The following is a 144,179-nucleotide window of genomic DNA, read 5'->3' as shown; positions in this document are numbered from 1 at the left end:
GAAACACAGTAGAAAACAAGACAACTGGTGGACAGTTTTTAAGGTTTGTTGCTAAAAATACATCTTTAGTTTGTTGCTAAAGATACAGTACATCTACGCCAACCAATCTCCCAACCCCCACCCCATATTATTACAAATATCTGAGATATTTCTGGTGGTGGCCCGATATCTCCAGATAGTAAGAGACTGGTGCCAGGGGTATAATGTATCATAAATAATTAAAAATAGTAAAAATAATGAACGTAAAACCCTTCGAAGCACTAATGGGGAAATGTTATTATAGTCGGTAACGAAAAACTATTTGCACTGAGAAAATGTGTGCCTTTGTGTGAACAGATTTTCCTTTGCACAAATTTTATATAGCTTTATAACCTGGAAACTTCCGATAGTAGAAGAAAGATTTAGAATGTTATAGTTTGCACCAGTGCACAGTGTCTTTAATAAAACTTCCTTCAAGCACTTCTTAAAAGTGTGCAATATGCAATTACAACTTGCAATACAATAACAATCTAATGAAGACTATCACATTGCCTTTTATTCTTATTCGTGCAAATTGTTTTTTCTCTTTGCTACTTTTATATTACATTTCCCCCTAAGAGTCATCACCAGACCCTGCAGAATGTGCTATTGTGTATTGTATTGCAATAATTACAGTTCCAAATATATAAAGTGACAATTGCTACTATAAATAAGTACTTGGTAAAGTATTTGATGAAATGCAAGACTCAATTAATAATGACTATTAAAACGAGTAAAAGTAATTCGATTAAATCTGAAATTAATTTGTATAATTGATCATAGTGCGATAAAATCAATTATGACTGACAAATATTTAATCACCATGAATTTTATGACCGAGATAAATTGAATATTGTGGAGAAAATAGAAAAATTGTAAAGAAGGTGGAGACTCCCATAGTACCAAAGTAAATATCCTTAACTAATGCCTTTGGGGTATCCACTAGGGAACTGGGGAATTGGCTGAACTTATTTTTTGTTCCCTATAGTGTTTGCTGGGCATAGAATTTAGAAAACTGGTTGAAAACTGTAGGAGTTCTTACCTTAGTGCGCTGATGTGCAAATAACGATTCCTGGGTTTGACACAAATGTTGCCTCTGACCTCATCACGCTTGGTACGATATTCAAATATTTTAAGGGGCTGCGGCCAATAAATCACTATCCAACGGAGGTCTATTTAAAATAGTTCCTGGGTGCGATTCTAAGTGTGTTTAACCTGTTCTTGACCTTGCCTGTCTCTGACCTTGACTCGTTTGCTGACTGTTCTGACTATTGCTTGTTTTTTACTACTTTGGAACTGCTTTCAGATAGGCTGTTGTTTCACCTACTGAATGTAACTGAAGGTGTTGCTGCTTGGGTTAACTGGACTTGGATTTTTACTATTAAATGCTGTAAATCTGCCACTGGGTAGAACACTGGAGAATTTTTAGCAATGTTGGTGTCAGGAATCTGTTATCTGGTTACCTATCCCATTGTTCTGCTGATGGGCTGCTTGGGGGAAGGTAGTGGGCGATCTCACTCCAACTTGCAATGCAGAAGTATGATGCTGTATAGGATTACCTAATCTAGTGTGTTTGATATGGGCATCTAAATTACTTGTGCAGGGTCTAACATCACACAACAGAAGAATACTTTAAGATCTCACATTAATATCATGCATAAGAAAACACAATCCATAATAGGTAGGATCCTACCCCTTCAATGCAACAAGGGGACACAATATTATCGTTTTACCATTGCCATTTACCCTTTTTCCGCTTATAAAGGTTACAGCTAGTAACAACAATAACTAGGCATTCTTCCTGTTTTGCTGAACAACGGTGATAATGTAGCACCAGATTATTTTCCTTATTTAAATTAGAATCCGCAACTCTAAATTCATATCCATAAATTTCAGAACGGAAGCAATAATAAATTATTTTTACTCTAGGGACAGATAACCAACAAGTAATTTACAGTGAGGCTGTTCTATTCAAGAAAATCATAAACAATAGCATAAGATGTGATAAGACTGCATTATAATATTCTGCAAAATATACAAAAATGCAACACCGGATGTATTACCTACATAAGCAACAAACATTAATTTTTCATTTACCAGTGCTATGAATAATATGGCACTCTTTGCCTTCATGTATTATAGAAAAGTTCTATTTATTAATTACAGTACAAAAGAGAAGAATGCCAGGAGGGAAAACAGAAACCAAATTAGTATACTTGCACTGGGAAATAAGTGTCCATTAATTACTTGTTTGCCTTTGAACCAAAAGTGGAAATATGCTTTAAGTTTATACTGTATATTTAATAAACAGAATTTTTTAAATACAAAAATTAACCACATTAAACTAATGGCAACACCTGGATTGCTGACATAAAAAAAACACATAAATTGTGTAGATAGCTTCGTTTTACATCTGGTTAAGTAGATTAAAGAGCGGAACTTCTGGTATAGATCACAGATTTTGTGTTTCCCCTTTGGATCACTACATAGTAGAAAGCACACTCTACATGGAAAAGGGTAAGAATTATTTAAAAAAATCTAACTGCCCAACCTAGCGTTAAATTATGTACCATACAAAAGTGAATTCTGCCATTAGTTTTGCTTTAATAAAACTTTTAAATACAGAATATACTGTAACTTTTCTATAGAGTAGGTGACAGAGACTTTAAGAAGACATTTAGAGGCACATTTACTTAAGGTCGAATATCGAAGGTTAATTAACCCTCGATATTCAACTGATCGAATGATCGAAGGAACAATCGTTTGATCGAACGCTTAAATCCTTCAAATCGATTCGAAGGATTTTAATCTATCGATCAAACAATTTTCCTTCGACCAAACATTTGTTAGAAAGCCTATGGGGACCTTCGAAGTTTTTTTTATTCTATTCCTTCACTAGAACTAAGTAAATGTGCCCCTTTGTGTGAAAAACAAGAATATACCAGTGTATTATACTCTATTAAATATAGAAGGATTGTGCTTAAAGGAATTGTTCAGTGTAAAAATAAAAACTGGGTAAATAGATAGGCTGTGCAAAATAAAAAATGTTTCTAATATAGTTAGTTAGCCAAAAATGTAATGTATAAAGGCTGGAGTGATTTGATGTATAACTTGTCAGTCAGATCACTACTTCCTGCTTTTCAGCTCTCTTGGTTTACACTGACTGGTTACCCTGGTTACCAGGCAGTAACCAATCAGAGACTTGAGGGGAGGCCACATGGGTCATTTCTGTTGCTTTTGAATCTGAGCTGAATGCTGAGGATAAATTACAAACTCACTGAACAGAAATGTACCATGTGGCCCCCCTTCAAGTCGCTGACTAACTCAGAGTTATAGAGCTGAAAAGCAGGAAGTTGGATTCTGGCTGTTTTATTAGACATCCAGTCACTCCAGCCTTTATACATTACATTTTTGGCTAACTAACTATATTAGAAACATTTTTTATTTTGCACAGCCTATCTATTTACCCAGTTTTTATTTTCACACTGAACTATTCCTTTAAAAAAGTAGTGTTTCAGGCTGATTCATTGAAAACCCTACTAATCCCACCCATCTCTTTCAATTCCTGCTGCTTTGTTTGCCAGGCTGTGCAGGGCAGCCGGCAGCACTCAGCATACTGCACTGTAAGTAGGGATGTCGCGGACTGTTCTGCGGCGAACTTGTTCGCGCGAACATCGGCTGTTCGCATCCGCCGCAAGTTCGCGAACGTCGCGCGACGTTCGCGTCAAAATCGTTCGACCATTCGACCATTCGGTCGCTAAAATCGAACGATTTTCGTTCGATTCGAACGAAAATCGTTCGATCGAACGATTAAAATCCTTCGATCGTTCGAATCGAACGATTTTCGGATGTTCGAAGTTCGCGAACTGTTCGCGAACTGTTCGCATTTTTTGCCGGTGTTCGCGAACGGCGTTCGCGAACACATTATCGGCGGTTCGCTACATCCCTAACTGTAAGATAGGAACCAATCAGCAGCTAGGCTGACCTGATAGGGAACTAAAGCCTTGCTTGCATGAATACAGACAGGAGACTGTTACAGTTCTTTAGCGAGCTCCATTAAAGGGGACATTTTTGAAGATATTAATTTTTAGCCCCAAGTAAAACCAGCACTATTTTTTATTCATTATTGCCTACAAAAACATATGGAAATTCTCTATTTCCTACCAACATAGGAACATTACTACTTGATTTTGGCTTGGCAATATAGCACTTAGCACTTTCCACAAAAATATCAGATATGTAGTACTGATCACATGAACAAGGAAGTATTTATCTGATTTGAGCACTGTAGGAGCCTCTTGTAGAATATTGGATGCTCGCTATGCATAGTTGGGGAATAGGTTCTGTCACATGATCCCCATTTCCCGCTGATGAATTTGAGTAATGAGAAAGTCTTGGCAAAGCACAACTGAAAGTGATTGGCCACACAACTTGAGAAAAATACTGGATTCTTAAATTAGTTTTATTGCCTAGCAGTTGAATATAAAGTAAATCCTAAAGAACCAAAGCCATCAAAACAACTTCAGGTTGGTGCTTCTAGTGTCTTGCAATCTTGCTGTGTGTTGCACTGTTCAGATACAGTGTCACTGAGCAGCCTAAAATAGACGTTCTGCTCAGTAGAGTAGCTGAAACTGTGTTAATCCTCCTCTTTTGTACAGATGACTTTATGTCTCGCCCACATATACTAATACTTTCGGAACAGATAAAAATAAGCAGTCTTCTCAGGAAAAAAGTATGTATTAATAAGTCTAATATGCTCATTTGCCCTTGTGTCATCTATAATAAGAAAGCTTTCACAGGTTAGCTCCCATGCATTTTGCTTCAGATGTTTTTATATTCATGAATTATATATAAAATATGCTGTAACATTTGCAGTGATGTATTCTGTGCAAGACTTAGCTTGTTAACATATGCTTGGACTGTAGAACAGCAACATCGGGTTTTTTGTTCTTAAAGCAATATCATTTCATAAAACTTTACCCCACCTCTCCAGGGCCAGTAGAGAACCTTCCAATGAGAAGACCAGTTGACCTGGGAAAACCTGGCTGATTATCCCTGAAAGCATTAAACAAACAAGTATCTAGCACAGAACAATTAAATAGCAGAGACACCAGCTATTGAAAACCCTCCCTCAATGTCTTCAGAACTAACTCAAAGACTACCTCTGGGTGTACCTGGATAACACTCAAACAGGGAACTGCCACTTATATGGCAATGTCACCCTCTGTAACCTATAGGACTTAATATCCCTCTGATCTGTGTTAGTACGTTACACTCCCATTTAGACTGTAAGCTCTACAGGCCAGGGACTGCCATCATTTTGTCTCCTTGACAAAAAGCACTTAATAATATGTATTGTAACTATGTTTTATATTTATGGGTATTATATTTTTGTACTTATTTGTACTTAGTATTGCAATGACCCAACAATAATTTATTGTTCTGATATACAGAGCTTTGCCCTCAAAGAGCACAGCATATGCAAAACCCCAGTACACAAGCTAGTTACTATGCTTGTGAATCCATGAGCCCTTATTCAGTCACCTCACATGCAAACCATTTGTGCATCAGCTCCCATATATGCAGACAACTGGCACACAAGCCAATCACAAGACCTATAAACACTGGTGAAAAAGGCTAGTACACATGCCAACACTGGTGCACAAACCAGCTGCTGCACATGCTAAAGCCTGGTGTGCACAATAACATGAGCACTAAAGCCAGCTGACACACAAAAAGCTAACTATTTCATCAAATAGCAAGAGCCATATGGTGTCAATGCCAGCCAGCAGGTCACTGTTATAACACAGTGAATGATTGCCACATCCCAAAAGAAACAAAGGTAAAAACAAGTGCCCTAATGACATCACAAAACAACCTTATGGGCTCATACCTTAGATCACAAGTAGCTATCACATGTTGTTTAAAAGGAAGCCTAAACATCTGGGAATGAACACTTGAGAAAACAAACAGCTATAACTAAATGAAAATATATACCTTATAGAATTCACATCGGAAAACAAAAACAATATAGCTGCTTTTCTAGTGTATATGAAAAATCCTTAGCAAGTCCTGGATGTACATGCTGTGATTGAAAGAACCCCTACTGGGTCAGCAAGGAAACAATAACAAAATAACCTCATATATTGTACAAAGATCTAAAACTGTAGCAAAGTAGAGCATGTGCACCTTACTAGGGGTCAAAGTCCTGTTAGATGTCTGCAGAGGCACATAATTACCAATGCATGGATTTTAAATATTCTTGATCACATTCTTGGGCATATTGTATGCATTGGCTTCCTAAGAGATGATCTGTAATTGTTCTATATGTGCAATGATAAAAAAACATCATTTTACATGACATTTTTTCATAATATAATTGTTCATTACATAATAAATGATATAGTTGTATGATTTAGCAATCCTGTTTTATAAATGAAACAGGGATACACACCAAAGTAATAAAAGTGAAAACTATACAGGTTAAAAAAATCATCAAATTAATTAGAATGGGGAATTGTCTCATATTGTCTTTAGCTGAAATAAATCTTCAGTAAAATGAAATAGCCAGGCTGGCAAAGTGTCATGTTTTGTTATAGAAAATTATATCATGTCACAGAGATGTAGCACACTGAACTTGTTGTATTGATCAGCTATACCAGCCTCATTTGAGAGTGTCACAATGTTGTAGTGAAGGGAAGCAAAGAGAATGTGAGTCTAGAAAAGAAAAAATGTTTTTAGGATATATCAGGTTATATATAAGTATATATATAAGGTATATATATATATATATATATATATATATATATATATATATATATATATATATATATATATATATATATATATATATATATTGCCTGCATCTGTTTAGCACAAAGTAGGCACATTTTAATAGACAATGTACTTCTAATCATATGTCAATATATTAGTGTCCACAACAGTGAAATTAAGACATGGTGCTTGGGTAAACTTGGGTAAGATTTATATTCAATTAACACCTAAGGGGAAAAAACTTGAAGTTTTAAGAAAACAACCTTGAATTTTTGTCTAACAATATGAATCCAAAAATACTTTGGCTAAAACCTGTTGGAATCATGTAAAAGTCAATGGCAGATGGTTCTTTCTTCCTTCCTTTTACCTTTGGAATATGTTTTATGCTTTCATGGTTCTAGAACGTTTCAGCTGTTGGCGCTGGTTTTTGTTCAATAATCTGAATTATTTGAGTTTTTCAAGCAAAAATAAGCATAAACAGCCTGAAACTTTCAAGAACCATAAAGGAATAAAACATGTTCCAAAGGTAAAAGGAATGTCCAAAAGGAAAAACCACCAGCACACCCTGGCCTCTCAAAGGATATTGGTATCGGTAAAAAAGGATCGGCACCCTCAAATAGACTTGGATAAGGAAGAAATTTACCTGGCCGCTTGCATCCTGAGTGCCGGTAATTTTTATCCTTATCCAAAGGTAAAAGGAACCATCTTCCATTGACTTTTACATGCTTTTGACAGGTTTACTCCATTTGTTCAAGAAAAATTACTGATAAATAAAGGGGATTTTGAGTTGGGATTTTTTTTTTAATAAAGTGAGAAAAAGTCACATTTTAGTAAATAACCCCCCTAGATCTACAGAATTATCATATGTCATTATTGAAAAAGGGCCTCTCCTTCTCTCCAGTTGCACGTCTTACTACATTTAGACTAACAAAAGACCTGCATTTGTTTGCACAATGGTTAATCTTTAAAAAGTTTTATGCAAAGAAGGAAAGGGAGTAAAGTAAAGATCAACTGACCAAGTAGCATTAGATCATTTACAATCCCTTGAATTTGGAAGGTATAATAAGTATAGAAACATAATCAGCTGTGTCAAGTTCGAGTTGTAGATATAAATCCATTGGATGATTTGTGTTGGTGGTACAGGCATTTGTTTTGCAGTTGAAAAAGAAATAGTAAAGTTACTTGTTATGCATTTTATAAATGACAATTTAACCCAGATAAGGAGGAACAGTTTAAGGGTACAGGTATGGGATCCATTACCCGGAAACCTGTTATCCAGAAAGCTCCAAATTATGGGAAGGCCATCTCCCATAGACTCCATTATTATCCAATAATCCAAATTTTTTAAAATGATTTCCTTTTTGTCAGTAATAATAAAACAGTACCTTGTACTTGATCCAAGCTAAGATATAATTACTCCTTATTGAAAGCAGAACCAGCCTATTGGGTTTATTTAATGCTTACTCAATTTTCTAGCAGACTTAAGGTATGAAGATCCAAAATACAGAAAGATCCATTATCCGGAAAACCCCAGGTCCCGAGCATTGTAGATAACAGGTCCTATACCTGTATTAACTTTGCAGAAAGATTTTGGCCATTAAAACTTCCAATAAAGTAGAAATGAGGGGGTATTTGAAATGCGAGCCATGCATTGACACGTGTATAATTGAAATACATTATTAGCAGAGAAATGGTTAGGTATATTAATAATTATCCCAATCCAACAGATAGCGAAAAATAGAAGTGATACATATATTTATAGTCATTGCGTTTAACCTAATAAGAATGAAACTTGGCTGAATTAAATCAGCAAAACAATTGGTAAGAGTCATCCGTACTGGGACAAATAGAAAAAAAATATTAAAGAGGTGGTTCAGCTTTAAGTTAACGTTAATGATATAGAATGGCCAATTCTAAGTAACTTTTGATATAGTCTTCATTGTTTATAGTTTTTGAATAATTTGCCTTCTGAGTCTTTCCAGCTGTCAAATGGGGTTCACTAACCCCTTCTAAAAACAAATGCGCTGTAAGGCTACACTTCTATTGTTATTGCTAATTCTTACTGCTTATCTTTCTAGTCAAGCTCTTTCTTTTTTTAAAAAAAATTCGGGTCGTTTATTTAGTAAATAAAAGTCAGCAAATTACAGAGGATAATCAAAAAAAAATTAAAACAAAGGATCACGTTAAACATTAAGTTACAATATAAGAGACAATAATAAGCATTGCATGTACAATCATTCAGTCATAAATACAAGATTTATTTTAGATTTGTGGAGTATACTCCTTTCCCCTTTTCTGTACCCACTTGACTTAAACTGCTATAGGTTGCCTCGGGTGTGGGTGACCTCAAATTTTATGGAATTTGGTGGGGACGCCTGTTTTTAAGTGCATTAAATGCTCTGTATTGCAGGCAACCTGCATTATCAATGTCCAGGTAGAGAAGTTAGGAGGAGTCACTGTTCTCCAGTTCTGAGTGATTAATCTCTTAGCTAGTAATAACGCCTTAAGGAGAAAAAGTGACTGGTATTGATTTAACTTAAGGTCTTGTATTATGGCCAACACACATGTTTTAGGTGTTCTGGGGATTGCCACCTGTAGCACCCCCTCTAAAGTATCTAGTATTGCCCTCCGATATGGAGTGAGTTTAGTGCAGCTCCATGTGTATCAAGGTTCCTGTCCAAAGCACACCTAGAGCAGACATCAGGGGTGTTGGCATTAATGTAGTGAAGTCTACCGGGGTAAAGTAAGCCCTGTGGAGAATATATAGTTGAATTAGACATAGCCTGTGCTTAGGGGATACTAACTGAGAAGATTCCTGCACTTCTTGCCACTCCTCATCTAGGATTGTGCCCACGCCCACCTGCCATTTATTTTGTGGCCCTTCTAGGTTATCTCCGTGCACTTCTTGTAGTAACTTGGCATATAACATTGTGACCAGACCTTTTGTGTGTCCCTTCTTAATATATACCAAGAGAGGGTGAGTGGACACTGATATATCATGGTGCTTGTGTGTGGTCCTGAGAACAGGGCTGAATTTGTGAAGGGTCAGCCATTGATTATGCGGAATCTGGAATTGGTCCTTCATTTGTGCAAAGGAAATTAGTTTACCATCTTGCCACACATCGCCTAGAGTATTTTTTACCAATAAGGGATAGTCATGTCTGTTCCATACTGGTGTAAGTGGGTCCGTGGCAGGGGATTTAATACGTTTATTTGCCATTTTCCACACCTTACTAGTCAAGCCCTTTACTATTCATATTCCAGTCACTTATTCAAATCAACCCATGGTTACTTGGATAAATTAACCCTAGCAACCAAATTGCACAAATTACAATATTGAGGGCTTCTGAACAAAAAGCTAAATAACTCAAAAGCCACAAATTATACAAAATGAAAACCAATTGCAAATTGTCACTACATCATACTAAAAGTTAACTCAAAGGTGAACAACCCCTTTAAGTTAGCTGGCCCTTATGTATGATAACATATCTCTCAGTGCATGTTGTGTACTAGTTTGATCTATTGGCTACATATGGTGACCACTAGTAAGCACTTAGCATATGCAGTTCAAGTTTTTCCTTATATTGAGGATGTACTTTGTACAACTGGACTGTGCTTAATGGATATCAAATCCCTGAAACATGATTAAAGGAGACATAGGATAAATGAAAAACCCCTAATTTTGTAGGCAGTTATAAGTAATATATCGTATAGCCCCTTTATTGGATAGATGTTCTCTGGTCCCTGTCTGTGTTTCCTAACGGTCTCTGCAAAGAAGCACAGTAGGAGGGGGACATCCAATCACAGCCCTACAGTCACACAAGTACAGACAGGCTTCAGGTCCTGCTAGCTGCTGATTGGTTCCTGTGCTACAGTGCAGTGAGCTGAGAGCCGTGTGTTCCCCTACGCAGCCTGGGAATTCAGGGAGCAGGAAGTGGAAGAGAAGGGAGGGATTATTAGGGTTTTTGCAGAAACATTAAATTAATCAGCCTGAAACCCTACTTTTTTGAGCACAATTCTTCTATATCTAAATGGGTATAATGCACTGGTACATTCTCATTTTTTACACAAAATTTCTCATTTAAAGGAGGGTAAATTGCTTAGAAATTGAAAATGTCTGCTATTCCCTGTTTGTTTGTAAGCTTTCCAAGAGGTGTTTGGGTGCCAAAAATCTCACAATTTAGTTGTTTAATTTAGCAGCAAACTATCTGGACTTCAATCAATAGTACCATAGAAACCAAGAGCCTAGAGTGTAAAAAGCGGTATATGTTTCTTGCGCAAAGTTTCTATGCAAGTTTTTATAGTTATGCCACTTTCTTTACTTTCACCTACACCATGGCTGAAAATCATTACAAGCTTTATAACTAATTGCATTTCAGCAGTGTGAATTGTGGTTTAAATAGCAGCAATGTCAATTTTAATTCTGGGTCGCTTTTTTTTTAGATTTTATAAAAGGTTCCAAAGCAAAAAAAAAGTTTTTTAAAATAAAAGTTACCTGCGCATGTTTATTACCTTTATTTGATGGCCGCACCTTGATAAGTCACTAATAACCTATTAATAACCTATTAACCTCTGCACTGAAATAACATGTTTTGCTATGAGGGGGGTAGGCAGTGAACTGTTTACGAAGCAGTAGCTTTAATAATCACTACTCAGCAAAATATAATCATTATGCATTAAGTGTATTTCTCTGCTCATAATACTGAAAACATTAAATATTCATTCTGAATAAAAATAATTGGATTTTGGCTAATGTTGCATCACTAGGGCACATTTTATTGTCATTTTAAAACTGCACATGACCTGGATTACCTGTACAGGTATAGGATCCCTTATCCGGAAACCCGATATCCAGAATGCTCCGAATTACGGAATGGCTGTCTCCCATAGACTCTATTTTATCCAAATAATCCAAATTTTTAAAAATGATTTCCTTTTTCTGTGTAATAATAAAACAGTAGCTTGTACTTGATGCCAACTAAGATATAATTAATCCTTATTGGAAGCAAAACCAGCCTATTGGGTTTATTTAAGGTTTAAATTAATTTCTAGTAGACTTAAAGGGGTAGTTCACCTTTGAGTTAACTCTAGTATGATATATAGTGAATAAAGTACCCCCTTTTGTAAAATATAAGGATATTATAAGTTACCGAGGAGTTTCATGACCATATAAAAACACGAGGCCGAAGGCCGAGTGTTTTTATACAGGTCAGGAAACTCCGAGGTAACTTCTAATATCCTCATATTTTGCAACTGGGGGTACTTTATTTATTATAATACACAAGTTTCGGTGAGTCATGTGACAGAAATGACATCAGAACTCACCGTTTATAACTGATGACATCAGAACTCACCGTTTATAAGGATATAATTTACAGGATATTCATGGCTTTTGTGTATTATAAGGAGTTAAAGTCTGAGATAATTTGCAATTTGGTTTTCATTTTTTATTATTTGTGTTTTTTGAGTTATTTAGCTTTTTATTCAGCAGCTCTCCAGTTTGCAGTGTCAGCAATCTGGTTGCTAGGGTCCAAATTACCCTAGAAACCATGCATTGATTTGAACGAGAATATGGACTATTAATAGGGGAGGGTCGGAACAGAAAGATGAGTAATAAAAAGTAGCAATAACAATAAATGTGTAGCTTTAGAGATGATTTGTTTTTAGAGGGGGTCAGTGACCCCCTTTTGAAAATTAGAAAGAGTCAGGAGAAGAAGGCAAATAATTAATAAACTATAAAACATGAATAATGAAGACCAATGGAAAAGTTGCTTAGAATTGTCCATTCTATAACATACTAAAAATTAACCTGAAGGTGAACCACCCCTTTAAGGCATGAAGACCCAAATTACAGAAAGATCCATATCCGGAAAAGTCCCGAGCATTCTGGATAAGATACCTGTAAATATATATTCCAACTGTATTTGTGAATTGTATATTGAGAGTCCTAGTTTATGCCCTCAGATAAAATGTGTGAATGGTTTTTAATGAAGACGTTACTTTCCTTTGCTTTTTTTTTCAGGGGGCGTAAAGGCTTAAATATTTAACCAGTATGTAATGTCTCAGCCTTTTAAAAGTAATAAGGGATTATTAGACTATTTATATTTGGAAGAAAGGCAGAAAGGACATTTTGTTCAAAGCAATATCAGCAGCCAACAATCTTTTTTTATTATTTTACCTCATTTTTATACTTTAAAAAGAAAAAATACATGCACATGTAACTGTGGGCCATTTGATATGTTTGCACATTTCCATTTTAAACTGTAGGCATAGCATCCATTATCCAGAGTGCTGGGGGGGTGAAGGTTTCCCCAGAAAACAGTTATATCTATAATTTACAAACACTATAAATACCAAATATATATCTATCTATCTATCTATATATATATATATATATATATATATATATATATATATTTTTTTTTTTTTTTTTTTTTTTTGAAACATTTGAAATGGCTTATTAAATAGATACGTATGTTGCGAAACAGATAATGGGTTCCTATAAAATGGAAACATATGTGGCAAGCAGTAAGTGGATAAATTGTTGTAAGATAGTATTTTGTTATGTTTTTATTTCATAGGATGAAACATGCACCGCTTTTAAGATTTTTTATTGAGCAGATTGGGACACCTACTGATAACACGGTATATTGCACATATTTAAGTCAATTTTAAAGAATTTTTACTGCAATTTTTAACACATGCACTAATTGATTGTATGTAAATTAGATGGAACACTATTGGTTACAAATTGTTAAATCCTATGAGGTCCTTTTGGCGCCATTTTGTATTGTGATCACTATATAAAGTTTTATTGCACATTGTATACTATCCTTGAGAAAGGTCCCAAGAGGGGCCTAAACGTTGGAGCACTGTGATGTGTGTGAAATAAAAAAACACTTGTTTTACTAAGGGAAGTGCTGGCCCAGGAATGCTTTATTCCAAATTTTGATTATATGATTGAGAATTGGCCGTTCACCCCTGAGATTGCTTGATTGGAGTGCGGATACTGAAGATATATATATATATATATATATATATATATATATATATATATATATATATATATATATATATATATATATATATATATATATATATATATATATATATATATATACATTCCCCTGAAGAAGCTGCACTCACAGGTCTTACGCACGTTCAAAATTGTTAATTGTAGAAACACACTAATGTTTCGGCTGTTCTTCAGCCTTTCTCAAAGTTACAAAACAGAATAATATCCACCCTTACTTACAAAATAATTGGGACAAAATCTCAATGAGCAATGAGAGAGAGAACATGGCCCATAGGAACACCGGCAACGCAGATCCACCTCAAGTTCCTGCTGGAAGCGCCGCTGCACTACAGAAAGCACAGAATGTGGCAGCTGAAGGATCCAGCAGCAGAGAGCCAGGGAGGAGAAATCAAGCACCGCTCAATGGATGGTCACCCTTTCGCCGTTTCTGTAGAAGACAGGAAGCAGAGTTTCTGTAGGTTATTTCTTAATAAAGAATTTGCTTTTTTAAAGTATAATTTGTGTATGTGTTTTTTTTTCGTTGTGTACTAACGAATTTTTAAAAAAATTTTTTTGATGTTACTGGTCCTTTAAATTTCGTGCACACAAAAAAAAATCAAACAGCTACCCAGGTGCTCAGGTCTCTTATACTGCAGCAAATTCCCATTTTGCATGTCGTGCAGAAATCAGCAGTAGGAGATTGCACATAGCTGTAGGATATCAAAGTAGTGAATCTCTAAATGCAGCCTGCAGGTGCTTATGTCAGGATACCTGCTATTGTATCTCCCCTTACCTCCCTTATGTCATACTGCTCAGTATGACCCGTCAGTTCATTCCTACATGTGGACAACTCTAGTGCTGATCATCATGGTAACCACCTATCAGACCTTAGACATCCTCCATGGTGTGCTAGTGCAAGACATACCTCTTCACCCTCAGCTCATTGGTTACGTCAGAAATGACCTACAAGCCACTGGGCACATAGTGGGGAAATACGCACTTTACTAACGAATCTTCATGTCCATTTAAGCAGAGCATTGCATAGCAGCCACACAGCACTGAGTTAATGCCACAATTCAGGAACCTTTGCAGAAATGTGTGAACCATACTGCCTGAACCTACTGAGCCATCAGACTTGTATTGGCGAATTGGGAATCTGAGCAACTGGTGGCTAAATACTGTATATAAAATGCTTCATTTAGTGGATTGACAGGTGCTACTTCAGCAGATGTTACTTTCTATTCTTTTCACAGAGGAGGCAGGGCTATGATTATGATGATACTTTGGAGCCATTTTTAAACATTTCTGTTGTGCATTCAGATATATATATACAGTATATGTATATATACAAAAATTGAATAAAAAATATTCTCTACTGCATGGAAATTTAGGTTCAAAAGGCTTTCAGAATGTTTACATGTATTGCCCTGAATTTCAGCCTAAAAGAGATTTACAGAATTGAGGTCCTGGCTGCATGCTGACCGCTCTAATGTCCCGCAAGTTATTTTCTACAGAGATACAGTAGGTGAAGGACTTGTTTGGATGAAGATAGGAAAATGATTGTAAAGATTGCAAGATTGCTGTGCAGAAATAATGAGAAACCATTCACTGAAAGACCAGTTGGAACCAGATGTATTACAAAAATATTTTGGTCAACTGCCTTTGAAATGTTTTAGAAAAAATCATTATTACATACAAATGACAATTTTAGGGGCTTTGACATTAGATATTTGTCTGAATCTCTCACAGACACAAAATCACAATATGATGAAATTTCCATGATGGTGCTATTATCTGGAGGCCAACAGTGAAACCACATAATGCACAATGATATAGTTTGATATGCCATACTTTTTTATTTTGAAATGCTTTTACCTGATTGTCTTGTCAGGAAAGATAAGCTAACAGCTTGTAGCTTGGTTGGCCGTGATTAGAAAAATGCTACTATCACTGAAATTTCTGCAGAGCTCCTGTAAATAACTAGAAGCCTCAAAACTATATTAGCTTTCCAATTCCTGCAGAACTAGGATTGCTTGAAACTAGAAACTCAGTTTTAAGTGATCACCCAAAATCAGCCATCGAAACTATTTTATAGTACATACCTATCTAATGATTGAATTAGATACAGTAGGTATCCTAACAAGAGCACAGCAGTAACATCTTCCAAAGCCTTTGTTTCTCTCTATCTCCATTATCCAATATTGCCCAAGCAGCCCTTCTCATTGTCAATTACTGTACTAACATTAAGGGGCAGATTTATCAAGAGTCGAAGTGAATTAGAGGGAATTTTCAAAGTAAAAAAATTCGAAATTCGAAGTAATTTTTTGGATACTTCGACCATCGAATAGGACTTCGAATTTATTTCGACTTCGATTTGAAGTAAAAATTGTTCGAATATTCGACCATTCGATAATCGAAGTACTGTCTCTTTAAAAAAACTTTGACTTCAATACTTCGCCAAATTAAACCTGCCGAAGTGCTATGTTAGCCTATGGGGACCTTCGAATTTAAAAAGACCAACCGAAATTAATTTGAAATTAAGTCAAAGTTTTTATTTGTAGAATATGTCCATTTTTGATCGAATAGGTCCGTATTCAGCCAAATTCAAATCGTTTGAATCAAAGGAATAGCACATTCGATCGAATTCGATTCAAAGTTTTTCCCTAAAAAAACTTTGATTTTTCAAAGTCCCCCAATTGACTCCAAATGGGTCTAGGAGGTCCCCCATAGGCTAAAACAGCAATTCGGCTGGTTTTAGATGGCGAATGGTCGAAGTCGAATTTTTAAAGAGACAGTACACGATTAATTTCAATATTCGAATTTAATGTTGAAAGGGCAATTCCCGCTTATTAAATCCATTTGAACCTCTGATTAATATTTGACTACTTACCTTAAAAAGCTAAAGGAAACAGTGGCAGAGTTTAATAAAGCAGTTACATCCCCTTTAACCTTATCTTATTTGTGGATAAAAGGACTGATTTTTAGCAATTCAAATCATGTAGCAGTTGTGGGTCAGTGAGCAGAGGGGCAAATTTTAAAACCGCTTCTTTATTTCACCAACGCCTAGAGGGGAACCAGTGGCCAATGGGACTTGATCACTCTATGGGGTCCTGACAACAGCAGACATGTACAAATCAAAGTAAACATGATCTAATCAAGTTAAATGGTATTTGGAACACATGGAAGGGGCCTCCTTTGTATGTAAAGAGTTCCCATGTAACATATACTCTATCCTAGCTGTTAGCTGTTCCAATAAGATTTTGGGGTATGTCAGTTATAACATTACACAAACAAGGTTTGTTCTTTTTTCTGGGTTTGGTATGTGAATGCTTGTTTTAAATGCAACATTTATTGTATGTACCTATTGGCTCCTTACTGTTGGCAAAATTTCTTAGAATCAAATTTCCATTTACTCTGCAGAAATAATTTTTGGATAGAGTTCCCCTTTAAAGGAGAACTAAATCCTTAAAAATGTATATGGCTAGAAATGCCATATTTTATATATTGCACTTATTGAACCAGCCAAAAGGTTCAGCATCTCTATAGTAGGCTTTCACCCTTCAAAGTTGTCGCAAGAGTTTCCCTTCTCGGATTTTTTTAGGAGTGTCAGCGACACGCGCATGCTCACTGTGCTTTGAGTGGCTATTGATAAACTAATCTTAGGGGTTATCCCAAATTATCAAACAGGTTTCTCATATTAGATGATGCTACAGGTTTGATTATTAAATTCTGATGATAATTATGCTGGTTTCTGAACTGCCATGTACCAATAATCTGAATTTATTTACTAATCAGATTTATATTCTGACATATATTGGAACCTGTTATCCAGAATGCTCGGGACCTGCGGTTTTCTGGATAACGGATCTTTCCGTAATTTGGATCTTCATACCTTAAGTCTACTAGAAAATCATGTAAACATTAAATAAACCCAAAAATCTAGGGGGGGGGGGCGGTGGAAGCACTCTTAAGGCCAATTTAAATATAATGGAAGTGCCACTTATTAAATAAACCCAATAGGGTTCTGCTTCCAATAAGGATTAATTATATCTTAGTTTGGATCAAGTACAAGCGACTGTTTTATTATTACAGAAAAAAAGGGAATCATTTTTAAGAATTTGGATTATTTGATTATAATGCAGTCTATGGGAGATGTTCATTCCGTAATTCGGAACCTTCTGGATAACAGGTTTTCATAACATTTCTGTCCTATTTTTTTAGTTAAGCTTTATTATATTTTTTTTCTTTAAAACCGTAAAATTCAACTTTAGAAGTAAATAACTTCTCTTTATATATGTAACTGTCCCTTTATAAAATATGTTAAATAGACTTTGATTTGTTCCTCTGTTTAAATCCTTTAAATGTAGAATTGTGTATTTTTTAGACTGCAGCTAATTTGCAGTATTCCATGTAAAAATATTAGTAGGAAGATCAGTTTTCAATTGATTCTAATTTATTTTCTTAATAGTATCTATAGCAAACTCAAATTATATTACAAAGAATATCAAATTGAAGTTTCTAATTTAAGTATCCATTTATTCCTTTACACACAATCGCTAAAATGTGCTCTATAAATTGTCATGAGATACTGCATGCATTTTGAGTAATCATTTCTTTTAAGCACCTGGTAATGAGTTATCACCCGATGTTAACACTCACTAATGGGGTTTTTCTCATAGTAAATCCCATTTAGGAGCTTATGTCAGAGCATAATGTGTAATTTGATTTGCAAGCATCATTCAGGAACCACATTAAGTCTGCAGACTATTTCTGGTTCTGTTTAATGGGGCATAAACCTTCCATCTCAACGTACCCCTACCTCTTGTAAGAAAACATTCCAAATTTAATTATAGGTAGTCAAATTAAAAGAAATCTCCATTGAGAACATTACCAGTTATTATCAGTGCTATGCCAGGCATCTTGTTGTTATGCAATGTAGTGAGATGTTAAGGTGCTGTTTTTTCTTGTCTATATGTAATTGTAAACTATCGTAGGGCACACGGGATTCTTTATAGAAGTTTTAACTTTAAAGTGCCTACAATGATTTATGCATAAATAGACAACAACAGAGCACAGGTAAGTCCCACTAGAGGATCCTCTGGATATTATTAAAAAAAAGTTTATCAAGCTTCTCCACATTTAAAGAGGAAAACCTTCCTTAAAGAAGAAGGAAAGTCTTTGTGCACTTGGGGAGCCAAATGTTAGGCACCGCAAGTAATTGTATTGACTTACCTGAAACCCCGGGCCAGTGCCCCTATCAGCAGAAAACTGCACCGGTCTGGGGTTATACCAGTGAGCACCACAGAGCGATCTTCTTCTATCTTCCTTTTTCTTCGCGCGGCTGTGTCTGCACAGTGGAATGAAAAGCCAAACTTTAACAAAAAAGTCGACTATTTCGTTCATGTGCGCATGCGTCTTTGAAAAAAGAAGAAGCCAGAAGAGAATCTTTCCATGGTGCTTGCCGGAAGAACTCCGGGCCGGTGCAGTCTTCTGCTGCTAGGTAGTGATGGGCGAATTTATTCGCCAGGCGCGAATTCGCGGCGAATTTGCGCGTTTCGCCGCCAGCGAATAAATTCGCGAATCGCCCGCGAAAATTTGCGTCAAAAAATTCGCCGGCGTCAAAATTTTTTTTTCGAAAAATGGACGCCGGCGCCAAAAACGGGCGCCGGCATCGGAAAAACGGGCGCCGGCGTCAAAAACGGGCGCCGGCGTCAAAAACGAGACGCCGGCGCCGTTTCGCTAATTTTTCGCCGTTTCGCGAATTTCGCGCGAAATTCGCGAATTTTTCGGCGAAGCGAAACGGCGCAAATTCGCCCATCACTACTGCTAGGAGCACTGTCCCAGGTAAGTAAATACAATCATTTGGGGGTGCCTAACATTTGGCACCCCCAAGTGCACAAAGACTGCCCTTCTCCTTTAAAATGACTTTTTTTTTTAAGGTGGTTTCTCCAAGCTCAGCAATTTTAGCACTACATATATTAACCTGCTGTAGATTACCATTCAGGTTTTACAAGGGCTTTCAGTGACAATGGTATGTCAGCAAGAACAAAAAGTCCAATGAAAACAGGGCAGATTAAAGGAGCAGTAACATAAATTGTTTTTTTTCTAAATTTGTTAGTATACAACGAAAAAAAAAAGAGTTTTGGTGAGTTATTTCTTAATAAAGACTTAGTGATTTTAAAGTTTAACTTGTCTTTGTGTTTTTTTTGTTGTATACTAAAAAAACAAAATTTGATGTTACTCGTCCTTTAATCATTGGAGGATCCTCTTGTAGTAACTAGGCTGCTAATTTTGGAGAGCTGGGGAGAAGAAGATGACAAAGGTACTTATAAAATATATCCCTGTTCTTACTGGTATAGTTACCAGTGTAAAACCTTGATAGTAAGTGATGTCACCAAGTACAGATTACTGTAGGTGCAAACTTCCGGGTGTAGCTGGTGGCGGCTTGTTTTGCCTAAATCATTTGGCAAAAAGGGACAGATTCTGGATTATGCTATACAAAAAGTATAAATATACAGAGATTAAAACAAATGAACATTCTTAAGAACCACAAAAATCACCAGGAAAAAACTCGGCTAGTTATGGCTGGCAAGGCTCAATAGAAGTCAATAGGAATTGTCTCGAAAAACTTTATTTGATTTATTTTCCTATTATATTTTTAGTCTTATTGAAAATTAATGGAACGATGTGAAACTTTTTTTCTGCCAAAATGTGATCAGAAATATTCTATCACATTTTTCTCTTAAATAAGCTAAAGTTTGAGGAAAAAAGTAGTGCAAATTTTGCCTATTTTTGCATGCACAACTTTTTTTTCTCAATCTCGAAAATGAGTAAATAGGCCTCAAAGTGCAATATGGTAAGAGACTCACTGGTCCATAGTGCTTACACTTTAAGTGGAATACAGTACATTAATTATTTGGCATCAGACAAAATAGAAAATAATAATTTGAAATTAAATCGTATATATACAATAAAAAAGTACAGTATTATGTACAGCATTTTTCCCCTTTAGAATGTTTTTTTATTTTGACTGTGGCAAAGCACAGGAAAATTATATAAACTGCTGTAGCTGTTCACAAAGCAAAAATAAACTGAAAGATTTTTTCACCTGCTCTTCTGAAGCCTTTAATGGTTACCACGTTGCACTGCTGCTTGTACAGTTAGTGAAATATATTTAAATGCTGAACAGAATGAAAGGGGATGGAGAAAAAAAGGGCACCTTTTCCTTACAAGTCAGTGAGTCTGCAAGTAATTGAAGAGCACAAGTTATTTGCTTTCATGCTTCCGCTATAGATAAGCACACTGCTTTGTTTTCTCAAAATATTTGCTTTGGATTGGAAAAATAACCACTAGCCCTGATATGTTGCTTGGGAAGCATTTGCAACACATATGAACTTGCCATTTAACTGGGCAGGTAGTGTTACGCTCTGGTTCCTACATCTAGGGGCAGATTTACTAAGCTCGAGTGAATAATTAGAATGAAAAAATATTCAAATTTGGAAGTAATTTTTTGGGTACTTCGACCATAAAATTGGTCAAATTCGATCGAATCAAATGATTCAAACGTTTAAAGTTAAAATTGCTCGACCATTCGATAATCGAAGTACTGTCTCTTTAAAAAAGACTTCGACTTCATACTTCGCCAAATTAAACCTACCGAAGTCCAATGTTGGCCTATGGGGACCTTCCCCAGCACTTTTCTAATTTTTTTTGGTTGAATAAAAATCCTTCGATCAATCGCTTAAAATCACTCGATCGATCGTTTGATCGTTTGATCGAATGATTTTTATTTGGTTGAAAATCCAAGGACCCTGTCACGGCTTACACTTCTGCCTATAGCAGCCGCCTTTGGCTTCGGGTGGAGCCCTCCGCTACTCAGATGCTGCCAGGACTTAATGTGAGAGGACCAAGGACAGAGTTCTGAACAGGCTAGGGAACCAAACGTATGCGGAAGGACCGGGGAGCAATCAACGAGATGTAAAACAGGTAGGGTCAATACGAGACAGGAAACGCAGTAGCAAATCATAAGACAGAGAGTAGAAGAGGTCACAGGCCAAGGTCAAACCAAACTGCAGCGTGGTACAAAATCTGGATCCAATGATAGTCAAATACAGGCAGAAGTCAGAATGGATACAGGCGGCAGAATGGCAAGGTCAGGAACAAACAAGGGTCAGGAACACGAATAGACAAGAAGAGAGGACCCAGGAACTATAGGAATAGACCTTTACGTTGGGCAACTGGAATAGGACATTTGCACCTTTAAGTATTTGAAATTTGCTCCAACCTCAATTACATCATGAAGAAAGTCAAAATTAGCCACCCTACTAGAATACCAGGTACTCTCACAATTACATTCCTCCATGTGTTCATATTTAAAGCATTGTTGTTTCAGAATGTTAGGGAAAAAAATGAAAACACATACTGTAAATATTGAGCCAATAACTATTGATTGTGTGCTTTGCTATGGAAGCGTTACAGAATAATTGTCACACATAATAGCAAACAACCTGCAAGATAACCACAAAATAATGCTATAGTATTGACAACGATAAGAGAGAAATGAGAAATTTAAACAGTGAAATTAAAAAAGATGGTCCAATCAATACAGAAATATTGTTCTACAAAAAATCAGTTTAATGTTAGAAGCCTCTTTTAATGCACCATGGCCTTTCATGTAAACAACAATTGATCTCAATGCCCCGACACAAAAGCAATACAGACATACGAACACCATGTTCAGGTGAGTATTCTCTAAAATGAATAAGTACAAATAAACATACATTTCATGCTCTAATATTTACAATTTGCAATACAAAAAAAAAAAATGTTCTCTTTTTTTTAAAAATAATAAAGCTTACATTACTTAAGTAGTATAATAAATTAGTGATAGGATTTACCTGTTTTTAGTATTCTATGTTGGATAAAAGCAAGATGGCTGGCATTTTGCTAATAAGGATTATTCTCACCGGAGCTAAAGTGGGACATTTGTATGAAAGCTTTATATAATATTTAAAAACATTTATTTGTCTTTTCAGAATAACATAAAACTAAATGATAGCTTTTCTTTAAAGGAAAAGAAAAGGCTTGCAGCACTTGGGGGTGCCAAATGTTAGGCACCCCAAAGTGATTGTATTGACTTACCTGAAACCCCAGGCCGGTGCTCCTATCAGCTGAAAACTGCACCGGCCCGGGGTTATACCAGTGAGCACCACAGAGCTATTTTCTTCCGTCTTCTTTCTTGTTCGAGCGGCTGCACATGCGCAGTTGTAGCAAAAGCCGAAATTCAACTAAAAAGTTTCATTCAACTGCGCATGCGTTTGCCCCGGGGAATTTGAAGAAAGAAGAAGACAGAAGTGGATCGCTCCGTGGTGCTCACTGGTATAACTGGTATCATTTTATTTTAAAATTGGCACTAAATCAACTAGACAAGGAACCATTGATTGATGTGTTTCATGGCTATCCAGACACTTCCTCAAAAGCACCATTATCGATTGACTCCAATAGAGATTTTATGGGATATACTGAGAGATTTTTCACAGAAGTTTTTCACACGCTGTCTGGGAAAATCTGGAATTAAATAATTCGACTACAGACTCAATTATAGTTACATGGATCTGAATATTAGCAGGCTCAGTTACATTCTAAGAAGACCAATTCCTTAAATATGCACAGTTCAATGATCTGATATGGAACCTTTAATCATTAGACCAATATAGTACTAATAGTTTATAAGAAAATGGCTTTCCATTAAAGATTAAATTCAGCCAAAAGTTTGGGTATTTCTGAGCTCTCTAACTACTTTCCTTATAGCTGAAAATTGTTTGGGGTCCAATATCTAAATAAGAAGAAGAGCCATTGGTTTAACAAGGATATAATGTGGCACTTAGGGATTATTTACTAAACTCTGACTTTTTTATGGTCAGAGTTTTAAAGGGGAAAACAGCATTGTCATTAAAAAAAAACTTAAATTTTTCCTGATTTATTAAACCCAGATACTGTTAAAAATCGAAATAAAAAAAGTACTCCATCTCAAACCTGCCGAGGTCACATAGAAGTCAATATCAGATGTTCTATGTACAATTGGAAGATATCATGATCTGCTCTCGGTTTCATACAATAATCGGAATAATTGTTGGCGATCATCAGAAAAATTTGAGTTTTCATATGTCAAATCTGAAAAATTGATTTTTTTCATGATTTTATCGAGTCTTTTCCCACTCAAGATTTTAATTCATTAATAAATACAGTAAAAATGTGCATGGGAGTCAAAGAGGTTTTATGAAAATAGTGAGAAGTTTTCAGATTTTACTGATAACCCCCTTAGTCTTGAGGAAAATAAAAAAATAAAAGATCAGACCTGTTTTGTATGACTAAGTCAGGTAAACTCAGAAATGTCCACTTGATGAGGAAAATATTTCAACTGAAAATCACCAACTTTTGTTATTTATTTATCTCTAGTTTTCAATTAAGAGCCCTTGGTTTGATTAAAACAAACAAAAACAAGTTTATTGTTGTCCTTGTTATGCTGAAGGGAAAATGGCAAGACATTGATTTTTTGCTTGGGTTTCTTTTGGGTAGACAACTGACTGAACCTTTTTCTGCAGATATTTTTTTGTATTATGAAGCATTTTAATTAATCCTTATTTTGGTTAATGTTAACTTATACCCACTGCAGACAGAAAAATCAAATCAAAATGGGATAGCAGGAGACAGTTGTGTACTACATGTGTAGTAAAAGGGTTTATAATAAGTCTTAAAGTAAGGGGTTTCCTTGAATTACTGTTCTTCACTGAAAGAAGACTGATCACCTGGGACTTTGCAGGTTGTGCATGCCTGTAATTCCTATTCTATCCTTTTCTTAGTCATACATTTATTTAAGTGCTTACTGGCTTAAGAGTGCTATAACAGGTACAAAATGTAAGAACTCCTTAATAAATTATTTACTTTATTGAACAGTAATAAATTAAGTGACCTAACTCACTATAAGATTTCACTCAGCAGTCTTCACTCTTTCCAGAAAAGACTAACTAACTGCCAGCTTTGGTTAAAATGTTTTGTTTTTTTATTGCACTAGTGTCAAGAAACATGTACATTTTTGTCATGGTCTGGCACAGTAGTTGTGTCCTGCCATTCCTCTATACTTGACTGGCTCTCAGGTGTTTTGTTTGTTTATTGAGTTGTGTATCTCCTATAACTTGAAACTTTCTGACAGTAATTTGACCATCATTCCATGCTTTTGGATTCCACTTTACAGCTACCCTGTGCTTTGGATCCAGCATGTCTCAGCATGCTGCCATTTTTTTCCATATTCAGTTCTGCTTAGCCAAACTTTGGGTGGCTAGCCCAAGAAGCATTTGCACAATAGGCGATACTACTTAACCAAGCACTACTACTCACACCATCTTCCCCCCTCCACCCCATCTGCTGCTGTCACTCTCACACAAGTCCTGCACTCTATTGCAACTACAACTATTTGCTTACTCACAACTGCCCCCTCCCCTCTTGCACCCTCAGCAGCTGCCTGTGCTGCTACCCCTGGTTCAGGTCCTGCTGCTCTGCATATGCTGGTGCTTACCATTCTTTTCTGTTTTATGTGAATATCATTTTTGGGGCACCCACTGTATATAGATATGCAAATTATCTATAATAGGCAAGCACCATAGCAATTCAGTTTGTTTGTCACAATAGAGGGCAGAATTAGAAGAAACTACCACATGTGAAATGTGAAAGCTTCAGAGGAGGTTAACTTGCAAGATCAATCAGAAAAAGATTTCAGTGACATGGACTGTTCAAATTCAGACATTACTTGAAAGGTAAACCTTCTCCCAATAGACCAGCCCCTTAGTATCCAGTTGCCAATTCCTGGTACCTTCTTTTTATAACTGGATTGCCAGACCAATCCTGGTAAATGGGCTTGATATACTTAATATACTGTAGTATTTACTTTTTTCTGTAATCTAAACAGTGCCCCTTCTGATTTATAGTGTTCACTTTTCCCACTCACTTTAGGTTAATGAATCAGGTACAAATTGTTTTATTTTTTTTCTACCCTAGCAAATTACAAATGGATAATCTCTGTATTTACATAATTTTTCTTTGTTGACTCAAGATAGTTGTGAGCGAGTAAACATGCCAGCTCATGATTTCCCTTGTTTTTACTCCAGTCGCGGGTGAGTTTATTATGACATTGTCACTAAGTAACTGGCATTTTTTTTTAACAATGGTAGTTTTGTTTGGGCACTGCAAACAGTACATTCATTGCTGGCAAAATACATTATCAATACAATTTTAGGGGGACCAGTGGTTTTTCAAATAACCTGCAAATTTAGAATAGATTGACTTATAACCGGCTTCTAATCAGGCTGACAGATGCAAATGATCCATTTTAAATGTGCAGTTTAAGTGGTTCTGTAACATTTAGCTTTTTGGTAAAAAATGCACAATCTCTCTCTTTGCTAATTGTTCTCAAAGAATGAAAGGCAAAGTAGAATTGATTTAAACATTATTTCAGTGCCTGGAGAAGATGAAATAGTCAGATGCTATCAAAGTCATGTAAAAATGCATAGAATTTTGATTCTGTTAATATTATTCCTGTGTCTGAAATCTAATTGATGTTGACATTTAACTGTTTCTAGTGACATGCTGTGGGTTTTCATGGAGATTACTAAGAATTCTGATTGTTCTAAAGCAGAAAACTTACCTAATTCCTCAGTCCGATTACCAATTTTTAGCTAAGCAATCTAGAAATACAATCGTAATTGAATAAATATTGCATATCTATTCTTATTTCAAGAAGTTATTAAAGGGAAAATAGTTTCCTATACCTATATCTAAAAGACCTCTACAATATCAATTATGTGTCATGTTCTAAATGAAGAGAAATAGCATGTCCCAGACTAAATCAAGTGAGGCAACTTTACCTGGGGATCATATATTGTCACATAGTGATCTCATTAATTGGCTCCAAGTCCCAATGGAAATATATCTGAAATGTATGCATTCACATGCTCTCAACAACAGTCCCACACATATATATACAGATTTCTAAAGTGTAGTCTTTTAGCCTTTGGCTCACAGAGAATTTGTCAATATGACCTATGACTTAATGTATAATATGAGTACTTTTGGGGAATGAGAAATAAGTTCTGTATAAATGCTCTGACCACTTGATATGTGGACCTTTGAAATAATTTCTCTTGTTATTGCATGAACAAAGTACTGGAATCTCAGTGTAAATAGTGGAAGCAGAATTTCCATAGTTTCCGTAATTTTGTTGAAGTTGTATATGCCCAATTGCATTTGGATGGAGCAACACTATTATGAAAGGTTTATGGCGCCCTTTTCTAAAAAGAAATAAATTAATTTGGTGACTAGAGGCACTAACTTTGTGCCTCAATGTTTAATTTAAATATTGTTGTTGATTGTCATGAGGTTTAGGTGTTTACGAAGTTGAGGCTTCCCCAAGTTTTGACAATCCAAGACAAAACATGTTATTTATATTCAGTAGATCTATCTGACCCAATAACCTTTCTTCTGCTGTTAAACTACCATTAAACTAACAACCACCTGACAGAATTTATGTGCTGGTTGGGTAACAGTGTGGAAACAATACTGCATATCTGCAATTCTGCATACGTTACTATACCTAAAATTGGCTATTCACCATATCAACCACCAACTGCTCTGTTAGACCACACACATTTGCTTCTGCTTGTACCTCGTAAAGAGAGTTCCCTATAAAAGTTGTTATAAAAAAGTACTGCCAAAGAAGAAACTTATCTATTGACTATTAGATGTAATTCTATAAAACAATTATTACAGCGCTGCTCAGCCTACAAAGAAGCCAATAAACAACACATACAAACTATAGACCTGTAATAAAGTCTGCTTTTTCAACTTTTTGTTTGTTTTAGACTTTATAGAATAAGTTCTAGTTCTTTGAAATAGGGTTACAGTTTTACAACCAACACTACAGGTCCGGTTTTTACAACTCAATAAAGCGACAAGCAAAATGTAAACTAATATCCATCTAAACATTCCACCTTCACATCAACTTACAGTAAATCAATATTTTAAGGGGCAGACTTATCAAGGGTCGAAGTGAATTCGAGGGAATTTTCGAAATAAAAAAATTCGAAATTCAAGTAATTTTTTTGGATACTTCGACCATCGAATAGGATACTACGACTTCGAATTAACTTCGACTTTGATTCGAAGTAAAAATCGTTCTAATATTTGACCATTCGATAATCGAAGTACTGTCTCTTTAAAAAAACTTTGACTTCAATACTTCGCCAACTTAAACTTAAACCAAAGTGCTATGTTAGCCTATGGGGACCTGCCAGAGCATATTTCCAGAGTAAAGTTTTTGGGTTTCGAAGGAAAATCGTACGATCTTACGATAAAATCGTTCGAATCATACGATTCGAAGTGCGATTGGAGTACGGTCGGAATACGATCGTACGATGAATAAAATCCTCTAATTTCGAATGTTGGAGGATTCTATTGGCTGGTCTAATTTCAAAGTATTTTCCACTTCGAAATTCGACCCTTGATAAATCTGCCCATTGGTGTAACAAAAATTTTAATGCAAAAGGTAAATATGCTTTTAGCTTAACTGTGTACACATGCCAAAACCAACTCCTTTAAGCTGTCAGTGCAGATGGTTTCTATATGGATTGGAGGTAAACAAATCTATTTCGTTTATACCTTTTGCTAAAGCAGCATAGCTAGACTACTGTACAGATGTGTTCATCTCTTTTTGACCCTTAAAATATGTTTTATTTGCAGTTAATACTTAATTTCAGTTGAGCTTTACTTATTAACAATAGGATCTCGTGTTTCTGCAGCTTCCTTGAAAGCTGTGAATGAAACACAGAAGGGTCAATTTTGGATCAGGATGCCAAAATTGTCATTCTTTATGAGGCTACGGCATCCGTGACAGATGCTGTGATGCATTTAAGAGAGTTAATAGATGATTAAATACAGAGCCATCGCTATGCACTTCTGTAGAGGGTTGCCAAATAATGTAGTTTGCTGTGAGATTACAGAGCATAATCCCTCCCACCTCTCTTTTCTGCCTGCGTGAGTCACTCTATATTCAGAGCAATGCTTGCATGCCTCTCTAAGAGAAGGAAGGAGCTACGTTGTATGGTAGCAGTACACTAGTTCTGGGTAAAATGACAAGAGCTTGGATTTGATATTCTTGGAAGAGGAAAAGGAATGGAAAGTCGAGGAGCCTGGATCATTCCAAGTACCAGCTGAAGCCACAGCTTTCATTCACTCTTTGGTTCTCAGGTGAGCACTTCTCTTAACAAACCTTTTTGTGTTTACTTACAACATCACTGGTGACTCTGCCAGTTACGATGGCTCACAATCATACAGGAAATGTAAGTTTTTTAATTTCATTAAATATTGATGGTTCCATGTTGATATAATGAAAAATAGTGGATGATCTATTGAATTGCAAATTCTATAAAACAGTACCAAAAAAGAGACATATATAAATGTAAAATAAATAATACATACTATTTACCCCCCCCCCCTTTTGTGTCTACACATTTATGCCTTTGGGCGTGAATTGTCTCTACCTAAGTACATTTTTACCGTAGTGAAAAGCAGACCATCAAGTGTCATTTCCTTAAAGTTTGACACTTATATATTTCTCAAAACCATAAACAAACCTGTTTTTTTTTTTTATAATATCTCTGCTGCTATGATCATGTTTAATATGCAGCCATTAAATTCTAGTATCAAACCTAGTATCAAAGGGTTTATACTGTGAGTGCTTACAACAAAGTGATCAAATTTTGTTTGTATCTAAATGAAATGTATACAGAATAGGCTGACAAAACTCATTAGTAGTGATGGGCAAATTTATCCGGCAGGTGCGAATTCGCTGCGAATTTGCGCAATTTGCCGCCGGCGAACAAATTCGCGAAACAGCTGCGAAAATTCTTCGGCGTCAAAAAAATGGATGCGGCATCCGTTTTTTTTGGCCAAAATGCGCAGCATCTAAAAAAAATGGACGCCGGCGTCCATTTTTTGCTGGCGCCGTTTCGCAAATTTTTCGTCATTTCGTGCAAATTTTTCAGCGAACTGAAACGGCGCAAATTCACCCATCACTACTCATTAGTAACATTGTTTACAGACAGATATGGTTACTTTTTAAAATCCTGTGCAAACTAATTTTCTATCTCGTAATAATAATAAAAATTATGTAGCCCCTTTCCTAAAATGTGCAAAAAATATCAATTATGATCTTTAAGTCACAAATGAAGTTTGCATAAATATTATGGTTAGACGACTTCCAGGTTTGAATGTTGTATTAAAGTGTGATGCTGTTAGTTTTACTCTTTTGCTAGCCAAACACCAGCCTTAAATTCTCAGATTCAACACACAGCCAATCTATTTCATTCCATTAAACACAAACATAGATGTGAGTATGGTATTTGTTCAATAGAGTTTAATGGATTGTGACATTAACAACAACTTAGCAGAGCAAACAAAGCTTAATCATTATGGTACCGTGATGTTGTAAGGTGTCTAAAAATCACACCAGTACAGTATAAACAATTCATTTTTACAACAGTTTATATTTGAAGAATTTGAATATCTACACATTTGTTTCCTCGTCTTTGTTTTTGTGATGTATATATCTGCTGCAGTAAGTTCTGAAGTTGTATTAGTGGGTGTCATTGGCTTTCAATGTTCTACATAATGAGAGTGCAGGAGAAGTAGAGAGTTACCTCTTTATAAGTATACCGGATAAGAATGTAAATCAAAATCAGTATAATTTCTTACTTTTATTTTTGAAGCTAATGGAACTCCAATTTGGTATTTTTCCTCAGGGATTCTACATGATTTAAAAAGGGGGGGATTTCAGCCTAACTGGATCGTGCGTGTTTATCCAAACATTGGTCATGTATAAAATATGATTATGAATTTATATGTGTAAAGGTTGAGTAGCAAGATCATTTCTTCTTCAATTCTAGCAGTCAAAGGCATTCATTTTCTTACTAGCTGTGATATACATTTAAGCTAATAATACATTTAGGCAATACAATGACTAAATTAGTTTAGAAGATATTGCAAGCATTCAGAAATTTGAGGCCTTTTTTTAAGCTTGGCTAGACATGTACTGTATAAAGTTCATCTTCAAACATGGTTACTCATCCTGAAGAAAACGATGCAAAAATTCTGCAACATTGCAAAATGTTCAGGTCAAATTAGCTATTGAAGCCATTAGTGCAAGTTACAAGTTACTGTATATAAGAATAATGGCAGGGGTGCTTCGCCAATGAGGCGAGTTGAGGCTGTCGCCTCAGGTGGCGACACCCCACTAGGTACCAGGGGCAGCAAAAATGCTGCTCCTGGTACTTTAAGAGCAAATTTCCGGGGGAAGGGGGGGCAGCAGCAACTGCTGCTGCCTCAGGCAGCGGAGGGGCCAGGATCGCCTCTGAATTAGTGATGGGCGAATTTGTCCCATTTCGCTTCACCACGAATTGTGGAAAAGCTGGTGAAAAACTAGCGAAATGGCAATTCTGATGCAGACGTCAATTCACCGGTGTCAAAATGGGCGCCAGCGGCACAGTTGACGCCAGCGCCCATTAAAATCAATGGGTGTCCGTTTATTGTCGCTGGTGTCTAAATTGGCGCCAGCATCGAAACCACCGGCGGCTTCCAAATTTTTTCAACGCCGGTGAATTTCCCCTTCAAATTCGCAAATTTATTTGCCCACGCCGAAAACGGGCAAATTCTCAGTGAATTTGCGCCTGCCAAATAAAATTGCCCATCATTAGATGTAGTAACTAACATTCCTAAACTTCTTTTAAAGTTTGGCATAACAATGTTTGACTACATATGATGTATATTAGCATTTTCAAAATCGTTTGATGGGATTTGTATTACAATTCTTCTGGCGGATAAATTACTTAATGCTAATGGGGGAATGTAACATGTTTCATTAGCGCAGAAAACGTTCGCAAACACTTTTACGAATGTTAGTGACCATGTTTGTGCCATTTTTGACTTCCTCGCAAAGTTTGGGACCAAATTGCTTTTACGAACATTTGCAGTACAGGTATTGGACCTATTATCCGGAATCATCGGGACCTGGGGCTTTCCGGATAATGGGTCTTTCCGTAATTTGGATCTTCATACCTTAAGTCTACTAGAAAATAATGTAAACATTAAATAAACCCAATAGGCTGGTTTTACTTCCAATAAGGATTAATTATATCGTAGTTGGGATCAACAACAAGCAACTGTTTTCTTACTACAGAGAAAAAGGAAATCATTTTAAAAATTTTGGATTATTTGATTATAATGGAGTCTATGAGAGAAGGCCTTTCCGTAATTCGGAACTTTCTGGATAACGGGTTTCCGGATAACGGATCCTATACCTGTATATGCTATATAATTTCACAATTGCAAACCATGTTTTTTGCAACAAAATATTTAGTGAAACTCCAGAGCAGGTGTTAAAGGTTTGCAACGCTCAATTAATCTTTGCAATGCAATAAAAGCCTAACAAAGAATATTACATTGCGATAGACACATTTTTATTTGCAAAGTTTTGCTCTTTTCAAATTTAATTACATTTCGCCTAACCCCCATATGTAATAAAATGCACTAAATTTGCTCAGGGGCAGTAATAATAGCAACTAATAAAATGTTAGCTTTTAAACAGGTATCCAGTAAATACTTCCTGCTTATTGGTTGCTATGGGTTAAAGCTCTTGGACAAACTTAGTATCTTTTATTAAATATCCCCCTAAGTGCCTTAGTCCAGTCTTGGGTTTTTTGGCAAAATAAATTAATACATTCAGAATGTCTTATTAGTTATCATAAAGTCTAACTAATAACCATAAATAAAGGATTTCCTGTTGTAAAACATAGGATTTGATCATAATCTTTGAGGATTAAAGTGTGCATCATCGGTTCACTTGGGAACTTTTCTAATGTAAACTACTACCAGTCACTGTATTTTTCGAAGAAACATCCATTTTTCATATTCATGCCAGCCTTCAAACTTTTCCCTTGCATAACGTATGTGATCTGGTTCCCACAGCTGTTTAGCAATACCAAGGTTAGATCTCACCTAGGGTTAATAAATTATACAGTAACAATTAATATTTATCTTTCTTTATATCCAAGATCATATTGAGCTGACCTATGCAACTTCAGACACACGTTGAGCACTCGGTATGTTGAAGAGCAAAGCTGCCAATCACTTACAGACTTCTCTAGTGGGTGCACCCATGTAGCACATTGAAGACACAGAAGAGCAACCAGCATTAAATCACACACATACATGAAGAGGTACATAGTTACATAGTTAGATCGGATTGAAAAAAGACCAAAGTCCATCAGGTTCAACGCCTCTAAATGAAACCCAGGATCCATACACATGCTCCCACTGAGGCCTCCATACACTCACATAAACTATACATACTTATACACTAAATATAGATTTTAGTATCACAATAGCCTTGGATATTATGTCTGTCCAAAAAATCATCCAAGCCATTCTTAAAGGCATTAACTGAATCAGCCATCACAACATCGCCCGGCAGTGCATTCCACAACCTCACTGTCCTGACTGTGAAGAACCCCCTATGTTGCTTCAAATGAAAGTTCTATTATTATAGTCTGAAGGGGGGGCCTCTGGTACGGTGATCCTCTTTATGGGTAAAAAGGCCCCCTGATATTTGTCTAGAATGTCCTCTAATGAACTGTGAAGTGTAATCATGTCCCCTCTCAAGCGTCTTTTTTTCCAGAGAAAACAACCCCAACCTTCACAGTCTGCCCTCATAATTAAAGCTTTCCATCCCTCTAACCAGTTTAGTTTCACTTAGTCTCTGCACTCTCTCCAGCTCATTTATGTCCCTCTTAAGGACTGGAGTCCAAAACTGCACTGCATACTCCAGATGAGGCCTTACCAGGGACCTATAAAGAGTCATAATTATGTTTTCATCCCTTGAGTTAATGTCCTTTTTTATGCAAGACAGAACTTTATTTGCTTTAGTAGCCACAGAATGACTCTGCCCAGAATTAGACAACTTGTTATCTACAAAACCCCCTAGATCCTTCTCATTTAAGAAAACTCCCAACACATTGCCATTTAGTGTATAACTTGCATTTATATTATTTTTACCAAAGTGCATAACCTGTATTTATCAACATTGAACCTCATTTTCCAGTTTGCTGCCCAGTTTTCCAATTTAGACAAATCACTCTGCAAAGTGGCAGCATCCTGCATGGAACCTATAGTTCTGAACAATTTAGTATCATCTGCAAAAATAGAAACTGTACTTTCAATGCCCACCTCCAGGTCATTAATAAACAAGTTGAAAAGCAAAGGATCAAGTAGAGAGCCCTGCGGTACTCCACTAACAACACTGGTCCAATTACCACCACCCTTTACAATCTATCTTTTAGCATCAAATAAGTACATTCAAAAAGTGTGAATATCAAGTTTTTAACTGAAGTATCTAAAAAGTGTAACTACTGTATAAAATAAAAACAACTTAAAAAAGACCAGTGAACACAGACAAGACACATATAACATCTGAGCCAAAAAAAAACAATCAGAAATAGAGATACAGCAAATGGTTACATCAAGGTGTACTGGTTTGAATCACTGTCTATTCACTGATAGCTGGCTGGTATTGTAGAGAAGATTCACTTGCTGGTATTTTAGAGAAGATTCACTGGCTGGTATTGCAGGGAAAATTTACAGCCAGATTTCCATATTTCTATTAAAGATAAGCTGAGAATAGGAGACAGAAGTGTAAAATACACGTTATGTGGAGCCTAGGTAGAAAACAAGTTACAGGGTTTGGCTATGACCTGGACAGGGGAAGTCCATCAACAAAACCTGGAAGGAGGGAGCTTGTAAACATCAAAATGACATAACTATTCCAATTAACCAATATTTATGGTAGAATCATTGAAAATGAGAAAACAGTACAATATAATAATGGATCAAGGACAGACATCAAGTTATATCATAACCCAGACGTTCCAGAAAGTACAACTCAGGACCTGGGGCTTTCCAGATAATGGATCTTTCCATTATTTGTATCTTCATACCTTAAATCTACTGGAACATCATATCAATATAGATAAACCCAAAGGGATGGTTTTGCTTCCAATTAGGATTATTTATATCTTAGTTTGGATCAAGTACAAAATACTGTTTTATTACAGAGAAAAAAAGAAATCATTTTGAAAAACCGGGATTATTTGGATAAAATAGAGTCTATCGGAGACAGACTTTCTGTAATTCAGAGGTTTCTGGATAACAGGTTTGGGCATACATCACTACCAGTTACCATGCTGGCAAGATGTGCAATTTAAACCTGCTCCACACCTGTAATGAACAAAGAGGCAAATGCAAAAAATAGTTATAGATACTGATGGGCAAATTCCCGCGATTCGTCGCGGGCGAATAAATTCGTAAAAACCGTAGTGAAAATTCGCCGGTGTAAAAAAATGGATGCCGGCGCAATTTAGTGAAAAACGCAAAATTTTTCGCTGTTTCGCAAATTTTGCACGAAATTCGCCCATCACTAATTATAGATCTTAAAAACAACACTGCAGTTGTATAAATCAGTTTTACATACAGCTAACTCATATGCTCATAGAATTATATATCCATAGAAACTGTTGCAACACAAGGATAGATTCTAGGGTGCACTAGATATGACTAGAATTTGGTGGGCACATTTCAAAGCATTTGCAGGGCTATCAACTCTCTCAAATAACTGGAGACATCCTTGGCCATGTATATTTCAGGATACCGATACATGGCGTGAATGGAGTAATGGGTAAAAGTATAGAAGGAACAGATGTTGTACAGCACAGGGGGGCAAATTTACTAAAGGGCGAAGTGGCTAACGCTAGTGAAAATTCACCGCGTGACGTCATTTGACGTAAATTGCCACTTTATCAATTTACTAACGGGTCCTGGCTTAATTCGCTTCCGTAGTAAACCTACTCTAGCACTACTTCGCATCCTTACGCCAGGCGAAGTTGCGCTATGGAAGTTGTGATATGGAAGTTGCTCTACGCTAATTCACTGACATGCAGATTTTACTGAACGTTACCTCTTGTGCCAGACTTGCCTTCGCCACCTCAGACCAGGCGAAGTGCAATAGAGTAGATAGGACTTGCTTCAAAAAAAGTTGAAATTTTTTCTAAGTCCCAAAAAACGATGGCATCTTTTACTTTTTTAAGGGTGATGGGCTGAAAAAGACTGTAATTTTTTTGGGGGGTACCCTCCTTCCCCCCTACATTTCCCAACATATGGCACATAAACTATACAGTGGGTACATGTATAGGGCAAAATAACATCTCTATTTTATCTTATGAACCTTTCCCAGGCTTGTGTAGTGTAATGTATTTGCTGCTACATATACGTCCATTGTACTTTAACTTGGCGCCGTATGCAAATGAAACATTGCTAGCGTAACTTCACTTTGCTTGATGAATTAACGCTAGTGCAACTTCATTACCTTTCGCCTCCCTGGGCGCAACTTCGGATTTTAGTGAATTTTAGCAGCCCTTGAGAAACTACACCTGTCAAAGTGCGGCAAAGTGTGGTGAAGTGCGGCAAAGTGCAGCGAAGCCGTCGCTAGTGCATTTTCAGCGCTTAGTGAATTTGCCCCATGGGCTGGGAAGTTACGTAGTTACATAGTTAGTTACATAGTAAAGTGAAATGTGGCAGTTTCCCTCATCATTAAGCATGGGGCTACTATTCTGATATACTGGTCAATGACTCAGAATCTACTGATAAGCACATACCAATACTATTGTCAGAAACAAAGTTGCTACAATTATTTGTACATGTAAGGTGGCTCGCCAATCCCAAACACTATCTATGTACCTTGTTTTATGGATATTGGTGTGTTTGGGAATCTGACAGGTTTGAAAATCTGTGATGCAACTCCTCTTTACTCCTTTCTATAATGATCATTCCTGTTCTTTGCATGAATGATTGGAACAATAGAAAGATGGCTACATGTGGCTTAGGATATGCTCTCTTTCAGTTCTGCCCATGGGTCAGAGACTGCACTGATTTGCCCATTTATGGCCTCCTGTACATGATGACACTGTTTGTGGCTGAAAACATTGTACATGGTTTAGTAACAATGGAAAAGTTGGGCCCTTTTTTTTAATATGGACCTATATCATTATTTTTACTAAATATTGCTGGGTTAATTTATGATGAGCAAGTGAATAAATTCTGGAGTGCTAAGGGGCGCAAATGTGCCTCTGGAGTGCTAAGGGTCACAAACTTGTGCCTCTGCTCATTCTTCATGCATGCTGTGCTGAGGGTACAGAGCACATTTTGCTGGGTGTACGGTATGGTGCTCAATTTCTCCTAGTATCCTCTAGCATTTCTGCCCAGTATGTCTTGAATAAAGTACCACGTACAGGGCATGACAGGGGCTCAAACATACAACCCACCTCTCAACCAGACACTAGAATTTTTTTAGCAATATTTGGTTGTTTGGAAGTATGCCGAGTGCAAAAACTCAATGCAAAATGCGAGTGGTGGACCCATGCTGTATCTAATTCTTGCTGAACAGTCACAGCAAAATAAATAAACTAGCTTTCATGGCCAATAAAACCTATAAAATAAATGCTACCTTTATTATGGTTTGAAAAGCAAAGGTCAACTGATTCTCAGCTGGTTTTATCAGCAGACAGTTGTTCAAAAATGTTGGCAGAGTAAATATACACAAACAGATCATGCAATTCATTATTGGTATCTGGATTGTCCATGCATACTTTGGCTAATGATATTCCATCATAAACTAGATTTACTGGTTTATGAACAGTTTAACAGTTGCTAAGTCGTAAACTTGGATGCAGAGTAATAGGCATAGGGCCACATTACTGATAGCAGGAGAATGTGTGTATATATAGTAGGAATAATGATACAACTGCTTGTCAAGATTTAACTGGCTGCAGAGTACCGGATGATTTCGCCTCACTTATTTTATAGAGATGAATTGCATTTATTTATTATGATAAAGATATTGTAAACACTTGTAACCAGTATTTTTTTTAAAACTTGTGTTTATTGCTTTCCAGCAGGGAGAGGAGGAAAGGGTTTGGGGATAAGAGGTGATAATACAAAAGGTATAAAAACACATAAAGTAAAGTTCTGGCTCTGCACCAGTCTGTTAACCGCTGCACCTCCTCTCTATATAGTGATTCGTCATTATTGCTGATGAGACCCACCACGGTCGTGTTATCAGCGAACTTTATGATGTGATTTGTGCGGTGCGTGGCTGCACAGTCATGCGTCAGCAGAGTGAACAGTAGAGGACTAAGCACACAGCCTTGAGGGGCGGTGCTCAGTGTGGTGGTTCTGGAGATGATGTTTCCAATCCTGACCGACTGAGGTCTGTTGGTTAGGAAGTCCAGAACCCAACTGCAGAGGGAGATGTTCAGTCCAAGCAGGCTCAGCTTTTCTATCGGATGCTAAGGAATGATAGTGTTGAATGCTGAACTGAAGTCTATAAAAAGCATTCAAACGTAGGTGTCTTTTTTGTCCAGATAATAGAGGACCAGAAGGAGGGTGGTGGCTATTGCATTGTCTGTTGAGTGATTTTGATGGTATGTTACATACTAGATAATTGGTGGAGATAGTCACACAGTGTGGGTCAATACAATACAAATTCACGGTTATTGTTCTGGGTGTAATTCCAACCAGGGGACCATACTTTCTCAAATTTGGTGGGGCATCCTTTACCTTCATATGTCAATTTTATATTTACCAAAGCCTTTTCTATCAATGACAATCACTGTTGCATAGTGGAGGGCTGGGGGCCATCCATTTCATGACCAGGGCTTTTTCAGCATAGAATAAAAGAGTTTTAATAAGAATTCTGGTCTTAAACAGGGGAAGAATGCCTTTTACTATTCCCAGCAAGCATATTTCTGTCATGCGGGCCCCAGGGAAAGACAGGTGTTCCTGTAGATAACTCACCACTTCTGTCCAGTACTGGGAAACAGGTGGGCATTCCCACACTATATGGTAAAATGTAGCTTCTGGGTGTTACCAGTATTTTTAGTCTAGATTAGCAAATGACATTACCCCAAAAATGCATACTTTGCTAAAAAAAAACATTATTACAGAATGGTCACTGAACCCAAGTGATTTTAATTCCAGATGGCCACCAATGATTTGCATTAAATTTGCCGTGACCTTGGGCAAGTTATTTGAAAGGGGTTCAAGCTTTTCTTAAGAGTTTTTACAGCCAGTAGTCCAGTTCATTCTGCCACTCGAGGAAACAAAACCTAACCCACAGATCAGCTTTAAAGTATAGGACATCTAAACAACAATTTAATTGACATTTTTTACAGGAACATTCTATGAACATACCTTACTAACTAAAATTTCAGATTTATTTCAAACACACACACACGCATATATTCATCTCGAACAATGTATTTTAACACTACACAACTTAAACTCAGGCTATTGCCCTGGACATAATTTTTTAGGCTTTGGCATTTGGATGTAGCTATCATGACATTTCTACCACTGTTGTCCACACTTGAGCTTGTTACAAATTATTTTTTTAATAAAGCCTTTACCCTATAATTTATATAATTGTATCTGTCACAATTGCATTGAGGGGTGTGTGTATGGCTGCTGGGTTTTCATTTGGAGGGGTTGAACTTGATTTAACTATTTAACTATCTGGATGGATGCAATGGCCGCCCAGAGGGTGGCAGGGAGGCACAGCGAAAGAGGGACACAACCAATTACTTGTGAACCTTTGAAAGGTGTTGTTAGGCGCAGTTAGGGGCTTGGGAAGTTTGGTGGTGGAATAAACTTCAGGATCTACTTTTTGGATGCCATTTACATAACACAGTAGCATTGAAGCCTCTATCCTCCCTCAATTGGAGGGAGTCAAAATTTGGCTTTGATGTCAGGAGTGGGCAGGGCAGTGTTTTTCACAGCTAAGAAAGTGGGTGGTGACTCATGAGAACAGCTGTGTATATTTGTGAGGTCCCCCAATGTTTTGGGAACTTAATTAGGTATTGGTGTCTGTCCTTGGGTGTTGGCTTAGGAAAGATTGTAAATGGTAGATGCCAATTTGGTGTGTTGGCAGCTGGCAAGTTACAAGTCTGGGCTGGTTTATGACAAAACAATGAAGATGACAAAACAATGAAGATGGGAAGATGAGAGTCAAATCAAATCTGGACAACATGACCCTTTCCCTAGATATTGCTAGAATAATTCAATCGCCAGTCAAAATGTAAATTAAGCATTTCTACACAGTCCATAGTTCTTGGGATGTAACTATAGAGGAAACAGCAGACCCTGTGGCTGCAGGGAGGGAGGGCGCAGGAGGTATAGGGGCCCCATGAGGCCCTAATTCATATACAATTTCAATAAATATTGGTAAAACAAGTCAACCTCTAAACATTTTGGGGACCTGAAAAATAATTTGCTGTGAGGCCCAGTTATATCTTGTTACGCCACTGCATAGTTCTGTATATCCTCTATGTGCACTACTTAAATATAGATATTAACTTCAAAGAGTAAGTCAAACTGATATAACACAGAACAATGAGGAAAAGTATACTTATTAAACTGATAATATAGCATTTTCATAAATGCCATATAGAGCATAAATAAAAAACAAAATAGGCCTTGATGGTATGTGGTTTAAAGTGCTGAAATGCTTGGTGACGTATGACATTCGTATATACCAGTGTTGAAGTGTACCTGCCATTGTGTAGGATTCAAAAAACAAAATAACAAACATGTGCAAAAGAACAAATGTTCCACTGTGCATTTTCCCTGCTGAATATTATAAAAATATTTGCAATATGCTGAATGCCAAAACTGCCTTTTCAATGCAAGAGTGGCTCGGCTTCAATTTTTATTTCTCTTCAGTTTGTAACTGTATGTGCTTTTGTCTGTGTTTGACCCCTGCGAAAGCTGCCAGTGGGACACAATAGATCTGATTCTGGCAATTATGAGTGGCATTTAATAATGAACCAGATTGAAACACCTAGTTAGATCTTAATTGACAATCAGTCTGCTCTCCTAGTGAAGTACTAGACACTTGACACAGGGCTTAAAAATCACTGTAATTCATGGTCAAAGCAGCGGCTGTGTTGCAAAGTAACCTTAGAGTGTAATAGTATACAAGATTATAAATCAGGATCATTTAGAGGTTTGCTCGTCAGCTACAGTTATAGACAGAAGGGTGAGCAAATGTTTTATCTTTCTTTACCATCTGAATAATATAAATGAATGACCATAATGAACCCAGTATTGTAAAATATAAGGAAATTAGAGGACACGCCGGTGTTCCATGACATTTGTACAGGTCATGGGACTGTGAGGTGACTTCTAATAACCTTATATTTTACACCAGGGGGCATCTGATGACATCACTAACTACCATTTATAAGGATATAAGTTACAGGGTTATCATGGCTCTTGTGTACTCTTCTGGCCTCTTTTAAAGTGATCCAGCCTATATACTTGGTACCTGTGCCTGCAAAGTATTCTTTGCATGTCTCTTATTATGCTAAACAGATGTTATTTGAATAGTTGCATATGTTTCGATGCTGGTTGAAATAGACATACCAACTTTCTTCATTTAAGTAGGTGCTGTATGTGTATGTGTGTATCGTTACATCCTCCGGTTGTGGTTCTTATTAACACAAAAAACTGGAGGTAAGGAAAAAATGTAGCATAATATAGTAACAAGTACAAGTTTTGTCCAGGTCTAGTCACCCAAAGCATCAGATATTTGTTTTTATACAGCCCACCAGTAATTGCTTGTTGCTCATACCTTCTTTTATATTAACCCCCATTCATGTCTACCCAGTTGGCAATATGTGAAGAAAAATACATTAAAATGATGGTTAGCATTACTCCTAAAAGCAATACAATAGATTGTAATGGTTTTAAACATTTTCCAAACACTAAAAGTAAAGCTTATCTATCCCCAAGCTAATATGTTCAGGCAGTAAAGCAGATTAAAGCAAACTAGTGTGATTGTGATTTAATTAACTCTCATAAAAGGAGAATTGAAAAGTATAGTAGATTAAAGGGTTTCCTACCAAATTAGTACTCTTAATTGTTCATAGGAATTTGCTAAGAACTCATTTTTACATTTGATATTGTTTTAAAGTGGGCCTGTCACCCAGACACCAAAAGCCATATAATAAAAGTACTTTTTAAAATTAAACATGAAATCCATTTTTTATTTTTTATGAAAGCATTTTTAAGGGGCAGATTTATCAAGGGTCGAATTTCGAAGTACAAAAAACTTCGAAATTCGACCATCGAATTAAAAAACTTTGAATTCTAAGTTTTTTCAGCAAATTTGTCAATCCTGTGGTCGAATAAAAATCGTTCGATCAAACGATTTTAGCGTACGATCGAACGATTTTTATTCGATGTGTAAAGATTTAGAAATATTTTGTAGAAGGTCCCCATAGGCTAACATAGCACTTCCGCAGGTTTAAGTTTGCAAAGTATTGAAGTCTAAGTTTTTTTAAAGAGAATCGAATCGAAGTCGAAGTAAATTCAAAGTCGTAGTATCCTATTCGATGGTCGAAGTATCCAAAAAATTACTTTGAATTTATTTACTTCGAAAATTCCATTGAATTCACTTCGACCCTTGATAAATCTGCCCCTAGTGTTGTAAACTCATTTAAAAATCTCAGCTGTCAATCAAATATTGCCTGCCCCTCCTGTATGCCTTAGGCATACAGGTGGGGCAGACAATTACTTTCACTTTCCATTCAGCACTTCCTAGATGTCACTGCTCTCCACATATTCCTCTTTCTCTTCACCATTTAATTGTGTAGCCAGTACATGGGGATGGACATCAGGTCCCCCATTCTGGTGAACAAACAAGATTTTGAGATGATACAAGGCTTGTCTTCATAACAGTGTCCACAAAATGGCTCCTGCCTGTTTGCTATAACTAGGACATACCAGACTGAAGGAAACAAGATTAAAATAATTTATATAGTGCAATTAAAGTTAATTAAGTTTGACTAATGTGATAAAATACGATTTTGAATATATTTTTTGGGTGACAGTTCCCCTTTAAGGGCTTTTGAGCATATGTAGGTACAGGTATGGGATCAGTTATCTGCAAACCCGTTATCCAGAAAGTTCCAAATTACAGAAAGCAGTCTCCCAAAGACTCAAATTTTTTTAAAAAAAATTCTATTTTTCTGTAATTATAAAACTTGATCCAAACTAATAAGGGCAAAACAATCATACTGGTTTAATTCACATTTAAATCATATTTTAGTAAATTTAAGGTATGAAGATCCAAATTATGGACCCCCTTCTCCGGAAAACACCGGGTCTCAAGCATTCTGGATAACAGGTCCCATACCTATATATGTAAATAATGTATCAACACAGGGATTCAGTTGCCAAAACGGTGAACATTTGCATCAGAGCAGTAAGCCTTCAGTAAATTTGTGTCATGGGTTACAGGCCAGGTGAACATATGACCAGGTTTGAATACTGAGCTTGATTGTATTAGATGCACATAATTGATTGCATTTATTTGAGGAAGGGGTGGTCACTGTTGGAGATGTCCAAGATGGATATTGGACAACAGGTATTTGCCTTGGTTCTGGACTGTCCGGACAGCAAAATTTGCGTGTGCGCACTAGCGGTGCGCCGCACGCATGTGCACTAGCTTTGCACCTCGCACTGACGCGCATGCACACATACAGGGGAACCGCAGCAGGGGCCATAGGGGGGCCAGGGCCAGTAGCCCCGGTTGGCCCCATGCCCCCCAGTCCGTTTTCATAGGTAAAATTAGGTACATCGGCTTATAATCAAGTATATACGAGTACTTCAATTAAAATATGAGTACTGTTTTTATAAGAAACCCAATTGTATACAGTGAAATTCCCCCTTCGTTTTACTTGTTCTGACTGCTGTAGATAGGAACTTCAGACTGTCCATAACTGCTCTGAAGGGAAACAATCATACTTTCAAATGGCAGGGGGGAGACCCCACCTTACTTCCCTGACCTCGAGCAGGTTTGTTTGTTTCCCTGTAAAGCAGCCAGGGACTTTGTAGAGATTTTTATCCACGGACCTAGTTCAGTCTGCATATTCTGATTATTAATCAGTCTTGTTGTATAGGCTTCTATGGCACAAATTATTTGACTTGTGCTGTTTTGATAAATCATGACGATCCCTAAATTTAACCTCCCAACTGAAGACCAGACCACACTGAGCATGTGCGTAGTCTTGGTCTTGCAAAGATGTTTAACAAAGTAACAAGATGACAGCCCCCTGCGGCCAACTTTGAAAGCATAAATAATTAATTTTATTAGGCTTCCGGGGCAGTACGTTCATGTTTATGTTTTGTATACAAAATACAGCATTTCTAGCATTCTTCTATTTTAGACTTTAGTTCCCCTATGTGCTTTGTTTCCCATGGGAACTTTCCCCTCCAGTGCTGACAACTGACAAAGCAGAAGAAGGTGTCTTTGCTTTTTGCCACATGTAGAGTGTTTGATATGTGGCTATTCTAATGGATCAGGGGGGAAGACATTGTCACCTGTGAGAAAGGACATTTCCCTCATGTGGCAAAACACCCTGCCTGTTTTTGCCCTGAAAAGGCAATTCTCACATGTCTTGTGAACTGAAATCAATTATATAATATACGGAGACAATTAAAATTCACTCTTTACTCTTATTCTTCTAATACTTATTTTGGGAATGGAGCAAATTCCCATTAAGTTCAGAGGGTCTTCTAAAAATGGTGTTTGCATTTGCATTTTAAGCTTTCTGTTAAAATATGATCTGATGTTGCCATAGTTACATTATACGTTATCTCAGAAAGCATGAATGTGAATACCATCTAAAACAAGAGGGTATGGCCCATATACAGCGTCTAGGAGTCCAATTTAGTTTAAAAAAAATCTAAAATTAAAAATTAGACTTGTGGTTCTTCTCTCATCTTCTGGTTTGTAAGGAAAGTGCTATTTGTATAGCATAAGACATACTTATGGGTTTATTTAATGTTTTCTTGATTTAAGTAGATATAAGTGACAATGCTCTAAAGTACGGAAACCCCCCTTAACTGGAAAACCCCCAGGTCAAGGCATTTCCGATAATAGATCCCTTACATGTACCTTCAGGTTTAAGAATTATTATACTATATACTGTAATACAGGTATGGGACATGTTATCCAGAAAGCCCAGAGCCTGCTTTCTGGATAAGGGGTCTTCCATAGTATGTATCTTTATATCTCAACGCTACTGAAAAAATAATTTAAACGTTAAGGATTGTTTTGCCTCCAATACAGATTAATTGTATCTTAGTTGAGTTAAGTACAAGGTACTGTTTTATTATTACAGGAAAAAATAATTAAAGAAGAATTATTTTATTAAATCGGAGAAGGAAAATTGGAGCTTTCTGGGTAACGGGTGCCCAGATAATGGATCCTTTATCTGTACCTGTTACCTTACTGACTTCATCTGCATAATAGGTTTAATGAATTTAAAAGTATAGCTGTATCCATTCTTAATTAGGTGTTTGAAGATGTATGCTTGCGAGATATAGGCTTTTATGTGTCTTTATCCATAATTCCTTATGTGAAGAATATTCTCCTTTTCTGCTAATTATTGAAACACCACGGCTGTTGCAGGAGGCAAATCAACACATTTTGTTTTAAGAAGGCATTTACAACAATTGTTGCTGGAATCTGCATGAAACTTTTACTAAAACACACAGAAATCAAATTCAGTTAAAAATACATTTATCTCGGACAAAGATTGATAAAAGCAATCATTGCACCCAGTTTTTTTTCTATTTATTTATTTTTTTTATTGGAAAAAATTGGTATGTAATGAAATTGTCCAGTTTTGTGTACAGATGATACAGCTTTGTGTACAGATGAATTGCTTTCAAGATTTCAGATAAATGCCGAAAACACTGTGTATCAGTAAAATGCAGTTTTACCCCTAATATCATTTTGTGGTTGTTGTTTTGGGAATGGAAGGCCACGAGACTAGCATAAAGTGTAGGAGGATCTAGTGCTATTCAGCAAGTTGTGATTATTACCCATGTTAGTATAGTAGTGTACTAGTGTTGGTACCTTAAATTGAGGCATTTTTCTTGACTATTATTCAGTTTCCCTATACAGTATATCGAAAAGTTAGATTCTCTTTAACACCTTATATTACAAGTCACAATGGTGTACTTTTATCTTTATTATCAGGTCTCAACCACAGGGCCGGGCCAAGGTACCCTAGGGCTTCAATCAGTGCCCTCCACCCGGTCCTGCATTACCATATCCCACCTTACCATTCATATTGCCCCCTGTGCCAGCAGACGTAGTGTTGCCTCATGTACTTGTGCCAACACCTATCATATTGCTCCCATTTGTACCTGTGCCAAAAGCAGTAAATCCCTCAGATTGCTCCCAAATCCCCAATCTGTGCCTGTACCAGCATAAGCCAAAACATCCATCATATTGTTACCCCCAATCTGTACCCTTGCCAGCAGCAACCAAAAAATCCATCATATTGCCCCTAATTTGTACCTGTGCCAGCAGGAGCCAAAAATCCATCATATTGCCCCAAACATCTCTGTACCTGTTCAGCAGCCACCATATTACTCCCATGTACCTGAGCCAGCAGCAGCCAATCCCTCATATTTCCCCCAATCTGTACCTGTACCAGCAGCAGCTAAACTATCAACAAAATTGCCCCCAAATATGTACAAGTGCCAGCAGGAGCCAAAAATCCATCATAATGGCCTCAAATATGTATCTGAGCCAGCAACAGCCAAAAATCCATCATATTGCCCCATATCATCTGTTTACCTGTGCAAGCAGCAGCCAAGATATTGGCCACAAATATGTACCTGTGCCAGCAGCTGCTAAGAGGAAGGTGGGAAGTGCTTCTGCCCGCAGTATGAATCACAGGCAAGAACAGGCAGTAAATTTGAAAAACTATTAAAGCACAAGGGCACCTACTCTGCCTACCCGTAGTTCCGGCCCTGCTCAACCTCATTTATTTGAAATATCATCAGTCATTCTGCAAACTTTACTGTTATAACTGGAGGGGTCGGGCGGGGTTCAGGGAGGTTTTCGGAGGAGTCGGCGTCCAATTTGGGTGCACCTGCGTCCAATTTGGGTGCACCTGCGTCCAATTTGGGTGCACCTGCGTCCAATTTGGGTGCACCTGCGTCCAATTTGGGTGCACCGGCGTCCAATTTGGGTGCACCTGCGTCCAATTTGGTGCGCCAGCATCCAATTTGGGTGCGGCGGCGTCAAATTCGGCTAACCGTGTTCATTGTTCAGTGGCCCAGTTCTGGACTGTCCACGCTGCAGTGGTTGGGGACCCCTGCTTTAATGCCCTAGACATGAACCACCTTTAAACAAATGTGGCATGCCCCTCAAATTAGTGAAAAAAATTGTTCACACATAAATCTTCAATAGTTCTTTCAAAGGCAACCCTGCTTTAAAAAATGAAAAGTCGCCAGCTTTTTTACAACTTTAATGCATTCGTGGCATACAGCATATGATGTCACTGACATAAGATTAATGTAGATGTAGTTTCATTTGTAGTTCGCCTGGTCTGAGGTGGCAAAGTAAACTCTGACGAAAGAGGTAACATCCAGTAAAATTCGCTGAGCAACTCCTTTTCCAATCAGCAAAGGTTTCCAAATTCCTCACAAGCTTAATACTGGGCCCTTACAGCCCTCACGGTGGTCCCAATGCACTCACTTATTTTGTCTTGCTAAATTGTGCATGTTTACTATAAATTTAGGGGAAGACTGTAAATGTTAATTTCTTTCTCGAGCAAAACTCAAACAGTTTTTTATATGATTACAGTGGAATTCAAAGAACCTGGGGTTTTCCAATAAGGAATCTTTCCATAATTGGGATATACATACTTTATGTCTACTACAGTAAATATCACTTAAACCTTAATTAAGTCCAAAAGGATTGTTTTGCCTCCAACAAGGATTAAAGTGATACCGACACGTTCCCATAAAAATTATAGGAACGTGTCAGTATCAAGTAGTTGCTGCATCCGGAGTAGTTCCCCTGAAAGCCGTCCCAGCACCGCAAACCTCCATTGACCCGACCCTCTGACACTGCTCAAAGATCTTCTGTGGCTAATTGGGATAATTACAAATCAAAACAGGACTGCAGCCTATGGAAGGATCGCGCCCCAGCCCAGCATCACAAAAGCAAGGCAGAAGATCAGTTAGCCGTGTCATCGGGTCAGCTGTGCAAAGGTTCGCAGGGCGGCTTTGAGGGGAACTTTTCTGAGTGTACTTGCAAACGTAAACGGCATTTGATGTTGGATTAAAGCAAGATTAGTGATGGGCGAATTTATTCGCCAGGCGCGAATTCACGGCGAATTTGCGCGATTCGCGGCAGGCGAATAAATTCGTGAAACGCCCGCGAAAATTCGCGGAAAAAATTCGCCGGCGTCAAATTTTTTTTTCCGAAAAAACGGACGCCCGCGTCAAAAAACGGGCGCCGGTGTCAAAAACAGGCGCCGGCGTCTAAAAAACGGGCGCCGGCTTCAAAAACGAGACGCCGGCGCCGTTTCGCGAATTTTTCGGCGCAAATTCGCCCATCACTAAGCAAGATAACTGAGATTACTGACATAGATAGTAAACTGGGTTCTCAAGATGGCATTCTCTTGGATCTGTAAGTAAGTTTGAACCAACTCCTATGGAGAGCTTGAGGATGTTATAAGAAATCACTTTAATATTGTGACCAGGCTCCACATGGTATAAAGTTATGCGTACTTATTCTGGGATATAAATTAGTCCGATAAACTAGTCTTTTTTTGTATTTTTGAATCAGACACTTTATATAACTCCACATTTCAGTGCATATAGCTGTGAAAGGCAAACAGTGTGAAGGCTGAACTTTACAAGCCTCACTTGCCGCAATCTACAGACCCCTCCAGGCATTATCCTGTGAGGGAAAAAAAAACTATTTTCAGATTTCTCTCTCAAATCCCATTGCTATTACGATGACTAGAACAAAATGCACAATCTGCTCTTGTCCTTATATTTGGAGCATGAATTTGAAGAAGTGTTCGTGGGGGATTTTCAGATGGCAGAAGCCTTTATTGCTGGCAAGATCAAAAAGTTCCAGCTGCCCAGAAATAAATGGCATGTTGAAGAGCAGCATGAGAGGGACAAATACGTTTCACTACATGCCTAGACATCAGCACCAGATTTCTTTGCATTTACATTTTGCTAGAACCATGTTAAACAACAGCTATCTTGTCAAATAATAAAGGGGGTTATGTAGTGCCGTTAAAGTGGGCCTGTCACCCAGACACAAAAAGCTGTATAATAAAAGTTCTTTTCAAATTAACATGAAATCCAATTTCTATTTTTATTAAAGCATTCATAGCTGTTGTAAGATCATTTAAAAATCTCGGCTGTCAATCAAATATTGTCTGCCACTCTTCTATGCCTTAGGCATAGAGGCGGGGCAGGCAATTACTTTCACTTTCCATTCAGCACTTCCTAGATGTCACTGCTCTCCACACATTCCCACATTCTCTTCACCATTTAATTGTGTAACCAGTACATGGGGATGGACATCAGGGCCCCCATTCTGGTGCACAAACAAGATTCTGAGATGACACAAGGCTTGTCTTAATAACAGTGTCCACAAAATGGCTCCTTCCTGCTTTTATAATTATGAATTCCCAGACTGAAGGAAACAAGATTTCAATAATTTATATAGTGTAATTAAAGTTCATTTTGCTTGACTAATGTTATAAAATGGGATTTTGAATGTTTCTTTTTTGGGTGACGGGTCTCCTTTAATCATGCAATGATCTTCATCACCATATCCCTGTTCTGAATAAGCCACCCACTACACAATTTAGCTTTCCCCTATATGAGAGGGTCTTTTTTTTCATCCCTTTACATTATTTTCAGTTCCAGTTTTATATACATCCTGAGATTCAACATGAATTAACAAGGGTTACCATGTTTATCAACCCCTAGCAATATAACTCCTGGATATATTAGTGTGTCCTCTGCACTGGCTCAAAAATTAGTTATTAGCAAAACCCTATGTATTTTAAATGCTGATTGCTGGTGAAAGTTTATGTGGCAATAATATTCCATTTTCACTCTTGTTAAATATGGTACGTACAGTATGTGATATTCCAAGCACTGTTTTAATGTGCAGTGATGATTTTAACCTGTAACTTGCATTTTTCTCAATGCTCTTTGTCCTGCAGCTCTTTTTGTAGGGTATCTCAGGTCAAGTGCTCATCATTCTTTATTGAGCCCAACAGATTTAAAACCATTTTGCAGCAAAAAAAACACAGGCAAAGTAAATGACAGCTAGCAATGTTTAGGGACAGAAGGCAGAGCGCTCATCCACGGAGACAATATGGCTGTAAATCAGTAGGATTCCAACAGTCGCAACGGGACTTTTCCCATACAGACAAAGAAATCACAAACAAAGAACTTAATGCCTACTCAAAAATATAAAATTCACAATAAGCACATTGTAGCAATATATCAAAATATTTCAGCATTTTTTCACATTTTATCAAATAAGTAGGACCTTGCTAGCCTAACCCAAGGCAATATTATAAAGACAAAATTCTATAAGAGATTGTTACTATGCTCTGCCGTTCCTCACTGAAAATGTAACTTTCACTTCCATCGTTGCCATTTGAGATTATAACTATTGTATGTCATTATATCTACCACTGAGTATTAGGCTGCCTCTACCTACAGAGAGCATGGCCTCCAAATCTGCTACCAGCATGAGCTGCATCTCCCACCATGAGAGAAGTTCAGCAGCCCTGCTGCCGCTCCTGAATCTGCAGTGTCTCTATGATAGGAAATCCAAGCAGGCTGTCACCTAACACAAGCAGTAGTAGCATTTGTATCAATCAACCCACTGTGCAGTCACAGGAGAGAACCTCCTTTCTTCCTTTTCTAAATTTACCTGTGCAGTACTCTAGCAAGGTCCTACAGCTGCTGTGACAAATACAACTTAAAATACATAATCATGTATCCACTGTTTTGATCCAGAGGAAGGCAAAAAAACCCAGGCTGTAGCCAATGCCAATTATGCCTCAAGGGTTCTTTCCTGAACCCAATGGCAATTTCAACATTTCTTGGATCAAGCATTTGACATTTATTTAACATGCATAATACCATGCAGACTCTCACATTTATAACTGTATAAAAGTACCGAAACCACAATATAACAGTGCATGCAGGAAAACGGTTATTAATAGTTAATATGAGAACATATAGAGAAACTCCTGACATTTTACAAAATATGCAAGAAAAGGTGGGAGGGTGATATGTTTCTACCTGTTCAGGAGATAAAGAAGTGAACTGCTTCTTCTCCTGACATCCCTCTCTTTCTCCAACCCCAGCCCAGATTTTCCCTGCCTTGACCCATTGTTTCTCACCCAATCACAGTATAATTTGGCTGCTGGTCATTTGGATGCCTTGTCATGCAGCCCCTGCACTTATTGCGTCAGGGCTTTCCTTTCCTTACTATACAACAGCAAGCAAATCTATATCTCAAGTTCATAATAAGCAGACAGAAACAAAAACAAACCCCAGTATAACAACTAACACGTCTCTACAGGCTTTCTCAGTGCCTCAAATGAAAACATATGCAAAGGAGATATCAGTCATTTTCTATGGCATCAATGTCTCATGCTGTGTTCTCAAAACTTCTTGGAGTAAACACTACAAGATGAAATGCAAGGTAAAGCCCCCCGGCTGATAAGCAAATAAATGACAAGCCTAGATGCTTATGTTTCCATTAGTGTTTTGGATGCCAGATGGTTTGTTGAATGCTAATGAATATGAATACAAAAATATTACATCATCTGGGCATATTGAAGTAACAAACAAAACTCTTAGATTTCAAATTTTCTGCACTGTTTTTTTAATCGCTGTATACATCTTGGCTTTGGGTATAGTTTGCATTTATCAGAAATACCATAATGGATTTTGCAGATGCTGTTTAAAACATCATTTGGTATGTGTATCTAGCCGACTGCTAAGAGAAACCACGATAATTCCATTATTTGGTAATTTTATTTCCCTTCGACTACTGCATGTAAATGTATCAAAACTGCTAGGTAAATACAGTATAGCATTGTAAGTCATTGCAATGATTTACACAATTAATGTCCTTTAAATGCATTCAGGAGCCAATTAACCTTCCAGTATATTTTGGAATCATGGAGGAGACCATAATACCCAAAGAAAACACACAAACTCCTTTCAGATAGTGTCCAAGCCATATAGTGTCAAACTCAGGATACAAGAGCTTAAGTGCTGCTCACCAAGCAACTGTGCTGCCTTTAAGAACTCCTAAGTGAAGGAAAGAGGATGTAGTCTAGAGTCACAGGGGAGACCAAGGCAGAATGCCTCGGTGGAGGTCTTTGGAGGCAAGAGAATCTAGTGAGCAAGGACTAGCCAGGAATAGATTGTGTGTTCAGGCACAATAAGAGCACAAACTTACAAAGGCTTAATTAGTTAAAAGCCTATAGCTCCATGTGAGTGTAAGTTCCCTGAGTAAATAACCCACAAGTGTAGGGACTAAACAAGCATGTAGCATGAGGGTAGCAGTGAATTCAGACAGTCCTGTGAAGAGGAATGCTGTAAATGCTTTTATTGGAACCCAGGTGTTATTAATGTAATCCAAACTTTATGAAAGTTTTCCTAAAGATTCTACTATGGACTTGCATTTCCTATGGTATCTATTAACAAAATGATTATCTGAGCTATAAACAGTTTGTTCGGTGGCCAAATTGATATTCTGGTAAAGTGGTAAAGATCTTCAACCCTCCATTCCTTGTTTGACCATACTCTTTATTCTCCACTTCACCTCGAGTTCAGTCCCATCACAAAGTGTGCCATATGACGTCTAAGTGGGGCAAATTCACCAGAGGGAGAATTTTCGCTAGCAAACGATCCACCCCACTTCGCGACAGATTGGCAGGCGCAAATTTGTTTCCAGTAAACTAATTCTAAATAGTAAAATGTTGCAAAGTTGTGTCTCAGCAGCCGAAAATTTGTCAACGTGACCCTTTCACATCTATCTTTCACTAGCGTTCAATTCTGCAGAGCGAAACTTTGTTAGGACTATTACGCTTAGGTCAATTTGAATAGGGTGTGTACATTTACTGTCGATCGTATGAATGTCTTTATTAGAGATGTTAGTGAAAATGCTTGAAGTGGCCACTTTTTATTAAAAACGTCAAATGATGCAAAATAAAGACAAAAGAGATCCTCTAATGCCCAAGACATTCGCCCCCCCCCTAAAACAAATGTGGCATGCCCCTCCACGCATATACGTGGATAAGTGTATCCACATTCTTAATTGGTGCAGCTGACTCTTTTATTGTAGAAGCTCGGATCTCCAACCTAACTACCTAATGCCCCTCAGATGGTTGGGAAAAAAATGTTAGGACTTTTGAAGGCAATCCTGCTTTAAAATATGAAAAAACGCCAGCGTTTTTTAGAACAGGATATGATGTCACTGACATAAGATTGAGGAGGTTGTAGCTTCATCTTATCAGTTTGCCAGGTCTAAGGTCGCGAAGGAAACTCTGACGAAAGAGGTAACGTTATGTTAAATGTACACTTTAGTGCATTTTCGCCTGGCAATAGGGCTTGAAGCTGCGCTAGCGATGGTAATTAGTAAATTAGCGATTTCTCTGAGAATAATATTTCGGGCAAATTTTCGCTAGAAATGGCCCTTTAGTAAATCTGCCCCATTATCTCTTTTGCTCAGTCTGTTTCCTCTCATATGATAGATTTTTTTTAATGCATAAATCTGTAAAACAAAATCAAACCCTCTAGGAAAACTGCACTTTTGCAGTTTATTACTTAGACCTCATATAAGCTAATTACATTTTTTCCACAATAAATTCTTCACACGTTTACTTTCTGTAATCATTGAAAGGGGCGATTATTAATATTCCTTCTAAAGGGTGCTTACTGGTTTCTAATTTCCTGGGCACTTGTTCTGCTTTATTGATATGAAAAGTGTTATTTACTTTACCCCAGTCTTTTTTGCATTCATTCGTCTAACAGAAAGTCGTCTGTAAACATTTTGAATTGCAAACTGTCAGTTATCATTTGGAAATATAAACACCTTTCCTAAAACCACTTATGACTATATGCAGTATAAAAATAGTAATTATATTCTAACCCATGCTGTACTCCAATATGAGCTTTAATGCTTTGTGTGTTAAGGTCACTTATGTGTTAGGCTACTTTTAAGCCAAATCTAAAGCTGTCTCCTAGAATCCCAATTTAATGTAATATCATTTGTAGCATTGCTTTTGACAGGTTGTAGGACTTAAAGAAACTCTTTTTAAAGAAAGATGGAGTAATAATACATTGTGGCAATAATCAGTTCATCAAGGTCTTGCCCAAGTAAACACAATACTGGCAAAATATAATAAATCAAGTTAGATCTCCTGCTGAAGTAAACACACCTTACAAGGACTAAAATGTGCAATCAGTCCAACTTTTAAAACTGTATTTAAAAAAGATGGTCATCTGCTTTTTCCTGCAACTACTGTAATGATTACCAGTCTACAATTTCCCATTGATGATTCTGGGGGGTTTTTCTTCCATTTTTTTTGGCGCAAAGTCTTGTTGCACCCACCCCAATAAAATGTCATGTCATGTTGTGTAATTTTCCCTTAAAGGCTGTTGGTACATAGAATCTTTTCATAGATTTTGATTTTCATCTCCTGATATCCCTTCACCACCATTACCGGCACTCTCCAGCCTAAAATGCTTAGGCTTTCAATTGAGGCACCAGTACTAGGGCTGTCAGTCTAGTTTAGACTAGGACAGGTGGCTGGTATTGCCATCAGTGGTGGTGTATCTACATGAAAGTGCATCATGCCTAATGCAGCAACTCCATTTTAAATGTCTTGCCCATGTGTGAACAGTCAAGATAATTATTTATTTTAAATAAACAAATTCCTTGTCTTCTTTTTCGTAACCATTCCATGTCTTAGTCACTTAATCACAACTACTTAATTGGGGTTTTGATGTTCTTAAAGGAAAACTATACCCCCAAAATGAACACTTAAGCAACAGTTCGTATCATATTAAGTGGCATATGAAAGAATCTTACCAAACTGGAATATATATTTAAGTAAACATTGTCCTTTTACATCTCTTGCCTTGAGCCACCATTTTGTGATGGTCTCTGTGCTGTCTCAGAGATCACCTGACCAGAAATACTACAACTCTAACTGTAACAGGAAGAAGTGTGGAAGCAAAAGACACAACTCTGTCTGTTAATTGGCTCATGTGACCTAACATGTATGGTTTGTTGGTTTGTTTGTTAGTACAGTGAATCCTACGATCCCAGGGGGCGGCCCTTATTTTTTAAAATGCCAATTTTCTATTTATGATTACCCAATGGCACATACTACTAGAAAAGTATATTATTATGAAAAATGGTTTATTTACATGAAGAAGGATTTTACATATGGGCTGTTTTATGCAATATCTTTTTATAGAGACCTACATTGTTTGGGGGGTATAGTTTTCCTTTAAAGAGTAGCTGTAACCTTTAATTCTTAATCTTTTTCTCATTTTTTATTAATTTGATCTGTCACTATGACCTCCTCTTGTTACTAATGTTTCTCAGTTTTCTCTGGGCTAATTTGTTTGTATTTTAATCCAGACCATCTCTCAAAAATGGCATACTATATATGAAATTATATAGTATTCTTGTTGGAGTGATAGAGAACATTGAGTTCAACAGTGCTTCCCTTTACGGAGATAATTGTCTTTTAAGTTAATTAAAATGTCAGCATTTGGAACTCAATGATTCCTAAGGTTTCATTTTTAACAGTCAATTTCATCTAAGTACTGATTCCTGCATAAGCAATGCTGGGCATGAAAATGTAAACTTGGTCTGCCCTACTCTGTCCAATGACATGGTAAAGACACAGACATTGTTTTGGGGGGGAACATCTAAACTTACATACAATGAAAAATAATATAGAAACATATTCTTTACTAAAAACATGATCATTAAGCCACAAAATGTTAGAATGTACTCAGTACCAAGGTCTGCCTGTGTAGTAGTAAGGAGAACAAGGAAAGCAAGGCTATGTTACTGCAATTAGAAGAATGCACATTGACTGGAAATATTTCAGCCTGGGGTGAGGCAGGTTGACTTTATTTTAAAATCTGAACTGTAGAATTCAGAGAAATTCCAAGTCATGCTTTTATACTTACATTTTTAAATATTATCCATACTGTAAGCCTGCCTGGACTTTTTGCCACTTTGGATCTTAAAGATTTAGTTTAAAAATGCACTCAAATCCCTTTTCCCATATTTAAGCTACAAGGATATGGTCGATGTGCATCAAATATATCTATTCTCTACAATCAAGCTGCTATTTCTCCCCTACCCCTCCTCCAATATGTGCTGCGCAGTAACAGGAATTCGTTGGGAGCCTGTAGCAGGTTTGGGCAGGATGGCACATTTATTAGAACGATTTAATGTCGTTTCTACACAGATGAGCCGTCTGCTTTGCTTCAGTTTAAACAGAATAGTGTTCAAGCTAAATTGTGGAAATATTTCATTACCATCAATTTAAACTGAAACTTGTATTCCTTTGCCTCAGTGTTATTTAATTAAACTAACCATAATATTAACCCCAAGTGCAGCTGTTGTCCTCATATCTAACTGGAAACTGTGCATGGATCAGTTCTCAGACACTTCTATTTTGATACTGCACTTGCTGTACTGAACATTCTTGTAGAACTCTACTGTGATTTATCCCAGTGTGGTTTGCAAAGGTGAAGTTAGCTGCTTTTAAGCTTATCCAAAGTTAATGATCAAGGAGAAAAACAGAAAATGGCTGAAATGATACATGCTCATTAGTGATGGGCGAATCTGTGTCGTTTCCCTTCGCCAAAAAATTCACAAATTGACTGCGAAATTCAAGAAACAGAAAAAATTTGTGAAACTCATTGAAGTCAATGGTCGTCAAAATAATTTTGAGACACATAAATTTTGACGCGAGCAACATTTTTTATATTTGGTCCAAATGCATTAAAATGAATGGGTGTCTGAATAATTTTGAAGTGCACCAATTTTTATGCACGCGCCACTTTTAATTGCCGAAACTGCCACAGCAATTTGCTGACGAGAAATCCGGCAAAGTCAAAGAAAATTTGGCATGGTGGATTTTTCATCCATGAATTGTCCTCGAAGTATTGCAAATTAATTAGCTTGTGGCAAAACGCAGAAATTTCCTGCAAATTCATGTCTGTTGAATTTATTTCCTCATCACTAATGCTCATTAATGGCAAAATATATTTCATTTAGACGCTTGTTGAGTCATCATTTTCTGTGTGCTATGTTTAAGGCTAAAAATTATTTCTACTTTCCCATACTTCCCAAACAGAAATCAAGTGTTACCTATTGCGCTTTTACTTCTAATTTTTCGATACATAGTTACATAGTTAAATCGGGTTGAAAAAAGACAAAGTCCATCAAGTTCAACCCCTCCAAATGAAAACCCAGCATCCATACACACACCCCTCCCTACTTTTAATTAAATTCTATATACCCATACCTATACTAACTATAGAGTTTAGTATCACAATAGCCTTTGATATTATGTCTGTCCAAAAAATCATCCAAGTCATTCTTAAGAGCATTAACTGAATCAGCCATCACAACATCACCCGGCAGTGCATTCCACAACCTCACTGTCCTGACTGTGAAGAATCACCTTTGTTGCTTCAAATGAAAGTTCTTTTCTTCTACTCTAAAGGGATGGCCTCTGGTACGGTGATACACTTTATGGGTAAAAAGGTCCCCTGCTATTTGTCTATAATGTCCTCTAATTTACTTGTAAAGTGTAATCATGTCCCCTCGCAAGCATCTTTTTTCCAGAGAAAGCAACCCCAACCTTGACAGTCTCCCCTCATAATTTAAGTCTTCCAACCCGCTAACCAGTTTAGTTGCACTTAGTCTCTGCATTCTCTCCAGCTCATTTATATCCCTCTTAAGGACTGGAGTCCAAAACTGCACTGCATACTCCAGATGAGGCCTCACCAGGGACCTATAAAGAGGCATAATTATGTTTTCATCTCTTGCGTTAATGCCCTTTTTTATGCAAGACAGAACTTTATTTGCTTTAGTAGCCACAGAATGACACTGCTCAGAATTGTTGTCTACAAAAATCCTTCTCATTTAAGGAAACTCCCAACACACTGCCATTTAGTGTATAACTTGCATTTATATTATTTTTGCCAAAATGCATAACCTTGCATTTATCAACATTGAACCTTGTTTTCTAGTTTGCTGCCCAGTTTTCCAACTTAGACAAATCACTCTGCAAAGTGTCAGCATCCTGCATGGAACCTATAGTTCTGCACAATTTAGTATCATCTGCAAAAATAGAAACAGGTTGTGTGTGTGACTGTCTATTGCAGAGCTACCCAACCAGTGTCGGACTGGGACACTAGGGGCCCACCAAAAACTTTAGACCAGGGGCCCACTATCAGTACTATTTTCTTCCTCTTACTCAATCTCTGTTTTCCTGTTCTCTTTTCTTTACATACTATAATCTGTTATTCCATCTATTTAGCCTCTTTGCTAAGGAAATAAGGAATGTCCATGAAATAGGTCAAATATTTAGTAGCAGGAGGGCCCACTGATACCTGGGCCCACTGGGAGTTTTCCTGGTATCCTGGTGGGCCAGTCCAACACTGTACCCCACCAAAGATAGCTGGCTATGTTACAGTACAGTTCATTGTTTCTAATGACATTTTGTTCCAGACACTCATGATTAAAGAGATCAGTTTCAACTGTGTAAAGATTGAAAATGAGCTAATTATAACACCTCCTTTGCATTTTTTTACTTTGCAGTTTATTCTGTTTTAAATACTGAACACTATTATGTCAGTCCTTAGAGGAAACATAACAAATCTAAGGTGAAAGTGGCACATTTGAATTACAACTAATTCATACTGGGAAAGTCAGTGCTCCAGTGTTATCATTGAGTTATCTAGAACTTAAAAAAAAAGTAGAGAAAAGGAAAAACGAAAAGATGAAAAAAGCATTTTTTGTTTAAGGAACTGTGACATTATTGGGGTTTTGTAATAAAACCCATTACGGCTCATTAACCAATACGTTATTGTCTTTTTCAATGAAAGTAAACATTTAATGGTTGTCATGGGTTACTGCCCAGGTGTTAAAAAAAATCATCCCAATTTGTCTTAAGTCACCTAGCAAGCCCAATATCATACACAGCCAAAACAATACACAGCCTCACTGCCCTTAAGTTAAATTCAATTTTTTGGTCCTTTCTATGTAAAAGAAGATTTATCGCTATATGTCTATAATGTTCTCTAATGTATTTATAAAGAATCAAGTCCCCTTTCAAGCACCTCTTCTCCCAACAAAAACATTGGCATTGTCTTTCCTCATAGTTTTAATTATTCTATTTCTTGTAGCACTTTTGTTACATACTCAAGGTAAAGATCTATAGGGGGCAAACTTATGTTTTTATCCCTCTCTTACAGTTAACACTCACATGGAAAGTAAAGCATTCCCTTATACAACTGGGCACCTGCTAAAATTCTAAGGACTGTGACTCTCTCTCTCTCTCTCTCTCTCTCTCTCTCTCTCTCTCTCTCTCTCTCTCTCTCTCTCTATATATATACATTTATATATATTTACACACACTCACATATATACTGATGGTATCCTTTTAAATGAAACATAAGGCTTTTGTCATACTACAGGATGATCTTACTTTTGCTTGTATGGAAAACTTTTGCTTAAAAATGCAGGTTATCAATGTAGAACTATTTATACTGTAGCTAGGGATGTACAAATGGGAACTAAGGGCACAGCGATCATGTATATTACTTTGCTATTTTTAAAACATTATTTGAATAAAAACACGTTGTCCTCATTTTTTTTGCCTCTTAGCTACTGTATGCCTTCGTCTAATAAAAATGCCAAGAATTTGTCTTTTTTTCTCCAGCAAATTGCTTTTAGCATCCCATTAAATATACACTCTACGTGATAAATAAATAAATCAGCTGTAAGATAGTATCTGGTTGCTGAACTAAAACGTTGCCAATAATAATAATAATAAAGGATCCTGCAGAAGCTAAAGCTATTCCTTTATAAATCAGAATACAGAACAGATTTTACACATAACTTATGGTAACAAAATTTAAATTCAGTAAATGTTTCTATAAATGTTCAATAAAACAGAGTGCCTTGTTTATCTGTATATTTGTGTTTACGTATACTCCTCTAAGAAGCCATAATTGCTCTAATGAGGTAGTCTCAATTAATCACTCCGAGGAAGCATTGTTTCTAGTAGCCAGATACTTATAAATAATAATGAGATGCTTGTTTTGGTTTAGCAAATCTTACACATCGATATTATCATATGAAAGCTCTATTGTACAATAGTCAGTGTGTGTGTGTGGGAGACAAGGTGACTGATAAAAAAACCTTGGATATTGGTCATCTTGTTGATCAGGCAGGACTGAAAATTTTGATCATACACCTTTGAAGGTGTCCCAACATTGTAATGTTAATGCTGAATCATCAGATAAAGCTAAAGAATTCTTTTTGATTTTACCTGCATATCTGACGATTCAGCTTTTAACTTTAGTAGATCTTTTGTATGACCAATGGTTGTGGGAAAGATCATAATTGTAGATGTACCTTTGGTGTCAATTATCTCTGTGTCCCTTACAGCAAATAAGAGCCTGACAAAAATAAAATATCAAAATATACTGACTGACATTTTCCTGCAAGTCAGGAACATTTTAAACAAACTGACACCTTTAGGGCTCTTACAGACAAGCGTTTTTACCTGCGCTCCCCTGCGTTCTGTTTTTCTGCGTTCAGCCGTAGGGGAGCGCAGGGATAGACGCATTACATTTTTTCCAATGGGGCTGTACTCACACAGGCGCGTGCAGGCACCGAACGCAGGAAAAATTCAGCATGTTGCGGCTCAACCTGCGTTCGGCGCCTACACGCGCCTGTGTGAGTACAGCCCCATTGGGAAAAATGTAATGCGTCTATCCCTGCGCTCCCCTGTGGCTGAACGCAGAAAAACGTAATGCAGGGGAGCGCAGGTAAAAACGCTCGTCAGTAAGAGCCCTTAACCTACCTGATATCTGTGTCAGTTGTCAAAATGCACTCAATTGCTTTGACATATGGGGGCAAATTTACTAAAGGGAGAAGTAACTAACGTTAGCAAAAATTCGCCAGCGTGACGTCATTTTGTTATTTCGCCGATTTACTAACGGGCGCTGGCGTAACTTCGCTAACATATGGCACATAAACTATACACTGGGCTCATGTGTAGGGCAATATAACAACTCTATATTATTTTAATAAGGTTCCCTGGGCTTGTATAGTGTAATGTATTTGCTGCAACATATACGTCCATTCAGCTTTAACTTCCCGCCTTATGCAAATTAGCCAACGCTAGCGCAACTTCGCTTTGCACAGTAACGCTAGCGCAACTTCACCAGAGTTCGGCGCATGGGACACAACTTCAGATTTTAGTGAATTAGCGTTGTCCTGGCGAATCTACGCCTGGCAAAGTGTTGTGATGTGGGCGAAGCCATTGCAGGAGAATGAAGTGAATTTGCCCCATGGGGTGATTGGTAGCAATATCTTAATCTAATCTCAGACAGAGTTAAATTTATTCAATAAATACACAAGGTTCTTGTAATAACCTTGTTGTGTCGGTATACATTTTATTTGTTATCAGTTACCAATCCAACACCAGCATGTTTCCCATAATTATTTAGCTCATGTTTAAGTTTGGTGCTATTTGTATAAGTGACTGTATTTTAATTTAAATACAGGTATGGGATCCATTATCCAGAAACCCATTATCCACAAATCTCCGAATTACGGAAAAAACATCTCCTATACACTCCATTATAATCACCTAATCTAGTACTGAGCTATAATTAGGCCTTATTGGAAGCAAAACCAGCCTATTGGGTTTATGTAATGTTTACATGATTTTCTAGTAGACTTAAGTTATGACGATGCAAAGTATGGAAAGATCCATTATCTGGAAAACCCCAGGTCCCAAGCATTCTGGATAACAGGTACCATACATGTATTACGCTTCATTTAAATTTAGGAAAAACTTCTAACTGCTCCTTAATCTAAAAGGTTCTAGCTATTTTTAAAAACTCTAATTTGGAATTTGCCATGTGCTAACAAATACTTACCATCCATGATTCCTTTCCAGCTAGATATATCATAATACCCCAATACAGGTATGGGACTAATTGTATCTTAGTTGGGATCAATTACAAGCTACTGTTTTATTACTACAGAGAAAAAGGAAATCGTTTTTAAAAATTTGGATTATATGGATAAAATGGCGTCTATGGGAGATGGCCATTCCGTAATTCGGATCTTTCTGGATATCGGGTTTCCAGATAAGGGATCCTATACCTGTACATGAAAATGTATCATTTTCTATGCTTTATGTTTTTCCATACACAATGTATAATAATAAAAATAGTAGCATAGGGCTTGAACAGATACTCATTAAAGCAATACTGTGTTTATATACAGTATACACATTAGCAATACTGTACTTCCTAATTACCATGCAGCACAATCCTTTACGATGTTTCATATTTATTGCAGCTTTCTATCGCACTGGTTATTTAAGTTCATGTAGAAACCAACATTTGTCTTCAAAACTATAAACCTTCCCAAAATTACATTTAACTTTCACATGGAACATTAAAATCTTTCGGAAGTCACCTATTTAATTACAGCCACAAAAGCTGTCCTTATTCTGCTCTGGGTACGTTTTAGATAAGCAACTTGGCACAGAAAACTTGTTCTATGTCCTTTCATATCGTTCTTCTTTAATAGACACATTGATGGAGCATAGAACATCATTTCCTATAAGACCTTCCATAATATTTCCTCTCACCTTTGGATAACTGCGCTTTCCAAACCTTCAAAAAAGGAGACTCATATTATACAAAATATCACAGAATTCTGCTGTCATTTGTTTAGCTTTTTTTAAATATGTCCCCCAATGTCCCCTTAATGCAAGAGGTGCGTCTAGTTCAAAATCAGCTTCTACTTGTGCACCTAGTTCCCTTGTTCGTGTGATCATCATGTGTTACATTTCTACTAGTTCACAATACCATATTCAGTGATGTTTGTTAACAGGGTAATATTAGTAAGAATAGTAATCTCAATCTAAGAAAACAGAAGGATGGCAAAAGTAGTGCTGGCAGCAATGATTGTTATTGGAGAATGTTCTTGCACTTGAACTGGAGTTTTTGGCTGAAGGAGAGCTGGTACATTGTTTCAGTGATACATGTAGTTGGGAAGAGCGAGGTACATCCACATACTGATTTCAGTACCAATTTCATGTATACATAAATATGAATCATTGAACATTTCTTATTAATAGATATATATATTTTTAAGGAGCTGACAATTAAGCGCTGAGTGCACAAAATGTGTAAGTCTTTGGTGCACCCTACCTCTGTTTGTAATTAAATTTTCCTCATACAACCCCATCAGTGGGATCTGTGTAATTTGTATGTTTTATTCCCCCATAATGTAAGATTTTTTCCCAAAATTCCAGAGCTGTTGAGGTTTCACCTGACACTATTGCAGGCAATGTTTCATGATTAGCAAAACTGCGCTTGCACTTTGGTGTAAATCAGATGCAATTGCATTTTACGAGTATGGTTGGCATAATTTATGGCGTTCGATGTGAGAGTGACGTGTACTCTTGATTCTTTAAACACAAGTGTGCTGCAAATACTAATGTTGGGTGCTTAGGGAATCCTGGAGCTACCTTCTGGTCTGGAGGTGGTGGGAGTTCCAGGGTTCTCTTACGTCAATGGGGGCAATTGCTCTTGATTTGAAATATCAGGCAGGAATGTCTGAGTGGCACTGAATGCAACTATATGGAAGTGCAAAGTGCAAATTCTGAGGTGTAAAATGAGTCCTATAGCCTCTTAATAAAGAAGCTTATCTACAGTATATTGTACATCTACTGCACTGACCTTTCTATATTGGTGACCACATGCATTTTGCTTAACAGCTATATTATAATTTTTTTTAAGATTTGATAAAATCAGCAGAAAAGAAAGGCAATCCACATCTTCATCAATATTATCAACCTAATACCTTTACTATAAATTACAAGATACATGTACAATAACATTGGTGTGGGAAGCAGAATCCTGGTTATTCTAGTGAATATCTTGGGCACTGTTGATAGCAGAGTCTTCAAATACATCTATGTATCCAATTTCATCTGATGATAAACACACAGGGGGGCCTAATCCAGTAGCTGTTAAATCATAAGGTCTGCTCTGATCCAATTAAATGAGAGGTGTGCTGCTTGCTACAGGCATTGCATGTAGTTTAACCTCTCAAGGACACTGGGGAAAGTACAAATGCAGAATGTCTTTTTTAATTTGGCATTATTTGTTAAATAGCTGTCATTTTTTGTAACATAATTTTACATAATAATATACAGTGTAAGTATTCAGACCTTAGACTGATTCTCTCATTTTACAGAATTACAAAGGCTACACTAGAAATATTGTTCTCTGTTATATTTTTCTTTTAAAGCGCTGAAGCTCCACATTCATTTTTTTTCTATGTAACTTCTTATGGAAAGAAATGCAAACAACCTGATATATGCTACAAACCTATTTCATCCATACACTTTGTAATTCCACTTTTTGCAGCAAAAACAGCTATATGTTTTTTTGGGGGGTAAGAATGTACTAGTATGTCCCACTGTCCAGGACACCTTGCTTCAGATTCTTATTGAAAGGAGCACTTTAACTGGGCCATTGTAGAACATTTATCTTTTTTGTTCTCTGTTACTTTGGTCTAGTGTTTGGGATCATTGTCCTCCATTGGTAGTTGAAAACAGTGCACTTACCCTTAACTGTGTGTAAGTTAATGGGCTGGGGCTTAAAAGCCACATGCTCTCTCACTAGAGCTTCTGAGTTAAGAGTAAGTGCACGGTTGGACTTACTACTCAGTCAGGGGACTTGATTTTAAATGCACTACATACTACTTCATGCTACATGCTAATGTATAGTGTAGGACTCACATACAGTACAATGCATGGCACATGAGCTTACATATTTTGACCAAAGTGTGGTACCAACATCTCATTTTTTGTAATTATTATTTTGAAAGGCAAACCGTCCGCTGGCAATTTTTCTCTTTGTGTACAAATATTGCCTTTTTATTATTTATAGCAGCTGGTCAACTCCAGATTGTGAGTTACACCAAGCACTGGCACAAGGGTGGTTCTAGCAGTTGGTCAACGTCATGGCGCGAGTTAGACTGAGCGCTGGCATTCTCTTTCTGTGTTTCATTTAAAAAACTGATGCTTGGGAGAGAGCTCATCTTTTAGAAGAACAATGATCCCAAACACAAGGCCAAAGAAACACCAGAGAGGTCCCAGAACAAAAACGCAATGGTCCTACAATAGTCTGGCTGAAGCCTTGACCTCAATCCAATTGAGGATCTATGACATTATTTGTGGCTAAAATATCACCCAACAAACAGGAACCAACTGGAGAAAATGCTGAACTGGGCCAGAATTATTCTTTATATATGTGCAACGCTGGTATAAACTTATTGCATAATTCTGCAAAATGTAGTTGTGCAAAGTATTGAACATGTTGGGTTCAAACAACACTACAGTGGAGAAATTATTATTTAGTAAAATGAGAGAATTAGTGAATCATCAGAATATTTTTGCCAGGCATTGTATTTAAAAGCCCTCTGGTTTAAGGCATTTTATTTCAGTGAAGTATTTTAAATGTCTACAGTTAGGCTAATGTGAGACAGGACAGTGGTATACATGTACAATGAACACCAAATGTTAACTAGCCACATAAGAGGGTGAAGTGATCTATATCTTAATAAATTAAAGGACTATTTGAAATCCTTCACCATGAAGGATGGATTGTGTTTGAAAACAAGTTGGTTGTGCTGAGAGAAAAAGAAACTAAAAATGAAACATTGAATATTTATTGTCTGATCTATTAAATGCACTACTGCATTGCCCGTGAAAAAGAACAGGATCTATCTTATAAATAAAAGACAGAGAAAATGTGGCCTGTTGGAGCAACATCATAATACATGAATAACATTATACATTCAGCATCACTCTTCTATCTTTATATAACAATTACTTTTGTATCTGTTTTTACAGAGATTTTTCTCAGGAAACATCTAAGGGTTTTAAAGGAGTCTCCTGGCAGGAAGTCATTGTGCAAGATTCAAGCTTTCTCATGCACATGCACAACACTGATGCTACCAGCTATGGATGATCTGTTACAAAGAGGTTTATGCTTCAAGAATGACAGGATAATGAAAATGCTTCCTAGAAGGAGGACAGTGACTTAAAAAGGTTTGTTTCTCTTGACTCCATCCATCTTTGAGCAAAGGGGAAAAGAGAAACTTAAGAGGAACTATCATTGAGGTGTGTTTCTGGATGCATTTCTGTCTACTTTATATTCACCTCAGAAGTCTAAATAATAATAATAGAGAAGCCTTAAGATTATCCTTTATTTTTTTCAGGGGTCCAGCAATGTAGAGCAACATGGTGCATTGCTGGACCCCTTAGTATAAAAAAATAAATAAACAATCTCCTTGCATTTATTTTTTGTCATATTCCAACCCCTTGCATTGGTCTACATTTAAAAAGAAGATAAAGAAGATTATTAGAAAATACCCATTCTAAACTCATTTTGGAATCTTGAGAGTGGAACTGAATATCTAGAGACATGTGCTCTTCTGACATTGCTGATGGCAATAAGGATTCTGTAGTTACATGTTGGAAGAGCGTTCTGTACAATGTTCTTATCGGTGCAGTGCTTGTTCTGATCATCATCATCACCATATGTGGCAATGTGGTGGTATGTTTAGCTGTAGGCCTGGACCGCAAGCTTCGTAGCATGACAAATTGTTTTATTGTGTCATTGGCTATAACAGACCTTTTGTTGGGTATGTTGGTACTACCATTTTCTGCCTTAAACCTCTTACATGAAGAATGGCCTTTTGGGGCCACCTTTTGTAACATTTACACAAGCCTGGATGTCATGCTATGTACAGCCTCTATTCTTAATCTTTTCATGATCAGTTTAGATCGATACTATGGGGTCACAGCTCCACTTCGTTATTCCATGCACGTAACACCTTTTCGCGTGGCTATAGCTATGTGTGTGATATGGGTCGTCTCCCTCATGGTATCTTTTCTCCCCATTCACCTAGGATGGAATACAAGAGATAAATCTATCCAGAACTATAGAGACAGCAATGACAAGGAATGTAAATTGGAACTGAACAAAGAGTATGTTTTAGTTGATGGGCTACTAACATTCTACCTCCCCTTAAGCATCATGTGTCTCATGTACTACAGAATCTTCAAAATCGCTAGGGAACAAGCCAAGAGGATTAATCATGCCAACTGTTGCAATGCACTAAGCCCCACATTACCTACTGTTCGAGAACATAAAGCTACAGTTACTTTGGCAGCTGTCATGGGGGCTTTTATCATTTGTTGGTTTCCTTATTTTACTGTCTTCACTTATCAAGGTGTGAATGAAACTGATGTAGATGAAACAGCTTCCTTAATAGTATTGTGGTTGGGTTATGCCAACTCAGCACTCAATCCAATATTATATGCTGCTCTGAATAGAGATTTTCGTACTGCATATCAGCGATTATTGCACTGTCGGAGAGTCGGGCCTCAAAACCATGAAACCCAGCTGACATTACTTCACATTCGTCGTTCTGAAGACAGGACACATCAAATTATGCAAAACAAGCAAGAAGAAAAACTAAACATGGTCCATGATACGAATGGAAAAGATGGAAGGCCGTTTATCACAAGCACAATGGAAAGGTAACCATGACTAAATTAGGTAAAACAATTGTTCTGTAAGGGTTGTGCTCTTAATGTCATTAACGTAGTGGAAGTGCTTGTTACATCTATTAGAGATAATGTCTACAATTTTGCCATGACTGATCACCCATGGCAACCAATGAGATAACTGCTTTCATAATTCTAAATGCACTATACAAGTTATAAGTAAATGCTGATTCCTATGATTTAATTAACTAGATCAATCATTACCCATTGTACTGAAACTTTATATAGTATATTAGAGTCCTGCTACCCACAATAAAATAAAATAAGGACTTTGAACAGGAATCACACACCTGTGGCTTTGAAAGGGATAGGTTTCCTCACTGTTATGAGCTAAATTATAGCTTTAGTTTACTTCTTATAAACAGAAGAGAGTGTTTATTCAATTCTGATAGATCACTAGCTTGTTGTAGTATCTAGTTTATCATTAATATGGTAAGTACACTACTCCTGCTGGACAATTATTATACATTTCTCTGAATTTCAAATTCATTTCAAATTTATGTTGTCAAGCAGATAATACAGCTCTGTTTAGTGACACCAATGTTATCCAAACTGTGGAGGGAACCCTACTGAGGGATATGGGAACAAGTATAAATTTACAGAAAAGGAGACTGGGTGGGACAGGGGCATAAACTATAATGCTACAATGTGTGCAAAGGGCAACTCTGCTGAATACAAACTCTGTGATTGTTCTTTTTGGAGAGTGCACTGAAATTAGTAATCAGTGATGGTAATACTGTAAATAGATGCCTATCCTGCAATTATATCCAATAGCACTTCTGATATCAGAGTGTGAGTTCTCCCTTTAAGAAAATGAGCAGTGCGTAGTGCAGGTAGGTAGGTAGGTTTCTACTAAGTAGAAAGGGAAAGCAATAGAGAATAAAACATGGGGAGCACTAAAAGGGACATAAAATGAAAAAGTAAGAAAAATCTGAGGAAAATTCATATAAAGACTAGAGGAGCACGTGCAAGAAAATGAAGGTAGAATTTAGAGAATAGGAGAGAGTGTTGTACAGAATCATAGAATTAACATTGGCAGCAGAAGAGAAAGGGAAGGGAAGAGAAGCATAGTTACATAGTTACATAGTTAAATTGGGTTGAAAAAAGACAAAGTCCATCAAGTTCAACCGCTCCAAATGAAAACCCAGCATCGATACACACACCCCTCCCTACTTTTAATTAAATTCTATATACCCATACCTATACTAACTATAGAGTTTAGTATTACAACAGCCTTTGATATTATGTCTGTCCAAGAAATCATCCAAGCCATTCTTAAAGGCATTAACTGAATCAGCCATCACCCGGCAGTGCATTCCCCAACCTCACTGTCCTGACTGTGAAGAATCCCCTACATTGCTTCAAATGAAAGTTCTTTTCTTCTAGTCTAAAGGGGTGGCAGACTATAAACAGACTGTAAACTATTTAAGGGGAAATCAGAAGGAATAAAAATGAGTATTCAAGGGAAAGTCATAAATTAAAGTAGTAAGAGAATAGAAGATCAAACACAAGAGGGAATGGCAGTATAGAATAGGAAAGAAAAAAAAAGAAAGTAATATCAGCATAATGAGAAAGTATATTAAAACTAAATGGTAAAAAGTGTAAAGTAAACAAGGGAAGGGATGGATGTTCTGGGATGGAAATGAGAAGAATACATAAAGGTACAAGGGGCCCCCTTAGTTGGCTAAGGGGGCAGCAAAATGATGTGCATCAAATTAGGGCCTTAGGAAAGAAGTTTAAAACCATCTAGTCTACACTTTGTACATTTATTCCTTTATCCCTGCTTCTTCATCCTCTGTTATTCTTTAACAACTAACTGGGAAGTTAAAAGGTCCTGCAAAATTCATAGTGTGAGCACTTTGCTTTTCAGGCAGGCTGTTTACTTTATCAGTGTGTTCAAAATATTAGAAAGCATTCCTTAGATAGGGTTATGATAAAGACGTCAGGGAAGGTGATCTCAAGAGCAGCGAGGTCACAAAGCAGAAAAAGACACATGAGCTCATGTTTACACTACATGTTGAAAGAAGATCTACAAAGTGTTATCTTACAGTTAACCTTTTGATTCTAAATTGAAATGCCTTTTAACAAAATCTTGTCACTTGGAAACATTATCTGAGGTACAGACTGAGAGTTTACTCAAAGGGACACCACTGTGGTGGTATTATGATGAGCTTGGTTGTTATATAAAACATGTTAGCAGAGAGAAATACATATTATTATATATATTTGATACTGTATCGTTAGCCAGTAGAATGAAGGCAGATGCAATGTGTAGGGTGGCACAAATTAAGTGGCATGCCGCCCATTCGAACCTGAAGTTGGTGACATGCGGGGCTCTAGGCTCTAGGTGTGCAAGAGATTTCTCAGAGTCCTGCCCCCTGTGTGCATGATCCTAGAGGGACAGGATGATTCTTGCCTTTGGGAGCCAAGAAGACAGATCCAGCCCCGTAGATGCAAAAGTATTGCTGATATCTCACTGACCCACCAGTGTATCATTATAATGTTAGTTTTGTGGAGACAGGTGGGACTGGCTTGCTAGAGCACCAGAGTATCTCCACGTGGGCTCCAGTTGAGGGCCATTTCAATCAGCCCTTATTTTATATCTACGTTAGGCCTATATGACATCCTGAGAATGGACCCTGATTTCAGATTCTTGGTAAATGCTAGAAGGACCAATCAGACACTGAATTGTTTATAAGGTTAAATAACCAGTTTATTCCTCTTTTTCAGTACCTGCCAATTCAAGAAGATTAGGGGGCACATTTAGCTTGAGTGAAGGAATAGAATAAAAAATACTTTGAATTTCGAAGTATTTTTTTGCCTACTTCGACCATCAAATTGGCTACTTCGACCTTCGACTACCTCTTCGACTTCGAATCGAACGATTCAAACTAAAAATCGTTCGACTATTCGACCATTCGATAGTCGAAGTACTGTCTCTTTAAAAAAAACTTTGACCCCCTACTTACCGAGCATCAATGTTAGCCTATGGTGAAGGTCTTTCTAGCCAATTTCTGATTGAAGGAAAATCATTCGATCGATGGATTAAAATCCTTTGAATCGTTCAATTCAAAGGATTTAATTGTTCGATTGAACCATTATTCCTTCGATCGTTCGATTGAACGAATAGCGATATTCGAAGTTGAAGGATTTTACGTCGACAGTCGAATATCGAGGGTTAATTAACCCTCGATATTCAACCCTAAGTAAATGTGCCCCTAGTAATAGCTTACTTTTAGCACAGTCTGCATATTTTAATTTTTTGTGTATGTGTTTAAACTCCCCTAATATTTGTCTTGTCTGAAACCAATTATGACCATAGCCTAAGCAAAGCTGTACTATAGTTCAAAATTAAATATATGAATGCAAAGACATAGAGGGAATATTCTCTACACAAGCATGTACTAAAATGTTAATATTTCATTTACATTTTTTTTTATATAAACAGTGTATTTACCCTTAAATTGTTTTTTTTCTATATAAATACAAATAGTTTCTTTATCTTTAGAAGAACAGGCAGCTGAAATTGATAAGAAAAGTAAACCAATTATATCTAAACTAACAGCAAACAACACATGACACAATTGCATTAAATAAAACTAGTAGATACTGTATATGAGACATATTTGCTATAGGTTTTTCTTTAGGTTACTATAAATACACCTAGGAATTCAGTAGGAACAAATCTGAGAAAACAGTCAGCAGACTTTCTGTCTGTAGAATTAAGAAAGCTACCCAATATCTACATTCCTGATAAGGTCCAATCGGAATTTCCATGTGATAGCATGTCCTTCTGTAGATGCAAAGGCACAACAAAAGAGTCATTCTTTTTGATCACAGAGCTGATGGTTGATACCTCTATTTTAAGCATATTTGGGACTTCTCAGGGGTTTAACCCAAGTCTTGGGACATTAGACGCAAATAAATTCTCAGTATTAATGTATTTTTTTCCTCAAAGTTTAATAGATGTTAGAGTACCTTAGACTGTTTATTATAACTGAAAATAAAAAAAAGTTTTAGTCAGTTCAATCATCATGTGTTTGTATGTCATTGTAAGGTCATGTTCTTTCAAGAAAAATGTATTTAAGTGGTACAGCTACTTTTATAGTGGGATGGCCACTTAATGCATGGGCAAAAATGAGCTTCTAAATGTCTATCCGCTCTGCCTATGGTTAGAAGTCGCCCCAAGACTCTCTGGGAGGATATGGGTAAAATATACTAAATTGTATCAATATCTTAATTGGTTGTGTAAAGACAGCAGGTAGAAATAGTTCTGCATCTATTATGGTTAATTGCTCCAGCTATTGGTTTGATTTAGACATGAAATGGAGCACATGTGGTGTGGTAGCCATATAAACACAAGTGCCTATGCTAAACAGTTGGGAATGGACCAGCCACTGCATCAATGTTCTCATGATGTCCTTGATAATTATTCTTTGGCACATCACTAAATTGTTTTCACAGGGTGCATTGACTTCTTCCAGGCCAAAACATGGCAACTGCACAGTCGAGGGGGGTGTTCTCAAAAGCTTGTGCCAAGTTTCTGCTACAACAAAAATGACTTATTGGCAGCTACCAGTATGTGCAGTTGCGCCTCTTCCCTATATGAAGTTGAAATGATGCTGCCCTTGCCCATCAAAATTTCTAAATCGATTAAATAGATATCTGGCAGATATTAATGTGGCAACAGTCTTTCCCCATACAAGTAACAACAATTTGCAGCATGGCATCAGAATCCATTATTAGTATGACCACAGCAAGCACAAGTGAGTGTACACAAAAAATAATTTTCTTTGCCTGTCTGTTCATATATATAGTAACTGCTAAGGGCTTATTTATAAACAAGTGAGGCAAACTCCCTGGAAAAGGCTTTCTTGTGCTTTATTCTGCAACTGGCATTTTGCGCACAGTGCACAAAGACTACTGCCCCCAAGCTCAAGTGCTCTGTTCATGGGTCATGGATGCCCATTAGTGATCTTGCACTTACACCCATGGCATTGGTAAATGAGAAATTTCTTTTCTTTTATACAAACGGTTGATACCATTTTTAAAGAATTTGTGGGGGGGGGGGGGTTTGGTCGTCCTAAAGAATTTTGGAAATGGTCAAATTTTATCAATCCTCTCAGTAATCTTGCTTAATTCTTATAATCTGTTTTCTCTCATAAGGGCTCAGGGATTTGTGTTTTTTTTAGGAAAGCTAGCTTCTTCAACAGTTAGATAATGTACATTGAGACCACAGTCCCTGTAGCCCTGACCACTCCATCTTTGTGGGGTCCCTAGAATAGCAAAAATTGAGACTTCACCACCCTCTGAATATTTTCCTTTTCCTACTATTCTGAGCAATTAAAACAATATTAAGCTAATTACTGGATGACTTGATATGTAATATATTAGCACAGAAGCACTTTAATGTTGATTAATTTGCTGGAGTAATACTATATATTAAATTAATGAATGAACTTATATATAATAGACTAGCACTCAAGCACTTTATAGTTTATTAATTAGTTACTTGATTACAACATATCCAAAATCAACACAATTAGCAGATAATAAATTCTGAATTCATCAAGTATAGAATTGGGTAAGCACTACTTTTATATTTAAGTATATATTTATAATTAATAATTTATTGCACTAGCACTTTTTGTAAAAGGTTATTGGAAAATTAGTGGGTATATAGAAATATAAGTCAATTAATGGTGGGAGAATTTTATCAATTTGTAAATTATTAACCATATTAGTAACATATATAGTAAATCATCTGGTTTGGGGAAGTTTTTTTAATCTAATCTTTATTTAGATAAACCAACAAAAACACGGTACTGAGTATTGACAAAGAAGGGGTGTTCTTTTTGTTTTCCTTAATAATTAGCAAATGAGAATCATTTTTATTCTCATATTACACTTAGGGGCCGATTCACTAAGAGTCGAATATCGAGGGTTAATTAACCCTCGATATTCGACTGGGAATTAAAATCCTTCGACTTCGAATATCGAAGTCGAAGGATTTTAGCACAAATAGTGCGATCGAACGATCGAAGGATTATTCCTTCGATCGAATGATAAAATCCTTTGAATCGAACGATTCGAAGGATTTTAATCCAACGATTGAAGGAATATCCTTTGATCAAAAAAAGTTAGCCAAGCCTATGGTGACCTTCCCTAATAGGCTAACATTGAGTTCGGTAGCTTTTAGATGGCGAACTAGGGGGTCGAAGTTTTTTCTTAAAGAGAAAGTACTTTGACTATCGAATGGTCGAACGATTTTTAGTTTGAATCGTTCGATTCGAAGTCGTAGTCTAAGGTCATAGTAGCCCATTCAATGGTCAAAGTAGCCCAAATAATACTTCGAAATTCGAAGTTTTTTTACTTCGAATCCTTCACTCGAAGTTAGTGAATCGGCCCCTTAGTGATTCTGGTAGCCTTTTTTCACTTTTTGGTTACTTGTCCTCCCCCCAGATATCATTACTTACACAGTTGAAAACCTCAGCACAATATGTTCTGACCTAGTCAATCTTATTGTTCAAATGAAATAAGGCAGCTAAGTGTAATCATTAGCAGTTGCCTTTTGCCGTATTCCAATAGGTCATTGTGTAGTATTGTTCCAACATCAGCAACTGCCTTTTGATCCATTTCAATGGATCAGTATGAGTGCCAACATGCACAGCTTACTTCTCTTCACGTTCCCTTAAATGTCATTATCACCTCAAGAGAATATAATACTCTTTTTATACACAATTCACAGTGAAGCTATAGCCAGCCTGAATTTGATAAGACCCTAGATATCAAAATGCTGGGCACACCCCATAAGGAACACAGTGTTTTCCACGTCCATATAAACGTTTGATCTTTTCCCCTTGTAGAGTTTTTGCTGCTTCAGTACAATTTCCAATAATCATCTTAAAATATTCATAATATCAAAAAGTGTCCTTCAAATGCTATCTTATATAAAATTACCTTTTTGCTCCCAAAAGGCGCAAGCAATTTATCAGTATTAAAAATGTTCTCTATATATTGAACCTGACAAGATTGTATTGGATTTATCAAAGAAATTCAATTCTGAACGAAAACTCAATTATGGAGCAAATGATGCTGATAAAACTCTTCTATCCATCAAGTTTAACCAATTTGAAAGGAATTGAATAAAATAATCATTCTTTCTCTGTGTAATTTCAATCCTGAGGAAAGCAAACCAAATAACAAATAAATAAACCCACGTAATCCTACTTAATTATATTTCTCTTGCATGATTTATTTTCAATTATTTATTTATTTCAACACATACATTTACTTAGAGCTAGTAAGTTGAATGAAGGGCTCTCCAGCCACTGTATATTACCACTCTCAGAGTTCTCCGATTTTTTTGGGAGCTGAAGTTGATGATAAGCTCTGGGCTGTAAGTTTGCCATTTCTACCCCAGAGGGTGTTTTTACTTTTTAATTTCCTTCTTCTGACACTCCATTTAGCTCATTCATGCCATTCATGTGTGTGTGTCTGTGTGTGCCCCATAATAAGTTTATTGCCCTTATCCCACTTAAGTTGAAAATAAATTCCAAAGCTTGTTTTTCATTTCCATCAGTTTCTAAAAGTAGTATTATATACCCAAAATAGGAGTCCATTCAATCATGAAGTGCATTTCTTCCAGCAACAAAAGCAAGAACATTTTAATCCCACTTACATTGAAATCATTAAACCGCAAATAAACACCTGGTTAACAAATGTGTCCAATGCCATTCCGTTGATTACCAGTAGTGATGAGCGAATTTATTTGGCAGGCATGGATTTGCGGCAAAATTCCACACTTTGCTGCAACAAAAAAAATTGCTGAGACAAAAAAGTCGCTATAAGAAAAAATGCCCATTGACTTTTGGAGTGAGAAAAACAGGCGCAAAAAATTCTCGTGCGTAAATTTTTTTTTTTGACGCCACTGGCTTCAATGTGTTTCGCGAATTTTTCGCTAGGACAGATTCACTCATAATTAATTACCAGAGTAGAACTGTCATGGCCGGCACCCAATACCAGAACAAATGCCAAGGATCCTGGTCTCGGCTTCACCAGTAGTGTGACCACCTTTGGGCTTCGGGAGGAGCCCTCAGCTTAATTGGGTGCCACCTGGACTTAACGAGGGGTGCAAGGCGAGGTGTTCTGGCTGGCAAAGGGGCACGACCGGATAGCAAGAGTCTTTGGGCAGAAGGTCAAGGATAAGGCATCTGGTGGAAAGGAACAGACCGGATCAGGACAGGCAAGCAAGGGGTCAAAACCAGATAACTGGATAAGGCAGAAGGATGGTAGGACAGGCTGGTTCGAGGCAGGCGGATATCAGAATCGTCAGGCAGACAAGGGTAGTCAATCAAGGGGTTAAGCAGGAAGAGTTGTCGTAGGCAGGCAAGGGTCAGGATACAGAATGCAGAATAGTCAAGAACAGGCAGGGTAAAACACGAATAATCAGTCAGGATAGCAAATTCAGGAACAGGTAGCACAAAGCTCAGGAAACCACAGGATATGATCCTATAATGGGCACTGGCTACAGGTCTGAATGGGCCTTAAATAGGGTCCCAATTCGTGCCAAAACGTGCGCAATTTCGTGCCATTGCGCGCTGGCGTGACCTTCAAGAGACGCGCAGGTGCGCCGCGCGCACCCTAGGGATCCAAGATGGCACCGGCAAGGGGAGAACAGGAGCAGCGCAGCGGGAGTCCATGCCGAGGAGGCGGCGTGGACCCCGCTGCCCACTAGACCACCAGAATAGGTTTCTTACAAGAACGAGTGACAACTGTAATACTGCCTTGCTGCCTAGTGATGGGCAAATCTGATCCATTTCACTTTGCCAAAAATTCTCGAAACAACAAAAAAAATTGCAAAAATGCATTGAAGTCAATAGACTTTTTTCATGCGGCAGTTTTTCAAACCTCGCAACATTTTTTAACCTGTGCAGTTTTTTTTTTACTATCTATTAGAGTCTATGGGCATTTTTTTCTTGGCAAAACACAGCAAAATATTTAACTTATCCCGACCCTGGCACTGCCTCATAGGACTTTTGGTGACCCGAGAATGCTCCAAGACATGAACAGAGTATTGTATTGCTAAATATATTTTATATGATTTGTAGATGGAGCCTGGCATCCATTACAAATGAAAGGGGAACATGACATATTCAAGCAATCAAGAGGGAAAACTATTGGGAATAAATATTTATTTTCTGGGTGCATTCAAGAAAGTTTTGACATAAAGGAAAAATAGGAGACTGCAATGACAAAATATATGGCAAAATATAAAAGCAAAAGTATTAGAATAGACATCTAGTATAGGTCAATCTAAAAAATATACCATGACCTGGATGAATGAAAATCTTCATAGTCATATTAGAATAGATATTACACAATCTATGACTTCAGGTTAAGGGCAACATTTAAAGATCATACTGGGTTTTGCTCAAGCCTATTCAGCAGCAAACAATCAAACAAAAAAATGAAGAAAAAAAGCAATGAATTAATCTAATATAGTGGGGCTCATTTATAAACACTGGGCAAATTTGCACCTGGGAATAACCCACAGCAGCCAATCAGTGATTCACTTTTTTAAGTCCACTGCAATCAGAAAAAAGAAAGTAAAAATCTGGTTACCATATTAATCTATATTGGTGACAAACAACTTTATTGGGTTTAAGGGGCAAATTCATCAAGGGTCGAATTTCGAGGGGTTAAATCCCTCGAAATTCGACTGGGGAATAGAATCGAATAGAATCGAATAGGCAATTCGGGCGAATTTACGCGCTGGCGAATAGTCGAATAGGCGATCGATCGAATATTCGCTCGAAGGATTTTCATTCGATCGAATGCCTTTTTATTCCATCAAAAACTTGGAAAACAAGCCTATGGGACTTTCCCATAGGCTTTTAAAGCAGTTCGGTAGGTTTTAGGTGGCGAAGTAGGCAGTCGAAGTATTTTTAAAAGAGACAGTACTTCGACTATCGAATGGGCGAATAGTCACAGCATTTTTGCGCTTGATCCAGTACTTCGACTATCGAATGGCGAATAGTCGCAACGTTTTTGCGCTCAATCTATTCTAATCATTCTACTCAGGCGAATTTACACCAATTCGATAGTCGAGGAGCACAAAAAACTAAAATTTAGAAATTCGAAGTTTTTTAATTCTAATCCTTCACTCGAAGTTAGTGAATCGGCCCCTAAATGTTTTTAGTAAATTTATGGCACGGGAAATCAACATTCTACATAACAGGTTCCCTACCCATATTCAAAAAAACTAAAAAAACTAGACTAGACTGGAGAAACTACTTGGAAATTGTTTACACATAATTACTAATTGGACATTGTACAAACATGCCTATTATATGCTTAGTTGCACTTTAATGTGCTTGAGAAGCAAAAAGGTTCAAGTTTGTTGAACCAGTAAAATATAAACTTTAAACCCCCAGACACATGTTCTGTCTAGCAAGCAGGATAGGTGCCTATTTCATTTGTATATACTAATCATGGCAAAATGTTTGTTTCTTCAAGAAAATGCATCAAGTATGATACACTAAAAAGACATTTGCTACGGGGGCTTCCTAACTCTAAAAAATACAAAAGGGCCACTCTTTGGATTAACATTGTCTTAAGGATCTAATTAACAGTAGCTCTGTATTTTGTAATTTGCTAAAATGTGACCCAACCCCTATATGAAGCTATCTAATATATATCTCAGAACCACTTCAGGAAAACAACTACACAAGCTCACTGTTCTCAATTTGACTCCCCCCATTTTTTTCACCTTAAGAACCTCTTCTCTTTTTTTTTTTAAAGGCAATGGAACCTCCTTTCTTTTAACTGCAATGGATGCCCTTGTGTCACTCTGACATAATCTACTGTTGAAGTCATAAGAGTTTATTGTATATTCAATTTAAATATCTGTATGTCCCCTATACTTTGTGAGCTAACATTTTTAGGATGTCTTTACCCCTTCCTTTGGAGGTCCTTTCACTCAAAAATATCCGTTCCAAGACTATTCTTCTTATTTATATCAATAGAAAAATGATGACAGTTAAGAGTGTGGCTCCATTAAAAAATGCAATATTTAGATATATAATCAAGAATATGTTCAAAAGAGTTTTTCTTTTAGTTCAAAACCAACTGTCTTTTTAATAGCAACATGTGTCTATATGTAAAGTAAATTCATGTATTAAGTGGAATATAAGCCCATTACTTGCCCATCCATCTGCAACATTTGAAAGAAAGATGTTTACTAAGACAAAAATATGCTGATCCTTGTTTTTCAAATGCATGCTTTGCACTAATAATTAACTGCCCTTTCTTTTTTGTGGTTATTTGCTTTAGGGTTTTTTATTTTGCAATTTAGTGTTGAGGAGGCAAAAAAGATATTTGTAGAATTATTCAGTTAATCATTGTGGGCTTTAAGGTCAGCACTTTAATTGCATCAAATAATAGGAGTAATGATTAATATCTAATTATAGACTATTTGAAAAAATAAATATTATAGCTTATTTAAATATATTAGCCTTCTTAATATCTTATATCACTAAAAACACTATCCAATAACTATTTATTAAAAAAAAACCTTTTATGTAATAAAAGGCATACAGTTTATGCAGGTGCAGTCACCCTTAGCAATCAATAATATGTTTGATTTAAAACGAATGATCTGTAAATGCTACCTGCTGATATAAGCTACCTGATATAAGCGACTAGACCTGTAGCAGACTTTGCACCTTATTCCATACCCCTGTTAGTCTATAATAATTACCTCCAAAATAAATGTAAACTGTAATTTATAGAGATTGTTACTGACTTACCAACATCACACCAGTCAGAGTGCTTGGAGTACAACGCACACGGACTATGGGGCAAATTCACTAACCTCCGAAAATTCGCTCACAGCGCAACACTTTACCAGGCGTAGATTCGCCAGGACAACGCTAATTCACTATAGTCCAAAGTTGCATCCAGGGCGGCGAACGCTGGTGAAGTTGCGCTAGTGTTTTGCCTCGCCAAGTGAAGTTGCGCTAGCGTTGGTGGGAAGTTAAAGTTGAAAGGACGTATATGTTCCAGCAAGTACCGTACACTACACAAGCCCGGGAACCTTAATAAAATAAAATAGAGTTGTTATATTGCCCAACACATGAGCCCCATGTACAGTCAATGTTCCATATGTTAGGAAAAGTAGGGGGGAAGCCGGTTACCCCAAAAAAAGTTACGCTATTTTTCAGCCTAATACCCTGAAAAAGACGCTAGCGTGTTCAACTATTTTTTCAGGAAGTCCTATCTACTCTATTGCACTTCGCCTGGTCTGAGACAAGTCTGGCGCAAGAGGTAACGTTCAGTAAAATCTGCATCTTAGTGAATTTGCATAGTTACGTCAATCTCCTTCACTAGCGAATCTACGCCAGTGACCATTAGTAAATCGGTGATGTACCGAAATTACATCACGCTGTCGAATTTATGCCTGCGTTAGTCACTTCTCCCTTTAGTAAATTTGCCCCTATGCCTCCCCACCACCAAAGTTGTGACCTGTACAACCCTAAGAAAAACCAAACTGTTTGGGTTAAAACCAAAGAGTTGTCAACCCTACACAAGGCCCCGATGCAAGCTGCGCCTTCTGCCACTATATACCTTGCACCTCTGAATGATGCACCAAGTATGGATGCCTATGTGCCTCCCCCGGCTCCTCTCTTGAATCAAGAGCAGACAACACTTGATTTAAGGCTCTTTGTATTGCACTTTGGATACTGTGTGGGGCACATCATGGGACTTGGGTTTTTAATCATTTGGATCACAATAAAATAATTACATTAGTAAATAAAATAGGATTGTTTTTCCACCAATGTGGACTCATGCAGCTTAATTGCCATCAAGTACAGAGAAAAGGGAAATCATTTAGAAAACAAAGAATTATTTGCTATAAATGTCACTCCGTGGCCTTCAAGTTAGGGTTGCCTCCTGTCCAGTTTTGACCCGGACAGCCGTTTATTGGAAGGGCTGTCCAGGTGAAAACTACAGGTCAAATTAGGAAAACTGGGCAGTATTTTATATGATTGACGTGGCGATGGGAGTTCCATGGGACAGAATCAGGCAACCTTACTTCAAGTTATGTGTAGTTTACTGAATATCAGACTTGAGTTTGTGCTAGAAGTTCAACTTTGCCTTTCTTTAGTCATTTTGCAATGGCACCCCTACCAAAACACCATTTTTGTTTTATCTTAATGTTGTTTTAGAGGCCCTTCTACTAAAGTTTTAATTTTCAGATTGTTTACATTATCTACATTGGATATGTTGCCTCCTTTTTTTCACTCCCTCTTATAAACATATCATATCCTTGGCAGAGCATTGCTAAAGGGTTCCTTCCCAGCCTTGTATAAATCCTATTTATCCACACTTATTTAGAAGATAATGGATAACGGAAGTGAGCAGCATTTAATATATAGTGTTTAATTTGTAATTCAAATCACAAAAAAGGTAAAAAGTTACAATTCTGTAAATGAGCTTATAGTTTTAAAAATATACCATAAATGGACAAGGTAAAGAACCTCTTACCTAATCGATACTAACAAGTGAAATAGTATGAATTGTATAAGATTCGCATTCTGTCACCTTGACAAATGACCTTCAGAGCCTCTAGCAGCATTTTCTGTTTAAACAACACAGTTATGTACATTTGCAGAAAGAAAAACTTTAAATTCACAACTGGCTGCTGGTTTTTTTGTTAGCTTTGTACTTAGCAGGTCATGTTCTTTGTAAATTTCTGTATCATTGCAAATTGTTCATCTTTAGTATTTGTCATTTTATGACATTTCCCTTGTGTGGAAGTTTTTGCTTTAAGAATATTTTAATACATTTTATTGTACAAGGCTGGAGTGGATATAATGACACATAAGGCCAGATAAAGTGCAGACTGGCAGAATGAATGGAGAGAACTTTCTCATCAAACCACGCATTTTAAGAATATATGCACAACAAGGTTCTGGAATTAATTTCTTTATATAGTATGTTTCTAACAAATACAATAACTTTTCTTAAAAATAAGAAGGTAATGTAAAATAAAGAATAACATTGCTCAGATACTATTTTACTATTATCAGCCAGCTCAATTTAACAGGTCAAATCAGCAGGAAATGTATGAGTTTTCCAACCAATTAAATGGACTCTTCAGATTCCTCCATTGATTTTGGAGTTGTACAGACATGCAACTGAACCTGTCAGCCAGGCAGTTATAGAAGGCAGTAGGGGTTCCAATCTCTTCAAAAAATAAATATTTTCTATTCCATTTTCAAAGCTGAGAAAATAATTTGCAAAGGCATTGTATGCTTCGTGTTAAAAAGGGGAAAAAAACAACAATAATCATTTTGGAAGCAGATAGAAACACTGATTTTTATTGTGTATTATAAATTGCCTGTCTGACCCAAAAATTAAATTGCATACAAAATCCAATGGAAAAAAATGGAAATTGTTTTGAAGAAAAAATGTGCAAAACAGGTATTTATAAATAACTTCTTCTTACCAATAATACAGATTATGCTTTGAGCCTGAATGTGGTTATCAACATATAAAATAATCATTTACAGAGAAAATATGAAAATAGTACTTTTTCTTATACATATACAAAATAAGGGTAATTTATTATGTGCAGGGCAAAGAGTGCAATCACCCTCTGTTTTTGATCTTTGCCCCTGCTCTGCATGTAAGAAAACTGTTTTATGTGTCAGGGCTTCAAAATGTACTACACAGACCTGTATTCTGCCTTTGATACAGCAGGTTATATTCTGTTCTCAGGATAGTTTAGAAGACAAAGGGTTAATTTACTGTACCTATGTTCCTTATGTGCCATAAGGATGTAGGTACCTTGAATCTGCCAATTCTATGCTCTAGACCTAATGCCTGAAGTCATGCCAAGTGCAGCAAGGGGCTCACTTTTGCAATTATTCATGCTCTTGCACTGTCTGGGGTCTGTATGTAAATGACTCCTTAAATGTTCTAAACTATTTTTAGTTGTAACTGAAATTAAATCCAGGGGTAACTTAAAGGAACAGTTAAATGAAAGCGTTTTAAAGGAAAAACAATATAATGTACTGTTGCTCTGCACTGGCAAAACTGGTGTATTTGCTTCAGAAAAAACAATTATAGCTTATATAAACAAGCCTCTGTGTAGCCATGGGGGCAGCCATTCAAGCACAGTATGTATGTATGTATGTATTATATATTAAGCTCAAGGAAGCTCACAGTCGCCATCTTCTTCTCTTCGGTAATCTTCGGGTCTTCTTTCTTCCCTTCGGCTACCGTCGAAGTTGGCCGGAACCGAAAGATTGCTTCAACTGCACAGCGCTTACTTTCCTGAAGAATACCGAAGAGAAGAACATGGCGCCCATGAGCTCCGCTGCGCTTTATCTGCAATGAGGGGTAATTACAGGATTAGGGGCAATTACTGGAGTTATCACCTGTGCGGGCGGGAGCAGGGAGGGGGGACTATGTAGAGTAGGTGGTAGCGGGTTTTATTATATGGGGGGTTGAATTCTCCTTTAAAGGCAGTTTGCCAGATGCCAATTAAGGCTTAGGAAGGAAAAAACTACCCTGACTCTAAAAAATACCATTTATACTCAGCGCCGGATTTGCTGGGGGGCGCCCCTAGGCCGCGCGGTCCTAGCACACCCCCGCACTACCTCACACAGGCGCAAGAGCACTGGCGTGCAAGTGCCGGAGCACTGGGGAGCAGCGCATCGCCAGTGCTCCCCATAGAACTGCTGGGCGGCATGCCACCTGGAATAAGTGTGCCGCCCTAGTCCCGGGCCTGATTATACTAGAAAGACATGTTAAACCTAATCAGTGAATATCTAATCTTCACTTATTTTTAGCACGGAATTCTACCATTTGAATAACCTTGTAATAAACACACCAGTGCCATTATATGGTAACAAATATTTACGGACACACAGGTTTCTAAAGATTTGATGAGTATGTCTATGATTAAGTGCCTAGTGCACAAAATGCATAAGGCTTAGAACCAACTGAGTGGTTCTAGTCAATGATAATCTTAATGTTTGGTTCTGGCATCTTGCAGCGTGGTTCTATGCTTTGTAGTGGTTCTGAGACCTATAAATATGGTTGCTCAAAAGGATTGGCAAAACTGACTGTTTTCTTATATGACTGACCTTGGCTCTGGGGCTTGGCAGGTTTCTTTAAAAATCATCAATCAAACATAATTTATTCAACTATGCACTGCTGCCATTCTAAAGCTTGGCAATATATTGCTTAGATTCAGCAACCATGTGTTACACTTACTGGGAGGGCAGCAGCCAGGTTAGTTTATTCTGCGCTTCGTTGACAGCTGCAGCCAAATGAAATGTACTCCACTGGGTCCTGCAATGGCTCAGGTGGTTGTCCTGACACATTTATGTTTCTTGAAATGCTACAAGCCAAGCAGAATTGCATGTATCTGTTAAGATATAAGTTATTCAGACAAATATATGCTCTGTTGCAGCAGACATTTAGATATAGTAAGCAGTATTAGCATATGCCATATTTTCCTCGTTTAGGTCCTGTTCTGCTTTATATTTACACGATTCACAGTAATCCTCTTTCCCCACCTCTCCAAAGTTTGAGCCCGGTGCTGGTTAGAGAGGTCGGCGCCTCTCCTACTTGAAGATCAGTAAAGGATACCAAACACACGGTGGCTAGTGAAGCGTGGGTGACCCCTGCGTGTTTATTGCGTCAAATGTGTCAAATGCTTTATATTTAAACATTCTATTACCTCAGTCATTTGGCCTTTGTGTAGAATTAAAACCATTAAAAAGATTTCTGTTTAAAATACACATTGATTGAATGTAATTTCCTCACTTGCACCATTACCTTACTGGTCTGGCGACATAGGGGCAAATTCACTAAGGCGCGAAGCGCCGAACGCTAGCGTTAATTCGCTAGCGTTTGGCATTTTCGCTACTGTGCAAATTCACTAACGAACGCTGGCGTAGTTTCGCTAGTGTTACTTCGCAACCTTACGCCAGTCGAATCTTCGCTAGCGACGAAACTATGCAAATTCACTAACTTGCGCAGTGTACTGAACGCTACCTTTTACACTAGACTTCCTTCGTCACCTCAGACCTGGCGAAGCGCAATAGAGTAGATAGGGATTGTTTCAAAAAAAGTCAAAATTTTTTCTAAGTCCCAAAAAACGCTGGCGTGTTTTCTACATGATGGGTGATCGAAAATTTTTTGGGGCTCCCCTTCCTCCCCCCTACATTTCCTGACTCATGGCAACTTACCTAGACAGTGGGCACATGTGTAGGGCAAAATAAAATTTTTATTTGCAGATTTGAAGGTTTTCTAGGCATTTGTAGTGCAGATACGTGTTCCTCCATTGAAATTTGAATTTCACGCCGTATGCAAATTAGCCTTCGCTAGCGCAACTTCGCTTTATATAGCGAAACAACGCTAGCGCAACTCCGCAACCTTACGCTACCCCTGTGCGCAACTTCGGGTTTTTAGTGAATTTGCGAAGCGCTGGCGAAACTACGCCTGGCGAAGTGCGGCGAAGTGCGGCGAAGTTGCGCCTGGTGCAACTTCGCATCTTAGTGAATTTGCCCCATAGTATTTACTTTGCAAATATGACATTTACTCCTTGTTACTTCTGCAGAGGAGAGTGGATTTTGGACCCTGTAATTAAGGCTGTAAACTTATAGAGATTGCAGTCATTTGAAATATGTCATATATAGTATTCTCCACTTATTGCATATTTGGACATTTTATATTTGGTTCGCATTTACCACTACCAAGGTTGTCTTTATCGGTGTTTCTCTGTATTTCACATGAATAAGATATTGTATATATTTTTGGGGGTTCGTGTTTTTTGGCTTGGAGAAACGAAGAGGCCTTTTCATTAAAATTTGAATTTGTGTTTAAAAAACACTTATTTATTTAAGATCAGAATACAAAAAGCATGTATAATAATGCAGAATAAATTTAAATAAGAATACAAAAGCCTTGAAGTACTTGTTTTCTTAAGAATTTTTGTGCAATCAGAAACAAAAAACAAACCTTTCACATCTACATGACTAGGGACAGGGCCGCCATCAGGGGGGGACAGGGGGGACAAGCGTACCGGGCCCGGGCATGAAGGGGGGCCCGGCAGCGCTGCATTTTTTTGAAGATCCGGGCCCCCCTTACGAGCGCCCGAGCCGTACGTCTTGCCTCTTCAGTGCCGAATGCGGAAGTGCCGAAAAGCCGAAGCCGATGCGACGAAAAGACCCGAAGTCACGGAAAAAGCCGAAGTCACGAAGCGCCGAAAAGACCCGAAGTCACGAAAACAGCCGAAGCCGAAGTCCTGAAGCAGCGCAAAGACCCGAAGTCACGAAAACAGCCGAAGCCGAAGTCCTGAAGCGGTGAAAAGACCCGAAGTCACGAAAGGAGGCGAAGTTGAAGTACTGAAGCCATGAGTTCAATTCTACTGAACACCAGTTTGTGTTTTTTTTTTTTTTAATCCCCTGGCTATCAATGTATTATTTTAATATTCTATAGGCCCCTGCCACCAATCTTTTTTTTAAAACTTTTGTTTTTGGGGCACCAATTTTTTTTTTAACTCGTAAGGGGCCCCTTGCCACCATTGTTTTTTTGGGGTTTTTTTTTTTAAAAAAAAATTAATTTTCTTTTTGGTGGCCCCAAATTTTTTTAACTTGTAAGGGGGCCCCTGCCACCAGTTTTTTTTTTTTTTTCAAAAAAAAATTATTTTTTTTTTAAATTTTTTTTGGGGCCCCAATTTGTTTTTAACTTGTAAGGGGGCCCCTGCCACCATTTTTTTTTTTTCAAAAAAATTTTTTTTTCTCCAAATTTTTTTTTTGGGGCCCCAATTTGTTTTTAACTTATAAGGGGGCCCCTGCCGCCAATGTTTTTTTTTTTTTTCAAAAAAAAATTAATTTTTTTTCAAATTTTTTTTTGGGGCCCCAATTTGTTTTTAACTTATAAGGGGGCCCCTGCCGCCAATGTTTTTTTTTTTTTTCAAAAAAAAATTAATTTTTTTTCAAATTTTTTTTTGGGGCCCCAATTTGTTTTTAACTTAGAAGGGGGCCCCTGCCACCAATGTTTGTTTATTTTTTAGTTTTTTTTACATTTTTTTTTGTTGGGGCCCCAAGTTTTTTTTAACAGGGGGCCCCTGCCACCAATGTTTTTTTAAAAAAAAAAATTTTAATTTTTTTTTTTGGGGCCCCAATTTTTTTTATAAGGGGGCCCTGACCATCAATAGCTTTTTACAACTTGTGTGGGGGGGGGGTTACTTTTTTAGCGCTGATGTCTGTGTGGTCTTTTAACTGCGATGTGGGCGGGATATGGGGCGGAGCTTGGTCGTCAGTGTGGGCGGGGCCCAGGGGGCCCCAAAAATTTTGTTGTACGGGGCCCCGTGATTTCTAATGGCGGCCCTGACTAGGGATGATCCTGTGAATAATGCAGCCCGAGGTGGTTTTCAGACTGCTGTCCCTCCCCATGACCATCACATTTTGGGTCACGAGGGGGCCTGTGGTGGGGTTCAAGATGTTAGTGCAGAGAGAGCAATTGCTCTCTCTACACTGTAAGAACCGAATTTCAGTGTTGAAAACTGGAAATTTGGCTCTTAAACTTACCAGGAGCAGCTTTTTGCTACACCTGGTAGCTGCATGGGCAATGCCGTCTGAGACGAGTTTCTCAACTTGCCTCATTGGCATGGCACCCGGTATATGACCTCACCTGCTTTTAGATGGAGAGGTTTTGTATTAAGTTTTTACAATATCGTTTTTTTGTGGTTTCAAGTAATTGGTTAAATATGAGATCTTTAGATCTAAAAGTTTAATTTGGAAACATATAAGCAATGCAAATGTTAGTAGATATATTCCAGTTTCTTATTATCTCTTGGTTAATCCAGACAGTAAGTACAGGGTTTTACACTTTACATTTAGGGAGTAATGGACAGCACATTTATGTGCCTCCCACTATTGCTGACAGTGCTGCACTCATGTGTAAAGTGCAGGTCTTCACACTCCACTCTGACAACAAAGAACTGGTGCCTGTGGCTGCTGATAGCAGGGAAGGTGCAAAGTGTGAAAAACATGGCAACTTGCACCTGGTTTTACGTTGCACACTGCCATGCCATTTGTAAATGAGCCCTTTTGTGTCTAACGCTGTGGTACTCAATTCTACAATAAACAGGGCCGCTTCTTCCATGAGGCAAGGTGAAACCCTTGGCTCAGTCGGCAGCGAGCGGCCAGTTACAAGGGGCAGCAAAAAGCTGCCTCTTGTAACTTTAAGAGCCGAACTTCCGGGTTTTAACCCGGAAATTCGGCTCCGCTAGTGCAAAGAGCGCTATTGCGCTCAATGGACTAGTGATACTGCCCCCTGAAACCCGCTCCGACGCTAATTTTTAAGCGCGGAGCGGGAGAGGAGGGGGCGGCATCTGGGCTGCTGCTTCAGGCGGCAGCAGCCCCAGAATCGGCACTGACAATAAAGCATATTATAGCTAAAGATGTTTCATGTTGCTCTCAATAGGTGCCTCATATTCTACAGAATGTATTCTCATACACAGGATTTACCTTGTGCTCTCTCCAGATTAGTAAATCTCATAATCCACTGAGAGTTGGGTGTCTCCACCATTTAGCTCCCATGGTTTGCTCTCTTCTCATTAACCTTTCATTCTGAGACCATAAGAGTTTGGTGCTGGTACAGGTATTGGACCTGCGATCCAGAATGCTCGGGACCTGGGGTTTTCCGGATCTTTCCATAATTTGGATCTTCATATTTCAAGTCTATGAGAAAATCATGAAAAATTAAATAAACGTAATAGGACGGTTTTGTTTCCAATAAGGATTCATTATATCTTAGTTTGGATCAAGTACAAGGTACTGTTTTATTATCATAGAGAAAAAGGAAATCATTTTAAAAAAATTGGAATATTTGGATAAAATGGAGTCTGTGGGAGATTCTGTAATTCAGAACTTTCTGGATAACGTGTTTCCAGATAACGGATCCCATACATGTATTTCTCTTACTACAATGTGATTTCTCCATATAACCTCTGTATCTGCATTTTGTCATTTGTGTCCAATGAGGCTTTCACTACATTTGTGGTGGTATCTAATTTAACGTTGGCAGTTTTCTCATGAATCTTTTATTCATAGCCCATATACGTTCTCTGCTGGCATTTCTCCTGAGACTCTGTGATTGCTCTACATACAGTAATCTCTCATGCTGTATTAAGTGCTTTACATCTACCTTACACCCTCTATGTACAAATGTCAAGTTCATTTTCTCTTTTTGGTTATGTAAATCTTGTATTTATGGATAGGATTCTTAATTCTCTTCTTTTGTGGATATTTTATATTTGCTACATATTTAGTCATATTCTACATTTGTGAGGGTTTGGGGGCCTGTGTCCCTTTTGTGTCGAATAGACCTGTCCAACTGAAGGTTATTTATGGTTCTCATGCATATATCCAACAAGTGCTGTGGTAGATAATTTGGGAGGGGAAACAGATTGCTTATGCTATACAGGTATGGGACCTGTTATCCAGAATGCTCGGGACCGGGGGTTTTCCGGATAACGGATATTTCCGTAATTTGGGTCTTCCTGCCTTAAGTCTACTAGAAATTCATTTAAACATTAAATAAACCCAATAGGCTGTTTTTTCTTCCAATAGGGATTAATTATATCTTAGTTGGGATCAAGTACAAGGTACAGTTTTATTATTACAGAGAAAAAGGAAATAATTTTTAAAAACGTGGATTATTTGGATAAAATGGAGTCTATGGGAGACAGCCATCCTGTAATTCAGAGCTTTCTGGATATTGGGTTTCCGGATAAGGGATCCTATACCTGTACCTCTTTGCTGCCCACCCACATCAGAGATTGGAACCAGTACAGAAAACAACCCCCACGGTTCCAATGCATATGGTTTTCTTGTACGAGTTTTACACTAGTCTCCCTTTGTATATATTTGTGTGAAATTTTTTGCACAAAGATGAAACATTCTTAATTTTTGTCTGCATGGATATTACTGCATTCTTTACCTAGATGTCCATGTGAGGTCATAGTATTAGTATAGCTTGTTACATCCCAGCTACTGTCATGAAGTTGTTCAGGGTAATGGATCTTGATCTAATTTTGAATACTGGTATCTCATTCTTCATTAGTTATCAGATACCAAACATCAAATCAACAGAACTCCTAAAGGGCTTGTTCACCTTCCAAACACTTTTTTCACTCTGCTCCTTGCAGTGGCAGGTAGCACCCCAGCCCCTCTGGTAGCCTTCCTGCTCTGTGCTCTACTCAGAGAGAGACCTTCCTACAAGTCTCAATAGAATAAAATACCTTTCCACATAACCACATAACAGCCTTCCAATATGTGAACTGGATCAAAGGAATGGAGTAACTGGCCTACCTGTTCCTTTCAGAATGCTCCCAGCTTCCAGGGCCATTGAAGTTTACATCTCCTTCTATGGAGAATGCACAGGAAAAAAACTCACCTTTTTACCATTTCCTTTGTTCATTCAAAAAAATTTTATATATATATATATATATATATATATATATATATATATATATATATATATATATATATATATATATATATATATATATATATATATATATAAAAACAAACAAGGGAAAGTTGTGCTCACCACTAGTTTTTAAAACCATTAGGCGGGGGTGCAATGAGGGTGTGACCACAAAATACATATAGTCAAATACAAGAGTCCTCTGCACTCAACCCATTATCAATATATTTAAGACAGAGACATTTTGTGCATACTGCTACTGAAAAATGCCTTACCCTTTAAACAACACAGGGATTGTTTGTCCATATATTGCAATATATTTAAGCTGGCCAACTACGTCAAAGTCATCCCATATCTGGCCAGTCCTACGCTCAATTTTCATCTGATTCATTAAGAATTCTATTACTTCATTATACATTTTACAAAGGGACGACTACGTTTTACCTGCAACTCACTAGCTGCTTTCAAAGTAAAACTCCCAAACTTGGCTGCCCTTTTATTAGACACAAGCAGCTAGTGAGTTGCAGGTAAAAGGTTGTCGTCCCTTAGCAAAAAGAAATATCCGAATACAATAATCCCACTGTGAACAAATATAAAAAAGGTGCATTATCCATAAGGTATATAAAGAGTACGTAAAAAAGTATGTGAAAAAATATACGTTGAAGTAAGTTAAAATTTAAAGAGTCCCGAACTCCTACTGTGTTAGGGTAAGGCCAGACGAGGAGATTTGGGGAGATTTTGTCGCCTGGCGACTTATTGCCACGTCTTCTGAGCGACTATCTCCCGAACTGCCTCAGCGTTTTTTCCCCATAGGCTAGAATGAAGAGTCGCCTGCGCTAATGCACGCGCGGCGATGCGTTTTCAATAGTCGTCCAAAGTTGCCTCACTGAGGCAACTTTGGGCGACTATTGAAAACGCATTGCCGCGTGTGCATTAGCGCAGGCGATTTTGCGCTGTAGCCTATGGGGAAAAGACGCTGAGGCAGTTCGGGGAGATATCGCGCAAAAGACGTGGCGATAAGTCGCCAGGTGACAAAATCTCCCCGAATCTACTCGTCTGGCCTTACCCTTAAGAGTCCCAATCCATTAATGGAGTGTGATAAATCATTACACAGACCGGGCCAGCTCTGCCTCCGATGAAAGTTCAGAATCCGCCCACATCAATCTGCTGTCAGTAGAGTCTTTGTGAAACGGTTAGGTATGTTGCAATAGCCCATACATTTACCACAGCCACAAGCTTACAATAGTCTGCGTGTAAACCCAGTACGATCATATGGGTTAATTAGAGGGCATAACCCGACAATGTATGAGTTTGTAAGTGTGTTAGGCATTGAACTTTCAACCCAAAGTGATCCCTGACACTCACTTCCATTGCATTCCGATGTTGAGGGAACGTGAATCCGCCCTTCAGATATATCATGCATTACAGGAATCAGTGTGTAGTGGAGCTGGACGGTCAGCAAACGTCTATGAGGTATGTGGGTACGGAGTGTTATGAGGTCCATATCTCCCCTCATCAAATCATTAGCTCTTTCCACTTTTCCCTATGTTCTTCTTTTTAGTTGTTCAGTAAGGTCTGTGTTGTATGAGGTTGCATAACTTTCTTTTTTATCATTGTAGGAATTTTGATTGAACTGATCAAATTATCTACTCAGTTCAATCAAATCGATTGAACAATTCAAAACACTAAGCAAAGAAGTATTGCTTTCCAGTCTTATGAAGCAAAAGATTTATTAAGTCAGCCATATGGTTTAATATAATGATATACAAACTGTACATCTCTGGTTGGTGTTATATTATAAGTGTTAGCATCCCTGATAGCAGAAGGTTTGCAATGATTTGGGTAAAGGCAGGCTGTTTCTCCTTTCTGTTCACAGACTCATGCATGCTCGCCTAATCCCTGGCCTGACTTTATTCTCCTTTCTGAGACCTGCACTCATCTACCAGAGACACCAACATACAGTACCACATATTCAATTTGAGCACTTACTCCCTACAGAAGTTCTCTCAATTTGCAGTTGTTATGTGTCTTCTGTGATATAAACAGTTTTTTTTGCAATATAACTGTAAAGACATTAAACTCATAGCAGTGTTATCTCCTCGGCACAGGTTATATTCATTATTTCTCTGGAACAGGTTTGTTCAGTATTTCAGTATTTCTCTTGCTTAATATGCAGAAAAAATCTACCTCTATTTTACATGAATAAATAAACGTTTATTATTTTTTAATATAATTTAACCCTCTCCAGCTGAGGATCATAGTCTCCTGCTGATCTGTAGCCCGGTTCAGGGTCTTCTTCCACAAACTTTTATTCCTGGCAGCCCTCTGCAGAGTTCAGCAGCACCAAGAGACTAGGTCAGGTTTCCCTGGAGGCAAGCAAAGTGGGTGAGTATAGAATGTGCCATTTCTTTTTCATGTATCAAGGCAGCCTGGAAAAGGGTAATTTATAAGATATTGGTTGCCCTTTATTGTTGCAGAAATCAGTGCAGTTAATGGTGTTATATGATGGAGGTTATAAAAGTATTGAAATATTTACATTCTAATGTTACTTGTGGAACTCTTGCAGCTGCACTTTGTGTGCCTTGAAGCTTCAGAAGCTTAAATTAACAGCCCCATGCAAGAAAATCAAATTCTGAAAACCTGTAATCTTTACAAATAAATGAACAGAAAAACATGTTCTCTGCTGATGGATGATTTTAAACGTTTTGCAGACTCAAAGTGGCTTTATTTGAATAATTTTATATTGAGGAGGAGGGTGTGCTATACTGTATATCCACTTCACCTTCTGTTTGCTGAGAGGATGAAATGTTGAAAAAGAGATCCTGAAAATAGTTTATTTTATGTACAGGTAGATAGTGTTATTTTTAGCCTGGTCACCAGGTATTGCTGTTAGGTAAATGTAGATGTTGGTAGAGAGAACAATGTTGCCACTTCCTTCTTGGCGATGAGAAGGAAAAGTGAATGTTGTCAGGGAATCTGACACGTGCCATCTATCAATTAGTTAGATAGTGGCAAGTTAGTTGAGTGGAGATCAGTATAGGTGATAAGTTACTGATAGGTCAGTTAGTTGAGCAGCTGAGACTCCATTGAGGAGATAAAGAGGGGCCAGTGCCTGGGCGGTAGGGATCCAGTGGAAGAGGGACTAAGTTAAGTAGGGTCTAGAATCTTGAATGCAAGGCTAAGCCCTGTACCAAAAGTTTGTGAGAATATAGTGTCCCTGAACGCACCCTTAAAGCACGCAAGAACCCTCTTTGCAAACTCCAATAAACTTTAAGAGAAACCACCTGACACCACTAATTTCACAGTGATGTTTTCAAATGCTTTGTGCTGGTTGAAATATGTGCCAGAGAAAACATCTGTTGTCCTACAGCCAGTAGGCATTTTCTTCATCAAGTCCTACTCAAAAAAGCTTTAAAGCAGGTTTATTTTTATAAAAGTAAACTGGACTACGAAAAGCAAAGCATAATGTCACCTAAGTGTACAGAGTGAGACCAAGGTTTAAAAATCTAAACCGTACATTGCTAATTACGTTGATTTATGTGCTAATCACACACGACTACATTTCACATTCCATTATCTCATTAACATGAGGATTGTCAGCAAGTCACAATATCTGCATTTTTAGCATTCCTCCACCTTTAATATGCAAGTAATTTGCATATGGCCTTTTTGCCATTCTCACTTATGGCTAAATGTTGTTTGCTACAAATGTAGTGTATATGTTGTTTAGCATCTTTACAGTGTTGCACAAGCAAAATAATAAAAGGGGGTCAGGAAATCATCACTGATACAAATACCAGTACTTCAGCCCTTTAAGTGTGCCTTATGTCTTATTTATATGTCTGCAAGGAAAAGCAATCTGGTCATAGCTGAGTGTGAAGTCTCTAACATGTGCTATAGGTTTGTTTGATTCTGGTACTGGGGTTAGTGTTGGGGTTGGAGTTTCACTATAGTTAGAGTTACCATAGGAGAGCATTAGAAGGCCACCATTTTACAGTTTCCAGCAAAAAGTAAGGTTCAGACCTCCCATCTCTAGAAAATGAGATGAGATTTTGTATTACTTTGAAAGTTGTTACTTATGTGGTCTTTGCTTAGTAAATATAAAGTATAGGGTGACTTGCTCATTGTCACAACTGTGAGTGGGCTCTTGTTACTCCTAATGTGACAATAATAATAGAATGGAAAGCATTTTTATATTAGTGTTTTTGCACAATTTTGCATTAAGACATGGGAATGCTTATATTTCTCAGTGTTTTATATTTTTGATGTTTTCTAATTGAATTTCAGTAAAGCTGTTGCCACTGTCATTCTTATGTTTCAATATGATATTTTTCACACTTACCTTGGAAACTATCTTTATTAAAAAAGGGTATCCTTAACCTTGTCTCTTTGGCTTTAAAGGAATTGGTCACTATAAATATAAAAACTGTTTAAATAGATAGGCTGTGCAAAATAAAAAAAAGTTTCTAATATAGTTAGCCAAAAATGTAATGTATAAAGGCTGGGGTGACTGGATGTTTAACAGAACAGAACAGAATAGAACATTTCTTACTGCTTTTCAGCTCTCTTGGTTTCCACTAATTGGTTACCAGGCAGTAACCAATAAGTGACTTGAGGGGGGCCCCATGGGTCATACCTGTTTGCTTTTGAATCTGAGCTGAATGCTGAAAATCAATTGCAAACTCACAGAATAGTTATGTCCCATGTGGCTCCCCTTAAAGTCACTGACTAACACAGAGTGAGGGGTCCGTTTACTAAAGTGCGTTAAAAATATTCGCACAATATATGTTATCGCCAGTTTACTAACCTGCGGTAAATATAAATTTGCGAATTTTCTTGAATAATTGTTCGCCAGTTATCGCATTCGCTGAAAATAACGCTACGTACACATTAACGCATGGTTTACTAAACAGTGAAATGTGCTAAAGACAAAATTAAAGGAAAACTATACCCCCAAAATGAATACTTAAGCAACAGATAGTTCATATCATATTAAGAGGCATATTAAAGAATCTTACCAAACTGGAATATATATTTTTTTTTAAAGGTAATGCTTTATTCATTTAAACACTTAAAACATTCACAACATTAAACAGTGTTAAACATTTCTGTGTCAACACAATTACAATATCATGCTAGGTACATGCTAGTTCTCTCTATGCATAACAACTTACTATGCAGTCCATATGAATCATCTGAGGGGCATCCTAATCCGTAGTCCAGTTACTCCTTGACTGCAGACCCGGGCCCGACTCCCACCAGGGGCTCCATATTTTATCAAATGTACTTGCTGTACCTCTAGTTTCATGCGTAAGCTTAATCAAGGGAATGGCCTCGTCCACTAATTTGATCCAGGAGCCCGTGGTGGGAGGGTTGGGTCCCATCCAATGCATAATAACACATTTCTTAGCATAGTATAGCAAGGCTCGAAACCTAGCTCTTACATGAGCAATGGGTACTAATTGTTCCACTATCCCCAGTAGACACACTTGGGGTGAGTTCACCCGAGGAAAATCTAGGGTATTTGCTAGGACAGCCATTACCTGGGACCAATATGCGTTTATCATGGGGCACGCCCAGATCATGTGGAGAAAGTTCGCAGCCATCTCACCACATCTAGGGCAGCTGTCATCGTTTCTTTTACCCATGGCCTTGAGTTTTAACGGGGTGGTATATATTTGATGGAATGTTTTGTATTGAATCAGTTTATCTCTCACGGATATCAAGTTGGTATACATTGACTCGGTGGCTTCCTCCCAGTCGTCCTGAGTTAGCTCAGGTACAAGTAGTTGCCATTTAGTTTGTGCTGTGTGGAATGGAGGGGGGACACTCGCTAATAAGTTGTGGTATAATTTAGATATTAACTTTTGGGGCTGCTCCATTGCCAGGGACTCTTCCATCGCCAGTGTAGTCAACTCTGGTGAGAGAGTGCCAAATTGTGCCCTGAATAGTTGACGAATTTGAAAATATCTAAACATGGGTACGCTAAGTGGAGCACACTTGGTTTGGAGCTCCTGGAACGAGAGGAATGTGTTATTTATTAGTAGGTCTCCAAGAAATTTGATTCCCCTTCGTGGCCAGTAAAGAAAGTCATCTAGGTTACGAAAATGTGGAAGATTGGCATTGCCCCATAGCGGGAGGGAGGAGATTAGTCTCAGGGGTTTTTTTTAAGCCGTTTCAACCCTTGACACCACGCTCTATGGGGAGTGACGATGGTGGAAGGTAAGGTCCCCATATCTGTAAGTGTGCGATACGGTAGATTCTTGAGACTTTCTAATGACCCTGCTATGTTGGCTTGCAGAGCCATATTGGGGTTGTATGGGTCCGGGTGAAGCCACCAGTGTAGGTAGTAGATCTGGGATGCTAGATAGTATAAATGGAAATTGGGCAGGGCTAGACCTCCCTCTCCTGTATCAGCAGTCAACTTTTCCCAGGCCAGTCGTGGTACTCTTTGGTTCCATATGAAGGGGAGAATAAGCTGATTAATTTTTTTAAACACCGAGCTAGGGATATGTGTAGGAGCGTTGTGTAGGTGGTATAGGATTTTAGGGAGGTAAATCATCTTGATAAGGTTGATTCTCCCCCACAGCGTAAGAGGGAGGTTAGCCCAGTGTCGGAGGTCTGCCTCGAGTTTAGTAAGTATTGGAGTGAGATTGATCTGTATGAAGGTGGACAAGTCCACTTGTATATTTAGACCCAAGTACTTAAATTCCTGTGCCCACATAAGCTGTGCATCGGGGGGGAGAGGGGGAGTAGGTTGTTGGTCGATGGGAAAAAGGATGGATTTGTTCCAATTAACCTTAAGACCTGAGAATACACCAAATTGTCCTACCACCGTGAGAAGGGCAGTGAGGGAGTCCTGAGTGTCGGCAAGATATATGAGCATGTCGTCTGCATATAGGGAAATTTTTTCCGTGAGTGGGCCAAGAGTTAAGCCAGCGATTTGAGGAGACTCCCGGATGGCTATAGCCAGGGGTTCAATGGCTAAAGCAAATAAAAATGGCGACAAGGGGCAGCCCTGCCTAGTACCTCGATGTAATTGAAATGGGGCAGATATGAGACCATTGACCCTCACCCTAGCCGTCGGTCGTTGGTATAGTAATTGAATCCATCTAATGAATTGGTCACCCAAATTAAATCTGCGTAAAGTTTCCCAAAGATAGGACCACTCAATGGAATCAAATGCTTTGGCCGAATCAAGGGAGGCTACAGCTCTTGTACCCGTCTTGTCGTGCATTACCTCGACATTGGTATATAGACGTCTCAAGTTGATGTTAGTGGATCTACCTGGCATAAACCCTGATTGGTAACTGGAATATATATTTAAGTAAATATTGCCCTTTTACATTTCTTGCCTTGAGCCACCATTTTGTGATGGTCGGTGTGCTGCCTCAGAGATCACCTGACCAGAAATATTGCAGCTCTAACTGTAACAGGAAGAAGTGTGGAAGTAAAAGACACAACTCTGCCTGTTAATTGGCTCATGTGACCTAACATGTATGGTTTGTTGGTTTGTTTGTGAGTACAGTGAATCCTACGATCCCAGGGGGCGGCCCTTATTTTTTAAAATGGCAATTTTCTATTTATGATTACCCAATGGCACATACTACTAGAAAAGTTTATTATTATGAAAATGGTTTATTTACATGAAGCAGGATTTTATATATGAGCTGTTTTATGCAATATCTTTTTATAGAGACCTACATTGTTTGGGGGGTATAGTTTTCCTTTAATGCCAGAATATTCGCAAACTTTTACCGCCACCTATGTAGTGGCGTAAAAGTATTTTTTTCGCCAGAAAATTCTCAAGGGGCAGGAAATATCCCATAATACTGTTTTTTTTTACCCATCATTCTTTGCTGACATGAGAGAGAGATCTGTAGCTATTGCTGACAGGATGTTTTGGCTTCTGCTTCTATCTTGTGCAACAGCAGCAGTTTCAGCTCAGAGGTGTATTATTGGCAGCGGCATCACAGTCCAAGGATTTGTCAGCCTCTTCACTTTTTTGGTTTCATTGTGATTACAATTAATGGCTACATTAAACTGTGCATTTCTATGAAGCAAAGAGATTGACCTGTATGATTTCTTGTTCCTATGATTCTATTGGCAGAAGGGTTTATATGATGCAGACATGTTTGATTGGTGTTACTCTGGTGATGTTGCTGGATGGTATAATCATCAGTCAATAAAGTTTATGAGTTTTGACGATGCATTTCTGGCCATAAATGTCACAGTAAAAATTGCCATAATAACAACCATAAAACAAGACTATTTTATAGCATAAATATTCGCAAAAAATACATTTTTCGCCTGAAAATTCGCAACTCGCTAAAATTACCGCTAACGTAAGCTGGTTCCTTAACGTAGTTACCGCAAGTGATCGCAATGACTTCTGAGCGTATCGCTGTTTAGTAAACTTAGTCACTGCGAATATTCTGGCGTAAAAATATTCTCAGCGATAACATGCGGAAACTTAAAGCAGGAAGTAGTGTTCTGTATTGTTTCGTTTGACATCCAGTCACTCCAGCCTTTATAGATTTCATTTTGACAAACTAACTATATTAGAAAAGTGTTTTTTTTATTTTGTACAGACTATTTACTCAGTTTTTATAATTACACTGAACTGTTCCTTTAAAGCTACTGTAGGTACATGGAGGTGTCATTTGTTCTGTTGTTTGAATAGCAAATGTTAGGTGCATATGCATGCCACCGACCCCACACTCCAACCTCTCCTCTACTTACTGATTGTCTTATGTGCATAACTATATCTGTATGACATGCCCCAAGGCATAAGGAGAGGGGCACTCTCCCAAATACGTAAACAAAATATACTGCAAGTGTCCATTTCTAAAGGGAGGTGTGCCTATAAAGTTGCTGTTCTAGGAACTATGGAGTTCTTGTCTAGGGATATGTAGGGCTCTAGACAAATCTCTTTCATTGCATGATCTAGGATGATCTCTTGCTTTAAAATGCCCTTTCTGATCCTTTGCCCACTCCCAAAAGGATTGTTGGTTAGAGAAATTCCTGTTGACTTGCTAAAATTGTCCCACTGGAATGCTGCCCTTCAGAGACTGTGGATGTGCACTACAATAGTGTAAAAGTGCATTTACCTTTGACTTCTTCGAATATAAATCTGATTTTAGTACTTTACCAAGAGTACGTCACCCAGAGACAGGTATATATCTAACAAAGGGAAACGTGAAAGAAATGAATGACATGAGATTAATGCTCAAATCATTTTTGTTAAGATGGTATACAAACTTTCTGCACATGTCCATGGGGCCGAGTCATATAGCCAAAATATAGTCAATATAGCGCAGTCATAGTGCCACATATGGTCAGGTTGCCTAGGACACCTGACTGGCCTGGCCCAGCTCTGATAAGGACAATGTAAGGTTAAATGGGACCTGTCAACCTAAGGGATCATTCCATATCCTATTTTATCATGTTAGACAAGCAAAATAAGCTTAACTTACCAGTCCCAGGTTTGCAGCAAGGCTACAAAGAGCCCAGCCTAGGGTGACATGCCACCCAGCCACACACATCATTTAGTTGATTCCAGAGCATTAGAGAATAGGATTTAGTGCTCCAGAATAAAGAAATGATGTGCATGCATACAATTCTGTGGGAGAAGGTGATGGAGGATGCCACCCTCAGGATAAAAATCTAGCCTGTTATATACATTATATATATTAGAATTGCCACCTGCCTAGTTTTGACCTTGACAGCCCTGTCTGGGTCAAAACTGCCTGTCTGTGTTTTTCCAATCAGGAAATCCTGACAGGAGTCTCCTTGAATGACATAGAGATTAGACAATCAGTGATCACCTTGTCATAGTCCTGCCGTTTGATATCACAAGCCCACCCCCTAATGTCACCCAGCCCCAGACCCTGCCCCCAACCCTAAATAAGTTATGTAAATAATGTAAAACTTGTTCCCTTCATTATTTGGCATTATTTGAATGTTATAAAGGCAAGCTATGTATCATCCCAAAATATAATGTATGTCCCAAAAAAGGAGGTCTTGGTGCCCATGCGCATGTGCAGGCGATGCAGTTATAGACAATGACGAGGGCAGGGGCATGTGACGAGTGCAGAAATGAAGTGAAGTGGTTGCTGTGCCTCAGGTATAGAGGCAGGGATGGCAGTAATGATGATTGACACCTGAGGTTTGAGCAACAGGTCCCCTTCAAGAACAAGTGGCAGGCCATAAAGTAAGCTTGGTTCAAAGAGTTGCCATGACCACTTTAATTTCTTCATATGAAATAGTATTTATAAACAGCAGCCACGTGCCTCCCTCATCTTTGCTTTAATTTTGAATAATGCAGAGTTTAAAAAAATAAGCAATGTTTTGAGGGGGCTGGAATTCCTTAATCTATGGAACTGTTACAGTATATAGAAGGTGTTTTGGTTGTGAAATATCACAGAAACTATAATAAGACATGGAGGCTTATTTATTATAAGTTGAATTTTTGTGGCTTTAGAGGTTTTTGAAGCTATGACTAAACTCACAAACTCTAAAACCACGATTGTCATTCAATATTTTAAAAGATCTGAACATAAAAAAGCACTGATTGATGCAGCAAAAAATACAAATATCTCAAAAAACCTCTAAAAATCTGAGTTTTTCGGACAATTCCTAGTGAAAAGAAAATCTGAAAACCTCTAAATGTCTGAATTGATTGAAAGTGGTCCAATCAGATCAAGAGCAGCTCTCATTAACTTCTATAGCACCTCGCCAATTTTTACTTTGCACCGTTTGGCATTAGCGGTTTTCATGGTTTTTACACTTAATAAATCTCAAATTTTAGAGTTTTTTTTAGAAATACAGGAAAACCACCAATTTTTTGAGATTAGTAGAAAAAAAAAATCACAATTCTATTGTTAGTAAATGGGCCTACTAAAGTCAACTTCAAAATGAATACTTAACCAACAAATTTTAACGAACTGGCAAATATATAAACATTAAAACTCACATTTTTCTCATTATTTTAAAAATAAAAATTTGACGAAAAGTGAGACAATTCGAATCATTCCATTTTTTATTTCATTGTCGCCTGAAAACCTTGAATATTTTCAAGCAGCCCAAAATCCATGAAAAAAAAGGAAGGCAAAAAACATCTTCCCATTGTTAAAGGGAACATCTGCTATTGACTTTTATAAGACTTTGACAGGTTTTAGCTGGAGTATTTTCGATTTGAAATTTTTGGCAACTTCTGGATCATAATAAATCTCGAAAAATTCAATTTTTTTCTCTTAAAATTTGTATTTTCCCCCTTAAAATTCGACCAGATAAATGTAAGGCTTAAGAAATAGGGCCCTATATATTGTCTTTTTTCTAATTTTGAGCCACCATCTATATACACGTTAACCAAAACCCTACACGGAGCCAGTGAAATGATCTAAGCAACAAGCTCAGTCCTACTCCTGCACATAATGATTACCAATCTGATGCTCCGAGACCAATAATACCTTTCTTAAGGATGAAAGATATCTGTCTGGATAACAGCTTTCAAAGTAAAGGATGATCTAAGAATTGTGGCACAATATGCAGTTTTCAAGGAAAACCAATTCCATTTACTCATCTACCTTAATACATAGCACCTCTGTTTTAGTCTGAAGATCATAGTGCTTACAGGGTTTCTCTCCAACTTGGCATATTATTCCTTTAATTCACAAACCAATTGTAGAATTAGGTGCTGTTATGAGTCTCAGAAAATATATTAATCCCCCAAAGCATAACGTATTTGTTTCATCCTCTATAAAGTAAATATGTAGGCTGGATTATACTTTTTTTTTTACGATAAGTTATAATTTACTAGGCATGGTTTTCTGATGTTAGACAGCTCTATACATAAAAGGGGTTTTAAAATTATATAAAATAAATGAATGTAAAGAATGGTTACATAGTTAAATTGGGTTGCAAAAGGTCCTTCAAGTTCAAACCCTCCAAATGAAACCCAGCATCCATACATATACACAAACACACACTTACACAACCATCATACACTCACATAAACTATATATACCATTACTATACTGGGGTGGGGGTACAGGTTTTTTTATCCACAGGTTGAATTCTCCTTTGGACTGGAGCCCAAACTGCACCCCATACTCCAGGTGAGGCCTTACCAGTGACCTATATAGAGGCAAAATTATGTTTTAATCCCATGAGTTTATGCCCTTTTTTATGCAAGACAGAACTTTATTTGCTTTAGTGGCCACAGAATGACACTGACTGTAATTATACAACATAGTAACATAGTAAGTTAGGTTGAAAAAAGACACACACCCATCAAGTTCAACCTTTTTTCAAACATGTCATCTAAAAAAAAACCCTAGATCCTTCCCAGTTAAGGAAACTCCCAACCCACTGCCATTTAGTCTATAACTTGCATTTACATTATTTTTGCCAAAGTGCATAACCTTGCATTTATCAATAAACCTCATTTTCCAGTTTGCTACCCAGTTTTCCAATTTAGTTAGGTCACTCTGCTAAGTGGCAGCATCCTGCATGGAACCTATAGTATCATCAGCAAAAATAGGAACAGTACTTTCAATGCCCACCTCTAGGTCATTAATAAACAAGTTGAAAAGCAAAGGACCAAATAGACTATTATGAAGGAAACCTTCATTAACTGGTTCCTCATTCGTATAGACAGACGTAAAATAAAAGTTCAGAACCTCTGCTTTTTTGCTATTCTCATCAACCAGCTGACCCACCTCTGATATTAAGGTTCACACTCCTTCCTGCTTCATTTATTTTACTAATTACATATTTAACAAAATTATTTTGGATTCTTTTTACTGCTTGTTGCAATATGCTTTCCATACTTATTTTAGCTTGTCTAATGTTTTTTTTGCATGATTTATTGGCTTTCTTGTACAGTACCTGATAAATGTTTCAGCTGTCCCGGCTAACTTTTCTCTTTTCTTTCCCACCTCAACAACCTACATTACTATTGAACCACAAAGGATTTGTTTTGCAGCAAGAGGAATATACAGACATGCATGTTTAAGCAGCAAAAACGTCCAATTTTTGTTCTGTGTTTAACCCTGTAAAAACATTTCCCAATTACTATGTTGCAAAGATGCCCTTAAACTGTCAAAGTTTGCATGTCTAAAATTTTGTGTTTTATAGAGTTGTTTCTGCAACATAGGAGGCCATGTTATGATCACTATTTCCTAAATGCTCAAATCATACAAATGGAAGAGATAAATTCTGTATTATTAGTTATTACAAGATCCAAAAGCGACTGATTCCTAGATGGTTCTTGAATAAGTTTAAGTTAGCATTAGTCTGTTTTCTTTGTAACAGAGGGATCTCCTTAGCTGGTAAACTGTATGCCCCCTTACGTATCGCAATCACACTGGCCAGTCTACCCCAGCTTCCTCACCCCCCCACCTAGTTTAAACACTCCTCCAACCTCTTAGCCATACTTTCCCCTAGCACAGTGGACTCCCTTCCATTGAGGTTCAATCTGTCTCGACTATATATTTTGTACCCCAAGGAAAAATCAGTCCAGTGTTCTAGGAACCAAAACCCTTCCTTCCTACACCAAGACTTGAGCCATGCATTCTACTCCCTAAGCTCCCGCTGTCTTCCTAAACTTGCATGTGGCACATGCCGGGAAAATCAGAATAAATTGCATTTGAAGACCTTAATCATTGAGCCTAGATCCCTGAATTAAATTTTAAAGGAACAGTTCAGTGTAAAAATACAAACTGGGTAAATAGGTAGTATGTGCAAAATAAAAAATGTTTTTAATATAGTTAGTTAGCTAAAAATTTACAAAGGCTGGAGTGACCAAATGTCTAACATAACAAAACAGAATATACAGTTAGGCCCATAAATCTTTGGACAGAGACAACTTTTTTCTAATGTTGGTTCTGTACATTTTACCACAATGAATTTTAAATCAACAACTCAGATGCAGTTGAACTGCAGACTTTCAGCTTTAATTCAGTGGGTTGAACAAAAAGATTGCATAAAAATGTGAGGAACTAAAGCCTTTTTTTAACACAATCAGTTCAACTGCATCTGAGTTGTTGTAGTAATGAACAGAACCAAAATTAGAAAAAAGTTGTCTCTGTCCAAAGATTTTTGGGCCTAACTGTAACTTCCTGCTTTTCAGCTCAGCAACCTTAAAGGGGACCACATGGGACATAACTGTTCAGTGAGTTTGCAATTGATCTTCAGCATTCAGCTCAGATTCAAAAGCAACAGTTATGACCCATGTGCCCCCCCTGAAGTCACTGATTGGTTACTGCCTGGTAACTAATTAGTGGAAATCAAGAGAGCTGAAAAGCAGGAAGTAGTGTTCTGGCTATTATGTTAGACATCCAAACACTTCCGCCTTTATACTTTACATTTTTGGCTAACTAACTATATTGAAAATATATTTTATTTTGCAGAGTCTATCTATTTACCCAGTTTTTATTTTTTTTTCCATTGGGTTGTATAAACCCTGGAGCAGCCTCCCTTTTCCATTTGGCCACACTATATTTTCTTACTGTCACTCAGCTATTTGCCTCTCTGTGATATTAGATGTTTGACTCAATATTTTTCTCTGTAAAAAATTAACCCTAGTGTTAATGGACGGCACAAGAAGTACATATAGTTTGGGCCACTGACACTCCGACCATTAAGAAAGTTAAAGTGAGATATTAGCAGTGAAAAACTGATGATATCTCAGAAAGCAAACTGAATAGTGATATACTCAAATAATTACTGTTAGTTACATCACCCTTTAAGGTGCCATGTTTCTAATAAAACGTTTTCTGATCAACATTTTGGCATACAAAAAACAGAAATCATAACAGTGGAGGGGAAGATGAAGTTATTAGTATTTATCTAACAGCCCTGTACAATATGCAGTGCCATACGCTACTGGAATTAATGCTGCTTATTAAAATATCTTTTTAACCCCCACCCCTCTTATTTTGGCAGAGAACGATCCAGACTGTGCAGTAAATGTGTGGATTTTCTGACCTAGATGAAAGAGCTGGCTCTGCTTACGTTCTCTATGGAAACAGGCACAAGGCACCATGGTAACAGGAACTGCATGTGATTGTCTTCATATTGTCTTCATATTGTCTTCAGATGGAACCCAAATGACAGACCCTGGAACCTTAACTTCATAGCTTCAGGACACAATGTTTTTTTTAAAGCAGAAGTTCCATTTAAAAAGTTTTAGTATGGTATAGATGAATGGTTGTTGGACTTTTTTCAGTTCATGCCCATGTTAGAAGTTCAACCTATATGCCTCCTAGCTCATAACAAACATACAGATATTGGAGAACATGGTGTTTTTTCTTTCAATTATTAGCCTATGACTCTTTCTGACCCTAAAATGAAAATACTATCACTGACCACTAGAACAATAATTGCTCATATTTTTATTCACGTCCTCCACTATTCATCTTCCATTTTTTCTTTTTTTTGTTGCCTGGTTGCTGGAGTAATTATTAAAACCAACCTAGATGTTAAAATCACAAGCTTAACATCTGTACAAAAACAATTGACTTTAGAGTTTCACTGTCTATCTCAGACTAACTGTTCATTTTAAGGTGAACTACTTCTTTATTAAACCTGATTTTGTCGGTATTTGTGCTGATGCACAAGAAAAGTCTTAGTCCAAGGACACCTATGTTAAGACTTATATCTATGGCAATGGAACCTATGACAATCATCAGGGGAAGAAATATTTATACAGGATTTTTATCTACGGCAGTCATGGAATATGCACCCAAGACAACTCCCATCTCCTGGTACCTCCACTTGAGAAGCTGCAGGATGGGCACTTTTGTCTCTTAGGAACAGTTACGGGATAATGCTTAATACAGAAACACCTTGGACAATCTGGTTTCGTTTCGGTGGAAATTTTTTCAACACTGTGAATGGTAATCATTAAAAAGACAAAAAAAGTAGTGATTGTAAACGTTTTGAACTTGCTTAAAAAGCTATGACATCCAATGTAAAATAAAGCAGTTTACTACAGAAAGAAAAGCTTTGTATTAGGCAAAAATACTGTATTTTTAATGAACATGTTTGCTGGATGAATTGTAATAAATGGACTAGGTATGGCAATATATTAGTCGTTTTGATTACACTCAGGTGGTATAGATGTAGTAACAGTCATGTAACATGTGCCAGATCACAAACAGCCATTTGCTCCTGGAGGTAGCCTCATTTCGATCCATCTACTACAAGTATGGGACCTGTTATCCAGAATGCTTGAGACCTGGGGTTTTCCGGATAACGCATCTTTCTGTAATTTGGATCTTCATGCCTTAAGTCTGCTAAAAAATATGTAGACATTAAGTAAACCCAATAGGCTGGTTTTGCTTCCAATAAGGATTAATTATATATTAGTTTGGATCAAGGACAAAGTACTGTTTTATTATTACAGAAAAAAAAGGAAATCATTTTTAAATATTGGGATTATTTTATTATAATGGAGTCTATGGGAGCTGGCCTTTAGGAAGGCCATGTGCAAAGTACTAAAGACATGGACATTTTTCTACTTTATGCACAGCATTTCAGCTTTAAATATTGCTGCAGATCTATATGTTTGAAACACAGAAACCTGTGGGCAAATTTTCTTTAATTGCCATGAGGTGCAGAGCACAAGCATTTCTCCCTGAATGAGAGTGTGGCCCCTTAGTGCAATTGCACTTCTTTCCCAGGTTTGAGTAAATGAGCCCTTATGGCTTTACAGTACTGGTGCAACTTATAAATAAATAGGTAGCAGCGCATTCTTTTGGCAATAAAGCTTAGTGTATTCCATCTCTAGCACTGTGCCAAAAACAATTGTATATCTGCACTGAATATTGTTATGCATTTATGCTGCCAATGCCAACATACAGTATCTATTCCCTCTAAAGTAATTCACTTGCAGTGCCATTATTTCCAGTCTGCCAATGAGATGTTTGAGAGCAACTCATTTTGCAATTAATGGAAATGTATACCCTATGAGTAAGTTGCCTTTATCTTCCATTCATTTCCCCTACCATTTTGATTTTGCATTCAGTGACTTGTTTTTGGAAGCACGTTTACTTTTATACAGATGAGCAGGGCCCAGCCTATTGAATAAACGGAATAAATGGACAATAATAAATGTATGATCTACAAGGATTTTACAAGGATGTTATTTGGATGACGTTACAGTTTACCTCAGGTAAAGGAGCACTATCAAAGCTGGCACACATATTAGGAGCAGTTTTTAAGAGAAGGAATGTTCTGTGCTCACAGTAATTGAAACCCTTATGATTAGAGTAACTGCCTGTTTAGAAAGGAATGCACAAGCACAGATGTAATTTTACATTGCATCCTCAGCAGTCATTTACTAATACTATTAGCAAAATGGCTAGCACGTTTTACCCATTAAGCAGTGTTATTTCCCACGATTATATCATAATGTCAGACATCTTTCTAAATAGCATGCTCGTGAGCACCTGAGCATGATTTTCCAATGCAAATGATAACATCCTCTACAGTAAGTGATATTTGCATTTTCCCCTTCATCAATGCATTAGTTCATTTATCACTTTACATTTTGAACATTCAGCATGCTAAAAGCTATTGATTCTATTGCCAGGGTTGGACTGGCCCGGCGGGAGGCCCGGAATAATCCCGGTGGGCCTTCTTAAAGAAAAAATCAATATGCGGCGCAGCCCAGTGCACTTTGCAAATGCAGCTCCGGTTGTGCATGCACGTTGGCACGACTCTGGCTGCACATGCGCGCCGGTGCGGCTCCGGCTGCGCATGAGCGCCGCTCCATTGGAATATCCGCACCACCATAATAGTGGGGCCAGGGGATCCAGAGGGGGGCCCTAAACAGCAGTCCCGGTGGGCCCAGTGCCCCCCAGTCCATCCCTGGCTATTGCTGTACAGACATGGGATTATTATTCAGAAACCTTTTATCCAGAAAGCTCAGAATTACAGGAAGGCTATCTTCCATAGACTTGATTAAAATGATTCCCTTTATCTCTGTAATAGTCAAACAGGACCTTGTACTTGAGGTACTGACTTTAGGTGCAGTCAGTTGAATGAGTAGGGGCAACACGCAAAGCTAACACTGCAGGTAATGTAACATCTTCTCAAGGTTGGTTTTAATCCAAGCACCCCTTCCTTTGTGCACATTGTACTTTGAATTTTGTACTTTGCTTAGAAAAAAATAAGCAACTGCCACTTTTAATTGCACTTGGATGGATGCAGTTTGCACATAAGTTTATAATTCAATACAACATTTTTCTTTAAAACGACCACAATATTGCTCCTATCTAAGTCATATACCCTGGTGCTACCAAAAGTTCAATAATATAAGCAGAAAGGAGCTGGTGCACACAGGGAACTTTTTTTTTCAAAATTTATCTTTACTGGATCAACATTTCAATCCTCCCCTTGATAAAACTCACAGGTGAGGACTGAAAATTTGATCCAATAAAGATTAATTTAAAGAAATGTTCCCTGTGTGCACCAGCATCTATCTGCTTATATAATTGCCAGTCTGGGGGAGGGGTTGCTGTTAGCTTCTATAGACTGGTGCTTTATTTTAGGCCTGTGTGGGGTTGTATGTGGCAGGAGTACCTGATGGGGCTCTGCGTTCAAGATGGCGGCGCCAGCGTAGTGAAGCAGATGCATGACGTTGTTGCATCTGGTGACAAAATTCAAAATGAAAGGCTGCCAAGGTCAGGGGTTCAATGCCCAATAATAAATGGCAGGATCCTATCGGCTCCCAGCGGGGGAAGTCCAGACCAAGGAGGAAGCTTCGGGTAAAGGTTTGCGGTAACAGACAAGGGATCAGGAATAAGTGTAGTCAAATCCAGGTAGTAGTTCAATAGGCAGGCAGATAAATAGCAAAGTCAAGGTTCAGACAGGGTCAAAATTCCAGGAATACAATAAACATGAATTTAGGAACACCCAGGAATGCTTATAACAAATCCTATTATCGGGCATTGAAACATGACCTTGGCATCCTTTTATTTCGAATTTTGGGCCAGACGCAACTTGATGCCATTATTTGTCTGCATGCCAGCATCACTATCTTGGACATTGCACCGACGAGGAGCGGAACGCTATTGGGTGCTCCTGACAGGTTGGGCCTTTGTATACCTAACATGCCATATATACAGAAAGACACAGTGTCGGACTGGCCCTCGGTATACCAGGAAAGCTCAGGCGGCCCAGGTGTCAGTTGGCTTGTAACCATTTAGCCTATTTCATGGTCATTCACTATTTCTTTATGGGGAAAATGTGTAATAATGGAAGAATAGAGTATAGTAAGTTGATATAAAATACTAGATCGAATAAAGGGGTTGAGTGAGTAGAGAATGAATAATAGTTTGGAAAGTGGGCCCATGGTCTAAGGTTTTCTGGTGGGCCCCTGGCATCCCAGTCCAACACTGGAAAGACATACCCATAACTCTTCTCAAATAGGCCTGGACTGGCAATCTGTAGTTTATGGCAAATGGCAGAGGGCCAGCTGTAAGATACCATATACAGTCACTATTTATTGGGCCTGTGGGGGGCTGTTTGGGGCTCCATGTACTTGAAATGCTGGGGCTTATTTTGAAACTCAGTCTCATATATCAAGATATGAGTTGGATATAAATTCTCCTTCAGCAAGAAAATATTGACATGGTTTCCTCAAACAGATAATATGTTTCCTAGAATTACACTTACCAGCCTTGGTCACAGTTAATTTGTTCAGCTTTTATCTCTTGTACTTATACTGAATTGTTTTCAAAGGCATCTTTTTTTTTTCTTTGAATCTTTATGTAAGTCACGGAAAATATAAGAAGGCTATAGCAGAAATTTGCCTCGCACTTCACCCCTTTGTCATCTGGAAACTGAAGAATTTAGCTTTACTAAATAGGAAAAAAAAATGAAACTTCAATCTTGGTGACTAAATCGTTCATTGGTCAGAATAAACGATAAAGTCTAACAAAAGTGGGAACAGTTTTCAAAATATATGAACTTAATTGGAAGTAACAATTTTGCTACAGAATTATACTGGGAAAAGTGTTTCTTTATTAAGAATAAAATTAAATTTTCAGTGAAATATTTAAGAAAAAATGCTTTGATGTCAATGATTTTGGGCCAGGTGGTTGTTTTAAATGTCTTTTAAAGGGCTTATTTTTTTTTAAGGTGCTAATTTGCCCATGAACTGTAGCCAGTAGTAACTAATCAAGTCATGTTTTTATTTTCTTGAGCATTTTCAGTACTAATTGTTGTTTGGATGCTAATAGAAACTGCACTTGTACCAGTTAGTACCTATGTCTATAATTCAGCTTCATAGTCTTGTTTTTTAAGTGCTTAAGTCGTCATTCTTTCAAGTGTGTTTTGAAGCAGGTATGTAGGTCTGAACTGTCTCTCCACTATTTATTATGTTTGTACAGGAATATTTGCACAGACTTTGTGGCTCTGTTCATAAACATATTAAATTATTACCTTGTACACAGAAACAGTGTAAGAATTTCAACTGCAATTCACTGTTCTTACGCAGAAACCAATAAGCCAATAAGCAATAAAGTTCAATATTAAATCAACCCTAAGGGGCACATTTACTAAGGGTCGAATATCGAGGGTTAATTAAACCACGATATTCCAACCTTGAAGTAAAATCCTTCGTCTTCGAATACCAATGTCGAAGGATTTACCCCAAATCCATCGATCGAACGTTTTTTCTTCGATCAGAAATAGCTTAGAAAACTTACGGGGAAGGTTCCTATAGGCTAACATTGTTGCTCGGTAGGTTTAATGTGGCGAAGTATGTAGTCGAAGTTTTTATTAAAGAGACAGTACTTCGAATGGTCGAATAGTCAAACGATTTTTACTTTGAATCGTTCAATTTGAAGTCGAAGTCGTATTTGAAGGTCGAAGTAGCCTATTCAATGGTCGAAGCTCGAGTGAAGGATTCGAATATAAAAAACTTCGAATTTCAAAGTTTTTTATATTCGAATCCTTCACTCGAGCTTAGTAAATGTGCCCCCAAGTGTTATTTGGTGCTTTGTCAACTTTAAAGGGCACCTATTACCATTAAATATTTTCTCCCACAATAGAGCTCACACTCCGTTTGGGAGTAACAGTAGTTTTTTTTTAAAATTCCCTCTCCAACGCTAGGACATGTGCCCCGGAGGGAGCTCCTGCTGGGAGAGGCCATGCAGTTTGCATGCGCATAATGAGCAATGTCACATTTATGCACATAATGAGTATGTTGCAAAATCCACTCATTATGAGTATGCCCCAACATGGCTGCTTGAACCAGGAGCTTCCTTCCAGTGCGGGTACCCTAGCACTGGCAGGGGAGCAATTTAAAAAAAAATAATAATTTTACCTCCAGCTGGAGTGTAGGCTCTATTAGCCTGCACCTTTTGTGGGGGAAAATATTTTAGGGTAACTGGTTCCCTTTAATACGACCAAGTTACATAAGAGGTATTCTATGAGGAACTATGGGGCAAATTTACTAAAGGGGGAAGTGACTGACGCTGGCTAAAATTCGCTGATCTACTAACGGTCGCTGGCGTAACTTCGCTAGCGAAGGAGATAGACTCTAGAATGGACGTAACTATGCAAATTCACTAAGATGCGGATTTTAGTGAATGTTACCTCTAGCGCCAGACATGCCTTTGCCAGCTCAGACCAGGCGAAGTGCAATAGAGTAGATAGGAGTTCCTAGCGTCTTTTCCTTTTTTCAGGGTGATAGGCTGCAAAAGAGCGTACAATTTATTTTGGGGTAACCGGCTTTCCCCTACATTTCCTAACATACAGTATGGCACATAAACTATACACTGGGCTCATGTCTAGGGCAATATAACAACTCTGTTTTATTTTATTAAGCTTCCCTGGGCTTGTGTAATGTAATATATTTGCTGCAACATATACGTCCATTCAACTTTAACTTCCCGCTGTATGCAAATTAGGCAATGCTAGCGTAACTTCGCCTTGCTTGGCGCAGTAACGCTAGTGCAACTTCACCAGCAGTCGGCGCCCTTGACACAACTTTGGATTTTAGTGAATTAGCATTGTCCTGGCGAATCTACACCTGGCGAAGTGTTGCGCTGTGAGCGAAGCTGTCCTGGTGAATTTTCAGTGGTTATTTAATTTGCCCCTATGTGTTTTGTGTAGTCCATTGCTACTGCACTGCAAAGACATATTAGAAATATAGTATATTAGGTATAGTACGTTGTAAGGTAAGAAAAAATTACTTACTTTATTTTTATATTCTTTTACTTTTATATTCTGACCTGTATACTTTTGCTTCATTAATATATAAACCAGTGCAAGCCCTGATCTTATTGTTTGGAAACTACCCAAATGATTTGACCTGGGGGTTAGCATATTAATTAATCCATTACACCCATCATATTATTCCATTAAGCCTTATGCCTAACAATCACAGATACAGTATTCATTGCCCAAATAGATTTTCCTGTATATCCATTCTGAGAAGATTCCAATTAGAAATCATTTTTCTGAACCTAAATGCAGTCAGTTTGTAGAAATTGGTATGAATTAGCCAAGAGGACTGGCATTTTCTCCATGTTAAAATTCAGCTTAAGGATCAGCTAAAATAGAGCTGTGATTGTTATGCTCTTTGGAAAATGCAGGCAGTTCATTGCATTCAGGCTGTTAGAGCCTAATGTAAGAGCCAAATAGCAGTTTAAAACAGGAGAAAAGCAGAAGCAGTGATATTTTTAGTTTTTATTGTGTAAACAATAAAGAATATCTTGCATGTTTATCTAAAAGAAATTTAAAGACAACATGTTTAAAGCAACTACAACATTTTATCTCCATAGAACATAGTGGCCATTACTTAACACATTGCAAATGCTGTCCAGGCTTTTAGATCCCATGGGGTATTGATCGACTATTGCACATGTTTTGTGGCCAGATTTTTATTAAAAAATGATGCCATATAAAGTGGTCTATGTACATTTTAAGCTTGCTGAAGCCAATAAAAACTCACTGTGAGCATCTGCGTAGACAGACCAGGCCTATATTCTACTTGGCTTTACCTTCTTGAATCTGACATAGTATTTTTGAGTAATGATTAAAAATGGATTTGAAATTGCAACAAGGCGCTTCAAGCATTCCAAATTTCCTATTTTATGAATAGGCTTCAGTCAAAAAATGTTTTGATTGTTTTGATAACTCCAAAAATATGCCTGCTGTTTTGTAAAAAAGCATTACAATTATTAGCTTCAAAATAATGTATAAAGAACCAGTTAGTTATAGTTACTTCCCTGTTTCTCGAGCTTTCTTGTATGAAATAATTAGTGATGGGTTGCTCAGTTTCGCTTCAGCAAATTTACCGTGAAATTTGCGAAATGGCAGAAAATGTGCGAAACGCACTGAGGTCAATGGCAATCAAAATAATTTTGACATGTGTCAATTTTGACGCGATGGACAATTATTATACACGAGTCTATTTGGTCCAATTGCCAAAAAAAGTCCAAATAATTTTGACACGCAACAATTCTTTTTGCCAACGAATTTTCCCTGCAGTTTCGCAAATTAATTCACTTGCGGTGAAGCACGAAAATTCACCGCAAATTAGTGTCTATTTATTCACCTATCACTAGAAATAACGACCTTGTAGTCATTTCTACAGCTTGTAGTTTTAGTCTTGAACAAATCTCCATCAATCACAAGCTGGTTGGCCACAACCTTTCTTATCACCTTTATTATAAAAAAAATAATCCACAAATCTACTCTGTGGAGTTAATGTGATTTAATAGGGTGATCTGTCAGAACAAAAATGGCTGATGATTTATTATGCCAGGCATAACATTTGCAGGAAAAACTTCACATGCCCAAAGTAGGCGATATTGTTACCTATGATATAATAAACTTCTCTATATTTATCCGGAGTGCTGCCTGAACTACTTCTTTGGACACAGTATATAAAAACAGCTTTTCTAATAAAAAAATGTTGCTCCCTAGAAAAAGTATAGAAAAATCACGTGCTGAAAGGATGATCAATAACAAACACAGAAGTTGATGAGCCCTACTAAAACAGTCCCAAAAACCAGATTACTAGTAGGCAATTAAACTAGTTGTCAGAAGGATGCAATGCTGTTTAGATACTGTATAAACAACTGGAAAGCATACTAGTCTCTAGCTGACTATCATTCCTTTTAAGATGAATGAAATGCATTATGTAAAGCTAAATAAAATTCAATATATACATCCTGTCCTGAAAGGAATTTGAATGTTTTTCTCTGTTATTATGGAGATCTTAGGGTACACAAGCAATTCATGAGTATTAGTTTTGCACAAGGGTGTCAAACCTCTACACCATCTGTGAATTTTCTCTCTCTCTCTAACTAAATACAATTCCTGCTTTCCTTTCTGAATCAGAGCCAATAATTAATCTGTGGATGCGACTGTATCTCTCATTAGTGTTTCACAATGTTTTGTAACTTTTGGTCACCACAGCTATGTTCGGTTCAGCTGTATCAGTTCCTCTGTCTTTGAGATGCATGTTATACTGTACATATAGGTCAGTTTTCAGAGCACAGCAGAGCAAAATTTCATAAAATATTTTTACATTTTTTTTTAGAATGTTTCACAAAAGTACTGTGCGGCTTCATATTCCATTTGACACACCCTGAATTATTGTCAGTTTACCATGAAGAATCCTCACCAATTCTTTAATATCACCCATAAGTAGGGATGTAGCGAACCGCCGATAATGTGTTCGCGAACGCCGTTCGCGAACACCGGCAAAAAATGCGAACAGTTCGCGAACAGTTCGCGAACTTCGAACATCCGAAAATCGTTCGATTCGAACAATCGAAGGATTTTAATCGTTCGACCATTCGACCATTCGATCGCTAAAATCGAAGGATTTTCGTTCGAATCAAAAGATCGAAGCCATTCGATCTAATGATTTCATTCAATCCAATGGCTTCGATCGTTCGATTCGAACGAAAATCCTTCGATTTTAGCGATCGAATGGTCGAATGGTCGAACGATTTTGACGCGAACGCCTATTGGCGAACGTCGCGCGACGTTCGCGAACTTGCGGCGGACGCGAACAGCCGATGTTCGCGCGAACAAGTTCGCCGGCGAACAGTCCGCGACATCCCTACCCATAAGTTCAGGTGCTATTAAATGGAAAACACATATTCATGCAATTCATTAAAATACTGGAGGCAATATGAGCTCCGCTCTGCATCAGTATGTGCTCCTACACTTCCTCATGGTTCCTAACATTTCTATCTTGTCTCTTCTGATGACTGGCGTGCAACTTTGCCTATTGGTAGCTCCATTGTTCTAAACGTGATTTATGTCAATAGTCTTACAATGCTTACTGCAGAAGTGATGCAACTCCCACTTTGAAAATGCTAACTGCAGCTTGCACTCAATCTCCACCAAAGTGCATGCTCAATTGCATCTGTTTCAATGCATCAGGAGCAATTACAGTGTGACATTAATTACATTGGTCTAGAATTATTGGAAAATTATGAGAAAACCACTACATTATGGGGCAGATGTACCAAGGGTCGAATATCGAGGGTTAATTAACCCTCTATATTCGACTGGGGAATTAAAATCCTTCCAATCGAACGATTCGAAGGCTTTTAATCCAACGATCGAAGCATTAACCTTCGACCAAAAAAAGATAGCCAAGCCTATGGGGACCTTCCCCATAGGCTAACATTGACTTCGGTAGCTTTTAGGTGGAGAACTAGGGGGTCGAAGTTTTTTCTTAAAGAGACAGTACTTCGACTATCGAATGGTCGAATGGTCGAACGATTTTTAGTTCGAATCATTCGATTCGAAGTCAAAGTCGTAGTCGAAGGTCGAAGTAGCCCATTCGATGGTCGAAGTAGCCAAAAAAACACTTATTCAAAGTATTTTTTCATCTATTCCTTCACTTGAACTTAGTGAATGGGCCCCTATGAGTAATCAAAAAACCACTTCATTTGTATTCATAAGTGACCCCTTATGTGTCAATTGTTCTCCATCTCTGCTGTTTCCCTCTATATCCCATGTGTTATGATATTATTGTAAAGCACTGCTTAACTTGCTAATCAGGAACAAATGATGTCACAGGCAGCAGTTGAGTCTGCTGTTTTCTCACTGTACTGTACATGTTGTGTTAGAAATATGTTCTTCTGATTCTTTTAATTTACAGTTTATCTTTAAATGTATGTATTTAAAGGGGTTGTTCACCTTCCAAACACTTTTTTCAATTCAGTTGTTTTTAGATTGTTCCCCGGGAATAAAGACTTTTTCCATTTACTTTCCATTATTTATTTTTTACTGTTTTTCCAAAATCTAAGTTTAAAGTTGAATGTTCCTGTGTCTGGTGTTTGAGTCTGGCAGCTCAGTAATTCAGGTGCAGGCTCTAAACTGTGACAATTTTGCAACATTTAGTTGATACATTTCTCAGCAGCATCTCTGGAGTATTAGCAACTATTGTATCAATTCTAACAGCTGCCTGTAATGAAACCCAGAGATTCTGCTCAGCAGGGACAAAGATAAGAAATGTAGCAATTTCGAACAGTTAACAGGATCGGCGACCCCCCCCCCCCTCCCAGAGCTGCTATGGAAGGTGAAAGATGAAGCTTTACACTTCAATATTAGAAAAACGGTCACACATAGAAAATAGAAAGTTATTGGAAAAAGTCATTATTTCTGGTGATCTATCTGAAAACAACTAGTTGTTTTGAAGGTGAACCACCCCTTTAATAGAGGACATGGGTAATAATGTATATTTAGAGTTTCTCCCCTTCTACAATTTGAAGAGTCACTGCAGGATGATGTTTCATATTTTAATCCAAATTTCAACCTCAGTGCAATTGTGTCCTTCCACTATGTGCTTCTGATCTTCAGGTGTAGTGGGATTAAAATGTAAAATGCTGTATTTCCCAAAGTTGCTCTGTAAAGTCCACAAGGACTGTCTTCCAGAACAGAAATAATAAGAGAAAGCAAATAAATGCCCTTTCTATTGTAGATGGTGATGATGTCATTTATCAATTGTATATTGCATTTGTAAGTGGCTTGTATTGATAAACTTGGATTATTTTGTCTGATTTATATATGACCATTGCACAGTGACACCTGCATTATATTGTACCTTGTCAGTTCTTCAGCCAATGCCCTACTTCCAAGGGAACAGACACAGACTGTAAGCTCTGTGAGCAGGTGCTCTGTGTACCATGTTGGGTATAATCAGTAAAAAAAGAAAGAAAAAAAAAAGACAAAATAGGATTATAAATTATAATGATGCTTATGCTTTCCACGTCTATAGGAATGTTATATTATTTTGTTTTTGTTGATGTCCTTTAAATAACGCATTCCATCTGTGTGTATTCGACATAATAATTTGCCATGGACTTAAGAGGTTTTGCAGGAAGTTTGGAGACTGTTTCAGATGAACTGTATATATGTATGTATGTTTATATGTATGTATGTTCACTTTGCTATCTTAATTCCAGGATCCTTTTCTAAGGATGAATTGGTGGTCTACATTGTAAAAACAAAGACACAATAAAAATACTTATTACTTGAAATTCTGTGTTCCATGGATATGTGTTACATATAACTCTATGCAATCTGTAATCATTTCCCCCTATGCTATCAACCATAGATGAGTTTACAAATGTACAGGTAAGGACCTTAGACATTTCTACTAAAGAAGAATCTGTAAACTCTGCATGTAACCTGTTTTAATCAGCATGGGCAATAGCAATTTTCTTTATTCATATACCACAAACTGATGAATAATAGCAAGATAGAGGATATTGTTTTTACTAGGTTAATCTGTGGTGCTTTTCCCCAGTCTGTAGGTATGCAACCCACAATATGTTTTGCATCTCCTCTACTTGACTTTTTGCACCCACAGATTAGGGTAAATGCAAGAATAATTCATTGTCATATTGTAAATATTTTCCCTTTGGCATAAGAAAAAGAGGTATGGTTATTTAAAACTGTACCATATTGGCAGTAACAGCTTTAGCTGCAGAGATACTGTGATACTATTGTTAGAATGCAGGAATATTAGAATGCAATGACACTACCTTCAACTAGATTTAGACCGCAAGAAAATGGTCAGAAATATTACATTACCATGCAGAGAAATCTACATGGGTGTTCAGACACTTGTAATTCCTCAAGATTGTAAGAGATAAAGAGTTTCAGCGATTTCTCTTAATAGGTTATAACTGGTGCCTAGTAGGAGGAAGATCTTACCCCCAGTCACATAGTCGCATAGTAACATAGTAATTTGGTTGAAAAATTACACACGTCCATCAAGTTCAACCTTTTAATTTTTTTTTAACCTGCCTAACTGCCAGTTGATCCAGAGGAAGGCAAAAAAAAACCCCATCTGAAGCCTCTCCAATTTGCCTCAGAGGGGGAAAAATTTCTTCCTGACTCCAAGATGGCAATGGGACTAGTCCCTGGATCAACTTGTACTATGAGCTATCTCCCATAACCCTGTATTCCATCACTTGCTAAAAAGCCATCCAACCCCTTCTTAAAGCTATCTAATGTATCAGCCTGTACAACTGATTCAGGGAGAGAATTCCACATCTTCACAGCTCCCACTGTAAAAAAACCTTCTGAATCTACAGTAGTTTCATGTAGACAATAAAATTCTAACACACAGCTATAAATGCCAAATAGGGTCAAGACGATGTGTTTACTTGTTTTAAAGAAACACAATATGACAGCGACCTAACCTGGAGAGAAAACACTCCGAGGTTGTGCAGAATTACATGGCAAATGTCCCTTTTACTATTGGAAGATATCATGATTGGCGCTGGGTTTTGTACAATAATCCAAAAATTAGTGGTTTTCAGGCGTCAAATCCGAAAAAAAAATCTGCACCAGATTTTTTAAAGTGAAGTTATTGATAATTAAGGTAAAATTGTGGTTGGGAGTTTGGTCAAATTTGTTTTAATATTATAATGAGAAAAATTTGGATTTTAGTTAATAACCCCCTTAATCTATGTAGATTTTGTTACTAAAGATTGGTCTCCACAATCTTTCTTAATATAGTAACATTTTATGCTACAATTTAACCTAAGATTAATTCTAAACCCTATCTTGGGTTGCAAAAGTTGGTACCTGGTGATAAATGTTAAGAAACCCTGATAGTATAAGTGTTACTTTAACTGCTAGAATCTACAGTTTAGAGGCAGCTCATATCTTCAGTGACACTTTACATGCGTTCCATAAATCCATCTGACAACTAGCATCTAGTCAGACTATAACATGATAATTACATTCTATGAAGCAATAAAATTGTAGATGAGCATTTGCCTGAAGACATCTTTATTTACAGTGAAAGTCTGAACAGGAGCCAAAAACCTATGAAAGAAAGTATGTCTACCGAAAGACTGTTTGAGAGGCACAATAAAGGGGAAATGGAGCATTTAGTGATTTCATGCATTTTCTCACTTGTACCATTAATACTGTAACTCAGGCAAAACGCCTGTAATCTTTTTCCCTTTAAAGTTCTACCTTTTTGAATGTGTCTGCAATTGCATCAGGCTACTCACATTGACTGGCAACTGACCATCTCCTGAAATGTATGTATTGATACAACTATCCATGGAGCTATTAATCACAAAATGTAAAGAATGGCTAACACCATTGTCCTAAGGGTGAAATGGAATATGGCAGGAAGAACTGAGATCTCTGAAATAGTGAACAATAGTTATAATTGTGGGTATATTTTCTAAAAGAAATTGTGAATATGATAGGACCTAAGATCATCTCCACTGGGATAAGGGCTGATATGAATAACGTATAATCACTGTTAAGCTCTGAGCAACCTCAACACTAAATACAATAAGGTCACAATAATTATAATTTGGTGTAAATCAAAGTTGCCACTTCTATACTGGGTTGAGATAAATTAGTGTTTCCATTAGACTAAAATAGGCAGTTAAATTACTTAAGTTGGCCATACAGTTAAAGATCTACTCATGTGGCAAGGTCACCAAACAAGCTATATATATATATATATATCTATATATATATATATATATATATATATATATATATATACTGTCTATATATATATATAGAAATATATATATATAGAAATATATATATATATATATATATATATATATATATATATATATATATATATATATATATATATAATTTTCTTTATATATCAGTTCAAAATCTTAAATTGATTGTCTTCAGGTCTGAACTCTTTGTAGTACTGTGTTACTATGTATACTTTTTAAGATATTTAAATAATTGATGCTAGGCTGATTGATTCGAATCCCTGCAACATTGTGATGTTATTTGTGTTTAAACAACTGTTACATTGTTTATACTTTCTTGATATGCAATACTTAGGTGCTTTTGTATTCTAGCCCTACTGATATGGAGTGTTGTTCAAGAGTTAAGGATTTCTTGTATTGTCTTTTAATGAATGAATAAAGTATTGGATTTCATAGATTTTACTCCATGTGGTGCTCCATGCTACACAGATGAATATTCAATCTGATGCTATCCGGAACAGCTACACACTGAGTTCACACTATGCAGCACAAAGTGGGGCTCATTTATCAACACTGGACAAATTTGCCCATGGGCAATTACCTATAGCAACCAATCAGTGATTAGCTTTTTGAAGCCAGCTGCAAGTAGAACACTGATTGCAGCAATTTGATTGGTTGCCACGGGTTACTGCCCATGGGCAAATTTGCCCAGTGTTGATAAATGACCCCCAGTGAGTTCATTCCCGGGGTGCTCCCCTGAAACTGTTTTGCATTGAGCAAGCTGTATGGCCTGAGAGCCAATATTTGGGCAGATATTGGATGGCAAGATATTGATTGAACATGCCCATTTGAGGACCCCATATATTCTCAAATAAGATGCTGACTCAGTCTGGAAGGGCAGAATCAACAGCTTTTATCACCTTGGTCCCATTTGGTTGTCTTTTAGCCAAAATTACTTACAGAAACTCACTAAACTGCTACAATAAATGTGTTATCTTAGGGCCTCTCAAAATTTGGCACCAAGAAGTTAAGCCCCATTTATGTTTTTCCTTTTTATTGACTCTCTTGGGTTGGATTTAGCAGAGGGATTCTATGCATAATAAATTCCTGAATATAATTTAATTAACATGTAAAAAAGAAGAGATTGTGATGCTGTTTCCTATCTTACTGAATTGTAAGGAGAAAGGCTCTAAAGTGCTTCTTGCTGATCTGTGATTATTCTTCAAGTTTGTTTAAATGCAGAAAAGACAAAGGACAGGTGGATATTTCACAGTCTAATGACCTTTTTTTCAAATTATAATGAATGTTTAACTAAAGAAAGCTCACATTTTATATAATCATACTTGCACAGCTATGACTTTTTATAATAGTTTACCATAAACAAGAAAAGATGCAAATTGAACTGCTTTGTTTTGATGTAAATTATGAGAAGTATTTTTTTGTGTATACAAATTCCTTCATGGATTATGCTAAACGTTATTATTGCACTATACAGTATATATAGTCTCCCTCCGCTGACAAACATGTATTTATATACAGTATGTTCTTTAGAAATAAATAGGCTAATGCATTTTTTGCTAGGAGTGCAATATAATAAAATATGTATTAGCATATGGCAATTATTAGTATAGAACAAGATGAAAGAGAATCCAAGTGCAGGGATTGTTAAAGTGATACTGGCACTAAAGATTTTCTTTTCAAAAATGTTCAAGGCAAGTTTGCAAATGTATTCGCTCGCACTGAAATGGGCAAATTCGCCATGAATTCACGCCTGGCGAATACTAGTGGACCTATCACTACTAGTGGACCTTCTGGCAAACATGCTGGTGCAAAATAAGGTCCATTTTTTTAAAAAAAAACCAGCACACCATCCTGTTTTTCTGTAAATGCATTTAATTGATCCCTAAATGTATCTGGGTCCTAGGACACTGCTCATGCCACAGCCATTTTGTCCATCTCGTGTGCTTAATTTTTATGTTTGAAAAGGACTGACTTCAAGTGAAATCATTTCCAGTTCTTCTGCTCCTTTTATTAAAAAATAGTTCCATAGTTTCAGTTTAATGTAATAGTTTGCTCATTAAATATTTTGTACAGTTGATGTCTATAGAATGTTGCCCTTTTCTGATTTATTCCTGGTAATAGTGAACCAGGGGCCTCCCAGCTATTGTATTTTAGCAAAAATTATCGTCAACAAAATTATCTGTGCTAAGGCATTCTCCCTGACCAGGATTCTCACCATCCTCCTTTCCATAATGACACTTGCTGAAATTCTAGAACACTATGTGAGAAGCTTTTGCACTGGCAAAACAAAACATGTGGCTAAATTCTAGTGTGGAATCTTGAAACTTTTTTTCTGCTGGTGAAAACATAATTTTTGCCATAAAACGTGCTCCGTCTATACAAATGATGTACATTAACAAGAAATATAAGGCTGTATGACATGAATGCTCTTAAGAGCTTAGCTGTTGAAATTATCCAGAGACAAGCCAGTGTAAAGAAGATATGTAGATTCCATGGATATATACACATACTTTAAATTGCTGTAGCAATTAAAAATAACTATTTTGGAGGTGGGAGTTACAGCTAATTAATCCTCAAATTCTTATATATAATGTTCCTCTTCTGTTCTGGATTTCCAAACTGTAAGAAAATATAATTGTGTTCAGTGATCCTGGGAGACACCTGCCTTTTCAGCATGAACATGTTACAGTACTTGCAGCCTTTGCTTTACAAGAAGCTGTGAATTATCTCCCTGTTTCCTTGTCATTTGCTTTACCATTTCGTATAATTTTAGTGATAAGCTGTTAAAATTCTCAGATGAAAAATGAATGACCAGCCTCAAAGGAAAATGAGCAGAGGAGCTTATATAAGGAAAGTTCATTAGTTTCTTGCCTAATAAAACCCTTACTTCCACTTGGATTATTATTATACAACTTCAGCCATGGTTTAATTTTTTTTATTTAGCACCCTGTATATATAATATATACCTCACTCTGCAAATACTATTTTAATATAACAGACTCAAGTGTATCCCACCTAATTGCAGTAGGACCTCAATATAAAATTTTCCAGGGGACCATGTCAAACTGATGTAAATCCCAGAGCAACATAGTCCAAAATGCAGTTAGCCTTTCTGGGATTGGGAAAAAAACTATCAATTCTAGAAAAGTATATAATCCAGGGATGTAAAAATTAGAGGTTTTACTACAGTTTAATTACCCCAACCTCATTAGTAGAGATTAGCATTTTTTCACCAGGCATGAATTCGCTGCAAGAAACAATGCCCATTGACTTTATTGTGTCTGTGAAAAAACACCCTTTGCAATTGGATAATAAGTCAGCGAGACAAAAAAGTCACTGCAAGAAAAAATGGGCATTGACTTTTGGAGTGAGAAAAAAAGATGCACACTTAAACAAAAATTGTAACTCATAAAATTTTGTCGCCGATTGACAATTCACAAAATTCACAAATTTTTCAGCAGTTTCACTATTTTTTCGTTGAAGTGAAACGGGACAGATTTGCTCATTACTGCTCATTAGTTTTATGATTTCCAGTGTATTTGTTGCCAATGATAAATGATTCAGACACATATCAGATGCACAATTCCATTGCTAACCATTGCTAAAATGCAATGGTTAATGCAATTGGATGATACTATTTAGGTAACCACCAGGGTGAGGGAAGTAGTCTATGGGATTTAAGAGAAGCTGCCCCATAATCATTCTGGTTACCCTATCAAAATGGTACCATAGTTATATAGTTGATTTGGGTTGAAAAAAGACCAAAGTCCATCAAATTCAACCCATCCAAATGAAACCCAGCATCCATACATACCCACACTGACCCCTCCATACACTCACATAATAGACTATACATACTTACAGTATACACTTACTATAGATCTTATATCACAATATCCTTGGATATTATGCTTGTTTCTTAAAAGCATTAATAAAATCATACATCACACATCATCCTGCAGAGCATTCGACAACCTCACTGTCCTCACTGTAAAGAATCAGCTATTCTGCTTCAAATGGAAGTTATTTTTCTCTAGTCTAACCGATTGGCCTTTGGTGCGGTCATTCATTTTCCGCAAAATTAGCATGACACAGTTTTTTCTATAAAGCAGGCATAGGAGGAGGGTGAAATGTTTGTTTGGGGAGGCTAAGGATGGACTAAAGCTAATCTCAGACATGGATTTTCTACTGGTGTAAAAATGATTCTCCTCCAAACAACTTATAGCAATGCCTACTAAACTTCAGGAAAGCTGTGCAGAAGTGCAGGTGGGAGTATGTTTCACCCTAAAATGCTCAGGATGTAGATGGGAAAGGGAAGAAGATGAAAGGGTGACAAGCAGAGCCGGCCTAGGGGCGCCTAAATAGTAAATCCTGGGTTCCAACTGAGGTCACATAACAGGGGTTATCCATCCATCTACGTTCACAAATATTCCCCTTAATTCTAATAATTGGGTCATAATTTTGTGGTGTGTTAAATGAGAGCTTTATTCTTCACATCTAAACTGAAAATGTGCTGTAGACTGAAATCTGGTTGGTTGTTGGTTGATATTGGTTCTTAAGCTAAAACAAACACTGAACCAATTGCAATTTTTTTCAACCCTGAGGACTAAAAAAGTATAAACTGCTGCAACATAAAAGCATTGTGTCCTAGGTAAGTTAGCTTTTTTGTTTTACAGAGATGAAAACAAGAAAATTAGAGACAGAGAGGTGCAGTAGATACTGCCCCCGCCAGACACATTATATACAGTGGGTACTGATGCCAGACATTCAGACATGCCCCCCCATACTGATATTCTACACTCAAACAACATTGTTTTTATCCCAACCATCCAGTTTCATGAGGACTCTGCCTTAAACAACCAAAAGTGAACAAAACAATGACAAAAATAAGAAAAAAATTCAAGTGCAAAAACAAAAACAAAAAAAAAACAAAAGCACAATTTGCATTTTCAGGGGGAATAGTTAATTCAGGACTACTGCAAGGGTGATAGGGATATCCGTTGTTAGTTGATTAAGTGAGGCTCTTTGCCAGCAAACACATTCTTTCTACAGTTCCTTCAATAAGATCTCCCCACCCACATCTGTAGCTTGATTGGTGCATTTTACTGTCTGTCAAGAGAGCCGTTCTCTAATTGGAGACGTCACAAGGAGAAAGATCCAATCAGAGTGCAGTTGATTGTTGCAGAACCGGGAAGGACTACTGCAAGGGTGATGGTCTGTCAAGAGAGCCATTCTATGATTGGAGTAGTCATAAGGAGAAAGATCCAATTAGAGTGTAGTTGATTGTAGCAGAACCAGGAAGGACAGGAAGGATGGCAAGAAGCTTTCTATTGAGTTTAAAGTAGCAGTGCAGGTCAGTGAAAATAAGTTTGTTCATGTCAGCTGAGTACATTACAATCATATTTGTAAATCTTCTTTCTTCTCTTTCCCCTCCCTCCCCTACATACAGTACTGTAAAAGCTTTATGAATCTAGTTTCTGATACTAATGCCTTCCCACCGTTGGGTGCATCATTTATATAAAAAACATTCCACAAACTTGTACACTGAACTCAATGGATGTGTTATTACTAGCTGCTCTGTTTTGCTTCACCAAAAGTTATTTCTTACATCAAATGCATAGGTTCATCAGAGGATTACCATTTTTTATTATTTTTTATCTCACACCAAATGCATTGGAGTCAATGGGCATTTATTCTCTTGTCACTTTGGAGTGAAATGGTGTTTTTTTCTTGCGCCAAAGTACTGGAGTCAATAGTTTTTCTCACTCCAAATGCATTGAAGTCAACGGACATATTTTGCATTTTTTAAATGCATTGAAGTTTTATGGGGCTTTTTTGCAGCGAAACAAAACAGTGCAGATTTGCAAATATTCTCTTGAAAAAGCAAATTTAACCATGAATCCATACCTGGCAAAAATATTGACTCATCCCTATTTATTACCCTTAAAATAAGCTACTGAACTCATAATATTATTTTTACACAGAACAGTATATGTCCTAAAATTTGAAGGACGTTTCAGCTCTTACTCGTGATGATGAATGAAGCCACAAGAGGGCAGTGTGTTACCATGATATCCTTCTCAGCTCTTTCTGTGCTTTATTGTGCAGAATAATTTGAAGCCTAATCCAAAGGCTCTCCTTTTGGTAAGATAGTTACAGATTCAGGAATAATACAGAAAATGTTACCAGTCATATAATCTATAATAAAGTGCTGTATTTGTCTGTAATATTAAGAGGCATTCAGGAAAGAAAGAAATAGGAAAATAAAACAATTTATTACATTCAGTCACTTTTGTACAGAACACTCAGCATTCCTGATCCCCTGAGGCACATTCACAAGGAGAACAGAATAATCTACCATTCCTTTTGTCCTTTTTATATTCCTGTGTTGTATTTTTCATCTTCAGCTTTATTTCTTTCTTTTTTTTTGCAAATTATTATGCACATCACAGCTCTGTCTGTACAATTTCTATGCAGCGCATTACACATAATATGCGGAAATGCAACAGCACAGAAAAAATGTAGCACTTTGCTTCTTTATCTTAAGGTAAAACTTGATGTCCCTCATTAAAATAATTGTGTGTTTCTCTTCATTCAAGCCATCGGTAGTCAACCTGTGGCATCCATCTGCTGTTGAATGATAATACACTAGGAATTAGCTAAAGCCCCTGTATAATTTATGCGTTTGGTGTAGAATTGTTACCTAATGTTCCCTTATTCTGCGATCTTTGGCCCTTCTAATTAAGATTCCAGGGACAGTAACTTTTTTCTCTTTTTTTTGCACACCCACACGCTTTCAGAACAATAGGAACTAAATAAAATACCCTGTAATTATATTACTGATTACTGATTTTTATATTGTCCTGTGTAATAAAAAGAGAGCGGAAAGAAACAGATATGAGAGAGAAAGAGAGAGAGAGTCAAAGAGAGATAGAGAGAGAGAGAGAGAGAGAGACAGAGAGAGAGAGAGAGCGAGAGAGAGAGAGAGAGAGAGAGAGAGAGAGAGAGAGAGAGAGAGAGAGAGAGAGAGAGAGAGAGAATAAATGCTAAATAGTTGATGGATAAATGTAATTAAAGGAAAACGTAAGGTAGAAAGGTACAATTTATTATGCACTGTCCATTGATTCTCTGCACCTACTGATACTATTGCTAAGCTGTTGCACAGTACAGGGATCAGCAAAGAAGATCTGTGTTGTGGATGCACTGACCCTAGTAATAGTTTATAAATTTAAAATCCTGAATTAATATCTTTACTGGGTGGGGATCTGGCCAGAAAAAATGTTCAAAATGCTTCAAAGGGGTTGTTCACCTTTAAATTTACTTTTAGTATGATGTAGAGAGTGATATTCTGAAACAATTTGCGGTAAGTTTTCATTTTTTATCATTTTGTTTTGTGTTTTTTGAGTTATTCAATAGCTCCACCTTTCTGCCATTCCAGCAGTCTGGTTGCTAGAGTCCAAATGAATCTAGCAACCATGTATTCAGTTAAATGAGACTGGAATATGAATAGGAGAGGGTCTGAATAGAAGTGTCAGATGGAGATGGTGTCAGTGACCCCTATTTAAAAGCTGGAAAGAGTCAGATGAAAGGAGCAAATAGTTCAAAAACTATAAAAAAATAAAAAATGTAGAGAAAATGAGAAATGTATCTTAAAAGTGAACCACCCCTTTCAAAAAGCAGTTTTGTGCTGTTTTGTTTGTGTTTTTAAAGCCATTTCCTCTAAGACACTTTCACCTTCTCAATAATGATAACGTATTATAAAATCCTTTCCTCGGCTGAATATTCTTCAGTGAACGGATACTGACTTCATAAAACAAATATATATTTTTTAATATTCCTCAAATCTCTTTTATAATCAACAGATTCCCACTGCACACAGGGCTCTGGTTTCTTAAACCTCCTGTTCAAACAAGGCATTTGAAACAATATCCTTGAAAAATCCTCGTTTCCCAAATCTTTTTACCTTGCACAAATCATTTCACACATCTCTTCTTTTTTTCAAAAGGCAAATAAAAAGATTTCCAATTCAGTGGTTCCTGCATACAAATATCCTTCTCCCTTAACAATCCAAACACACCTTGAATCCCTTCTTCAAACAGTAATCTTACCCAACAAGCATTCATCGTTAAATAGTAATTTATAATGTTTTTCTTATTTCGTTCCACACAGAGGCATTTTTCCTGTTTTCCCGAAAAGTTACAAAGCTTCTTCAGCAAGTAAGGTTAAAGGCTGGCAGTATTAGAAATGATATACATTCTATTTTAGACTAATAAAGGATGTTTTATATAAAATACTCTGTATATCATATGTATATCATTTATATACAATATATATAAGTATGTGGACGCACATTCAAATTAAAGGAATTGGCTATTTAAGCCATGCTCATTATCAGATTTACTAAGCTCGAGTGAATAGTTCGAATCCAAAAATATTCGAATTTCGAAGTAATTTTTTGGGTACTTCGAACATCGAATTGGTCAAATTCGATCAAATTCGATCTAATCGAATGATTCGAAGTAAAAATCGTTCGACCATTTGAATTTAAGTACTGTCTCTTTAAAAACTACTTTGCCAAATAAAAGCTACCGAATTGAATGTTAGCCTATGGAGACATTGTAGGTTTTGGGCACTTTTAATGATCAAATAAAAATCATTTGATCGATCGCTTAAAATCGTTCGATCGACCGATTTTTATTCGATCGTTCGATCAAATTTTTTGCGCTAGAATACTTTGAATTCGATATTCGACCCTTGATAAATCTGCCCCATCATGTGCCAATGCATCAAACAATGGCATTCTTGACAATGCTACTTTTGTTAACAATTTGGGAAAAAAACTTTTTTTATTTCAGCAGGATAATAACCCAGTGCACAAGAAACAGAGCCCTGGTCTCAACCCATTTGAACACTGTTGGGACAAACTGGAGTTAAGCTTGACCCCCCCAACTTCAGCCTCTTATTTGTGAATAGAAGCAAATCCCATGTACAATGTTCCAACATCTTTTGGAAAGACTAGAGAGTAATGCTTGTATCAGCAACAAAGAGAGAATCAACGTAATATTAATAATCTTGTTTTTGAAATGTTGGATATGTGGATATGTGGATTTCCACATAGTCTTGGTAATATAGCGTGTCTGTGCATCTGTATATTATATATTTTAATATGATGCTCCAAAGACACAAGGTTTACATCTAATCCCACAAAATGGATAATGCAAAGTAATAATAAAATAATACAAAGTTTTATATTAGCTCAGGCACCAAGGTAAAGGAACTGTTTATAACGTGCACTGTTTATCTATATATACAGTATGTGTGTGTGTGTGTGTGTCAGTATAGTAACATAGTAACATAGTAAGTTAGGTTGAAAAAAGACACACGTCCATCAATGTAGATTGCTTTGTGTTCGACTAAAAAAAGCAGTATCAAAAATCATGCCCCCTCTTTTGCATTAAATGGGAATTGCTTGAAAATACAAACACAAACATTTTCTTTATGAAAACAAGTGTTGTTGTTTTTGGACAATTCTCATATGGAATCATGAGGGGTAATTTGTGTTGTTATGGCATTAAAAATTCCTTCACATTCCTTCACCTTATAAGTTTAGAAATGTATTTGAAGATATGTATCATACATTCTCCACTCAGAGCTGTAGATACTATATTAAAAAGGGAATATCAAACATGACTTTGACTTTGACATCCTAGTATTAAGATGAAGGAATTATCCAAGGAGCATGAGGGAACTTGCTTTATAGTTGGCCTACCACTTCATGCTGTGCTAAATATTAAAAAGCAAGATAAAATAGACAAACAAATGCATATACCAGCATGATGCAGGTCCTTGAATACAAAGCAGTATACCTTTCTCTTAGAAATTAAATGTATTTTGATTGTTATAAATGTGGGTTGTAAGCTTGGATTTGATTCAGTCTTCTCTCAAGAAATACAAATGACTACTTACTTGTCCTCTTTCATATATACTCGGATCTCATAAGCTTGAATGCACAGAAAAAGCTGCAACAAAACAATTATGAATAACCAAACAAACCATTTTAGGATTAAACCATTCACTATTAAATCATTCCAGCTTTATATCAGAAGGTATTACAAAGGTAGGGACTGAAACCACAACCCTAAAATGAAGAAAATAGCATGTTGCACACACTAAAATAGCGAATTTGGGACAAAACATTTGTTTATAGCTGTGGATGTGGCGGAAAAGTCTTAAATGGTTTTGAGGGGACACCCTGCTATGTGTTTAGGGAATGATATAAGCACCAATAGCTGCAGACTGATAAAAACTTGGGTGCAACCCTGCAAAAACAGTAATATAGCATGTCTTATAAAGCAAGACAGTCAAAGGGCTATAAAATATGGTGAAAAAATTAAGTTTATTTGTTATTTCAATATTTCAGTCTTCCTTTAGACTCTGTCTCTGTCTACTAAATTGCAACGTTGTTAAATTGAATTAAGGAACATTGGTCAGGAACATAATATTTGTCCTTGGATAGAAAACTGGCTGGATTGGAAGAATTGAGGTATATGTAACATTTTCTAATTGAGCCAGATTTGATAGTGGAGTAATGTAGGGGTCCCTGGTAAACCCTCACCTTGAATATGCAGTGCAGTTTAGGGCTCTGGTCATTAAGACATCTATTAATGAGCTGGAGGGTGTGCAAAGACATGCAATTAACTTGAGAAATGTAGAGAAGAATAGTAGAGAAGAGAATTAGAGAAGTAGTAGAGAAGTAATGGGAGGGTTATGAGGAATGCCTATAAAGGTTAAAGGGATACTGTCATGGGAAAAACATTTTTTTTCAAAATGAATCAGTTAATAGTGCTGCTCCAGCAGAATTCTGCACTGAAATCCATTTCTCAAAAGAACAAACAGATTTTTTTTATATTCAATTTTGAAATCTGATATGGGGCTAGACATATTGTCAATTTCCCAGCTGCCACAAGTCATGTGACTTGTGCTCTGATAAACTTCAGTCACTCTTTAGGGTAAGGACACACTGGACGATTTGTCGCCAACGTTTTTAAAAAGCAAAACGCGGCGACATATCGCTCGTTTTGTCTCTGAACAAAACCAAATGAAAGACGCCAGCTCCTGTGCCCACAGTGCGTTTGTGAATCGCCTGTAGCTCCAAAACGCACTGAGACCCTTTTCCTAGTGATTTATCAGAAATAGCATGTACTTAGAAAAGCACTGAAATCTCCTAGACACGCACACATATACAGATAAGTAGCAGCAATTGTATTCAAATTACAATGCGAACGCAATGACGCAAGAACGTAAAGACGCCAGGTTACAGCGGGAAGCACAAACCGTTTCCGGTTTGGGTGGAGCACGTACCGCACAGAGTAATGGGATACAAATCGCTCTGTGCCAATAGTCGCTGTGAATCGTCTGTTCAAAAAAGACGATCGTCTTGCCGCCGCGATTTACTTTTTTAAAACGTTGGCGACAAATCGTCCAGTGTGTCCTTACCCTTACTGCTGTACTGCAAGTTGGAATGATATCACCCCCCTCCCTTTTACCCCCAGCAGCTAAACAAAAGAACAATGGGAAGGTAACCAGATAGCAGCTCCCTAACACAAGATAACAGCTGCCTGGTAGATCTAAGAACAACACTCAATAGTAAAAACCCATGTCCCACTGAGACACATTCAGTTACATTGAGAAGGAAAAACAGCAGCCTGCCAGAAAGCATTTCTCTCCTAAAGTGCAGGCACAAGTCACATGACCAGGGGCAGCTGGGAAATTGACAATATGTCTAGCCCCATGTCAGATTTCAAAATTGAATATAAAAAAAATCTGTTTGCTCTTTTGAGAAATGGATTTCAGTGCAGAATTCTGCTGGAGTAGCACTATTAACTGATGTGTTTTGAAAAAAACATGTTTTCCGATGACAGTATCCCTTTAAGGTTGATTTCTCTGGAAAAGGGGGACTTTTTTTTCAAAATTAACTATATAATCATAAATATACCGCAACTACAGTGTGCCAAAGCGTGCAGCTGGCATGTTTTTTTTTACCTTAAATGTAGCTATTTTGCCACAATTCCAATGCAGTTGCAGCTGTGAGGGGCAGTTGCATTTGAGAGAATTGCACGTGATGCATCAATTTGCTTAACGACTGTGTCCATTTCTGGCGCAATGGCAGCAATGGTTGTTGCGTAAATGAGCCCTGGTGACTTACAAAATGCTTTTAATTAAAAATCTGCCTTCACTCACAGGTTATGTTTTATTCTGTCATCCTTGTGACATTCAGAGCACTCACTGTGAGACCAGGGTGCTGAATGTCCACACACGTACCAAAGAATAAGATGGAAGTGTGGCCCATGCATTTTGGTTTGACCAGTGACCAGATACCTCCGTTAAAGTGAGTCGTCATTTTACCTATGTAATTGGTAAAGCTCACCAAGTAATAAGGGAAAATCCAAAGACACACAGAAAGCCATATATATATCTGTGAGGTGGGCACAGCTAAAAGCCTACCTATAGCTCCTTAAAGGAGAACTAAAGCTTAACAAAGAAGTAAACTAAAAAGGCTATACATTATATGTTTGGATTCTTCACCAGCTGAAGTCCACCACAGACCTTTAACAGTGAAGATATAGGCAACAGAAAATGCCTGAAGTAGTTCCCTATCTTTTCTCCTGATTCCCAACACATGCTTTGGGCTGCTGTTAATCAGTTTAGGGGCCATCTCACCAAATGTATTTTTAAAGAGTTATTCTGCTGCTAGCAGCATCTACAGTATGAAGCTTCACTGGGCAATCTGATTATACTTTGCATTTCACTTTCAGAGTACTTTTTTCTTCTATTTAGAACGTATTTATTCATTACAGCACTTCAAATTAATATAGATGATATATGCATGAATGCTGATCTTGTTTGTAGCTGTAACATTAGAAATTATCCATTAATGCCCATAGTGGCCTTTCAGAAAATGTTTTTGTTTTTTTAGGAAAATAATATATTGTTGGGGTTTTGTTTTGTTTTTTTTAGAACAGCACAAATGCTTCCTGCTGTCTGTTGCTTTTATATTTTTTTAAAAAAAATCTTACCAGTGGTGGCACATTGCTAAATCTCCCCCAATGAGACACATTGGTCGCTGTCCATCTAGTAATCTTAAAACACTTACTGCAAATGATTGCCGTTAACCATTTCACAGCTCTTGTGGAACTGGAATGGTGATTTAAAAGAGAAGAAATAGAAGTAGGTTATTCATTCTAGGGTCAAATGTCAGAGAAAATCACGGGGCTCACCATCAGATGCCTGAAACAATTTATTTATTTAACCATGCCTGAAAAAAATCAATAAAATGTGGATTATTTATTTTTCAGTTTTAGCTCATTAGCAAAAGCCCTGTTGTCCATATATGAATGTGTCTTTAATAATTAGCACAAGCACATTATCATTAGTATTACCAGCACTCTTCCTATATGAGCTGCTACCCCTATGAATGATATGTTAAGTGCATGACTCTCTTGGGATTTCCCATAATATATATTTAAAGAGAAAGGCTTACAAAAAGATATTCCATTGTGTGCTTTTTTCATAGAGAAATAGATGATACTGAAAACATATTAAACATATACACAGATTAACAGAATTTATAGATATATATTTATACAGTTACCTGTATATAGATTTTATGATTTTTTTGTGTGAGGAGCATGTGTGTAGGTTGTTCCTTGCATTCACATTGCATGACATTTTTATAATACGTCTGCAAAGAAAAGAGGTCTCATACAAAATGCCCCATGTGCAAAAAAAGGCTGAAATCAGACTGCTCTTTGAATTGAGTTTGGTCTGTGTGGTCTTTATTAGGCTGCACACGCTTCAAAAGTGGGGTAGGGGGAGGCCCGTAGGAATCCTTCCACCTACCCCAACCTTATTAGTCATTCAGACTACGAGGCAGATTTATTATGTGGTGTAAAAAAATGCCACACATTGCTGTAAAAAACAGCATAAAAATAGCATCATTTTTTAAACTCTTTTTCTTTGGGCAACATCGGCCGAACTTGCTTACAAAGGTCGAAGCAGTGTATATTAATGGCTGCAAATCTGGCATTTGCATGCTGTAAAATTAATATATACCCTAAATGTGGTCATATGTGGCCATGCAGGTATGGTGGGAGACGAGGGAGTCTCATACAATTAAATTATAGAAAAATGAACAAAGTCAAGCTATCTAGGTTGTGTCTTTTGGGAGCAACAAAGGCTGAAAAAGAGAAGGGTTTTGAAACAGTTTTTTTTTTACGGAGGACCTAAAGTTTAACGAATACAAAGACAAGTTAAGATAAAATATGCAAGCGATAATATACCTGAAGTCAGTCAACTAGATCCTGCCCCTCATGTTCTTGCAAATAATCCCACAAATCTCTGACACACAAAATCCGATGAGCATCACAGCAATTCATCAATCTGTAAATCACAGCGACTCTAATAATTTAATGTCAGGTTAAGAACATGACTTTGACAAATTAGCCTTCATCAGCTTCAGGGAATTCTCGTTCATCAAACTCAATTATATATTTAAAAAGGCAACTTTCACATAAAAACTAAGTTTATTTTTGTAGAAACATATTGTGAGGTTAATTTTCTAAGCATTTGACTGTCTAATGGTGGTAGTTATGCAACTGTGCAGGTAGTAAAATAGAATGGCTAGCAGTAGGTGGGATTTGCTATACCATCCCATACATCTTGTAATGAGTTAAACCAACAAGTGCAAGTGTCAAAAAGTGTTGAATTGTTATAAACTTGTACATACCTTGGGGCAAATTCACTAAGCAGCGAAAATGCGCTAGCGACGGCTTCACCACACTTCGCCGCATTTCGCCAGGTGAAGTTTCGTCAGGGCTTCACTAAAATCCAAATTTGAGCTCAGGGAGGCAAACGGTCGTGAAGTTGCGCTAGCGTAAATTCGTCAAGCAAAGCGAAGTTACGCTAGCGATGCCTAATTTGCATAGGGTGCCAAGTTAAAGTACAATGGACGTATATGTAGCAGAAATACATTACACTACACAAGCCTGGGAAAGCTTCATAAGATAAATAGAGTTGTTATTTTGCCCTAAAAATGTGCCCACTGTATAGTTTAGGTGCCATATGTTAGGAAATGTAGGGGGGAAGGAGGGTACCCCAAAAATATTTACGATCTTTTTCAGCCTATCACACTTAAAAAAGGAAAAGACGCCAGTGTTTTTTGGGACTTAGAAAAAATGTAAACTTTTTTTGAAGCAATCCCTATCTACTCTATTGCACTTCGCCTGGTCTGAGGTGGTGAACGCAAGTCTGGCGCAAGAGGTAACGTTCAGTAAAATCCGCAAGTTAGTGAATTAGCATAGTTATGTCCGATTCGCCATAGCGCAACTTCGCCTGGCGTAAGGGTGCAAAGTAGCGCTAGAGTAGGTCCACTTCGCTAGCGAATTTACGCCAGCGCCCGTTAGTAAATCGGTGAAGTAACGAAATGACGTCACGCTGGCAAATTTGCGCTAATGTTAGCCACTTTGCGCTTTAGTGAATTTGCCCCCTTGTTTCTGGCCAAAGTATCCAGGTGGAAGTTCCCTGCTCTGGGTGAGATTGTTGTGCAGTTCCTGCCTGTCAGAGACAATGTTGCTGGTTGATTTTGTCATTATAACACCAATGCTAATAGATATCTAACGTTTTTCGACACCATTCAAATGAAGCCATATATCAGGAAAATGAACATGTACTCAAAAACTCCACAACAAGAAAAAGGTATATTTTATTGAGTTTACATGTCCATATACATTTTTATGGAGCTGGAGTATTTCAGTACCTAATTTTTTCTGATATGGCTGTAGGTTTGGGATTTGGCACCAAAACTGAACATTTTCTACTGTTGAATCAACACATTCGCTACATCTTTGAGACTCTTGTCTTTCATTCATATCACCATTCAGATAAAGTTTGATATACTGCCTGGTGAAGGTGACTTTTATCAAAGAACTAAACAGGGAACCTATCCAGTGAGATTGCTGAAATGGGCATGTGGGTTAGGGCAGCTGTGCAAGGACAGATTTGAAGCATCCTCAAGTGCATTCACTTTAATGCATTTGAAGCGAGAGGAAAAGTTCTGCATGTAAAAGAAGTCGGGAGAAAAAACACCTATTGACTTTAATGCATTTGGAGTAAGAAAAAACTTGAGAAAAATATCTCTACATACATGTGCATTTATCATTTGTTGATTATAGCAGTATATGTTGTGCTGAGATTTGATTACATTAAGACAGGCATTTGCAAAAATTGTACTAGATGGACATTTGCTGTGGCTAGATACATTACATTTAAATAATGGATATTAGCTAGTGTTGGATCAACACATTTTACTGTTTATGCCTGTAGCATACATTGGAACTATCAGACAATCCTGTTTCTGTTATACCCCTATGACTAGCCTGTAAACTGCAATATATTGTCACCTCTTGTATCGGTGTATTGGGTGTATCACACCCATAATCTGCTTACTCCATGCATTGTGGTTTTTAACTTGCATGCTGTACTGAGCTATATGTAGAGTGTCAAATGATTTTACATTTTCAACGACAAGACACTTCTTTATTCTTTTCTATCAAATGTATCCTCTGCTACAATTCCATTCTAATTCTAACTCTCCATTCCCTTGGTATCCAACTTAATGTGGAGTGCCACAGGTTTGCTACTCAAACCTTTGTTTTCATCCTGTACCTTCTGTCAGTAAGAGACCTCACCCATTCATTTGTCATTAAATATGACATGCATGTACTTAATATACAAATATATTTAGACACAACTTCACTTACAACTGACATTCAATCAAAAATCTCTTACAGCCACCTAGATATCTCCTAATGGATGAAGCAATACTTAAAGGCTACACCTGTGTGAGGCAACTTCGGGCGACTATGGAAAACGGATCGCCGCATGTGCATTAGCGCAGGCGACTTTTCATTATAGCCTATGGGAAAAAACGCTGAGGCAGTTCGGGGAGATTGTCGCTCAGAAGACGAGGCGATTAGTTGCCAGGCAACAAAATCTCCCCGAATCTCCTCATGTAAACTAACCCTAAGGGCTCTTACACATGAGCGTTTTTACCCTCGCTCCCCTGCGTTCCGTTTTTCGGCGTTCAGCCGCAGGGGAGCGCAGGAATAGACGCATTTCATTATTTCAAATGGGGCTGTACTCACACAGGCGCGTGTAGGCGCCGAACACAGGAAAAATGCAGCATGTTGCGTCTCAACCTGCGTTCGGCGCCTACATGCGCCTGTGTGAGTACAGCCCCATTTGAAATAATGAAATGCGTCTATTCCGGCGCTCCCCTGCGGCTGAACACCGAAAAACGGAACGCAGGGGAGCGCAGGTAAAAACGCTCATGTGTAAGAGCCCTAAAGAATGGAACTCGCTGTGTTACCACCAAAATCTGGCCCTACTCCACACTGATGAAAGGCTAACCAACGTGATTGATTTACAAACTGCCTGGAGGCCTGGGGAATCTTTCCGTTATCTAATGATGTAAATGCCACAGTCAAAACCTGTCACTTTTTCCAGAATGGTTTAGTAAAACATGTCCAGCTTTATTCATTCATTCATCATTCTTGCATGCACACTTGTATAAATATGTATAAAAAGTAATACATCTCCATAAATTGTAGTTTCTAAATGATGGCACTACATGCAATGGGTTCCCATTATGAAACATGTAGATAACAAGTAAAATAATTGAGAGAATTGGGTACTGAAGGGAAGGTGACAAAAAGTATTGAGTGGCAATTCTGGCCCAGCTAATAATTGGCTGCAAATAAAGCTATGGATTGTTATGAAAGGGTCAGAAATTGTATTTAGCTTATTAAAACTCCTGCAACTATATAGTAGAATGAATACACACCAGGTTGGTTTTGGTTGCTAAAAAAACCTGACAAAAATTTATGTTTTATGTCTGTAGCAGAGGGAAGATGTCAGTGTTACACTAATTGGCACCTACTGGGGACAGATCTCAGGCTAGGCTTAAATGTTACACCTATTATCACTTTATTGATTGTCTTTCCATTAACTATAAAGATGTGTCTAGGGTTTTTTTATGAGCACAAATCTAATTTTTGACTCCTGGCTAAAGCAATAGGAGATAAAGGTACTTGTGCAAAGTCGCAAACAGTGGACTGGGAAAAAATGTAAGCTCTACAGTCTAGTTTCTGTGTATGCAATCTTGGGTGAATCCTTGATGTGTACGTAGCTATTTGCTTTAGTGATGTGTTATCTGTGTTATTTATTTACTTGTTGGAAAACAGTTTGTACCAATATGAACAGGTTGCCTTTGAAATATTTTTTAGTAGTCCTGCTACGAATCACAGGATAGCCATCTCCCATAGACTCCATTTTAATCAAATGATTCATTTTTAAAAAAAAATGACTTCCTCTATCTCTATAATAATAAAACAGTACCTTGTACTGGATCCCAACTATGATATAACCAATCCTTATTAGAGGCAAAACAAAAACCCTAGGTCCAAAGCATAATGGATAGCAGGTCCCATACCTGTATAATTATAGGTTTCTTGTTGGATAATTTGTTCACATAAGATAAGGTATTCATGGTCCCTGCAACATGTACATTGTAGATGCAGCCACTTATTGGGCATTACAGTATTGTCCATCCCTATCTTCAAAAATGCCTGGGAGGTGATCTACTGTATTTCAAACTCATGTAAACTCGTGTAAAGACTGTATATCCATCAGGACCCTTCCAGAACCTGTTTATTTCCACTCCCCCAGAACTACTGATTTTTATTGCAATTGTTTAACAGTTGTTATAGCCCCAAATCCTACAGAGCACTGCCGACATGGTTAGTTGCTTTTCAGTATGAAGAAAGAATTTAAAGAGCAGGTGAATTGATTTTTTTTTTCCTTGGCAGCTGTCGATTTAAGGGTGCCGCAAAACATACCTCATCATCTCTGTTTCTGTCAGGCAATTCCACAGCACAGCAGGAAGAAAAGGTATATAGACCTCTTTTGCCCTAGGCAACTGGGCAAAATGTCTCATTTGTTATAAGTAATGGGTCATATTTTATTTCTTTACTGCCTCTTTTCCTAGAAATGAACGGCACAGCATGCGGAATCCAGGCTGATAAATAACACATGGAACACATAGCAAGAAAATGAAAATGCTGCAGACTACATTTACAGCTCTGTAAAGAGCTACACAATCTACTGTCAGCTTTGCTAGAACACTCACTAACTAGTGCTCATGCTGGCTAACTCTGGGCTCACGCATTACATAGTTATGTTTCCTAGACACAAGCTTCCCAGCTGGTGCCTTCGCTGCTTCCTGAAAATGTCACATTTCTTTTTCCCTTCTAGAGCGGAGCCTCTTGTTTTATGAGTCAATGTAAATCTGAACTCAGATAAAACTGCAAAAAATGCGAATGAAAAAAATTCAAATAAATAAAGCCTTGGTTTTTATTTCACGTCAGTAGGCTTTATTTCTGCTTTATAACTCGTTCATCATTGTTTGCTTTCTCATTTTCTGTGAGGCTGTTATCTGTTGGCTGATTGCTGCCACTGAAAGTACAACATGGACAGCAAGGACAAATTCCTGCCCGGCCCAACTAGCCCATGGCCTAAAAATAATTAGACACAATAAGGGGGATGTAATTAAAGTCGCAAAGAGAAAAATAATTCGCACCAATAAGAATAAAAATCCACATCTCGCAATGTAATATTGTTCCTTAAACTGTTATTGCATTGCGAATTTTAATTGCGCACTCTTAAGAAGTGCTTGAAGGTGTCGTAATCGTTTGGAGCAAACATAACGACTTTTTCAGTAAGAACTTTTATTACATTTACTGCGCATTGGCACAAACTAGAAAACTCGCAAATGGTCTTCCACTGTCGGAAGTGGTCGCTAAACAGTTTCCGGGTTTGCAAAAGCGATGATAAATTCACCCAAAGCAAAATTTGTTTGCGCAAAGGAATAACTTTTCGCATTGCGAATAGTTTTTCCGTTACCGACTTTTATTACATTCCACCGAACAGCTCTTAAAATTCCATTGGAATATACATTTGGCCAGAACTTACATTAAACACCAAAAGATGCAAATATAATTTTACATCAAATATAAATTATAACAGTACACCATTAAATAACAGATAACATGTACCATATTAAGCATTTTACCCATGAGTACCTGGCAATACATCCCAATGTATTGTATGTAGCTTTCACTGTATTCAGTATAAAATGATTATCCAGAGGGGGCAGGTACAGTATGTCCCTTACAGAGATGTCAACAACCCCCTTATAATTAGGGTCATAATGATCCAGTGCTGGATTTTTATAACCTTATTCTTCTAAATGTCCCACTAAATGGAAACATGAACAAAGGGCTCAAATATGGCCTTATTAGATCATTATTACATACAGTGCAACACTATACCATAAGAGTGTAGGAAGAAAATTGCATCACCACTGAACTCTGTTATAGGAAACATATTTTACAAATAATTGTATTTTATAACATCCAGACATTTAAGCCTAATTAGCGATTTCATTTGACGCACAGTGCAGACTCCAGCTATTTCTTCCCCTCTTTGTGGTGTTCATCTAAATAGATTATTGCAGACCAAGCAATAGTTGGGTCTACTTTTAAAGGCATTACATGTAACTTTGCCAGTGTTCAGAAAATTCTTTCTTTTCCTGGGCTGTTCTCTTTGACTTCCCAGTTAAGAGAGGACAAATGAAAACAGAGGATTTAGCACTGCCATGCTCATTAGATTATGCCTTCAAAACAAAGTACTGAGAAATGCATTTGCTGTGCTATTGCCTAGTTGCTAATTTAATGACTCACAAGATGGTTGCTTAGAAATCCATGACATTTGTAGCATGTACTGTATGTGACCTGTTTACTAACAGTAGACCAGGCAACATACTGTATGTATCGTACAGGTATCCAGTTTTAAAGGGGTACCATAGCACTCTAAACATTATTTGGCTGCCCATCTGCTGCCATATGATCCTGTCAAGGTTAAATCTGAAATTATAAAAAGGACAGGTATTAACATTGATCAACTCAGATACAGTACATTGAGAAATCAAATGGATAATGCCCAGTACAGTTTCTTATTGCAATCACTGCAGTCCAGCAATGCCATAATATTTATATATATATATATATATATATATATATATATATATATATATATATATATATATATATATATATATATTATATATAATCTACAGTCTGGTCATTTCGCTATGGGACCAGACTGTAAATTATATCCTTAATTTGACGATGCGCGTCCGACACGGATGCCGTCGCGTCCGGAATGGACGCTGGTGCCTCAGAAACGGACGCCGGAGCACCTAAATTGGACGCCGGCAACCAGAATTTGACACCGGTGACCAGAATTTCAACTCCGACCCCCCCACAAAATGTAGATTATAATGCATAATGTACTCCCTACTAGAAATGTATAAAGATAACAGATCACGGTCACATAACTCCTCGGTGACTTATAATATCTTTATAAATTACAGTAGGGGGTACATTATCCAATATATATATTTATATATCTATATCTATATATATATATATATATATATATATATATATATATATATATATATATATCTGTACTTGTATAGTTTTTATAGGATTATCAAGCAACTCTAACTACTAAGAGAGGTCAAGACATCAGTATTGTAATTTGAGGAACTAACATCATTATTATTGTGACTTCATTGTTTTGTTCATCTTCCATTTAGCCACAATGCAATTCAATAACAGTTTCAACTTCAAATTGGTAAAGTGTAGTGATGAGCAAATCCGTCCTGTTTTGGTTTGTCGCAAAATACACAAAACTGTTGCAAAAAATTGCAAAACGCATTGAAGTCAGTTGGCAACAAATTTTTTTTTACGTTCAACAAATTCAAAGTCAATGGGTGTTTTTCTTGTGGCGACTTTTTTGTCCAAATGCATTAAAGTCAATGGGTGTTTTTCTCAAGTAGGAGAGCACAGAAACTCCAAACTCTGTAATATGTCTGGGTCTGTTCATGCCTCAAATAAAATTTATATCTTTTTAACTTGGAATTTCGACTTCGGTGGCTTTTTCCTGTGAGGTCCGGAGTGCGCTTCAGCACACGTAACATGCTCAAGGGATTGCTCCCGTGTTTAATGTCAATCCAACAATACAACGTTTCGGGGGCGTGCCCCTTCGTCAGGTGCTCAAAACCACCCACCACCTTCCTTAAATTCATTAATTGCAGGTAACCACCCCTCCAATTATGTAGATATACAATTAGTAACATAATTAGAACATAAGTCCAAACAAATGCAAAAAGTTCGTTTTTAAAGTCCAGGCATAAAATCCGTGTGGTATGATCATTGAATGCTGAAAAAAATAGTAACTCAAAATGGTCAAATTACAGAGCAGTGATTTATAGTTCAGCAAATACATTAGACTGTCAAAGGCCTTATTTGAAAAAAAGGAAGTAAATTTAGCCATACCTTCCCCTGCTACTAGATTCTAATCGATACAATTAGGAGAATCTGTAAAGAATAAGGAAACAAGTTAGATACATGGAAAATGCTGATACAAGTAGCTAGTCAAACTGAATTCCTCATTTAACCCTCTTGGGGTCTGTGTTTGTAACAACCATATCCAGTAACTTTCCCGCTGGCTTAATTTTAATTTTAAATTATAATCAGTAGTTATTACCTTTTCCAGTATCTGCCACCTTAACTGGGAGGTTCTATGACCTTTATCAAAAAAATGTTTGTATAGAAAGGTTTCTTGTTTATTCTTTTTCTTATCAGTTTCTTTGTTTGTTTCTTTTAGGGGTGGTTTGTAGTTTCGCTTTATGTTCATTTAGGCGTATTTTCACAGGTCTACTTGTTTGCCCAATATAGGCTAAACCACAAGGACATTTTAGGCAATAAATTACGCCCTTAGAGTCACATGTATGAAAGCCCTTTGTAAAATGCTTTGTGCCTTTTTGTGGATGAATCACATAATCGCCTTTGGTAATTCCCGTACAGTGGCCGCAGTTGAGGCAGGGGAAAGTGCCAACCCTGCTACTGTTCTTTTTATTAGTATTCACAACGGGACCAATTCTCTTTTTAACCAGATCTCCAACATTCCTTCCTCTTTTATATGAAAAAATTGGTGGCAAAGTGAAAAGATTTCCATGTTAAATATCAGATTTTAAGACTTTCCAGTGTTTAAGAATTGTTTTTCTTATGTACTTCACATTTGTGTCATAAGTTGAAACAAAAGGGATCCTTTTCTGTTTGTTTGTAACATTCTTTTTTGTGAGAAGATTGGCTCGCGGAATCTTTCCCACCTCGTCACGAATTTTTAAAAGCATGTTTTTATCGTAACCCTTTACTGAAAATTTATTAACCATTTTTTCTGATTCTTGGGCGTATAGGGTATCATCAGAAGTGATTCTCCTAACTCTCATTAATTGGCTTTTTGGTAAACCACTGAACAGGCCTGGGGCATGGAAAGATGTGGGGCTTAAAAGATTATTACGATCTGTGGACTTTGTAAAAACTGATGTACTGAACCCTGTGTCTGAACGATGAATATCGACATCAAGAAAATGTATATTGGAGGAGTGGTATTCTAAAGTAAATTTGATAGTGCTATGCACTCTATTAAGATAATTAAGGAAATCAAAAAGTTTCTCTTTACCACCTTTCCACAAGAAAAACGTGTCATCCACATAGCGCATATATGTAATGATATGTGCTGAATATTCGGGGTTAGAAAAAATAAATGTGTTCTCAAAAAAATCCATAAAGATATTTGCAT

The 144,179-nt window shown here is 37.4% G+C and overlaps 1 protein-coding gene across 1 annotated transcript; it reads left to right on the top strand.

Annotated features, from left to right (window-relative positions):
* Positions 1–28,831: 28,831 nt before the first annotated feature.
* Positions 28,832–106,601, top strand: hrh2.S (histamine receptor H2 S homeolog). The gene is made up of 3 exons (XM_018254616.2): positions 28,832–29,104; positions 66,109–67,803; positions 105,298–106,601. Exons 2-3 carry the CDS (start codon positions 66,683–66,685, stop codon positions 105,341–105,343), a joined length of 1,167 nt encoding a protein of 388 aa, XP_018110105.2. The 5' UTR covers positions 28,832–29,104; positions 66,109–66,682; the 3' UTR covers positions 105,344–106,601.
* The last annotated feature ends 37,578 nt before the right edge of the window (positions 106,602–144,179 follow it).

This window comes from Xenopus laevis, chromosome 3S, assembly GCF_017654675.1.
Source record: "Xenopus laevis strain J_2021 chromosome 3S, Xenopus_laevis_v10.1, whole genome shotgun sequence".
Taxonomy (NCBI): Eukaryota; Metazoa; Chordata; class Amphibia; order Anura; family Pipidae; genus Xenopus; species Xenopus laevis.
Note: the sequence above shows the minus strand (reverse complement) of the source record. Positions and strands in the feature narration are given on the sequence as shown.

What these genes read in the sequence shown, in the direction of transcription:
- hrh2.S (XM_018254616.2), top strand. Translation starts at nt 66,683, where the DNA reads ATGTGCTCTTCTGACATTGCTGATGGCAATAAGGATTCTGTAGTTACA. An exon ending in ATCACAAGCACAATGGAAAG is followed by an intron (nt 67,804 to 105,297) that starts GTAACCATGACT and finishes TTATTTTGGCAG; the next exon opens with AGAACGATCCAGACTGTGCA.